Source organism: Mytilus trossulus, chromosome 11 (assembly GCF_036588685.1).
Source record: "Mytilus trossulus isolate FHL-02 chromosome 11, PNRI_Mtr1.1.1.hap1, whole genome shotgun sequence".
Taxonomy (NCBI): domain Eukaryota; kingdom Metazoa; phylum Mollusca; class Bivalvia; order Mytilida; family Mytilidae; genus Mytilus; species Mytilus trossulus.
The window spans coordinates 58,196,692-58,340,870 of record NC_086383.1 but is presented as its reverse complement, the minus strand read 5'-3'; the positions used below and the strand labels follow the sequence as shown (position 1 = coordinate 58,340,870).

Below are 144,179 nucleotides of genomic sequence, written 5' to 3'. Positions count from 1 at the left end.
ATAACTATTCGTATTTGAATTTCTTAAAATAAACATTTTTATAAATCAACAATAACTATACAAAATCGTCCGTTAGCAATGGGATTGAATAACTATAACGTTATATTAAGACGTTCCACGCGGCAGAATAATTAACAACAACATATCATGCTCACACACAGTAAAAATTTATGTTTTATTGACACGAGAAACATAGAAACACATGACTTGATCTTTTTACATTATATCCAATAAGTAATCGAAGAGAAACCTACAACATCATGACAAAAAAAAACCGACGAAAGGAAAAACAGAGGTTTCAAAATATTCATACACTCAGATCGTACCCTCTTTCGATCACATATTTACCTTTGTATGCATAATATCCATTGTATGTGATACTGGATGTGAAATGAACATCAATCTGTCAAAAAAATTAATTCCTGTGAAATCAGACTAACCAAAAAATGCTTGTTATCTTAGGTTATCATAACTGATAATTAGAAGACGTGGTAGGATTGTTTATGTAACCACTGTTAAATTAACACCAAAGGACAAAGATGTATAAAGAGTAAAACCCATACCGTTTAATGGACTATAAGACTATATGAAAAATTCAAAAGAGAAAAGCAAGAGACTGCCTTTATGAGAATGGAAAAGGAATTACAATACATCAGTTCATTGTCAGACACAGAACTTTTGGAAGGAGGGAGGAAAGACCATCTTAGAGATACTGAAGTCTTCTTCACTTCCTAAATTCTAAAATGACGAGACGTCATTTTGCGGCTTGGGGGAGTATGTGGAATAATAAAATGTGAATGGTGTGTATGTATATATTTAAAACTTTCAGGATTGTACTTTGATTTGGTTGAATTTACTGTTTTGATAATAAAATAATCATTTGAAACCATATGTATTTGATATATTTTCAGTAATAAATGAATGAAGCATGCTGCTTTGTTTTTCTTTATATGCTAATTAAGGTGATGACCTAAGTTCTTGTATGTGAGCCCTTTAGATATTTATTCATTGTAGTGATGGTCAATCGAAGTCACTGAATCCTTTTTCATTGGTCATTCAAATCAAACGTATATGTGTGGAGGGAAATCATTTTATTCTTTAAAGTATTACAAGGGTTGTTTTCAACTTCAAGGACATTTTTCCGTTTACACAGTTTTAAACATTTTGATTTCTTGTTGACGCTTTATACTGTACTGTATTACTTTGTCACCATATTTTTCAATAAGGTATTTATGTAATTACTAATATATATTTCTAACTTTTCTACAATAAGATCATTTAATTATTATATTGAAATGAGATGAGTGGTTGATTGAATGAAGTTTATTTCTTCTAAACTGATAAAATGGTTAAAAACTATATAAAACTGTTAAAAATTATAGAAGATTATATCTAAATATTAATAGCAACTATCGGAATAGTATTTTATCATTAAACTATAGAAAATTTAATCAAAAGTAGGATTTCATGTACAATATGTGTATTTGTGTAAATGTGCATTTTGGGCACAATAATTAAAAACCTTATTTTATCATCTTTATATTCAGGTGTTACCATGTTAGACTGAATGATGAGTAATATTTGATCCATCCTATGAATAGAAATACAGAACTTTATTTGAATTTGTAATATTGCTTTGACCTTTGCATCTAAGTGTGAGGTTAGCATTGAATTGAGTTTAATATAAAATATTAGTATTTACCCTTATTATTTTATTTATTTATTAAAAATCATTTTATTTCTTAATGAAAAATAATTGTGAAGAGATGCCAAGTGATGCTTTTTAAATGACAGACCTTTGATGCAAGGTTATTGTGGTCAAAAATTAAATGCAAAAAGGTGACTTGAATGAGAAACAAATATTTTGGCTAGTGAATGTATGCAAGTCTTTATATTGCATAAGACATGAAGCTGAATAACATAGTTTTAACTTAAATAATGCAAATAAATTCAATTGATAAAGACCTGGGAGTAGTAGATAATGTATAAGTACAGACTGAGTTAGTTGAAACATATTTTATTTGCTGAATTAAAGCAAAATGGATTAGACACAAGTAAATCATACTTATGAAGTCTTCTCCATATAAAAATACAATATAAAATTACAATTATAATGTAATAATAATAATAGTATGATATAATGGACATACATATAAGGCAAACAGTTTATAGAATAATACTAGCTTTCATACGTAAAAAAGAGAAAAAGAAAGTTTGAAAAGTCATATGATATACATGTATGACCATTTTATGAAATTTTGAACATGTTTGAAAAGTTGAATATTTTGTTCATTTGAAGGTTCCATGTGTCCGCAAATTAATATGTTTGTATCTAAAACAATGCTTTCAGATAGCCAGTTAAGATTATTGAATAAGGTTTTTCTACATGATGTGTATTTTGGACAAACAAAAAAGTAATGGTAGACATCCTCAATATCTGACCCACAATGACAAGAAGGATCATTTATAATATTAGCTCTAAATAGATCATTGTTTAAGAATGAAGGAGAACATATAAATTGCGTTATTGGGCCGTACAAATGAAACCTTTCAATTTTACATAATGGCCTATCGGTTTTTTTTTATTTCTGTTATGCATTACTGCTCTCTGTTTTCTGTCGTGTGGATAGTCCTGAAACCAATTCAATAAGTTTTCGTCGATACCATAAGCTTTCATTTTACATATAAGGCCCCTATGCCAAACTTTGTCGAAGTTAGAGACTAGTCACAAAATACAAAACAATTTATAGACTGAAGATATACCACACAGAAAAAATATCAAACAAAATAAGTCAGTACTCGATAGAACATTTTCAATGGGATTATTATGGAGGAGAAAAAGACATATGGATATATTTTACTGTTTTAAACTTCTTAAAATATTACTTTAAATACCCCTCCCCCCTGTTATGTCATACTTATTACACATTTATTGGTGACAGCTTTAGTAATTCAAATTTTACACCCGTCATACTTGGTAAGGTGATAGGTAATTTATGACGGTTGTTGAGAATTGTTTTTAAATTATAAGACAATGATCTTGAAATATTTTATGTTATTATATTTATTCATTTGCTAGTTTAGGAAATTTTTCATGAAGCTTGATTAATGAAAAAAATATTAAATTTTAATCATGCAAATAACTGACGCCAAAATGTAGCCATTTATAGATACGAAGCCACTTTGGCATGTTATTTTTATAACAATTATTTAATTATTGATATCTATTGAATAATTTTTAGTAACAAAGTTACTTCATATATAATAAATCTTTGTATTTTTCTAAATTATTTTTTTCTTGTTATTAAAAAAAGAATTTCGAAAATAAATTGTGACTTTTTGTACTGTGACTTTTTGTCCGTGACTTTTTTGCTGTGACTTTTTGTCCTGTGACCTTTGTCCTACATTCTTTATGACCTGTCTTTTTCTCTTATTAAATGTAATTCAATTACCTGTTTAACTCAAACATTTTTAAGAAGTGTATCTTTATATTTTGGTGAAATTATTATTGATATATATATTATATCGGCATTGCTTGAAAGATCGTCAATGTCGGATGACGAATTTATATCTTCTACTTGATTTTTTCTACAATTAACGGCTCAAACTGATACGGTCGAATATCTTAAGTTTGAGAGTTGCCTTGAAAACTGATGTTAACACTGACCATTGTTTAATTATGCAGAAATATGATCGAATACGAATACTTTATTTCTCATAAAACTACAATTACATAGTTATAAAGAACATACATAAATATAACTATAAGGTACAATTTTTACAAGCATGTGTGAACAATACAATGAAATTAACTTGGAGGACTGACTTTCACATTTATAACTTTGATAAATTTACATAGTTTTTCTAATATTACAATATTACATGAATTAAACAGTTGATCAAACTTATAGATATTAGAGTTAGACCAGCAGTATGTAGGTAAAAATTTCTTTCTTTCAAACATAAAAGATCCACAATTCATAATATAATGGTATTCGTCACCAATGTCGTTTGAGTCACAGAGACGGCAGATTCTGTCTTCTCTCTGTAAACCCTGCCACCTTCCAGACTCAATCGGCAAGTGGTGACTACCACATCTATATTTGCATAATGTATAAATGAATTTGTAAGGTAAAACAGAAAAATATTTTTCCAATTGAAAATTATTTTTAAAAATACGATAACATAAAGTTTTAGGTGATTCGGCAACAAATGCAAAGCATTCTTGTTGAAACTGATCTTTAAGTTTTTGCTCAATACATTTTAACACCCATTTATCAGCAAACTGTGCATTCCATATATTGGACATACCACAATTATCAAAAATATTTTTAATACACGATATCCACTTAGTGTTTATTCCGTAATCATTATAATATAAAAATACAAGCTTATATAATACAGCACAAATTTTACTTTCTTTTCCATTAAGAAGTCTACTCCAGAAATTAATCATTCGCAGTTTTACAGTCACAGTAATAGGGTATCTGCCAAGTTCTGCATACACTATGAAATTTGGAGTAGACTGTTTTAAATGTAAAATCATTTTACAAAATTGTAAATGTACACGTTCAAGAATATCTATATTTTCAAAACCCCATATTTCTGATCCATATAACAATATTGGTACAACCATTTTGTCAAATAAATCAAGTTGACATTCTATTGACAAATTGTTTTGTCTACCTTTTTATAAAACGCTATACATAGCTTTTGTTGCTTGTTCTTTTAAATATTTTTTATTTGATAAAAAGGATCCACTTCTAGTAAATAAAATACCTAAATATTTGTATTCTTTTACAATTTCAATGTCGTTACAATTAACTGTGAACTTGAGATTTGCTGGCATTCTGCCACTCGAAAAGATCAAAACTTTAGTTTTATTTGTATTTATTTTCGTTTTCCATTCGTCACAATATTCGTAAAATGTATTTAACATGTTTTGTAGATCAGTGCTATTTTCTGCTAATAAAACAGTGTCATCTGCATATAAAAGTAAAAACAATTTCAAAAATACTGTCAGCTCATTTTCGATTTCTTGTGATATAGATTTTAAGCCTGTTATGTTTTTCTTTTCAAAAAAAGTTTGAAGATCATTTAAAAATATAGAAAACAAAGCAGGTGAAAGATTTTCCCCTTGCCGCAACCCCATCTCACAAGGAAAGAAATCAGATTTTTTACCCTGATGTATAATACGCGATTTGGCATAATCATACATACTCTGAATAACTCGAAAAAATTTCCCATTTACTTCATTCTGCAATAATTTGAACAGAAGTAAATTTCGCTTTAAGTCAAACGCTTTTTCAAAGTCGATAAAAGCACAATGTAACTTTTTCTTTCCCAATTTTAATAAAATATGTATTGTAAAAATATGTTCAGTCGTAGAATAATTCCTTCTGAAACCTGCTTGGTTTTCATTCAATATACACAATTCATCAAGATAATAACATAATCTTGTGTTCAATATTGAGGTAAAAAGTTTACCCAGAGTAGACAATAACGTTATAGGCCTATAGTTTTGTGGATCACTTTCAGAGCCTTTGTTTTTAAACAATGGAATTACATTTCCTATTAACCATGCCTCAGGCAACAATCCTGTGTCAAAAACAAGATTAAATAAACACACATAAACATCAATAAAAAATTCAATAGACGAGCATATATACTCATTTACAATAAGATCATCACCAGGGGTCTTATTATTTTTCAGGCTTTTTATTGCCTTCAATATTTCATCTTTTGTAATACAAGCATTAAGAAATACATTTGATGAATTTTCGTTTACATCATTTTCTCAAATATACCGATCATTTGTTTCTTTATTTTTATTCAGATCCTTAAAAAAAGAAAACAAATCTTCAATATTAATATCATTTTTTTTCTTTCGTTTACCCCGATTAATAATTTTCCAAAATTCTTTCGGGTTTTTTGTTCGCATCTTTTTCATCTTTGAACGTAAATCAACGTTAAATGATCTAATATTTTTATCCATATCGTTTATATAACCTTTTTGATTTTCTAAACGCCCTCCTTTCCCGGCGGCATTCTGTGTTAAACCAATCACGGTGATTTTGTTTCCCTCCCGTGTAATCAAATCCATAAGTTTTCTGTACGAACTCCCCAAATGTATTTCTAGCAGAATTGAGTTAAACATCTCTTATTTCATTTACAATTTCATCAATAGTATTTTTATCAACATTTTGAACATTTTCAGTTTTTGTCATAATAAAAGATAACAATTGAGATATACTTTCTTTGTCAAGATTGTCTTTATATTCATTAACTTGATCATGATTCCATTTTCCAATATATGTATTATTTTCACCAGATTCTACATTTATATTTACATTTGATTGCTTAGTATTACTACAATTGAGTACTAATTGGAGTGGACAATGGATATCAGAATATAAACTGCTAAATGGTAGAACATCAAAATTTTCTTCTAAATACAATACATCTGCAGTACTTATTGCATAGTCTACGACACTGGTATTCTTGCTCGTAGGTTTACCTACTTCATCGTTTCCTATCCGACCATTCATTATATACATGTTGTTATTCTTACAAAATTGTATAAGTTTTCTACCATATGTGTTTACATTTGAATCAGTACTGTGTCGTTTTCTTTGAATACCCAATTTATCTAAGATATCAACATTACTAAATTCATTAATATCAATTAAATTCTGTGCTAAAAAATCATCAGTGTCTACTAAATCATTAAGTCTTGTAAACTCGCTGTTCTACTATTAAAATCGCCAAGAAGACAAATATACTTGTTTGTTCTTTGTAAATTAAAAAATTCTAATTCTATATCTGAAAGTGCATTTTCTGATGTATAAATAGAGTTTTCAGGTGGTATGTAAATTACTCCGAAAATAACACTACTTTTTAAGTCAAATATTTTTTCGTCAATACTAAACCATTGTACAAAAGGACAATCAGTTTCAATTGGTGTAATACAATTTTCTAAATATCTCTTGTAGCCAAAGGCGATACCACCAGATTTTCGATTTGAATACTTTTTACGGTTTTTAAAATGAAATACAAAATTATCTAATTCTACTGTATCAAGATCATCAAGTTTAGTTTCATCAAAACATACAACATCATAATTGTTAAGTAAAGTAATAAATTCAGGGTACATTAATTTGGATTTAATACCACATACATTTAATGTTAATATTTTAATAGATTTATTGACCTCTATATTACATTGATTTTCATTGTTAATTAAGTGAAAGTTCGTTCCGCTGGAGTAGTCAGGCTGAATGAAACTATCTGTTAATCCTCCTTGATCTACCTAGTATCTTCGCCCTCTGCGGGGTGCAATGTGGGATCGATGTGTTTGTCGTTGAGGCACTCTGTGGGGGGTTGTCTTCGGACGCGTACCTTGGGTTTCATCATTCTTCTTGCCGTCATTTGTTTCCATTTCATTGTCATCGGGTAGGATGAATTCATTCCCATCTATAAAAAGCTTATCCCGTTTCAAGTAAGCTTTCTTTTTATCTTCTCTAGCCTGTTTAAAATATGGCCATAACATTTTGCGTTTGTCATTTATCTCTTTTGGGAATTGCTCCTGTATACCATAATGAGTTCCTTTTAGTTCCTTTACGACCGAACAATTTCTCTATCTTTGAAGTTCTTAAAGCGACATACAATAGGTCTTGTTTTTATTAGCCTCCCATCTTTTTTATCACGAAATTCTGTTTCTTTGCCAAAACGATGCGCTCGGTGGAAATCCACAGTTGTCTCCATTTTAAGTTCTGTATACATAAAGTTTTTTATAATGTTTTCCGTTTCTTCTATGGTTTCTTCGTCTTTATGTGGGATACCAGAAAACACTAAGTTTTCGCGCATCGACCTGGTTTGCAAATCAAGGTGCCTTTCAGTTAAGTGGTTGAGATTACGGCGAATATCATTTAAATGCGTAACAATTTCTCCATTATTAATTTGTATTTCATCAACAGTACTTTTGAGATTTTCCCGTTCTGTTTTACTCACTTCAAAGCTGGTATTTACAAATTCCATTCCCTTTTCAATTTCGTCAATTCTTTTATTTACAGTGCCAACATTTTTAGCCAAATTGTTTATAGACGACTCAATTTTTTTCAGCTTTTCGTCAATTTTGTCAAGTGTTTTTGGAACATTAATTTGATCAACTTTTTGCGCTAAACTGTCTATTTTATCATTTGTGTCTTGTCCGATGTTCATTGTTGATTGAGAAAGTGGAAGGCCTTGTGGGATCATATTATTACTCGAAATTTGGGATGCCATATTATAATATCCATGCATATATAGGCGACATTTGGTTAAAACCAGGGCTTGGTATGGGCTGCATAGGTTGCATCGGCTGTACATATTGTTGATAAGTTGGATAAGGTTGTTTTTCCTGCACAGTATTTGGTGAATTACAAAACGAAGTCATATCGTTTGTTTTGGTCAGTTCAGATTGTGTATCGATATGTTTGTTTACCTTCTTACTTGCAGTGTGAGTACTGTTCTTCCGTTCATTCGTTTGTTTTTTCGTCGGTTTTTCACCTCTAACATTTTGGTCCTTGGTATCATTCTTCCTTTTCCTTCCTTTCTTTCCTTCTTTTTTTGAATTAATTCATCAACACAGATATGTAAACCACTTTAAACCACTTTGATTCTCAAAATTGTCATTTCAATCATAGAAAATTTCACTAAATTAATATTTTTTTTCTCCTGAATTAAAAATCCGACATATTTCATTCACACATGCGCAGAATTTTGATCCACTTCGTCCTTATTGAGACATTTTCTCGGCTTGTATCCACTGACGTCATCACGATCACGTGACCAGTATCTCATTAAAAATCAAAGATTACGACAAGCGCTGGATTCTTTGACCTTTAAAAGGCCGTTAAATGAGGTTTTGACAAGAAAAAGTTATTACAATACGTTTTTTTTACCAATATTTATTAATTAATAAAAAAAAAAAAAAAAAAAAAAAATTGTGTCACGTCTCCTTTAAGTACAAATAATAATACAGAGAAGTCCATGAGATGATGTCATTCCCGTTTCGTCGTTGTTGATCTTTTAAAATTGTTCTCTCCCTTTATAATTACCTTGACATTATCAATAGAGACAACTGGGTCCTTCTGTTTCGACCCAAATTTCGGAGGCTCGATTACATTTAGTCTGGTCTTTATAACACTTGAAAAAGGTTTAAGGTTTCCATTTTATTCATCTTGTCAACACAGAAATGTAAAACATTAACTACTCTCCAATATGTGGGACCTTTTAGCTGTGCAACATTGTATTTTTCATTTACAGTATACGACAAAAAACTTCAAATCACATTACAAAGTTGCATAACTCTAGTAAAATTAATATGACTTATCTATGATACCTGTGATTTGCATTGATTTCTTTTACTCTTTGTGATTTCAAATTCTCTTTTTTTAATCATATAGTAATAGCTTTATGCTTGTTTATATCCGAATTTTCTTGTTTTAAACAATGTCAGTAATGAAGTTTGTTGAGGAATAACTGTGTAGTACTTTGTGTGACTTCTTTTTTAGCAGGTGCGTTATTATAGGGACTTATCATTATTTACCTGGGAGGGGGAGGGGCTGGTCATTTTGAATTCTAACATATAAAATTTTCATGATCCCCTCATAATATTTCACTATTTTCATTTGATCCCCCGAAAAAAGAACCATTTAGAAAATGTGAACCCCCCCCCCCCCTCTATTAAACAAGACAACTTGAATATTAACATGCCAAATATTTGTTTTTTTAGACTAAAAAATTCAGATTTTGAGGGAATGAGAGTTATAAATTAACTCAAAGGGATCTTAAAATGATTAGAAACGGTACCATGATACATGATGTTCAAACTACTCATTTCTTAGTGCAAAAAATATTGGGGACTTATCATTATTTACCCCTTTTGAATTTACAATAAAATTTGAACCCCCTATTCCACATACAGGGAAAAACTTGATTCCCCCTCTATTTTGACAAGCCCCACCCTGATTAATAATGATAAGTTCCTTATGTACTTGCATAATTAAAGAATCTGCTATTCTTTTTAAATTGTCTTTTGTTCTTTTTTTAAACACTGAATTCATATTTACAGGCAGGTTTACCAATATATTTGCAAACTGGCCAGGCTCCAATCACGACTCCCACATATTCAACACATCAAATTTGTCTAATTACCTCCAGACAAATCACAGGGGATTGATAGATGGTGTTATTCTTGGGGACAGTGGATATGCTTGTCGCCCTTACCTGCTTACACCATATGCCAATCCAACAGAGAGACACCAGCAAAGGTTCAACGGATGCCATGCCAGTACTAGATCCGTTATAGAGAGGACTTTTGGTATTTTGAAAAGACGGTTTCATGTCCTCCATTCTGAGGTATATTTATATTAAATACAGATTTGACATTGCAATTCATACATAAAAAAAGAACAAAATCCATGAAATGGTTACACAAAAATGGCTGAGAGATGTGTGTTAAACGTCCGTGAGACAGCAACCCGAATATATAAATTTGGAAAAAGCCCCGCCTTGATCAACAAAAGGCTGTCCTTACGGATCTTTGTCAAGTGTTGTAAATTTGTCTTCAATTTAGAATTTTGAACATGCATTTGGTATCACCGCAATCAATTTTCTAGAACAGTTATGTAAGTGCAAAAAAAAGAACTATAATGTCAAAACATTGAATGAAGGTATTTTAAAATGACTTTTGCATATTATCTATATATCAAGATATATAAAAAAGGATAAATATTTCTGCATGCATGACACTTTTTCATTTACTACTAATTGCTTTAAATATCTTAAAACTGAAATGAGCATATACTGTTTCATATTAAAGGTCAGAATGAAACCAGAAAAAGTCTGCAGAATTTTTGGGGCATGTGCAGTGTTGCATAACATAGCCGTGTCTAGAAATGAACCGTTGGTGAATGACGACGGTGCTGGTGTTCGACTTGATCAGCCTGTGCAAGTTCCAGCCTTTCTAGGAGTGCAAGATGGAAGAAACACGAGAGAACACGTTGCCAGATCATTTTTTAACCACTGAAATACATATTATTAACACTTTTATATGCTTTCTTACTTTTTCATAGACACATGATCCTAACTTATTGAAGACCATTTTTATTACACTATGGTCTTAATGGAAAGAATGTTTTATTTTGATGATGTTCAAAATAAGGAGACATGGGGTGCATGCCAGTGAAACAACTATTCACCAAAGTGCAAAATAAATTGATTTAAGCAACTTCATGTTACCATATATATGACCATCAACAACGACGGTTTATTATCTCAATGATTCGATATTTAAATCATTTAATAACATTTAAACTTTATTCGATAAGTGTTTAAGTTTTAAAGTAAAAGATTCAATCATTGCTCATGAAGTCAAACTCTTTACACAAGTGACACAGGCAGACTTTAGATGCTTTTCATGTCTTAGATCAATTGCAGTTTCTTTTTTTTGTCAGAACTATTTGGTTCCCATTTTACACATCACTTCATTTACAAACGTATATATTTTGACACAATCCACATCCACAACCATTACAAACTCAAGAAAAGAAATTGGCGACCGTTTTCCCTACAAGATATAAAACAGGTGCTTGATTCTGTTCTGTGTTGTTCAATAATTTCGGGAAGTTTTATTGATAACTGGTACATGTAGATCGTTGAGGTTAATAGTTAAGACCTCCTTTATATAAAAAAGAAGATGTGGTATGATTGCCAATGAGACAACTATCCACATAAAACCAAAATGACACAAACATTAACAACTATAGATCACCGTACGGCCTTCAACAATGAGCACAGCCCAAACCGCATAGTCAGCTATAAAAGGCCCCATTAAGACAATGGAAAGCAATTCAAACGAGAAAACTAACGGCCTCATTTATGTAAAAAATGAACTAAAAACAAATATGTAACACATAAACAAATGACAACCACTGAATTACAGGCTCCTGACTTGGGACAGGCACATACATAAATAATGTGGCAGGGTTAAACATGTTAGCGGGATTCTAATTCATTCAAATACAACATGTATAATAATGGGAAATATATAATCATTTTTTTTCTCTTTTGAAAATAACATTTAATCAATATAACATGAGAAGATAACAAATAATATTAGTTGGTAGTACCAAGAGCCGTAAGACACTGTGACAACGTCATTGGCTGGTATTCCTTTGCCTTGATTCTCTCCAGCAGTTCTATTTGCAAGTCCAGCTTTTTCATCTCCTTCTTCTGTTTTTCAATTTCACCCCTAAAATACACAACCTGTTGAAAAAAACAGAAATGTTAAAGATATGAATCAATCAACAATCGTACATGACTAATTTGTAAAAATATAACAAGCTCCTGTACAGCTGAATGAATACAATGCATTTCAAGAAAACCGATCAGCATAGAAAAATGATATAAATAGATGTGGGATATAGTAACCCAATGACAACAAATTTCGAAACTTTATTAAGAGGAAAGGGCCAAATACTTCAAAAATATGTAAAGAAAGTTCGTATTTTGCAATAAAGGTAACCATTGGTAATCTACTTTTGAATGTTTGCTTGGACGCCATTTAAGAGTTACTTAAAAGGATACTCAGCATTCATGTGTCAGCATCCAGCAACATCTGACTAATATGAAAGTGCTCACATGTCATAACTCATCTGCTGACCAAATCAGAATTTGTTCAGTTTATTGGGAGGTCTGGAGCGGACAAACAGGGTGGATGTAAGTCTTCGATCCCAGTGTGACACTCTGTGGGAGTGCACTAAATTTTATATGTGTAGATATAAATTGGAAAATTGTCCTTGATGTTAACAATCAATTTTTAATATTACTACAAGTACATATATTAAAAAAAAAGCTATACATGCATGTATTGCCAACAAAGTATGGGGGGCAAATTATACTACCGGACGTAGTTCATTGTTATATATTCACCTGAAGCTCATAAACATCTCCTGCTGTGGCTTTTCTCTTCTTTGTGGCTGTAGCAGCTGTAGGGACGGCATGGGATTCATTGTTCTCAGCCTGTCTAGTTGGGTTTACCACAATTGGTACTGCCCGGTTACCAATAAACCCTGAAAGAACTGATGGTGAAGGAGGTGTTGGAGGTTGTAGTGAGGACTCAGATTGGCATTCCATAGCTGACTGAAATAAATCCTGGGACCCTGTACAGGCCATTTCAGAATCATCTTCAGACAATCCAGCCTCAGCTGCACCAGCTAAAACAAAGACAAAATAGCTCTTAAATTTAATGTTGTAAGCCAATTAATATGCAAAAGTTTTAGTTTCAAAATTTCGATAGGGGTATAAACATTTTAAAAATTAGATCATAGATCATCATACGTTTTTGAGTAGACCCCCCTTTTTTATTTGTGTCGCAAATGTTCTTACATATTTTTATTTTTTTAAACTACTTTTTCTATTTATTATATATATTTGATCTTTGAACAATAGTTATATGAGGGAAAAACACATATGAAGTGGAATGTAGTTGAGATATTGTCACGCCATGTCACAGGGCGACAGGTTGTATATTAGTATTTTTTTGAAAACCCTCATAGAGGTAAACATTCAGGTTGATTCCCTTTAAAACATCTTGTAAGAAAGTTTTAATTAGGACAAAGTTCGTATTGTAGTTTGGTTTTTTTAAGTTGTAAAATTCTAGCAAAGACAGAATATAGGGACGAATATTTCTATGGTACGATATTCATTCGGGCCGAGAATACATATTTTAATTGAGCGCCATTGACAAATTGAGGAGAGCACCTGTTCAGAATTCTCGCATATCAGCATGGGACAGTGATGTAGATTCACAAGAAATGAAAGGGTTAAAACCTTTTCTTTATTCGCATATTGACAGGGAAAACGCAAATAAGATTGAATAACATTTCAAGAAGGTATAATTATATTTCCTAACATGCGGAATTTGTAATGTTTACATTGTCACTGATTGTGATAGTCTAGTCAAAATAGCATTTGACCTCAAAAAAATTGCAACAGAATTTGTTTTTGTGTTTTTCAATTCCAAATGACTTTCTTTGTAACATACTAAAAGTCTACCAAGATATTTGAGTGGGAACATGTATTTTTTTGGGTGAAAAATAGCAAAATTTGTCCAAAAAAGCGAAAAACTGGGAAAAGCTTGTTCAATATTCATTATTGATGATAATCATTTCAAATCAAAAGTATTACAACAGTTTATACAGTGTTTATGAAATAAAATAATAAAAATAGGTGTTTTTTCTAATAAAAATGGATTTTTTTGTGAAAACATCCGATTTTTGTTGGAATTTGAGATTCACATAGCGTGAATTGATTACCAAAACAGACAGGAAAAATATAAAAAATGGTAAGAGTAGTTCATTTGATTTTTCATTAAAGACAAACACCATTATTTTAATCATTCCAAAACTTTACAGCAATTCCTTATTGTGTAAATGATGATTTTGGGTAAAAAATAGCAAAATCAATCAAAAATCGTTAAAAACTGGAAATACACCAATTTGGAGTTTAAACTGCTTTTGAATCACTCCAAGATATTTAAATGGAAATCTTGATATAAATATAATTAGATCAAACAAAATTCATTGTAAAAAATGTTAGATAACTGATTTTAGGTGAAAACAGCTAAATTTGTCAAAAAATCGTCAAAAACAAGAAAAAACTACTTTTAATATTTTCGACAGACGCATGGATTGGTGTCATAGTTTTGTTAATAGTTGCATCTACTAATGTTGAGAAGCTTATCAGGTCTGTGGAAGTGTCATCAAAATTTGATAAAGTTTTCCATAATTGATTTCCCAACCATAATCTGTAGAATGTATGTTAACTTCTTCTGATAATACACTCAAATACTATGAAATTGCCCTGTATCTGATGTTGGTGGTAAACTTTTCACCTGAACCAATGTGTTTCCAGTAATTACTTATGATTTTAATTTTCTCCAGACAAAAATGTCAATTCCTCCATATAAACATGTTAGCGCTTCTTCTCCTGCTTAGATGGTATCTGCTTTAATGAAGCCTTGATCTTGATATTTGTGATAAAGTTTTTTAATGGAAGTCCTTTGCCTATTCCAAAAAGCCTAGATGATATGTAACAACCTGTTATAGAATGCAAAAAGAGCAACAAATTACAAACATCCTCCCAAAGAATCCTTTAGTGTATATACTAAATTTAGTCCTGTTATCTATGATGAGTTTATTTAGACTGTTCTTTATTCCATATTTTCATCATTTCATATTTAAAAATACCTTACCTGTTTGCACTGTTGATAAACATGGTCCAAGACCATAATTGTCGTCCCTTAATTTTTGTTGGCCACGAATATAGTCCTTAGTGTTGACAGTGGTTACTTGCCAATTTTTTTTTATACCCCTTCCAAATTTATTTCTCCATGTTTAATGCCTCATGTTGCAAGCAGGCCCTAAGGGGGTGAAACTACACAGTCACTGTAAAACAATTTGGGTCTAGAATTTTCAAGGAAAGTAGTGATTTTGTCTAGCTGAAAAAGGTTAAAATTTAGCACTTCGAAAGCTGAGGGCAAGGTCATTATTTAGTACATTTAAGTGCATAAACATCGAAGGCGATGCAGACGATTTGATCATTTAAGAAATAAATATTGGTTAAATACCTTTCAAAAATATGAATAACTTTGAACATATCCTTGTATAGAAAGTATTTGGGTGACAATTTAGCACATGAACAAGGAAAAACTTTATTTCAACAGTTTTCAACGATAATTTGGGTCCATAGTGATATCGGCGGACATCAATTTTTGCCTCTACATCGATGTTGTTCCTTCAACTAGGGCATATTAAAAGCACAACTGTTTAGAAATTTCCAGAGAAAGATCTACAGAAACTTTAAATTGATAAGACAAAATATTACATACCAATGATGCAGCTTTCTACACCTCCTATGCCCTTGAAGGAAGCAGAGTCCTTGCACAGATCTATGGTTCTGTGCACTGCCACACTCACTGGCTTAGCCTGTGGTCCACCACCTGTTTTTCCCTGGTCTCTCTTGTTGACAGAAAAGATCTTCTTTGCCTCTTTCTTGGTGTTGCCCCATTTATCTTTACACTCCTTGGCTGACCTATGGGCAACACCAAGAGAAGACACCATCATTGAAATTTTTCCCCAGACTGCTGTTTTTCTTTTATTTGTCAAAGAACTTCCAAATTTGTCATTAATGACTGCATAATTCTTTTCTACCTCATCTGATTTATCTCTGCTTCCGAAAAATTCGGCTTTCTTTCCCTTGTTTTCTAAACATTAGACTGATTACCCCTGCGAAATGATTATGAATAGTTCATGAATGTTCATGGATGATAGTAAAAGATATGAAACTAGCTGATACACTTTATATTTCAGACTCTGCAGCTAAACTTTAGCTGCAGAGTCTAAACTATTTCAAAGATAAGCACTTAAAGACCTCTTTAAGTCTTAATGATAAACAACCATAAGTCCTACAATCTTGAAACACCGGTTACATTTTCTGAAAAGATGCCTCGAAACTCACAAGCCATAACGATTTATAGAGATATGTTGACCCAACAAATACTGAGTGTATAAGTCAAACATAATTTTGTATTGATAAGTCACAGCAAGTTATTTGTTTCAATGATTTTTTTTCCAGCATTTTCTCACAGAAAAAATTATCCAATAATATTGCATGTTACATTTTAATGAAAACTTCGTAGGAGAGCTGATTTCTGATAACGTTACTACACAACGTCTAATCTGTCATGTCTGTTCTGTTATCGAGTCAAGTTATGCTTTTTTCTTGAGAAAAATAGAATATTTTTGTATTTTCTATAAATGGAAGTTTGTCCCAATTTGTCACAGATATCTTATTTTATCAATAAGTTTGTTAGATATCAGAATATTCTGAAAAACTGTTTTACGGCGTGGAGTATGTCACTATTGTTTGGGTTTTTTTTGGCATTGGTGATTAAAATTTTGAATGGTGTTATTTTTTGCAATCATTTCTATAGATTTGAAATATTTTTTTTCATATAAATGTATAAATTAAAATTAAACTAGGACTTTTTGATGCTCCTTTTTATGTAACTTCAAACAATCAAAAACTAAAATACTACTTTTATGTAATCATGATCAACTAAAACTCTCACTGATAATATAGATATATATTTTATTCCAAAAAGACCATACCAAAACTCCATAAGTACTATTAACATACAGTGGCAAAGTGGAAAGGGATTGATATAAGTTGAAATAAATTGTTTCCCAATCCACTATATACAAATATGTTTAAAAAATTTATACAGGAACAAATTCTAGACCCTAGCTACTTATATCATATATTTGAGAAGCTTAAATTCATAGGATTGCATTGACCAACTGACACTTAGAAAACAGGGAGTACTTGAGCAAAGCTCACTTAAGAATACCTCAAATTCCCCATGAAATTGCATCTATATATATATACTTTGTGTAGTCCATGCATGTGTTTTAGGTAATTCCTAAAAATCTTTAATTAAGAAACAATAGAATTAAAATATCAGGTGCATATTGTGAACAGACATACCAACTGACAAACACACAGAGTTAAACATTAATTTTACAACGTTGCTTCAGTAAGTAAGAGTATTATATATGAGACACCTATGGGAAAAATCCAGACCCTCTCAGATAAAAATGTTCAAATGATATCTTTAAGACCCTTTCTACATGTAATTATATTAAGAAAAATTGTAGACCTTCTCTGACACCAGATAAGAGCCTCATTAGTGATAAAGCAAACAATCCATTAGACAGGACTAGACCCTCAATTAACTTTATACTACAAACATAATATCAAGGTACCAGATTAGACCCTTGCTGAAGTTAGTCATCATGGAGGGTAAATTTTCTCTTCAGAATAGACCCTAACCTAACTACAAACATAATCTAGGGTTCCAGATTAAACCCTCGCTGAAGTTGGTCATCATAAAGGTTCCAGATTAGACCCTCGCTAAAGTTAGTCATCATGGAGGGTAAATTTTCATTTCAGAACATGAAGCTATACCCAGACAAGAGTAAATAGAAATCTCAATTGAAGGACAAATTTATCATGTTTGTAGTGACAAGTGTAAGCTCCTTTCAATATTTGTTTAAGTTTTTTAAATCTCCGTGCGTTTTACACAAAAATTACCTGCCTTTTTTAAACAAGATAAAAATATATTAGACATTATCAGCTTTGAATTGTTACACATATGACTTTGTATAGTTCATTTTAGGTGAAGGATAAGAGTGCTTTAGACAATTGTTCTGACAAGAAAGTTGGTACACTTCGCAACTTCTTGGCGGTTCAGTTATTTAACATGCTCTTAGATTTGAATGTTTTTGCTTTATGAAATATTAATTAATATACAGAGATGACCATGATGACTAACTGATTAAAACAAATATTTGTGGATTTAAAATAAACCATATCAGTTTTACATGTGAACATGTGCTTGCACACCTTATTTCAATTTCATTGATTGCCAGACATACAAAATTTCCTCTTTAAGTATTAATATTAAAAGTTAGAAATATTTGTAAATCAGAAAATTTCAAATATGACAAAAAATCATCACTTGGCGACCGTCGTCCGTCGTCGTTAACCTTTACAAAAATCTTCTCCTCTGAAACTACTGGGCCAAATCAAACCAAACTTGGCCACAATCATCATTGGGGTATCTAGTTTAAAAAATGTGTGGCGTGACCCGGTCAAAATGTTTATCAAGATCTATCTGCCCTGAAATTTTCAGATGAATCGGTCAATCGGTTGTTGGGTTGCTGCCCCTGAATTGGTAATTTTGAGGAAATTTTGCTGTTTTTGGTTATTATCTTGAATATTATTATAGATAGAGATAAACTGTAAACAGCAATAATGTTCAGCAAAGTAAGATCTACAAATAAGTCAACATGACCAAAATGGTCAGTTGACCCGTTTAGGAGTTATTGCCCTTTATAGTCAATTTTTAACCATTTTTCGTAAATTAAAGTAATCTTTTACAAAAATCTTCTCCTCTGAAACTACTTGGCCAAATTAATTCAAACTTGGCCACAATCATCTTTGGGGTATCTAGTTTAAAAAATGTGTGGCGTGACCTGGTCAACCAACCAAGATGGCCGCCACCGCTAAAAATAGAACATAGGGTAAAATGCAGTTTTTGGCTTATAACTCAAAAACCAAAGCATTTTGAGGAAATCTGACATGGGATAAAAATGTTTATCAGGTCAAGAACTATCTGCCCTGAAATTTTCAGATGAATCGGTCAATCGGTTGTTGGGTTGCTGCCCCTGAATTGGTAATTTTGAGGAAATTTTGCTGTTTTTGGTTATTATCTTGAATATTATTATAGATAGAGATAATTTTTTTTAAAAAGACAACAATAGTGCTGTTCAATAGTCATGATAGTCATAAATCGATTTAACTCTAAAACAAATCCGGTCACAAACTATTTAGATATTTTAAAAGTCCAAACTTTGCTAGATAGAAACAAGAATACTTTAAACTTATCAAAGCATCTTTCTCAAAAGCTAATATTAGCAATAACAGTTATCAATTGAATAAAAAAGTGTGCTCTATAACTTGAAGTTTGGCAAAATATTTCAAAAACAAATACTGCTCAAGTATTAAAACAGCTGTTCACTCAAGGATCTAATTTGAAACTGACAATGTTAATGTTTTCTGAAAACATTAGCAAAATCAGGTCAAGGCAAACACTCTTAATGTAATACATGTGTACACAAATGTGAAAGTAAATCAAAGTATCATACGATTCGACAAGTATAAATTAAATTTTAAATAATTCTAGAATGATAAAAGCTAGGATAAATGTGGATAAATAAGATGCAGTTATAAAATTAGAGTAAGTAATTATGAAAGATTATTCAGCATAAGAAACAACTGTATAAATATATATGAGCCCCGCCTATTCATGCAATAAAATGTACATGAACTAGAATTATACTGAATGATGAGTAATGTTTTATCCCATCATATGACATGTATGAATATATATTTAGAACTTTATTTGAATTTGTAATATTGCTTTGACCTTTGCATCTACGTGAGAGGTAAGCATTGCGTTGAGTTTTATATGCTTAGCTATCAATGCTTGGGTGTTATTTGCTTATTATTTCGTATGATTATACTAATTAATTTTTAATTGTTTTCTTTTGCTTAACATTAGCGTTTTAGTTTGTTTCGTATGTAATCTAGTTTTGCCTGTCATGATATTTTCGGGACATTATTATTTTATAATTAAATAGTTAAATCAACAAGCGATATATTTCAATTAGATGACATTTACTACTTTGTTAGAATAATGACATAGAGAAAAGGTTCAGAATTTATATAAATTAGTTTAATGAGAATTTCATTGAGTTCTAATTGCACACGTGCTATTATTCTGGAACCATTGTTTTATTTCGTAACAGTTGCTTTTGTGACAAATTATTTTTTCATATCATAATAAATTATCTTAGACCTGAGAAGTCATATTTTTTATTCTAAAAACCGTGGAAATCCACATGGCTATAATATCAACAGTAAATTTACTTTAATTCATGTAAAATAGATGAAAAGGGGGTGGTGAATACCAAAGGGTATTCAAACTGTATTAAATTAAAGAAACTAAAAACTTAACTTAGGGTCGAAACAGTTTTTCAAAAGTCGATTTAAAGGGTTCAAAAGAACTATAAATATAAATAAACTGTTAATGAAAACACAATCAAATAAATACGAAAAAAAGAATTAAATAAAAAATAAATATGAGCGAGTGTAAAAAAGGATAGTCATTTATTTTACTGGACACTGCAGTATTTATGGTTCACAGCAATTTATTATGCAATAAAATCTTTGTACGGTCTATGCAAATCTTTAAGAGTTAACAAAATATGTTTCTTTAGAACTTCTGCAATTCCTTCATTACTTGTGTTTGCTAGGGCTTAATCAGAAAAGCGCATTAATGCATAAGATGTGTTTGGGTTGTTTGAGGTTTTGAACAAATGAATTTGGTGTCTCATTAATGATGTACAAACATAAATATATGACACTGTCTTGCTCGTGATCCCCACCCGCACATAAGTAAACTATATAACAAATGTGATTGGTTTAGGTAATGTACTCTATAAGAGAGTTCATTTCGTTTCAAGGATGGCTATCCGAATGTTATTCATTTCGAGATACAATACAATAGTAATTATAAGTATAAAATACACCATTAGGGGCATTAACGTGACTGGATATACACCATATTTACACCATGATAGTATTGTTAATGCATCAGTATAGCTTTTAATTGTTATAAGTGGAATCTTTGGACGTTTGATCATTGTTCTGTCTTATTCAATGTTATTGAACAGTCGTTGAAATTAATGTTTTATTTAAATTCATTGTGATTTTAAATAATGAAACAGTTTGTTTATAATTTAAATCATTAAGCTAACAACACCATGCAGAGTGCGTCGGAATTTAAACTTTAACTTGCGCTTTTTCGTTATTTATATCAAAAGATGATGTATGGATAGAATAAGTTATCTCAGAATTCGAAATAAAGTAATTTGTTCCACCAATGATACTGTGACAAAACTATAAAAAGAACTTTACGGTTACCGCATAAACCAGCGCTACTGAAGAAAAAACACAGATAAAGGTGGTATTCATGCAAACAACATCAGCTGTTCGCGAAATATACTTTACGAGTATAATGAGAAAAAAAGTCAACAAAAGAGTCCCGTTTTTGCTGACTTTCTAGCATAAATTTGACTAATTTTCATACTTATCTGCGACAATTGAATAAAAATCGAAAAACATCCGTGTAATGCTAACTAAATATATAAATTGTTAGCAGATGTTCTGCAAATAGCAGTTCTAAATATCACAGTATTTAACTATTGAAATCCAAACTTTGATAGATAAAAATAAGAATACTTTTAAACTAATTTAAGCATTGTTATGTGTGTGTATAATCGGACAGAAAGGTTCATTTATACAAGAATTGCTTCAGGCAGAATAACAACATGAACTTGCTATTATGATGTGTATTGTAGACGAAAGAATATCCAATTACAGACACAACATCCGGTTTTATAAATACATCTATAGATAATACGCCATGTGTCGGTTATTATAAAATATAGATTCAAGTTTGAATGAAAGAAACGAATCACAATTTATCAAAAAGCATCTTTATCAAAAGCTAATATTATCAGTAACAGTTATCAATTGAATAAATAAGTTTAATATGTGCTCTATAATTTTAGGTGTGTGCAAAATATTTCAAAAACAAATACTGCTCAAGTATCAAAAAAGCTGTTCACTCAAGGATCTAATTTGAAACTGACAATTTTTGCTGAAAACATTAGCAAAAACAGGTCAAGGCATCTACACTTAATGTAATACATGTGTACACAAATGTGAAAGTAAATCAAAGTATCATACGATTCGACAAGTATAATTTTAAATAATTCTAGAATCAGTGCTTCCCCAGGATTTTTGGATAGCACCAGGGTAACGCTTGACGAAATGAATTTTACAGTATTTTGTGTCGCGTTGCGTCGCTTATTTTTTTTCTTGTTACTTTTTGTCATTACCTGTTTGCCTTTGTTTTGTTTACTGTGGTACTGTGATGTAGGACTTCGGGTCAGAAAATTATTGGTAGAAAAAGTAAATCAATAACAGTTTGTATACTTTAATATCTTTGAAGAATAAATAAAAGAAAGCACAATTAGTCTTTAAGCTAAAGTCACTTCTTATATTTTGATTAAGCCATTTTGTCCCGATACTTGTAGTTACACTACACATTCCTCATAACAATGAACTTTGAACAAGATTTTGATACAGAACTTTTAGTAAATTAAAAATTATTTTCCATAGTTTTAGACTACACATTCCCCATAACAATTAAAAATTATTTTCCATAGTTTTACACTACACATTCCCCATAACAATAAACTTTAAACAAGATACAGAACCTTTAGTAAATTAAAAAAATTTCCATAGTTTTAGACCTGATTGTTTTAGACAACAACAAATTTGTTTATATGATTAATACTTTGTTACAGACTTGGAGAGTACTTTATAAAAGTTTTATATTTATAAGGTTTATCCCTTAATTTAAGCCAGTTTTGCAGTTATTACAGAGGTAAGCATTTTCAGCTTTTATTAAAAATACCCATATATTATAATATGTCTGTGCATCAATAATGGTATGATTCTCAAAAATAATTTGCCAAACATTTTTGTTGGTATGTTCTAAGAATGTTTTTATCCTTAATGTAACATTCTTATATAATTTTGCATTCAATTTGTACTTTATTTTTATTTGCAATGAGAAATTATATGTGAGGAGCATTTATTTGTAATTAGCAAAATCAGGGGAAGTAACTCCACAATTAATTCCTAAAAGGCAAATTATTTTGACTTGAGACTGGCGTCATAGGGTTCATTAACAAATGTCTGCTTGTCCCTCACAAGTCTGTTATTAAAATTATGATGTCTTAATTAATTAAAACACAAAAGAATCATGTACATCGATTAAATCCAATCATCAAGGTTAACCTAAACAGGTAAATCGATCACGTGGTGTAAACAATCTACTTGTCAATACTGGATTAAACTGGTTAGAACTGGTCGATTTTTATGTAAATTTGAAGTCATCTGAAACTTTACCGATTTTAATACGATTTTTTTACCGAAAACTTTAGCACCACGGAAAAAAATTATACATCCCGGCAAGAACGATACCACCGCGGCAGAAAATTATACATCGCGGGCCCGTGGTCCTTTAAGGGCCTGGGGAAAACACTGCTAGAATGATAAAAGGATAACTGTGGACAAATAAGATGCAGTTTTAAAATTAGAGTAAGTAATTATGAAAGATTATTCAGAATAACAAACAATTGTATAAATATATATGAGCCCCGCCTATTCATGATATAATAAATAAATGTACATGAACTAGAATTATACTGGATGATTAGTAATGTTTGATCCCATCCTATGAATAGATATATAAAATTTTATTTGAACTAGTAATATTGCTTTGACTTTTGCATCTAAGTGGGAGGTTAGCATTGCGTTCAGTTTTATATGCTTTGCTATCAATGCTTGGTTTTGTTTTTGTTTGCTTATACTAATTATGGCACCCTAAACGGAGTTTGGGTGACATATTGTTATTCTACGTTTCTTTTTGTTTTTATGGCACCCTCAACGGAGTTGGGGTGACATATTGTTATTCTACGTTTCTTTTTTTTCTTATTATTATTATGGCACCCTCAACGGAGTTGGGGTGACGTATTGTTATTCTACGTTTCTTTTTTTTCTTATTATTTTTCTTCTTGCAACAAATTTTGTCCAGGTGATTTCTCGAAATCCAATGGACCAATGTTGATGGAACTCTACTATAGTAAGGACACCAACATGCAGAGTTGCAGTAAGCATGGAATGGTTCAAGATGGCTACCGTTTCCATGGAAACAGAACAAATGCAAAAAAATCCAGTTTTTGGTTTTGGTGAACTGTTTGGTAATGCTTTAACTCAGAATCAGTATATTTTAATACAACGTAGGTGCCCACTATACTCAGGTGTTGGATGATTTTGGCACTCATTGGAACTACTATGTTACCATGGGAACTACACCAAAAATTTCAAAATTCTCAAAATGTTCCAAACTTCAGGAAACTTCACAGGAAGGATGAGCAACATTGGAAGATGTGGAATTTGGCGTTGGAATTTCCAAAATATCTCTTGTTACCATGGAAACAATGCTAAAAGGTCAAAACTTTGAATTTTCACAGAACATTCCAGAACATCAATGTTAAATTTATTCTAGAGACGTTAAATGGTATATGATTATGGAGGGAAAAAATTGCAGCGGGAGTTTGACTTTGGAATATTCAAAATGGCCGCCGTTACCATGGAAACAGCAAAAATATGTAAAATTTCAAAATGCTTCATACTTAATGAAACTTTGCAAAAATGTTACTAGACATCTGTAGATGCACTATTTGACTTTGGAATTTTCAAAATGGCTGCCGCTCACCTGGCAATGGGGGAAGGGTGCCATCCGTTATTGCTAGCAATTACAAATCTAGTTAAGTCACCAAAACGGAGTTTTGGGGACTTTATGTTTTTGTTCGGTTTCTTATTATTATTATTATTCTTATTTTTCTTTTTCTAACCCCTTAAACGGTCCTACCATTTTCTTGGAAGGAGTAGAGGATGGAAATTTTATATTTTTTCTGGGTAAGGGTCTGCATCATGGGGGGTGCAGAACCCAATGTCCATGATACCAGGGTGTCATCTTGGCATAATTAGGGGGGCTCAAAGATGGGTGGGGTCAATTTTTTTTTACATTTCCTAAATTTTCCACTGTATGTAGAGTAGATGGAATTATATATTCTCTTATGAATATTTAGAGACACATGTCTGCTTCAACTTGGCACTAATTTTATTTCAGTAGGGGGTCTCCATGGCATAATTTTAGGGGGGTGAATTTTCATGGAATATTCTAGAACATCAATGTTAAATTTGTTCTAGAGATATTTCATGGTATATGATGGTATATAATTATGGAGTGAACAATTTGCAGCAGAAGTGACACTTTGGAATTTTCAAAATGGCCGCCGTAACCATGGAAACAGCAAAAATAAGAAAAACATCAAAATGCTTCAAATTAAATGAAACTTATAATATATGTTGTGAAGCTAATGTAGACTTCACTTTTTAGTTCGGAATTTCCAAAATGGCCGCCGTTGCCATGGAAACTCCAAAAATTTGAAAATTTTCAAAATGCTTCAAAATTGATGAAACTTAAAACAAATGTTGCCTGCCATATGTAGACATTACTTTTGACTTTAAAATTTCCAAAATGGCCGCCGTAACCATGGAAACGACAAAAATGTGAAAAAAATCAAAATCCTTTAAATTTAATCAAACTTTACACACAGGTTATGTGGCATCATGGATACCGTAAAACAATGATTTGGGGTCCGTTTTGGTGACTTTTGTGTTAGCATCCTAACACAGGATTACTTGTTATTCTTATTTTTCTTTTTCTAACCCCTTAAACGGTCCTACCATTTTCTTGGAAGGAGTAAAGGATGGAAATTTTATATTTTTTCTGGGTAAGGGTCTGCATCATGGGAGGTGCAGAACCCAATGTCCATGATACCAGGGTGTCATCTTGGCATAATTAGGGGGGCTCAAAGATGGGTGGGGTCAATTTTTTTTTACATTTCCTAAATTTTCCACTGTATGTAGAGTAGATGGAATTATATATTCTCTTATGAATATTTAGAGACACATGTCTGCTTCAACTTGGCACTAATTTTATTTCAGTAGGGGGTCTCCATGGCATAATTTGAGGGGGGTGAATTTCCATGGAATATTCTAGAACATCAATGTTAAATTTGTTCTAGAGACATTTCATGGTATATGATGGTATATAATTATGGAGTGAACAATTTGCAGCAGAAGTGACACTTTGGAATTTTCAAAATGGCCGCCGTAACCATGGAAACAGCAAAAATAAGAAAAACATCAAAATGCTTCAAATTAAATGAAACTTATAACATATGTTGTGAAGCTAATGTAGACTTCACTTTTTAGTTCGGAATTTCCAAAATGGCTGCCGTTGCCATGGAAACTCCAAAAATGTGAAAATTTTCAAAATGCTTCAAAATTGATGAAACTTAAAACAAATGTTGCCTGCCATATGTAGACATTACTTTTGACTTTAAAATTTCCAAAATGGCCGCCGTAACCATGGAAACGGCAAAAATGTGAAAAAATCAAAATCCTTTAAATTTAATCAAACTTTACACACAGGTTATGTGACATCATGGATACCGTAAAACAATGATTTGGGGTCCGTTTTGGTGACTTTTGTGTTAGCATCCTAACACAGGATTACTTGTTATTATTTTTTTTCTTGCAACAAATTTTGTCCAGGTGATTTCTCGAAATCAAATGGACCAATGTTGATGGAACTCTACTATAGTGAGGACCCCAACATGCAGAGTTGCAGTACGCATGGAATGGTTCAAGATGGCTACCGTTTCCATGGAAACAGAAAAAATGCAAAAAAATCCAGTTTTTGGTTTTGGTGAACTGTTTGGTAATGCTTTAACTCAGAATCATTATATTTTAATACAATGTAGGTGCCCACTATATACAGGTGTTGGATGATTTTGGCACTCATTGGAACTACTATGTTGCCATAGAAACTACACCAAAAATTTCAAAATTCTCAAAATATTCCAAACTTCAGGAAACTTCACAGTAAGGATGAGCAACACTGGAAGATGTGGAATTCGGCGTTGGAATTTCCAAAATATCTCTTGTTACCATGGAAACAATGCTAAAAGGTCAAAACTTTGAATTTTCACAGAACATTCCAGAACATCAATGTTAAATTTATTCTAGAGACATTAAATGGTATATGATTATGGAGGGAAAAAATTGCAGCGGGGGTTTGACTTTGGAATATTCAAAATGGCCGCCGTTACCATGGAAACAGCAAAAAAATGAAAAAATTCAAAATGCTTTAAATTTAATGAAACTTATAACAAATGTTGCCTAGCTTATGTAGACTTGACTTTTGAGTTTGGAATTTTCAAAATGGCCGCCGTTACCATGCAAACAGCAAATTGTCCAAAATTTCAAAATGCTTCAAACTTAATGAAACTTTGCAAAAAGTGTTACTACACATCTGTAGATGCACTATTTGACTTTGGAATTTTCAAAATGGCTGCCGCTCACCTGGCAATGGGGGAAGGGTGCCATCCGTTATTGCTAGCAATTACAAATCTAGTTATTTTTATGGCACCCTCAACGGAGGGTTGAGGGTGCCATAAAAATATGAAAATATGAAAAACTTCAAAATGCTTTAAATCTAATGAAACTTATAACAAATGTTGCCTAGCTTATGTAGAATTGACTTTTGATTTGGTATTTTCAAACTGGCTGCCGCTCACCTGGCAATGGGGGAAGGGTGCCATCCGTTATTGCTAGCAATTACAAATCTAGTTATGGCACCCTCAACGGAGTTGGGGTGACATATTGTTATTGTACGTTTCTTTTTATGGCACCCTCAACGGAGTTGGGGTGACATATTGTTATTGTTCGTTTCTTTTTTTTCTTTTTATTATTATGTCACCCTGACGGAGGTCGGGTGACATATTGTTATTGTACGATTCTTTTTTTTATTTATAGTTTTTATTTTTATGGCACCCTCAACGGAGTTGGGGTGACATATTGTTATTGTTCGTTTCTTTTTTTCTTATTATTATATTTATTCTTCCACACTTTTTTGTCCATGCTATTTCTCAGAATTGGCTTGAACAATATTGATGGAACTATACCATAATGAGGACCACTATATGAAATTGTGCAATCGGGGTATGGCACCATCAAGATGGCTGCCGTTGCCATGGAAACGAAACAAATGTGAAAAAATACTGTTTTTTGTTTTGGTGAACTATTTGGATACTATTTAACTCAGAATCATTATATTTTAATACAATGTAGGTGCCCATTATATACAGGTGTTGGATGATTTTGGCACTCATTGGAACTACTATGTTGCCATGGATACTACTCCAAAAAATTCAAAAATCTCAAAATGTTCCAAACTTAATGAAACTTCACAGTAACGATGAGCAACATTGGAAGATGTGGAATTTTGCGTTGGAATTTCCAAAATATCTGTTGTTACCATGGAAACAATGCAAAAAGGACAAAACTTTGAATTTTCACAGAACATTCTAAAACTTCAATGTTTAATTTATTCTAGAGACATTAAATATTATATGATTGTGGAGGGAAAAAATTGCAGCGGGGGTTTGACTTTGGAATATTCAAAATGGCCGCCGTTACCATGGAAACAGCAAAAATACAAAAAACTTCAAAATGCTTCAAATTTATTGAAACTTTTAAAAAATGTTGCTCAGCTAATGTAGACTTGACTTTTGAGAATTTCCAAAATGGCCGCCGTTACCATGACTACCGCTCACCTGGCAATAGGGAAAGGGTGCCATCCGCTATTGCTTGCAATCGCAAATCTAGTTTTTCTTATTCTTCTTCCACACATTTTGTCCGTCGTGTTTCTAGGAATCCTATGGACCAATGTTGATGGAACTTTACTATAATGAGGACCCCCATGTAAAGTTGTGCACCTTGGTATGGAATGGTAAAAGATGGCCGCCGTTTCCATGGAAACAGCAAAAATGCGAAAAAAATCAAAGTGTTCCAAACTGGAAGAAACTCCACAGGAATGTTAACTGGCATGTGCTGATTTCCAGTTTGACTTTGGAATTTTCAAAATGGCTGCCGTTACCATGGAAACAGCTAAAATGTCAAAAATTCTAACTCTTTCGTTATAACCCTCAGCTGGATGAAACTTTATAAAAATGTTACCCGGTATGCTGAGATGTCAAAACAATATTTGGATAATCCAAAATGGCCGCCGTTGTCATGGAAACTTGGGGCAAGTTTTGCATTGACCCTATGAAAAAATGCATAAAATCCGCATTTTCTCAGAGAGTATTGAACCAAAGTAAATGAAAGTGTATTGATATATAACATGACATGTGGCAATGAGATGTACGCTTTTAGAATTTTGGAATTATCTACTGTAACCATGGTTGCAGCACAAATGTTCAAAATTTCCAAAAAAAATAAAGTGCTGCAAACTGGATGAAACTTAACAGGAATAGTGACTGACATGTGCGGAGTTGCATTTTGTAGTTGGAATTTTCAAAATGGCCGCCGTAACCATGGAAACAGCAAAAATATCAAAAATTTCTAAATGCTTCAAACTTAATGAAACTTTGCAAAAATGTTACTAGACATCTGTAAATGCATTCTTCGACTTTGGAATTTTCAAAATGGCTGCCGCTCACCTGGCAATGAGGAGAAGGGTGCCATCCGTTATTGCTAGCAATTACAAATCTAGTTATTATTATTATTATTCCACACTTTTTGTCCAGACTATTTCTCAGAATTGGTCAGACCAATGTTGATGGAACTGTACCATAATATGAACCGCCATGTTAAGTTGTGCAAGGGACATTGGAATGGTAAAAAATGGCCGCCGTTACCATGGAAACTGCAAAAATATAAAAAAAAATAAAAATTCTAAATCTTTCGTTATAAGAGGCAACCTCTTGAAAGTTTATGTAAATGTTGGCAGTGGTGCCCTAAGTTACCAACAGTACTCGGAATTTTCAAAATAGCTGCTATTGCCATGGAAACAGCAAAAATTTCAAAAATTTCAAAATAATCAAAATGCTGCAAACTGGATGAAACTTTACAGGAATGGTAATTGACAAGTGCAGAGTTACATTTTGAAGTTGGAATTTCCAAAATGGCTGCCGTTACCATGGAAACACGGCAAAAAAATCAAAATGCTCAAAACTTTATGAAACTTTACAAAAAAGTTTAACACCTTTCAAAGATGTGGCATTTGACTTTTGAATTTTCAAAATGGCCGCCGTTGCCATGGAAACAGCATATTTGTACAAAATTTGAAATGCGAACTTAACGCTATGAAAACAACAGAAATATCTGTTGTCATTCATACATCTGCATTCACTGATGGAAAACTTCAAAATGGCTGCTGTTTAGGGGCAATTGGCGGACCAGGGTGACATCCGCTATTGCTTGCAATGGCAATTCTAGTTAAGTCACCAAAACGGAGTTTTGGGGACTTTATGTTTTTGTTCGGTTTCTTATTATTATTATTATTATTCTTATTTTTCTTTTTCTAACCCCTTAAACGGTCCTACCATTTTCTTGGAAGGAGTAGAGGATGGAAATTTTATATTTTTTCTGGGTAAGGGTCTGCATCATGGGGGGTGCAGAACCCAATGTCCATGATACCAGGGTGTCATCTTGGCATAATTAGGGGGGCTCAAAGATGGGTGGGGTTAATTTTTTTTCACATTTCCTAAATTTTCCACTGTATGGAGAGAAGATGGAATTATATATTCTCTTATGAATATTTAGAGACACATGTCTGCTTCAACTTGGCACTAATTTTATTTCAGTAGGGGGTCTCCATGGCATAATTTGAGGGGGGTGAATTTTCATGGAATATTCTAGAACATCAATGTTAAATTTGTTCTAGAGACATTTAATGGTATATGATGGTATATAATTATGGAGTGAACAATTTGCAGCAGAAGTGACACTTTGGAATTTTCAAAATGGCCGCCGTAACCATGGAAACAGCAAAAATAAGAAAAACATCAAAATGCTTCAAATTAAATGAAACTTATAACATATGTTGTGAAGCTAATGTAGACTTCACTTTTTAGTTCGGAATTCCCAAAATGGCCGCCGTTGCCATGGAAACTCTAAAAATATGAAAATTTTCAAAATGCTTCAAAATAGATGAAACTTTAAACAAATGTTGCCTACCATATGTAGACATTACTTTTGACTTTAAAATTTCAAAAATGGCCGCCGTAACCATGGAAACGGCAAAAATGTGAAAAAAATCAAAATCCTTTAAATTTAATCAAACTTTACACACAGGTTATGTGGCATCATGTATACCGTAAAACAATGATTTGGGGTCCGTTTTGGTGACTTTTGTGTTAGCATCCTAACACAGGATTACTTGTTATTATTTTTATTCTTCCACACATTTTGTCCATACTATTTCTCAGAACTGGTCATACCAATGTTGATGGAACTATACCATAATATGAACCGCCATGTTAAGTTGTGCAAGAGACAGTGGAATGGTAAAAAATGGCCGCCGTTACCATGGAAACAGAACAAATGTGAAAAAATCCAGTTTTTTGTTTTGGTGAACTATTTGGATACTATTTAACTCAGAATCATTATATTTTTATACAATGTAGGTGCCCACTATATACAGGTGTTGGATGATTTTGGCACTCTTTGGAACTACTATGTTGCCATGGATACTACTCCAAAAAAATCAAAAATCTCAAAATGTTCCAAACTTAATGAAACTTCACAGTAACGATGAGCAACATTGGAAGAGGTGGAATTTGGCGTTGGAATTTCCAAAATCGCTGTTGTTACCATGGAAACAATGCAAAAAGGTCAAAACTTTGAATTTTCACAGAACATTCTAGAACATCAATGTTTATTTTATTCTAGAGACATTAAATGGTATATGATTGTGGAGGAAAAAAATTGCAGCGGGGGTTTGACTTTGGAATATTCAAAATGGCCGCCGTTACCATGGAAACAGCAAAAATACGAAAAATTTCAAAATGCTTCAAATTTATTGAAACTTATAACAAATGTTGCTCAGCTAATGTAGACTTGACTTTTGAGTTTGGAATTTCCAAAATGGCCGCCGTTACCATGGCTTCCGCTCACCTGGCAATAGGGGAAGGGTGCCATCCGCTATTGCTTGCAATGGCAATTCTAGTTATGTCACCCGATCGACAATGTCGGGTGACATATTGTTATTCCTCCGTTTCTTTGTTATTATGGCACCCTCAACGGAGTTGGGGTGACATATTGTTATTGTTCGTTTCTTTTTTTTCTTTTTATTATTATGTCACCCCTTTGAAAAAGGGGGGATATATTGTTATTCTACGAATTTTTTCTTCCACACTTTTTGTCCAGTCGATTTCTCGGAGATGCCTTGACATGTATTTATAAAATTGCACCATAATGACAATCTCCATGTGCAAAGTTGCAGGAAGCATGGAATGGGTCAAGATGGCCGCCGTTACCATGGAAACGGCAAAAATGTAAAAAACCGAAAAATGGTCCAAATTACATAAAACTTTCAGAACTAATAACTCATCGACAGAAGGCGTGACATCCATCTTGAGAACTTTCAAAATGGCTACCGTTGTCATGGAAACCGTCCAAACGTGAAAAAAACGAAAATAAATCCTTAATTAATTCATAGAAAATAAACCGTTACAGATACGACCAAAAAAACCGTAAGTAGAAAACAGTAGTATAAACTGTAGAATTCATTGCCGTTGGAATTTTTAAGATAGCTGCTGTTACCATGGAGATAACGCTTAAAGTGCACATTGGACCCATATGGTAAAAAACGCCAAAGTAACATTTTTGTACAGATTTTAACCTCATTCCCGTTAAAATTATATTGTATTGTCATCTGTCTTTGAAATTTTCAAAATGGCCGCCGTTGCCATGGAAACAGCTAAAAAAAAAAAAAAAAAAAAAAAAAAAACTCGAAAATTTGAGACAAAATTCTGTGATTAAGACTATGTGCTAAACGTCTTCTAGAATATGCTAGAAGAAAACTAATACATAATTCAAAGTGCTTCTATTCTATACGAAAATCGTGCTTAAGAGAGAAAATCGCCACTGAGAGAGAGAGAAACACGAAGAGTACACGTAATTGACATTTCTGCACTTGCATTAAAGTACACATCCGTTAATTGAACACCTGCAAAAATATACACATTAGCTGAAATCAATCGATAAGCGTGTAATTAAATTGTACAAGATAAAATACATGTATCGTGTGATACGCGAGATATTGAAGAATAAAATGAACAGTTAGTATGCCGCTCCGTCAATATATACACATGTTGTCTGTCCAAGGTCCCCTCTAAAAAGAATAGTAATGTACTAACTCCACGATAATATACTTCAGTATCACGTGACACCACCTTTCTTCTTCGCGCGTGTGTCTAATTTAAGATTTTAAAGAGTTCCCCAACTATATATAGACATCACTCTTAGTCTACGAGAAGAGAAAAGGGGGGGGGGGTCAAAAGCATGTATACTATACGTGCCATGTGACTTTGGTACACTCAAACTGGTTGCTGCTACTGTGACAAAGTCTAGAACGGGGTGACATCCTCCGCTATTGCTTGCAATGGCAAATCTAGTTATGTCACCCCTTTGAAAAAGGGGGGATATATTGTTATTCTACGAATTTTTTCTTCCACACTTTTTGTCCAGCCGATTTCTCGGAGATGCCTTGACATGTATTTATAAAATTGCACCATAATGACAATCCCCATGTGCAAAGTTGCAGGAAGCATGCAATGGTTCAAGATGGCCGCCGTTACCATGGAAACGGCAAAAATGTAAAAAACCGAAAAATGGTCCAAATTACATCAAACTTTCAGAACTAATAACTCATCGATAGAAGGCGTGACATCCATCTTGAGAACTTTTAAAATGGCTACCGTTGTCATGGAAACCGTCCAAACGTGAAAAAAACGAAAATAAATCCTTAATTAATTCATAAAAAATAAACCGCTACAGATACGACCAAAAAAACCGTAAGTAGAAAACAGTAGTATAAACTGTAGAATTCATTGCCGTTGGAATTTTTAAGATAGCTGCTGTTACCATGGAGATAACGCTTAAAGTGCACATTGGACCCATATGGTAAAAAACGTCAAAGTAACATTTTTGTACAGATTTTAACCTCATTCCCGTTAAAATTATATTGTACTGTCATCTGTCTTTGAAATTTTCAAAATGGCCGCCGTTGCCATGGAAACAGCTAAAAAAAAAAAAAAAAAAAAAAAAAAAAATCCAAAATTTGAGACAAAATTCTGTGATTAAGACTATGTGCAAAACGTCTTCTAGAATATGCTAGAAGAAAACTAATACATAATTCAAAGTGCTTCTATTCTATACGAAAATCGTGCTTAAGAGAGAAAATCGCCACTGAGAGAGAGAGAAACACGAAGAGTACACATAATTGACATTTCTGCACTTGCATTAAAGTACACATCCGTTAATTGAACACCTGCAAAAATATACACATTAGCTGAAGTCAATCGATAAGCGTGTAATTAAATTGTACAAGATAAAATACATGTATCGTGTGATACGCGAGATATTGAAGAATAAAATGAACAGTTAGTATGCCGCTCCGTCAATATATACACATGTTGTCTGTCCAAGGTCCCCTCTAAAAAGAATAGTAATGTACTAACTCCACGATAATATACTTCAGTATCACGTGACACCACCTTTCTTCTTCGCGCGTGTGTCTAATTTAAGATTTTAAAGAGTTCCCCAACTATATATAGACATCACTCTTAGTCTACGAGAAGAGAAAGAAGGGGGGGGGGGGTGTCAAAGGCATGTATACTATACGTGCCATGTGACTTTGGTACACTCAAACTGGTAACTGCTACTGTGACAAAGTCTAGAACGGGGTGACATCCTCCGCTATTGCTTGCAATGGCAAATCTAGTGTTAGAATAACTCATTCGCTATTCATTTTTTCTGATGAGAAAACAGGAAACAGAGTATTTTTCTCAATTGTGCGTGTAAAATTGTTCACAGATATTTGTCACTGGACAGCACAAAACGTAAAGACAAGGAATAAACCAATGCAAAATGTGTCACGTTATGCTATACAAAGTATTGATCAATCAATCAAATCATGATTCAAGTGATCAAATCATGATAAGAGATCAATCAATCAAATTTTGATATCAAACAAGTAATGAGTCAAGTGCAGATATCGGAAAAAAACGTCCCCTTCCCATTTTACAAACTGCCTATCAATCGATTAATCAATCAATCAAACGATTAATCAATCAATGATTGATCAATCATGATCACAAACCATCAATCAACCAATCCACATATCTTTCACGTTGAGTTTATGAAACAAAATACGTTTAATTATCTGTTGAACAATCGACTTTTGCGTATTATTATGTCACCCCTTTGAAAAAGGGGGGATATATTGTTATTCTACGAATTTTTTCTTCCACACTTTTTGTCCAGCCGATTTCTCGGAGATGCCTTGACATGTATTTATAAAATTGCACCATAATGACAATCCCCATGTGCAAAGTTGCAGGAAGCATGCAATGGTTCAAGATGGCCGCCGTTACCATGGAAACGGCAAAAATGTAAAAAACCGAAAAATGGTCCAAATTACATCAAACTTTCAGAACTAATAACTCATCGATAGAAGGCGTGACATCCATCTTGAGAACTTTTAAAATGGCTACCGTTGTCATGGAAACCGTCCAAACGTGAAAAAAACGAAAATAAATCCTTAATTAATTCATAAAAAATAAACCGCTACAGATACGACCAAAAAAACCGTAAGTAGAAAACAGTAGTATAAACTGTAGAATTCATTGCCGTTGGAATTTTTAAGATAGCTGCTGTTACCATGGAGATAACGCTTAAAGTGCACATTGGACCCATATGGTAAAAAACGTCAAAGTAACATTTTTGTACAGATTTTAACCTCATTCCCGTTAAAATTATATTGTACTGTCATCTGTCTTTGAAATTTTCAAAATGGCCGCCGTTGCCATGGAAACAGCTAAAAAAAAAAAAAAAAAAAAAAAAAAAAAAATCGAAAATTTGAGACAAAATTCTGTGATTAAGACTATGTGCAAAACGTCTTCTAGAATATGCTAGAAGAAAACTAATACATAATTCAAAGTGCTTCTATTCTATACGAAAATCGTGCTTAAGAGAGAAAATCGCCACTGAGAGAGAGAGAAACACGAAGAGTACACATAATTGACATTTCTGCACTTGCATTAAAGTACACATCCGTTAATTGAACACCTGCAAAAATATACACATTAGCTGAAGTCAATCGATAAGCGTGTAATTAAATTGTACAAGATAAAATACATGTATCGTGTGATACGCGAGATATTGAAGAATAAAATGAACAGTTAGTATGCCGCTCCGTCAATATATACACATGTTGTCTGTCCAAGGTCCCCTCTAAAAAGAATAGTAATGTACTAACTCCACGATAATATACTTCAGTATCACGTGACACCACCTTTCTTCTTCGCGCGTGTGTCTAATTTAAGATTTTAAAGAGTTCCCCAACTATATATAGACATCACTCTTAGTCTACGAGAAGAGAAAGAAGGGGGGGGGGGGGTGTCAAAGGCATGTATACTATACGTGCCATGTGACTTTGGTACACTCAAACTGGTAACTGCTACTGTGACAAAGTCTAGAACGGGGTGACATCCTCCGCTATTGCTTGCAATGGCAAATCTAGTTATTATTTTTATTCTTCCACACATTTTGTCCGTACTATTTCTCAGAATTGGTCATACCAATGTTGATGGAACTATACCATAATATAAACCGCCATGTAAAGTTGTGCAAGAGACATTGGAATGGTAAAAAATGGCCGCCGTTACCATGGAAACAGAACAAATGTGAAAAAATCCAGTTTTTTGTTTTGGTATACTAATTGGATACTATTTAACTCAGAATCATTATATTTTAATACAATGTAGGTGCCCACTATATACAGGTGTTGGATGATTTTGGCACTCATTGGAACTACTATGTTGCCATGGGAACAACACAAAAAATTTCAAAATTCTCAAAATGCTCCAAACTTCAGGAAACTTCTCAGTAATGATGAGCAACATTGGAAGGTGTGGAATTTGGCGTTGGAATTTTCAAAATATCTCTTGTTACCATGGAAACAATGCATAAAGGTCAAAACTTTGAATTTTCACAGAACATTCTAGAACATTAATCTTTAATAGGCATTAAATGGTATATGATTGTATATGATTATGGAGGGACACAGTTGCAGCGGGGGTTTGACTTTGGAATATTCAAAATTGCCGCCGTTACCATGCAAACAGCAAAAATACAAAAAACTTCAAAATGCTTCAAATTTATTGAAACTTATAACAAATGTTGTTCAGCTAATGTAGACTTGACTTTTGAGTTTGGAATTTCCAAAATGGCCGCCGTTACCATGGAAACAGCAAAAATACAAAACTTCAAAATGCTTCAAATTTATTGAAACTTATAACAAATGTTGCTCAGCTAATGTACACTTGACTTTTGAGTTTGAAATTTCCAAAATGGCCGCCGTTACCATGGTTACAGCTCACCTGGCAATAGGGGAAGGGTGCCATCCGCTATTGCTTGCAATGGCAATTCTAGTTATGTCACCCTGACGGAGGTCGGGTGACATATTGTTATTGTACGATTCTTTTTTTTATTCTTATTATTATTATTCCACACATTTTGTCCATACTATTTCTTGGAAAGTTGGGGTGACATATTGTTATTGTTCGTTTCTTTTTTTTCTTTTTATTATTATGGCACCCTCAACGGAGTTGGGGTGACATCTTGTTATTCTACGTTTCTTTTTTTTCTTTTTATTATTTTTATTCTTCCACACATTTTGTCCACGCTATTTCTCGTAATTGGTCATACCCATGTTGATGGAACTATACCATAATATGAACCGCCATGTGGAGTTGTGCAAGAGACATTGGAATGGTAAAAGATGGCTGCCGTTACCATGGAAACTAAAAAAATGTAAAAAAAAATCCAAACAAATTTTAAATCTTTCGTTATAAGAGGCAAAGTCTTGAAAGTTTATGTAAATGTTGGCAGTGGTGCCCCGAGGTACCGACAGTACTTGGAATTTTCAAAATGGCTGCCATTGCCATGGAAACTGGACAAAAGTTTAACATTGACCCTATGGGAAAATGCGTTTTAGCTGCATTTTCTTGAAAAATATAACAACAATTCCACGGAAATCGTAATTAGGAGTATGTGCATAGGGTCACATGCAATGCTGTACTGCTAACATGTACTAGAATATTCTAGAATAAAAAATAAGTATTTTATTTCATGTGCTTTACAGAGAAAATCGCCACCGAGAGAACGAGAAACACTCAGAGTACACATTTCTGACATTTCTGCACTTGCGTTAAAGTACATATCCGTGAATGACACACCTGCTAAAATATACACATTAGCTGAAATCAATCGATAAACATGTAATTAAATTGTACACGATAAGTTACATGTATTGTATGATACGCGAGCTATTGAAGAATAAATTGAACAGTTAATACGCCGCTCCGTCAATATATACACATGTTGTCTGTCCAAGGTCCCCTCTAAAAAGAATATTAATATGCTAAGTCCACGATAATATACTTGAGTATCACGTGACACCACCTTCCTACTCGCGCGCGTGTCTAATTTTAGATTTAAAAGGATTCCCAAACTATGTATAGAACTGAAACGTAGTCTACGGAAAAGAAAAAAAAAGGGGGGGGGGGGGTGGTGTTGTTAAGAAATGCTGATTCTGTCATGTATAATAGATATGTCATTTGACTTTTGTACACTCATAAGTGTTGATGCTACTGTGACAATGTGCAGTACGGGGTGCCATCATCAGCTATTGCTAGCAATAGCAAATCTAGTGTTAAAATAACTCAGTCGCAATTCATTTTTTTTTCGGATCTAAGAGTTGTTCTCAATACTACATGTAAAATTGTGCGTGAGATATTTGTCACTGAACAGCACGAAACATATAGACAATGAAAAAACCCATGCAAAATATGTCATTTTCGGCTATAGAAAGTATTGATCAATCAACCAAATCATGATCAGAGTGATCAAATCATGATAACATTGATTAAATCATGATTAGAGATCGATCAATCAATCAAGTGTTGATATCAATCAAGTGCAGAATCCGAAATAAACGTCCCATCGCTATTTTTACGAACTGTCAATCATTCGATCAATCAATCAATCAAACGATCGATCAATTGATTGATTGATCAATCATGATCACAAACCTTCAATCAACCAATACACGTATCTTCTCCGTTGAATTCATGAAAGAAAAAACCTTTAATTCGCTTCGCGTATCATTATGGCACCCTCAACGGAGTTGGGGTGACATCTTGTTATTCTACGTTTCTTTTTTTTCTTTTTATGTCACCCCTTTGAAAAAGGGGGGATATAATGTTATTCTACGAATTTTTTCTTCCACACTTTTTGTCCAGCCGATTTCTCGGAGATGCCTTGACATGTATTTATAAAATTGCACCATAATGACAATCCCCATGTGCAAAGTTGCAGGAAGCATGCAATGGTTCAAGATGGCCGCCGTTACCATGGAAACGGCAAAAATGTAAAAAACCGAAAAATGGTCCAAATTACATCAAACTTTCAGAACTAATAACTCATCGATAGAAGGCGTGACATCCATCTTGAGAACTTTTAAAATGGCTACCGTTGTCATGGAAACCGTCCAAACGTGAAAAAAACGAAAATAAATCCTTAATTAATTCATAAAAAATAAACCGCTACAGATACGACCAAAAAAACCGTAAGTAGAAAACAGTAGTATAAACTGTAGAATTCATTGCCGTTGGAATTTTTAAGATAGCTGCTGTTACCATGGAGATAACGCTTAAAGTGCACATTGGACCCATATGGTAAAAAACGTCAAAGTAACATTTTTGTACAGATTTTAACCTCATTCCCGTTAAAATTATATTGTACTGTCATCTGTCTTTGAAATTTTCAAAATGGTCGCCGTTGCCATGGAAACAGCTAAAAAAAAAAAAAAAAAAAAAAAAAAAAAAATCGAAAATTTGAGACAAAATTCTGTGATTAAGACTATGTGCAAAACGTCTTCTAGAATATGCTAGAAGAAAACTAATACATAATTCAAAGTGCTTCTATTCTATACGAAAATCGTGCTTAAGAGAGAAAATCGCCACTGAGAGAGAGAGAAACACGAAGAGTACACATAATTGACATTTCTGCACTTGCATTAAAGTACACATCCGTTAATTGAACACCTGCAAAAATATACACATTAGCTGAAGTCAATCGATAAGCGTGTAATTAAATTGTACAAGATAAAATACATGTATCGTGTGATACGCGAGATATTGAAGAATAAAATGAACAGTTAGTATGCCGCTCCGTCAATATATACACATGTTGTCTGTCCAAGGTCCCCTCTAAAAAGAATAGTAATGTACTAACTCCACGATAATATACTTCAGTATCACGTGACACCACCTTTCTTCTTCGCGCGTGTGTCTAATTTAAGATTTTAAAGAGTTCCCCAACTATATATAGACATCACTCTTAGTCTACGAGAAGAGAAAGAAGGGGGGGGGGGTGTCAAAGGCATGTATACTATACGTGCCATGTGACTTTGGTACACTCAAACTGGTAACTGCTACTGTGACAAAGTCTAGAACGGGGTGACATCCTCCGCTATTGCTTGCAATGGCAAATCTAGTGTTAGAATAACTCATTCGCTATTCATTTTTTCTGATGAGAAAACAGGAAACAGAGTATTTTTCTCAATTGTACGTGTAAAATTGTTCACAGATATTTGTCACTGGACAGCACAAAACGTAAAGACAAGGAATAAACCAATGCAAAATGTGTCACGTTATGCTATACAAAGTATTGATCAATCAATCAAATCATGATTCAAGTGATCAAATCATGATAAGAGATCAATCAATCAAATTTTGATATCAAACAAGTAATGAGTCAAGTGCAGATATCGGAAAAAAACGTCCCCTTCCCATTTTACAAACTGCCTATCAATCGATTAATCAATCAATCAAACGATTAATCAATCAATGATTGATCAATCATGATCACAAACCATCAATCAACCAATCCACATATCTTTCACGTTGAGTTTATGAAACAAAATACGTTTAATTATCTGTTGAACAATCGACTTTTGCGTATTATTATGTCACCCCTTTGAAAAAGGGGGGATATATTGTTATTCTACGAATTTTTTCTTCCACACTTTTTGTCCAGCCGATTTCTCGGAGATGCCTTGACATGTATTTATAAAATTGCACCATAATGACAATCCCCATGTGCAAAGTTGCAGGAAGCATGCAGTGGTTCAAGATGGCCGCCGTTACCATGGAAACGGCAAAAATGTAAAAAACCGAAAAATGGTCCAAATTACATCAAACTTTCAGAACTAATAACTCATCGATAGAAGGCGTGACATCCATCTTGAGAACTTTTAAAATGGCTACCGTTGTCATGGAAACCGTCCAAACGTGAAAAAAACGAAAATAAATCCTTAATTAATTCATAAAAAATAAACCGCTACAGATACGACCAAAAAAAACGTAAGTAGAAAACAGTAGTATAAACTGTAGAATTCATTGCCGTTGGAATTTTTAAGATAGCTGCTGTTACCATGGAGATAACGCTTAAAGTGCACATTGGACCCATATGGTAAAAAACGTCAAAGTAACATTTTTGTACAGATTTTAACCTCATTCCCGTTAAAATTATATTGTACTGTCATCTGTCTTTGAAATTTTCAAAATGGTCGCCGTTGCCATGGAAACAGCTAAAAAAAAAAAAAAAAAAAAAAAAAAAAAATCGAAAATTTGAGACAAAATTCTGTGATTAAGACTATGTGCAAAACGTCTTCTAGAATATGCTAGAAGAAAACTAATACATAATTCAAAGTGCTTCTATTCTATACGAAAATCGTGCTTAAGAGAGAAAATCGCCACTGAGAGAGAGAGAAACACGAAGAGTACACATAATTGACATTTCTGCACTTGCATTAAAGTACACATCCGTTAATTGAACACCTGCAAAAATATACACATTAGCTGAAGTCAATCGATAAGCGTGTAATTAAATTGTACAAGATAAAATACATGTATCGTGTGATACGCGAGATATTGAAGAATAAAATGAACAGTTAGTATGCCGCTCCGTCAATATATACACATGTTGTCTGTCCAAGGTCCCCTCTAAAAAGAATAGTAATGTACTAACTCCACGATAATATACTTCAGTATCACGTGACACCACCTTTCTTCTTCGCGCGTGTGTCTAATTTAAGATTTTAAAGAGTTCCCCAACTATATATAGACATCACTCTTAGTCTACGAGAAGAGAAAGAAGGGGGGGGGGGGGGGGGTGTCAAAGGCATGTATACTATACGTGCCATGTGACTTTGGTACACTCAAACTGGTAACTGCTACTGTGACAAAGTCTAGAACGGGGTGACATCCTCCGCTATTGCTTGCAATGGCAAATCTAGTGTTAGAATAACTCATTCGCTATTCATTTTTTCTGATGAGAAAACAGGAAACAGAGTATTTTTCTCAATTGTACGTGTAAAATTGTTCACAGATATTTGTCACTGGACAGCACAAAACGTAAAGACAAGGAATAAACCAATGCAAAATGTGTCACGTTATGCTATACAAAGTATTGATCAATCAATCAAATCATGATTCAAGTGATCAAATCATGATAAGAGATCAATCAATCAAATTTTGATATCAAACAAGTAATGAGTCAAGTGCAGATATCGGAAAAAAACGTCCCCTTCCCATTTTACAAACTGCCTATCAATCGATTAATCAATCAATCAAACGATTAATCAATCAATGATTGATCAATCATGATCACAAACCATCAATCAACCAATCCACATATCTTTCACGTTGAGTTTATGAAACAAAATACGTTTAATTATCTGTTGAACAATCGACTTTTGCGTATTATTATGTCACCCCTTTGAAAAAGGGGGGATATATTGTTATTCTACGAATTTTTTCTTCCACACTTTTTGTCCAGCCGATTTCTCGGAGATGCCTTGACATGTATTTATAAAATTGCACCATAATGACAATCCCCATGTGCAAAGTTGCAGGAAGCATGCAGTGGTTCAAGATGGCCGCCGTTACCATGGAAACGGCAAAAATGTAAAAAACCGAAAAATGGTCCAAATTACATCAAACTTTCAGAACTAATAACTCATCGATAGAAGGCGTGACATCCATCTTGAGAACTTTTAAAATGGCTACCGTTGTCATGGAAACCGTCCAAACGTGAAAAAAACGAAAATAAATCCTTAATTAATTCATAAAAAATAAACCGCTACAGATACGACCAAAAAAAACGTAAGTAGAAAACAGTAGTATAAACTGTAGAATTCATTGCCGTTGGAATTTTTAAGATAGCTGCTGTTACCATGGAGATAACGCTTAAAGTGCACATTGGACCCATATGGTAAAAAACGTCAAAGTAACATTTTTGTACAGATTTTAACCTCATTCCCGTTAAAATTATATTGTACTGTCATCTGTCTTTGAAATTTTCAAAATGGTCGCCGTTGCCATGGAAACAGCTAAAAAAAAAAAAAAAAAAAAAAAAAAAAAAATCGAAAATTTGAGACAAAATTCTGTGATTAAGACTATGTGCAAAACGTCTTCTAGAATATGCTAGAAGAAAACTAATACATAATTCAAAGTGCTTCTATTCTATACGAAAATCGTGCTTAAGAGAGAAAATCGCCACTGAGAGAGAGAGAAACACGAAGAGTACACATAATTGACATTTCTGCACTTGCATTAAAGTACACATCCGTTAATTGAACACCTGCAAAAATATACACATTAGCTGAAGTCAATCGATAAGCGTGTAATTAAATTGTACAAGATAAAATACATGTATCGTGTGATACGCGAGATATTGAAGAATAAAATGAACAGTTAGTATGCCGCTCCGTCAATATATACACATGTTGTCTGTCCAAGGTCCCCTCTAAAAAGAATAGTAATGTACTAACTCCACGATAATATACTTCAGTATCACGTGACACCACCTTTCTTCTTCGCGCGTGTGTCTAATTTAAGATTTTAAAGAGTTCCCCAACTATATATAGACATCACTCTTAGTCTACGAGAAGAGAAAGAAGGGGGGGGGGGGGGGGTGTCAAAGGCATGTATACTATACGTGCCATGTGACTTTGGTACACTCAAACTGGTAACTGCTACTGTGACAAAGTCTAGAACGGGGTGACATCCTCCGCTATTGCTTGCAATGGCAAATCTAGTGTTAGAATAACTCATTCGCTATTCATTTTTTCTGATGAGAAAACAGGAAACAGAGTATTTTTCTCAATTGTACGTGTAAAATTGTTCACAGATATTTGTCACTGGACAGCACAAAACGTAAAGACAAGGAATAAACCAATGCAAAATGTGTCACGTTATGCTATACAAAGTATTGATCAATCAATCAAATCATGATTCAAGTGATCAAATCATGATAAGAGATCAATCAATCAAATTTTGATATCAAACAAGTAATGAGTCAAGTGCAGATATCGGAAAAAAACGTCCCCTTCCCATTTTACAAACTGCCTATCAATCGATTAATCAATCAATCAAACGATTAATCAATCAATGATTGATCAATCATGATCACAAACCATCAATCAACCAATCCACATATCTTTCACGTTGAGTTTATGAAACAAAATACGTTTAATTATCTGTTGAACAATCGACTTTTGCGTATTATTATGTCACCCCTTTGAAAAAGGGGGGATATATTGTTATTCTACGAATTTTTTCTTCCACACTTTTTGTCCAGCCGATTTCTCGGAGATGCCTTGACATGTATTTATAAAATTGCACCATAATGACAATCCCCATGTGCAAAGTTGCAGGAAGCATGCAGTGGTTCAAGATGGCCGCCGTTACCATGGAAACGGCAAAAATGTAAAAAACCGAAAAATGGTCCAAATTACATCAAACTTTCAGAACTAATAACTCATCGATAGAAGGCGTGACATCCATCTTGAGAACTTTTAAAATGGCTACCGTTGTCATGGAAACCGTCCAAACGTGAAAAAAACGAAAATAAATCCTTAATTAATTCATAAAAAATAAACCGCTACAGATACGACCAAAAAAAACGTAAGTAGAAAACAGTAGTATAAACTGTAGAATTCATTGCCGTTGGAATTTTTAAGATAGCTGCTGTTACCATGGAGATAACGCTTAAAGTGCACATTGGACCCATATGGTAAAAAACGTCAAAGTAACATTTTTGTACAGATTTTAACCTCATTCCCGTTAAAATTATATTGTACTGTCATCTGTCTTTGAAATTTTCAAAATGGTCGCCGTTGCCATGGAAACAGCTAAAAAAAAAAAAAAAAAAAAAAAAAAAAAAATCGAAAATTTGAGACAAAATTCTGTGATTAAGACTATGTGCAAAACGTCTTCTAGAATATGCTAGAAGAAAACTAATACATAATTCAAAGTGCTTCTATTCTATACGAAAATCGTGCTTAAGAGAGAAAATCGCCACTGAGAGAGAGAGAAACACGAAGAGTACACATAATTGACATTTCTGCACTTGCATTAAAGTACACATCCGTTAATTGAACACCTGCAAAAATATACACATTAGCTGAAGTCAATCGATAAGCGTGTAATTAAATTGTACAAGATAAAATACATGTATCGTGTGATACGCGAGATATTGAAGAATAAAATGAACAGTTAGTATGCCGCTCCGTCAATATATACACATGTTGTCTGTCCAAGGTCCCCTCTAAAAAGAATAGTAATGTACTAACTCCACGATAATATACTTCAGTATCACGTGACACCACCTTTCTTCTTCGCGCGTGTGTCTAATTTAAGATTTTAAAGAGTTCCCCAACTATATATAGACATCACTCTTAGTCTACGAGAAGAGAAAGAAGGGGGGGGGGGGGGGGGGTGTCAAAGGCATGTATACTATACGTGCCATGTGACTTTGGTACACTCAAACTGGTAACTGCTACTGTGACAAAGTCTAGAACGGGGTGACATCCTCCGCTATTGCTTGCAATGGCAAATCTAGTGTTAGAATAACTCATTCGCTATTCATTTTTTCTGATGAGAAAACAGGAAACAGAGTATTTTTCTCAATTGTACGTGTAAAATTGTTCACAGATATTTGTCACTGGACAGCACAAAACGTAAAGACAAGGAATAAACCAATGCAAAATGTGTCACGTTATGCTATACAAAGTATTGATCAATCAATCAAATCATGATTCAAGTGATCAAATCATGATAAGAGATCAATCAATCAAATTTTGATATCAAACAAGTAATGAGTCAAGTGCAGATATCGGAAAAAAACGTCCCCTTCCCATTTTACAAACTGCCTATCAATCGATTAATCAATCAATCAAACGATTAATCAATCAATGATTGATCAATCATGATCACAAACCATCAATCAACCAATCCACATATCTTTCACGTTGAGTTTATGAAACAAAATACGTTTAATTATCTGTTGAACAATCGACTTTTGCGTATTATTATGTCACCCCTTTGAAAAAGGGGGGATATATTGTTATTCTACGAATTTTTTCTTCCACACTTTTTGTCCAGCCGATTTCTCGGAGATGCCTTGACATGTATTTATAAAATTGCACCATAATGACAATCCCCATGTGCAAAGTTGCAGGAAGCATGCAGTGGTTCAAGATGGCCGCCGTTACCATGGAAACGGCAAAAATGTAAAAAACCGAAAAATGGTCCAAATTACATCAAACTTTCAGAACTAATAACTCATCGATAGAAGGCGTGACATCCATCTTGAGAACTTTTAAAATGGCTACCGTTGTCATGGAAACCGTCCAAACGTGAAAAAAACGAAAATAAATCCTTAATTAATTCATAAAAAATAAACCGCTACAGATACGACCAAAAAAAACGTAAGTAGAAAACAGTAGTATAAACTGTAGAATTCATTGCCGTTGGAATTTTTAAGATAGCTGCTGTTACCATGGAGATAACGCTTAAAGTGCACATTGGACCCATATGGTAAAAAACGTCAAAGTAACATTTTTGTACAGATTTTAACCTCATTCCCGTTAAAATTATATTGTACTGTCATCTGTCTTTGAAATTTTCAAAATGGTCGCCGTTGCCATGGAAACAGCTAAAAAAAAAAAAAAAAAAAAAAAAAAAAAAATCGAAAATTTGAGACAAAATTCTGTGATTAAGACTATGTGCAAAACGTCTTCTAGAATATGCTAGAAGAAAACTAATACATAATTCAAAGTGCTTCTATTCTATACGAAAATCGTGCTTAAGAGAGAAAATCGCCACTGAGAGAGAGAGAAACACGAAGAGTACACATAATTGACATTTCTGCACTTGCATTAAAGTACACATCCGTTAATTGAACACCTGCAAAAATATACACATTAGCTGAAGTCAATCGATAAGCGTGTAATTAAATTGTACAAGATAAAATACATGTATCGTGTGATACGCGAGATATTGAAGAATAAAATGAACAGTTAGTATGCCGCTCCGTCAATATATACACATGTTGTCTGTCCAAGGTCCCCTCTAAAAAGAATAGTAATGTACTAACTCCACGATAATATACTTCAGTATCACGTGACACCACCTTTCTTCTTCGCGCGTGTGTCTAATTTAAGATTTTAAAGAGTTCCCCAACTATATATAGACATCACTCTTAGTCTACGAGAAGAGAAAGAAGGGGGGGGGGGTGTCAAAGGCATGTATACTATACGTGCCATGTGACTTTGGTACACTCAAACTGGTAACTGCTACTGTGACAAAGTCTAGAACGGGGTGACATCCTCCGCTATTGCTTGCAATGGCAAATCTAGTGTTAGAATAACTCATTCGCTATTCATTTTTTCTGATGAGAAAACAGGAAACAGAGTATTTTTCTCAATTGTACGTGTAAAATTGTTCACAGATATTTGTCACTGGACAGCACAAAACGTAAAGACAAGGAATAAACCAATGCAAAATGTGTCACGTTATGCTATACAAAGTATTGATCAATCAATCAAATCATGATTCAAGTGATCAAATCATGATAAGAGATCAATCAATCAAATTTTGATATCAAACAAGTAATGAGTCAAGTGCAGATATCGGAAAAAAACGTCCCCTTCCCATTTTACAAACTGCCTATCAATCGATTAATCAATCAATCAAACGATTAATCAATCAATGATTGATCAATCATGATCACAAACCATCAATCAACCAATCCACATATCTTTCACGTTGAGTTTATGAAACAAAATACGTTTAATTATCTGTTGAACAATCGACTTTTGCGTATTATTATGTCACCCCTTTGAAAAAGGGGGGATATATTGTTATTCTACGAATTTTTTCTTCCACACTTTTTGTCCAGCCGATTTCTCGGAGATGCCTTGACATGTATTTATAAAATTGCACCATAATGACAATCCCCATGTGCAAAGTTGCAGGAAGCATGCAGTGGTTCAAGATGGCCGCCGTTACCATGGAAACGGCAAAAATGTAAAAAACCGAAAAATGGTCCAAATTACATCAAACTTTCAGAACTAATAACTCATCGATAGAAGGCGTGACATCCATCTTGAGAACTTTTAAAATGGCTACCGTTGTCATGGAAACCGTCCAAACGTGAAAAAAACGAAAATAAATCCTTAATTAATTCATAAAAAATAAACCGCTACAGATACGACCAAAAAAAACGTAAGTAGAAAACAGTAGTATAAACTGTAGAATTCATTGCCGTTGGAATTTTTAAGATAGCTGCTGTTACCATGGAGATAACGCTTAAAGTGCACATTGGACCCATATGGTAAAAAACGTCAAAGTAACATTTTTGTACAGATTTTAACCTCATTCCCGTTAAAATTATATTGTACTGTCATCTGTCTTTGAAATTTTCAAAATGGTCGCCGTTGCCATGGAAACAGCTAAAAAAAAAAAAAAAAAAAAAAAAAAAAAAATCGAAAATTTGAGACAAAATTCTGTGATTAAGACTATGTGCAAAACGTCTTCTAGAATATGCTAGAAGAAAACTAATACATAATTCAAAGTGCTTCTATTCTATACGAAAATCGTGCTTAAGAGAGAAAATCGCCACTGAGAGAGAGAGAAACACGAAGAGTACACATAATTGACATTTCTGCACTTTCATTAAAGTACACATCCGTTAATTGAACACCTGCAAAAATATACACATTAGCTGAAGTCAATCGATAAGCGTGTAATTAAATTGTACAAGATAAAATACATGTATCGTGTGATACGCGAGATATTGAAGAATAAAATGAACAGTTAGTATGCCGCTCCGTCAATATATACACATGTTGTCTGTCCAAGGTCCCCTCTAAAAAGAATAGTAATGTACTAACTCCACGATAATATACTTCAGTATCACGTGACACCACCTTTCTTCTTCGCGCGTGTGTCTAATTTAAGATTTTAAAGAGTTCCCCAACTATATATAGACATCACTCTTAGTCTACGAGAAGAGAAAGAAGGGGGGGGGGGGGTGTCAAAGGCATGTATACTATACGTGCCATGTGACTTTGGTACACTCAAACTGGTAACTGCTACTGTGACAAAGTCTAGAACGGGGTGACATCCTCCGCTATTGCTTGCAATGGCAAATCTAGTTATTATTTTTATTCTTCCACACATTTTGTCCACGCTATTTCTCGTAATTGGTCATACCCATGTTGATGGAACTATACCATAATATGAACCGCCATGTGGAGTTGTGCAAGAGACATTGGAATGGTAAAAGATGGCTGCCGTTACCATGGAAACTAAAAAAATGTAAAAAAAAATCCAAACAAATTTTAAATCTTTCGTTATAAGAGGCAAAGTCTTGAAAGTTTATGTAAATGTTGGCAGTGGTGCCCCGAGGTACCGACAGTACTTGGAATTTTCAAAATGGCTGCCATTGCCATGGAAACTGGACAAAAGTTTAACATTGACCCTATGGGAAAATGCGTTTTAGCTGCATTTTCTTGAAAAATATAACAACAATTCCACGGAAATCGTAATTAGGAGTATGTGCATAGGGTCACATGCAATGCTGTACTGCTAACATGTACTAGAATATTCTAGAATAAAAAATAAGTATTTTATTTCATGTGCTTTACAGAGAAAATCGCCACCGAGAGAACGAGAAACACTCAGAGTACACATTTCTGACATTTCTGCACTTGCGTTAAAGTACATATCCGTGAATGACACACCTGCTAAAATATACACATTAGCTGAAATCAATCGATAAACATGTAATTAAATTGTACACGATAAGTTACATGTATTGTATGATACGCGAGCTATTGAAGAATAAATTGAACAGTTAATACGCCGCTCCGTCAATATATACACATGTTGTCTGTCCAAGGTCCCCTCTAAAAAGAATATTAATATGCTAAGTCCACGATAATATACTTGAGTATCACGTGACACCACCTTCCTACTCGCGCGCGTGTCTAATTTTAGATTTAAAAGGATTCCCAAACTATGTATAGAACTGAAACGTAGTCTACGGAAAAGAAAAAAAAAGGGGGGGGGTGGTGTTGTTAAGAAATGCTGATTCTGTCATGTATAATAGATATGTCATTTGACTTTTGTACACTCATAAGTGTTGATGCTACTGTGACAATGTGCAGTACGGGGTGCCATCATCAGCTATTGCTAGTAATAGCAAATCTAGTTATGGCACCCTCAACGGAGTTGGGGTGACGTATTGTTATTCTACGTTTCTTTTTTATGTCACCCTGACGGAGGTCGGGTGACATATTGTTATTGTACGATTCTTTTTTATTATTCTTATTCCACACTTTTTGTCCAGCTTAGTTCTCGGAACTGAATGGACCAATGTTGATGGAACTATAACATAATGTTGATCACCATGTCTAGTTGTGCACCTGACTTTGGAATTAAAAACATGGCTGCCATTGCCATGGAAACAGCAAAAATATGAAAAATTCAATGGAACATTCCAGAACATTAGTGTTAAATTAATTCTACAGCCCTTAAATGTTATATGATGGTATAATATTATCGGGAGCACAATATGAAGCAGCAGTATGACTTTGGAATTTTCAAATGTTGCCATGGAAACTGTTCAAAAATAGCAAAATTTTGAAAATTCTTCAAAAATGTATGAAACGTTATAGGAATGTTAACTTGTAATTCTTGATGCGGCATTCAACTTTGAAATTTCCAAAATGGCTGCCGTTACCATGGCTGCTGTTTAGTGAAAATTGGTGGACCAGGGTGACATCCGCTATTGCTTGCAATGGCAATTCTAGTTTTTTATTATGGCACCCTCAACGGAGTTGGGGTGACATATTGTTATTGTTCGTTTCTTTTTTTTCTTATTATTTTTATTATTTTTATTCTTCCACACTTTTTGTCCAAGACAGTTCTCGGAATTGGATGGACCAATCTTGATGGAACTATGCTATAATGTTGTCCACTATGTGAAGTTGTGCACCTGACTTTGGAATGTGCAAGATGGCCGCGGTTACCATGGAAACTCAAAAAATGTAAAAAAAAAAAAAAATTCTAACTCTTTCGTTATAAGAGCCAACCTTATGAAACTTTTTGCAAATGTTGGTGGTGGGGCCCCGAGGTACCACCAATACTTAGAAATTCCGAAATGGCTGCCATTGCCATGGAAACAGGCGAAATGTTTAACATAGAACATTCCAGAACATGTATGTTAAATTCATTCCAGAGACATTTTATGTTGAATGATGGTATATAATTATGGTGAGAACAAATTGTAGGAGCAGGTTGACTTTGGAATTTTCAAAATGGCCGCCGTTACCATGGAAACAGCAAAAATACGAAAAACTTCAAAATGCTTCAAATTTATTGAAACTTATAACAAATGTTGCTTAGCTAATGTAGACTTGACTTTTGAGTTTGGAATTTCCAAAATGGCCGCCGTTACCAGGGCTACCGCTCACCTGGCAATAGGGAAAGGGTGCCATCCGCTATTGCTTGCAATCGCAAATCTAGTTCTTATTATTTTTCTTCCACCGATTTTGTCCAGCTTATTTCTCGGAATCCAATGCACCAATGTTGGTTAAACTCTACTATAATAAGGACCACCATGATAAGTTGTGCAGTGGTCTTTTTGATGTGCATGATGTGCACCGTAACCATGGAAACTAAATAAATGTAAAAAAAAATCAAAAATCCAAATCTTTCATTGTAAGACACTACTTGATGAAACTTTATGGAAATGTTGCTTGGTAGGCCCTGATGTACCGACAATATTTAGAAATTCCAAAATGGCTACCATTGTCATGGAAACAGGGCGAAAGTTTAACATTAGCCCTATGGGAAAATACATAAAAGCTGCATTTTCTTGAAGAATAAAGCATCAATCCCAATGATTCTTTAGAAACATGTAACATGACATGTACCAATGTGGCACCTGTCTTTGGAATTTTAGAAATGGTACCCGTTACCATGGAAATAGCAAAATTTCTAAAAAATTCAAAATGTTCCAAAATTAATGAAACTTTACAACATAGTTAATACACATCTGTAAACGTGGTCTTTGAGTTTGGAATTTCACAATGGCTGCTGCTCACCTGGCAATAGGGGAAGGGTGCCATCCGCTATTGCTGGCAATGGCAAATCTAGTTATTATTTTTATTCTTCCACACATTTTGTCCATACTATTTCTCAGAACTGGTCATACCAATGTTGATGGAACTATACCATAATATGAACCGCCATGTTAAGTTGTGCAAGAGACAGTGGAATGGTAAAAAATGGCCGCCGTTACCATGGAAACAGAACAAATGTGAAAAAATCCAGTTTTTTGTTTTGGTGAACTATTTGGATACTATTTAACTCAGAATCATTATATTTTTATACAATGTAGGTGCCCACTATATACAGGTGTTGGATGATTTTGGCACTCTTTGGAACTACTATGTTGCCATGGACACTACTCCAAAAAAATCAAAAATCTCAAAATGTTCCAAACTTAATGAAACTTCACAGTAACGATGAGCAACATTGGAAGAGGTGGAATTTGGCGTTGGAATTTCCAAAATCGCTGTTGTTACCATGGAAACAATGCAAAAAGGTCAAAACTTTGAATTTTCACAGAACATTCTAGAACATCAATGTTTATTTTATTCTAGAGACATTAAATGGTATATGATTGTGGAGGAAAAAAATTGCAGCGGGGGTTTGACTTTGGAATATTCAAAATGGCCGCCGTTACCATGGAAACAGCAAAAATACGAAAAATTTCAAAATGCTTCAAATTTATTGAAACTTAGAACAAATGTTGCTCAGCTAATGTAGACTTGACTTTTGAGTTTGGAATTTCCAAAATGGCCGCCGTTACCATGGCTTCCGCTCACCTGGCAATAGGGGAAGGGTGCCATCCGCTATTGCTTGCAATGGCAATTCTAGTTATTATGGCACCCTAAACGGAGTTTGGGTGACGTATTGTTATTCTTCGTTTCTTTTTTTCTTATTTTTAATATTATTTTTCTTCCACTTTTTTGTCCAGGCAATTTCTCAGAACTGTATGGACCAATGTTAATGGAACTTTACAATAATGTTAACCACCATGTGCAGATTTGCAAATAAGGGTTGGCACCACCAAGATGGCTGCCGTTTCCATGGAAACTGGTAAAATGCAAAAAAAATCCAAATTTTCAAAATGCTCCAATCTTTCTAAAACTTTACAAAAATGGTAAATGGTATGTTCTGATGTGCTCTTTGACTTTGGAATTTCAAAAATGGCTGCCGTTGTCCTGGCAATTGGGGAAGGGTGCCATCCGTTATTGCTGGCAATTACAAATCTAGTTATGTCACCCTGACTGAGGTCGGGTGACATATTGTTATTGTACGATTCTTTTTTTTATTATTATTCCACACTTTTTTGTCCAGACTATTTCTGACAATAGGATGGACCAATTGTTATGGAACTTTACCAAAATGTTAAAGACCATGTGCAGAAGTGCAGTCGAGGGTTGGCATATCCAACATGGCTGCCGTTGTCAAGGAAACAGAAAGAATGTAAAAATATAATAGAACATTCTAGAACATTGGTGTTAAAGTAAATCTACGACCATTAAATGTTATATAATGGTATTATACTATGGCGAGCACAATATAAAGCAGCAGTATGACTTTGGAATTTTCAAATATTGCCATGGAAACTGTGCAAAAAAAGCAAAATTTTGAAAATTCTTCAAAAATGTATGAAACGTTTCAGAAATGTTAACTTGTTAATCTAGATGCGGCATTCAAGGAATTTCCAAAATGGCTGCCGTTACCATGGCTGCTGTTTTGTGGCAATTGGTGGACCAGGGTGACATCCGCTATTGCTTGCAATGGCAATTCTAGTTATTATTTTTATTCTTCCACACATTTTGTCCATACTATTTCTCAGAATTGGTCAGACCAATGTTGATGGAACTGTACCATGATATGAACCGCCATGTTATGTTGTGCAAGAGACATTGGAATGGTAAAAAATGGCCGCCGTTACCATGGAAACTGAACAAATGTGAAAAAATCCAGTTTTTTGTTTTGGTGAACTGTTTGGATATGCTTTATCTCAGAATCATTATATTTTAATACAATGTAGGTGCCCACTATATACAGGTGTTGGATGATTTTGACGATCATTGGAACTACTATGTTGTCATGGAAACTACACCAAAAATTTCAAAAATCTCAAAATGCTCCAAACTTAATGAAACTTCACAGTAACGATGAGCAACATTGGAAGATGTGGAATTTGGCGTTGGAATTTCCAAAATCGCTGTTGTTACCATGGAAACAATGCAAAAAGGTCAAAACTTTGAATTTTTACAGAACATTCCAGAACATCAATGTTAAATTTATTCTAGAGACATTAAATGGTATATGATTATGGAGGAAACAAATTGCAGCGGGGGTCTGACTTTGGAATATTCAAAATGGCCGCCATTACCATGGAAACAGCAAAAATACCAAAAACTTCAAAATGCTTCAAATTTATTGAAACTTATAACAAATGTTGCTCAGCTAATGTAGACTTGACTTTTGAGTTTGGAATTTCCAAAATGGCCGCCGTTACCATGGCTACCGCTCACCTGGCAATAGGGGAAGGGTGCCATCCGCTATTGCTTGCAATGGCAATTCTAGTTATGGCACCCTCAACGGAGTTGGGGTGACATATTGTTATTGTTCCGTTCTTTTTTGTCTTATTTTTATTTTTATTCTTCCACACATTTTGTCCATGCTATTTCTCAGAATTGGTCAAACCCATGTTGATGGAACTATACCATAATATGAACCGCCATGTGAAGTTGTGCAAGAGACATTGGAATGGTAAAAAATGGCCGCCGTTACCATGGAAACAGAACAAATGTGAAAAAATACAGTTTTTTGTTTCGGTGAACTGTTTAGTTATGCTTTAACTCAGAATCATTATATTTTAATACAATGTAGGTGCCCACTATATACAGGTGTTGGATGATTTTGGTGATCATTGGAACTACTGTGTTGCCATGGAAACTACACCAAAAATTTCAAAATTCTCAAAATATTCCAAACTTCGGGAAACTTCCCAGTAACGATGAGCAACATTGGAAGATGTGGAATTTGGCGTTGGAATTTCCAAAATATCTGTTGTTACCTTGGAAACAATGCAAAAAGCTCAAAACTTTGAATTTTCACAGAACATTCCAGAACATCAATGTTAAATTTATTCTAGAGACATTAAATGGTATAAGATTATGGAGGGAAAAAATTGCAGCAGGGGTTTGACTTTGGAATATTCAAAATGGCCGCCGTTACCATGGAAACAGCAAAAGTACAAAAAACTTCAAAATGCTTCAAATTTATTGAAAATTATAACAAATGTTGATCAGCTAATGTAGACTTGACTTTTGACTTTGGAATTTCCACAATGGCCGCCGTTACCATGGCTACCGCTCACCTGGCAATTGGGGAAGGGTGCCATCCGCTATTGCTTGCAATCGCAAATCTAGTTATTATTTTTATTCTTCCACACATTTTGTCCATACTATTTCTCAGAACTGGTCATACCAATGTTGATGGAACTATACCATAATATGAACCGCCATGTTAAGTTGTGCAAGAGACAGTGGAATGGTAAAAAATGGCCGCCGTTACCATGGAAACAGAACAAATGTGAAAAAATCCAGTTTTTTGTTTTGGTGAACTATTTGGATACTATTTAACTCAGAATCATTATATTTTTATACAATGTAGGTGCCCACTATATACAGGTGTTGGATGATTTTGGCACTCTTTGGAACTACTATGTTGCCATGGACACTACTCCAAAAAAATCAAAAATCTCAAAATGTTCCAAACTTAATGAAACTTCACAGTAACGATGAGCAACATTGGAAGAGGTGGAATTTGGCGTTGGAATTTCCAAAATCGCTGTTCTTACCATGGAAACAATGCAAAAAGGTCAAAACTTTGAATTTTCACAGAACATTCTAGAACATCAATGTTTATTTTATTCTAGAGACATTAAATGGTATATGATTGTGGAGGAAAAAAATTGCAGCGGGGGTTTGACTTTGGAATATTCAAAATGGCCGCCGTTACCATGGAAACAGCAAAAATACGAAAAATTTCAAAATGCTTCAAATTTATTGAAACTTATAACAAATGTTGCTCAGCTAATGTAGACTTGACTTTTGAGTTTGGAATTTCCAAAATGGCCGCCGTTACCATGGCTTCCGCTCACCTGGCAATAGGGGAAGGGTGCCATCCGCTATTGCTTGCAATGGCAATTCTAGTTATGGCACCCTCAACGGAGTTGGGGTGACATCTTGTTATTCTACGTTTTTTTTTTTTCTTTTTATTATTATTTTTATTCTTCCACACATTTTGTCCATGCTATTTCTCGGAAAGTTGGGGTGACATATTGTTATTGTTCGTTTCTTTTTTTTCTTTTTATGGCACCCTCAACGGAGTTGGGGTGACGTATTGTTATTCTACGTTTCTTTTTTTTTTTTTATTTTTATTATTTTTCTTCCACACATTTTGTCCAGGAGATTTCTGGAAATCCAATGGACCAAAGTTGATGGAACTCTACTATATTGTAGACCCTAAGGTAAAGAGTTGCAGGCACCATGGAATGGTTCAAGATGGCTGCCGTTTCCATGGAAACGGAACAAATGTGAAAAATTCCAGTTTTTTATTTGAGGGAACTGTTTGGATGTGCTTTAACTCAGAATCATTATATTTTAATATAATGTAGGTGTCCACTATATACAGGTGTTGGATGATTTTGGAACTCATTGGAACTACTATGTTGCCATGGAAACTACACCAAAAATTTCAAAATTCTCAAAATGCTCAAAACTTCATGAAACTTCACAGTAACGATGAGCAACATTAGAAGATGTGACATTTGGAGTTGGAATTTCCAAAATATCTGTTGTTACCATGGAAACAATGCATAAAAGGTCAAAAAATTTCAAAAAAAAATAAAATGCTGCAAACTGGATGAAACTGTACAGGAATGGTAAATGGCATAAGCAGAGTTGACTTTTGAAGTTGGAATTTTCAAAATGGCCGCCGTAACCATGGAAACAGAAAAAAAGTCAAAAATTTCAAAATGCTCCAAATTTCATTTAAATTTACAAAAATGATTAATTTGAATGTGTAGATGCAATCTTCGACTTTGGAATCTTCTAGTTTGCTGCCGCTCGCCTGGCAATGGGGGAAGGGTGCCATCCGCTATTGCTTGCAATGGCAAATCTAGTTATTAAGTCACCAAAACGGAGTTTTGGGGACTTTATGTTTTTGTTCGGTTTCTTATTATTATTATTATTCTTATTTTTCTTTTTCTAACCCCTTAAACGGTCCTACCATTTTCTTGGAAGGAGTAGAGGATGGAAATTTTATATTTTTTCTGGGTAAGGGTCTGCATCATGGGGGATGCAGAACCCAATGTCCATGATACCAGGGTGTCATCATGGCATAATTAGGGGGGCTCAAAGATGGGTGGGGTCAATTTTTTTTTACATTTCCTAAATTTTCTGCTGTATGTAGAGTAGATGGAATTATATATTCTCTTATGAATATTTAGAGACATATGTCTGCTTCAACTTGGCACTAATTTTATTTCAGTAGGGGGTCTCCATGGCATAATTTTAGGGGGGTGAATTTTCATGGAATATTCTAGAACATCAATGTTAAATTTGTTCTAGAGACATTTCATGGTATATGATGGTATATAATTATGGAGTTAACAATTTGCAGCAGAAGTGACACTTTGGAATTTTCAAAATGGCCGCCGTAACCATGGAAACAGCAAAAATAAGAAAAACATCAAAATGCTTCAAATTTAATGAAACTTAAAACTAATGTTGACTAACTTGTGTAGAATTGATTTTTGAGTTTGGAATTTTCAAAATGGCCGCCGTTACCATGGAAACAGGAAAAATATGAAAAAAATCAAAATGCTTCAAATTTATTGAAACTTATAGCAAATGTTGCCTATTGTATGTAGACTAAACTTTTGAGTTTGGAATTTTCAAAATGGCCGCCGTTGCCATGGAAACAGCAAAAATGTCCAAAAAATTCAAAATGCTTCAAAATTCATGAAACTTAAAACAAATGTTGCCTACCATATGTGGACATTACTTTTGACCTCAAAATTTCCAAAATGGCCGCCGTAACCATGGAAACGGCAAAAATGTTAAAATATCAAAATCCATTTGATTTAATGAAACTTTACACATAGGTAATTTGGCATCAGTGATACCGTAGAACAAACGATTTGGGGTCCGTTTTGGTGACTTTTGTGTTAGCATCCTAACACAGGATTACTTGTTAAGTCACCAAAACGGAGTTTTGGGGACTTTATGTTTTTGTTCGGTTTCTTATTATTATTATTATTATTCTTATTTTTCTTTTTCTAACCCCTTAAACGGTCCTACCATTTTCTTGGAAGGAGTAGAGGATGGAAATTTTATATTTTTTCTGGGTAAGGGTCTGCATCATGGGGGGTGCAGAACCCAATGTCCATGATACCAGGGTGTCATCTTGGCATAATTAGGGGGGCTCAAAGATGGGTGGGGTTAATTTTTTTTCACATTTCCTAAATTTTCCACTGTATGGAGAGAAGATGGAATTATATATTCTCTTATGAATATTTAGAGACACATGTCTGCTTCAACTTGGCACTAATTTTATTTCAGTAGGGGGTCTCCATGGCATAATTTGAGGGGGGTGAATTTTCATGGAATATTCTAGAACATCAATGTTAAATTTGTTCTAGAGACATTTAATGGTATATGATGGTATATAATTATGGAGTGAACAATTTGCAGCAGAAGTGACACTTTGGAATTTTCAAAATGGCCGCCGTAACCATGGAAACAGCAAAAATAAGAAAAACATCAAAATGCTTCAAATTAAATGAAACTTATAACATATGTTGTGAAGCTAATGTAGACTTCACTTTTTAGTTCGGAATTCCCAAAATGGCCGCCGTTGCCATGGAAACTCTAAAAATATGAAAATTTTCAAAATGCTTCAAAATAGATGAAACTTTAAACAAATGTTGCCTACCATATGTAGACATTACTTTTGACTTTAAAATTTCAAAAATGGCCGCCGTAACCATGGAAACGGCAAAAATGTGAAAAAAATCAAAATCCTTTAAATTTAATCAAACTTTACACACAGGTTATGTGGCATCATGGATACCGTAAAACAATGATTTGGGGTCCGTTTTGGTGACTTTTGTGTTAGCATCCTAACACAGGATTACTTGTTATTATTATTTTTATTCTTCCACACATTTTGTCCATACTATTTCTCAGAACTGGTCATACCAATGTTGATGGAACTATACCATAATATGAACCGCCATGTTAAGTTGTGCAAGAGACAGTGGAATGGTAAAAAATGGCCGCCGTTACCATGGAAACAGAACAAATGTGAAAAAATCCAGTTTTTTGTTTTGGTGAACTATTTGGATACTATTTAACTCAGAATCATTATATTTTTATACAATGTAGGTGCCCACTATATACAGGTGTTGGATGATTTTGGCACTCTTTGGAACTACTATGTTGCCATGGACACTACTCCAAAAAAATCAAAAATCTCAAAATGTTCCAAACTTAATGAAACTTCACAGTAACGATGAGCAACATTGGAAGAGGTGGAATTTGGCGTTGGAATTTCCAAAATCGCTGTTCTTACCATGGAAACAATGCAAAAAGGTCAAAACTTTGAATTTTCACAGAACATTCTAGAACATCAATGTTTATTTTATTCTAGAGACATTAAATGGTATATGATTGTGGAGGAAAAAAATTGCAGCGGGGGTTTGACTTTGGAATATTCAAAATGGCCGCCGTTACCATGGAAACAGCAAAAATACGAAAAATTTCAAAATGCTTCAAATTTATTGAAACTTATAACAAATGTTGCTCAGCTAATGTAGACTTGACTTTTGAGTTTGGAATTTCCAAAATGGCCGCCGTTACCATGGCTTCCGCTCACCTGGCAATAGGGGAAGGGTGCCATCCGCTATTGCTTGCAATGGCAATTCTAGTTATTATGGCACCCTCAACGGAGTTGGGGTGACATATTGTTATTGTTCCGTTCTTTTTTGTCTTATTTTTATTTTTATTCTTCCACACATTTTGTCCATGCTATTTCTCAGAATTGGTCAAACCGATGATGATGGAACTATACCATAATATGAACCGCCATGTGAAGTTGTGCAAGAGACATTGGAATGGTAAAAAATGGCCGCCGTTACCATGGAAACTGAACAAATGTGAAAAAAATCAGTTTTCGGTTTTTGTGAACTGTTTGGTTATGCTTTAACTCAGAATCATTATATTTTAATACAATATAGGTGCCCACTATATACAGGTGTTGGATGATTTTGGCACTCATTGGAACTACTATGTTGCCATGGAAACTACGCCAAAAATTTCAAAAATCTCAAAATGTTCCAAACTTCACGAAACTTCACAGTAACGATGAGCAACATTGGAAGATGTGAAATTTGGCGTTGGAATTTCCAAAATCGCTGTTGTTACCATGGAAACAATGCAAAAAGGTCAAAACTTTGAATTTTAATAGAACATTCTAGAACATCAATGTTTAATTTATTCTAGAGACATTAAATGGTATATGAATGTATATGATTATGGAAGGAAAAAATTGCAGCATATTCAAAATGGCCGCCGTTACCATGGAAACAGCAAAAATACAAAAAACTTCAAAATGCTTCAAATTTATTGAAACTTCTAACAAATGTTGCTCAGCTAATGTAGACTTGACTTTTGAGTTTGGAATTTCCAAAATGGCCGCCGTTACCATGGCTACCGCTCACCTGGCAATAGGGGAAAGGGTGCCATCCGCTATTGCTTGCAATCGCAAATCTAGTTATTATTTTTATTCTTCCACACATTTTGTCCATACTATTTCTCAGAATTGGTCAGACCAATGTTGATGGAACTGTACCATGATATGAACCGCCATGTTATGTTGTGCAAGAGACATTGGAATGGTAAAAAATGGCCGCCGTTACCATGGAAACTGAACAAATGTGAAAAAATCCAGTTTTTTGTTTTGGTGAACTGTTTGGATATGCTTTATCTCAGAATCATTATATTTTAATACAATGTAGGTGCCCACTATATACAGGTGTTGGATGATTTTGACGATCATTGGAACTACTATGTTGTCATGGAAACTACACCAAAAATTTCAAAAATCTCAAAATGCTCCAAACTTAATGAAACTTCACAGTAACGATGAGCAACATTGGAAGATGTGGAATTTGGCGTTGGAATTTCCAAAATCGCTGTTGTTACCATGGAAACAATGCAAAAAGGTCAAAACTTTGAATTTTTACAGAACATTCCAGAACATCAATGTTAAATTTATTCTAGAGACATTAAATGGTATATGATTATGGAGGAAACAAATTGCAGCGGGGGTCTGACTTTGGAATATTCAAAATGGCCGCCGTTACCATGGAAACAGCAAAAATACCAAAAACTTCAAAATGCTTCAAATTTATTGAAACTTATAACAAATGTTGCTCAGCTAATGTAGACTTGACTTTTGAGTTTGGAATTTCCAAAATGGCCGCCGTTACCATGGCTACCGCTCACCTGGCAATAGGGGAAGGGTGCCATCCGCTATTGCTTGCAATGGCAATTCTAGTTATTATTTTTATTCTTCCACACATTTTGTCCATACTATTTCTCAGAACTGGTCATACCAATGTTGATGGAACTATACCATAATATGAACCGCCATGTTAAGTTGTGCAAGAGACAGTGGAATGGTAAAAAATGGCCGCCGTTACCATGGAAACAGAACAAATGTGAAAAAATCCAGTTTTTTGTTTTGGTGAACTATTTGGATACTATTTAACTCAGAATCATTATATTTTTATACAATGTAGGTGCCCACTATATACAGGTGTTGGATGATTTTGGCACTCTTTGGAACTACTATGTTGCCATGGACACTACTCCAAAAAAATCAAAAATCTCAAAATGTTCCAAACTTAATGAAACTTCACAGTAACGATGAGCAACATTGGAAGAGGTGGAATTTGGCGTTGGAATTTCCAAAATCGCTGTTCTTACCATGGAAACAATGCAAAAAGGTCAAAACTTTGAATTTTCACAGAACATTCTAGAACATCAATGTTTATTTTATTCTAGAGACATTAAATGGTATATGATTGTGGAGGAAAAAAATTGCAGCGGGGGTTTGACTTTGGAATATTCAAAATGGCCGCCGTTACCATGGAAACAGCAAAAATACGAAAAATTTCAAAATGCTTCAAATTTATTGAAACTTATAACAAATGTTGCTCAGCTAATGTAGACTTGACTTTTGAGTTTGGAATTTCCAAAATGGCCGCCGTTACCATGGCTTCCGCTCACCTGGCAATAGGAGAAGGGTGCCATCCGCTATTGCTTGCAATGGCAATTCTAGTTATGGCACCCTCAACGGAGTTGGGGTGACATCTTGTTATTCTACGTTTCTTTTTTTTCTTTTTATTATTATTTTTATTCTTCCACACATTTTGTCCATGCTATTTCTCGGAATTGACCATACCCATGTTGATTGAACTATACCATAATATGAACCGCCATGTTAAGTTGTGCAATAAACATTAGAATGGTAAAAAATGGCCGCCGTTACCATGGAAACTACAAAAATGTTAAAAAAAATCCAAATTTTAAATCTTTCGTTGTAAGAGGCAAAGTCTTGAAAGTTTGAGTAAATGTTGGCAGTGGTGCCCCGAGGTACCAACAGTACTTGGAATTTTCAAAATGGCTGCCATTGCCATGGAAACTGGACAAAAGTTTAACATTGACCCTATGGGAAAATGCATTTAAGCTGCATTTTCTTTAAAAATATAACAACAATTCCACGGAAATCGTAATTAGGAGTATGTGCATAGGGTCACATGCATTGCTGTACTGCTAACATGTACTAGAATATTCTAGAATAAAAACATGTATTTTATTTAATGTGCTTTAAAAGAGAAAATCGCCACCAACAGAACGAGAAACACTCAGAGTACAAATTGCTGACATTTCTGCACTTTACGTTAAAGTACATATCCGTGAATGACACACCTGCTAAAATATACACATTAGCTGAAATCAATCGATAAACATGTAATTAAATTGTACACGATAAGTTACATGTATTGTATGATACGCGAGCTATTGAAGAATAAATTGAACAGTTAATACGCCGCTCCGTCAATATATACACATGTTGTCTGTCCAAGGTCCCCTCTAAAAAGAATATTAATATGCTAAGTCCACGATAATATACTTGAGTATCACGTGACACCACCTTCCTACTCGCGCGCGTGTCTAATTTTAGATTTAAAAGGATTCCCAAACTATGTATAGAACTGAAACGTAGTCTACGGAAAAGAAAAAAAAAGGGGGGGGGGGGTGTTAAGAAATGCTGATTCTGTCATGTATAATAGATATGTCATTTGACTTTTGTACACTCATAAGTGTTGATGGTACTGTGACAATGTGCAGTACGGGGTGCCATCATCAGCTATTGCTAGCAATAGCAAATCTAGTTATGTCACCCTGACGGAGGTCGGGTGACATATTGTTATTGTACGATTCTTTTTTTTTTCTTTATTATTCCACACTTTTTTGTCCAGACTATTTCTCGGAATTGCATGGACCAATGATGATGAAAGTGTACTATAATGTTAACCCCCATGTGAAGATGTGCAATCGGGGGTTGGCATTTTCAAGATGGCTGTCGTTGTCATGGAAACAGAAATAATGTGAAAAATCGGAAAGTGTTCCAAAATGAATAAAACTTTGTGGAAATATTACTTGGCATGATAAGACTTGAAATCCATCTTTGGAATTTCCAAAATGGCGGCCGTTGCCATAGAAACAGTACAAACATCCAAATTTTCAAAATGCTTTAAATTTTCGGAAAATTCGGAAAATGATGTATTGTAAAGTGAATTATGTTAATTCAATGTTAAAAGTTTCAATATGGCTGCCACTTAGTGGCAATTGGCGGACCAGGGTGACATCCGCTATTGCTTGCAATGGCAATTCTAGTTATGGCACCCTCAACGGAGTTGGGGTGACATATTGTTATTGTTCGTTTCTTTTTTTCTTATTATTATATTTATTCTTCCACACTTTTTTGTCCATGCTATTTCTCAGAATTGGCTTGAACAATATTGATGGAACTATACCATAATGAGGACCACTATATGAAATTATGCAATCGGGATATGGCACCATCAAGATGGCTGCCGTTGCCATGGAAACGAAACAAATGTGAAAAAACACTGTTTTTTGTTTTGGTGAACCATTTGGATACTATTTAACTCAGAATCGTTATATTTTAACACAATGTAGGTGCCCACTATATACAGGTGTTGGATGATTTTGGCACTCATTGGAACTACTATGTTGCCATGGATACTACTCCAAAAAATTCAAAAATCTCAAAATGTTCCAAACTTAATGAAACTTCACAGTAACGATGAGCAACAATGGAAGATGTGGAATTTGGCGTTGGAATTTCCAAAATATCTGTTGTTACCATGGAAATAATGCAAGAAGGTCAAAACTTTGAATTTTCACAGAACATTCTAGAACTTCAATGTTTAATTTATTCTAGAGACATTAAATGGTATATGATTGTGGAGGGAAAAAATTGCAGCGGGGGTTTCACTTTGGAATATTCAAAATGGCCGCCGTTACCATGGAAACAGCAAAAATACAAAAAACTTCAAAATGCTTCAAATTTATTGAAACTTATAACAAATGTTGCTCTGCTAATGTAGACTTGACTTTTGAGTTTGGAATTTCCAAAATGGCCGCCGTTACCATGGCTACCGCTCACCTGGCAATAGGGGAAGGGTGCCATCCGCTATTGCTTGCAATCGCAAATCTAGTTATGTCACCCTGACTGAGGTCGGGTGACATATTGTTATTGTACGATTCTTTTTTTTATTATTATTCCACACTTTTTTGTCCAGACTATTTCTGACAATAGGATGGACCAATTGTTATGGAACTTTACCAAAATGTTAAAGACCATGTGCAGAAGTGCAGTCGAGGGTTGGCATATCCAACATGGCTGCCGTTGTCAAGGAAACAGAAAGAATGTAAAAATATAATAGAACATTCTAGAACATTGGTGTTAAAGTAAATCTACGACCATTAAATGTTATATAATGGTATTATACTATGGCGAGCACAATATAAAGCAGCAGTATGACTTTGGAATTTTCAAATATTGCCATGGAAACTGTGCAAAAAAAGCAAAATTTTGAAAATTCTTCAAAAATGTATGAAACGTTTCAGAAATGTTAACTTGTTAATCTAGATGCGGCATTCAAGGAATTTCCAAAATGGCTGCCGTTACCATGGCTGCTGTTTTGTGGCAATTGGTGGACCAGGGTGACATCCGCTATTGCTTGCAATGGCAATTCTAGTTTTTATTATTATTATTCCACACTTTTTTGTCCAGACTATTTCTGAGAATAGGATGGACCAATTGTTATGGAACTTTACCAAAATGTTAAAGACCATGTGCAGAAGTGCAGTCGAGGGTTGGCATATCCAACATGGCTGCCGTTGTCATGGAAACAGAAAGAATGTAAAAATGTAATAGAACATTCTAGAACATTAATGTTAATGTAAATCTACGACCATTAAATGTTATATAATGGTATTATATTATGGTGAGCACAATATAAAGCAGCAGTATGACTTTGGAATTTTCAAATGTTGCCATGGAAACTGTGCAAAAAAAGCAAAATTTTGAAAATTCTTCAAATCTGTATGAAACGTTACAGAAATGTTAACTTGTTAATCTAGATGCGGCTTTCAACTTTGGAATTTCCAAAATGGCTGCCGTTACCATGGCTGCTGTTTAGTGGCAATTGGTGGACCAGGGTGACATCCGCTATTGCTTGCAATGGCAATTCTAGTTATGGCACCCTCAACGGAGTTGGGGTGACATATTGTTATTGTTCGTTTCTTTTTTTTCTTATTATTTTTATTATTTTTATTCTTCCACACTTTTTGTCCAAGACAGTTCTCGGAATTGGATGGACCAATCTTGATGGAACTATGCTATAATGTTGTCCACTATGTGAAGTTGTGCACCTGACTTTGGAATGTGCAAGATGGCCGCGGTTACCATGGAAACTCAAAAAATGTAAAAAAAAAAAAAAATTCTAACTCTTTCGTTATAAGAGCCAACCTTATGAAACTTTTTGCAAATGTTGGTGGTGGGGCCCCGAGGTACCACCAATACTTAGAAATTCCGAAATGGCTGCCATTGCCATGGAAACAGGCGAAATGTTTAACATAGAACATTCCAGAACATGTATGTTAAATTCATTCCAGAGACATTTTATGTTGAATGATGGTATATAATTATGGTGAGAACAAATTGTAGGAGCAGGTTGACTTTGGAATTTTCAAAATGGCCGCCGTTACCATGGAAACAGCAAAAATACGAAAAACTTCAAAATGCTTCAAATTTATTGAAACTTATAACAAATGTTGCTTAGCTAATGTAGACTTGACTTTTGAGTTTGGAATTTCCAAAATGGCCGCCGTTACCAGGGCTACCGCTCACCTGGCAATAGGGAAAGGGTGCCATCCGCTATTGCTTGCAATCGCAAATCTAGTTATTATTTTTATTCTTCCACACTTTTTGTCCATTCTATTTCTCGGAATTGGCTTGAACAATATTGATGGAACTATACCATAATGTAGACAAGAACATTCTATAGTGCAGTGGGGTATGGCACCGTCAAAATGGCTGCCGTTACCATGGAAACGAAACAAATGTGAAAAAATCCAGTTTTTTGTTTTGGTGAACTATTTGGATACTATTTAACTCAGAATCATTATATTTTAATACAATGGAGGTGCCCACTATATACAGGTGTTGGATGATTTTGGCACTCATTTGAACTACTATGTTGCCATGGAAACTACTCCAAAAAATTCAAAAATCTCAAAATGTTCCAAACTTCAGGAAACTTCACAGTAACGATGAGCAACATTGGAAGATGTGGAATTTGGCGTTGGAATTTCCAAAATCGCTCTTGTTACCATGGAAACAATGCAAAAAGGTCAAAACTTTGAATTTTCACAGAACAATCTAGAACATCAATGTTTAATTTATTCTAGAGACATTAAATGGTATATGATTGTGGAGGGAAATAATTGCAGCGGGGGTTTGACTTTGGAATATTCAAAATGGCCGGCGTTACCATGGAAACAGCAAAAATACAAAAAACTTCGAAATGCTTCAAATTTATTGAAACTTATAACAAATGTTGCTCAGCTAATGTAGACTTGACTTTTGAGTTTGGAATTTCCAAAATGGCCGCCGTTACCATGGCTACCGCTCACCTGGCAATAGGGGAAGGGTGCCATCCGCTATTGCTTGCAATCGCAAATCTAGTTATGGCACCCTCAACGGAGTTGGGGTGACATATTGTTATTGTACGTTTCTTTTTTTATGGCACCCTCAACGGAGTTGGGGTGACATATTGTTATTGTTCCGTTCTTTTTTGTCTTATTATGGCACCCTCAACGGAGTTGGGGTGACATATTGTTATTGTTCGTTTCTTTTTTTTCTTTTTATTAAGTCACCAAAACGGAGTTTTGGGGACTTTATGTTTTTGTTCGGTTTCTTATTATTATTATTATTCTTATTTTTCTTTTTCTAACCCCTTAAACGGTCCTACCATTTTCTTGGAAGGAGTAGAGGATGGAAATTTTATATTTTTTCTGGGTAAGGGTCTGCATCATGGGGGATGCAGAACCCAATGTCCATGATACCAGGGTGTCATCTTGGCATAATTAGGGGGGCTCAAAGATGGGTGGGGTCAAAAAATTTTTACATTTCCTAAATTTTCCGATGTATGTAGAGTAGATGGAATTATATATTCTCTTATGAATATTTAGAGACACATGTCTGCTTCAACTTGGCACTAATTTTATTTCAGTAGGGGGTCTCCATGGCATAATTTGAGGGGGGTGAATTTTCATGGAATATTCTAGAACATCAATGTTAAATTTGTTCTAGAGACATTTCATGGTATATGATGGTATATAATTATGGAGTGAACAATTTGCAGCAGAAGTGACACTTTGGAATTTTCAAAATGGCCGCCGTAACCATGGAAACAGCAAAATTAAGAAAAACATCAAAATGCTTCAAATTTAATGAAACTTAAAACTAATGTTGACTAACTTGTGTAGAATTGATTTTTGAGTTTGAAATTTTCAAAATGGCCGCCGTAACCATGGAAACAGCAAAAATAAGAAAAACATCAAAATGCTTCAAATTAAATGAAACTTATAACATATGTTGTGAAGCTAATGTAGACTTCACTTTTTAGTTCGGAATTTCCAAAATGGCCGCCGTTGCCATGGAAACTCCAAAAATGTGAAAATTTTCAAAATGCTTCAAAATTGATGAAACTTAAAACAAATGTTGCCTGCCATATGTAGACATTACTTTTGACTTTAAAATTTCCAAAATGGCCGCCGTGACCATGGAAACGTCAAAAATGATAAAATATCAAAATCCATTCGATTTACTGAAACTTTACACATAGGTAATTTGGCATCAATGATACCGCAGAACAAACGATTTGGGGTCCGTTTTGGTGACTTTTGTGTTAGCATCCTAACACAGGATTACTTGTTAAGTCACCAAAACGGAGTTTTGGGGACTTTATGTTTTTGTTCGGTTTCTTATTAAGTCACCAAAACGGAGTTTTGGGGACTTTATGTTTTTGTTCGGTTTCTTATTATTATTATTATTCTTATTTTTCTTTTTCTAACCCCTTAAACGGTCCTACCATTTTCTTGGAAGGAGTAGAGGATGGAAATTTTATATTTTTTCTGGGTGAGGGTCTGCATCATGGGGGGTGCAGAACCCAATGTCCATGATACCAGGGTGTCATCTTGGCATAATTAGGGGGGCTCAAAGATGGGTGGGGTTAATTTTTTTTTACATTTCCTAAATTTTCCACTGTATGGAGAGTAGATGGAATTATATATTCTCTTATGAATATTTAGAGACACATGTCTGCTTCAACTTGGCACTAATTTTATTTCAGTAGGGGGTCTCCATGGCATAATTTTAGGGGGGTGAATTTTCATGGAATATTCTAGAACATCAATGTTAAATTTGTTCTAGAGACATTTCATGGTATATGATGGTATATAATTATGGAGTGAACAATTTGCAGCAAAAGTGACACTTTGGAATTTTCAAAATGGCCGCCGTTACCATGGAAACAGCAAAAATATGAAAAACTTCAAAATGCTTCAAATTTAATGAAACTTATAACTAATGTTGACTAACTTGTGTAGAATTGACTTTTGAGTTTGGAATTTTCAAAATGGCCGCCGTTACCATGGAAACAGCAAAAATATTAAAAAAATCAAAATGCTTCAAATTTAATGAAACTTATAACAAATGTTGCCTAACTTGTGTAGACTTTAATTTTGTGTTTGAAATTTTCAAAATGGCCGCCGTTGCCATGGAAACAGCAAAAATGTCAAAAACAATTTTAATTCTTCATATTGAATTAAACTTTACACACACATTATTTGGCATCAATGATACCGCAGAACAATGATGTGGGGTCCGTTTTGGTGACTTTTGTGTTAGCATCCTAACACAGGATTACTTGTTATTATTATTATTCTTATTTTTCTTTTTCTAACCCCTTAAACGGTCCTACCATTTTCTTGGAAGGAGTAGAGGATGGAAATTTTATATTTTTTCTGGGTAAGGGTCTGCATCATGGTGGATGCAGAACCCAATGTCCATGATACCAGGGTGTCATCTTGGCATAATTAGGGGGGCTCAAAGATGGGTGGGGTCAATTTTTTTTTACATTTCCTAAATTTTCGGCTGTATGTAGAGTAGATGGAATTATATATTCTCTTATGAATATTTAGAGACATATGTCTGCTTCAACTTGGCACTAATTTTATTTCAGTAGGGGGTCTCCATGGCATAATTTTAGGGGGGTGAATTTTCATGGAATATTCTAGAACATCAATGTTAAATTTGTTCTAGAGACATTTCATGGTATATGATGGTATATAATTATGGAGTTAACAATTTGCAGCAGAAGTGACACTTTGGAATTTTCAAAATGGCCGCCGTAACCATGGAAACAGCAATAATAAGAAAAACATCAAAATGCTTCAAATTTAATGAAACTTAAAACTAATGTTGACTAACTTGTGTAGAATTGATTTTTGAGTTTGGAATTTTCAAAATGGCCGCCGTTACCATGGAAACAGCAAAAATATTTAAAAAATCAAAATGCTTCAAATTTAATGAAACTTATAACAAATGTTGACTAACTTGTGAAGACGTTAATTTTGAGTTTGGAATTTTCAAAATGGCCGCCGTTGCCATGGAAACAGCAAAAACGTAAAAAAAAAATAATTCTTCATATTAAATAAAATTTTACACACACATTATTTGGCATCAATGATACCGCAGAACAATGATGTGGGGTCCGTTTTGGTGACTTTTGTGTTAGCATCCTAACACAGGATTACTTGTTAAGTCACCAAAACGGAGTTTTGGGGACTTTATGTTTTTGTTCGGTTTCTTATTATTATTATTAAGTCACCAAAACGGAGTTTTGGGGACTTTATGTTTTTGTTCGGTTTCTTATTATTATTATTATTCTTATTTTTCTTTTTCTAACCCCTTAAACGGTCCTACCATTTTCTTGGAAGGAGTAGAGGATGGAAATTTTATATTTTTTCTGGGTGAGGGTCTGCATCATGGGGGGTGCAGAACCCAATGTCCATGATACCAGGGTGTCATCTTGGCATAATTAGGGGGGCTCAAAGATGGGTGGGGTTAATTTTTTTTTACATTTCCTAAATTTTCCACTGTATGGAGAGTAGATGGAATTATATATTCTCTTATGAATATTTAGAGACACATGTCTGCTTCAACTTGGCACTAATTTTATTTCAGTAGGGGGTCTCCATGGCATAATTTTAGGGGGGTGAATTTTCATGGAATATTCTAGAACATCAATGTTAAATTTGTTCTAGAGACATTTCATGGTATATGATGGTATATAATTATGGAGTGAACAATTTGCAGCAAAAGTGACACTTTGGAATTTTCAAAATGGCCGCCGTTACCATGGAAACAGCAAAAATATGAAAAACTTCAAAATGCTTCAAATTTAATGAAACTTATAACTAATGTTGACTAACTTGTGTAGAATTGACTTTTGAGTTTGGAATTTTCAAAATGGCCGCCGTTACCATGGAAACAGCAAAAATATTAAAAAAATCAAAATGCTTCAAATTTAATGAAACTTATAACAAATGTTGCCTAACTTGTGTAGACTTTAATTTTGTGTTTGAAATTTTCAAAATGGCCGCCGTTGCCATGGAAACAGCAAAAATGTCAAAAACAATTTTAATTCTTCATATTGAATTAAACTTTACACACACATTATTTGGCATCAATGATACCGCAGAACAATGATGTGGGGTCCGTTTTGGTGACTTTTGTGTTAGCATCCTAACACAGGATTACTTGTTATTCTTATTTTTCTTTTTCTAACCCCTTAAACGGTCCTACCATTTTCTTGGAAGGAGTAGAGGATGGAAATTTTATATTTTTTCTGGGTAAGGGTCTGCATCATGGGGGGTGCAGAACCCAATGTCCATGATACCAGGGTGTCATCTTGGCATAATTAGGGGGGCTCAAAGATGGGTGGGGTTAATTTTTTTTTACATTTCCTAAATTTTCCACTGTATGGAGAGTAGATGGAATTATATATTCTCTTATGAATATTTAGAGACACATGTCTGCTTCAACTTGGCACTAATTTTATTTCAGTAGGGGGTCTCCATGGCATAATTTGAGGGGGGTGAATTTTCATGGAATATTCTAGAACATCAATGTTAAATTTGTTCTAGAGACATTTTATGGTATATGATGGTATATAATTATGGAGTGAACAATTTGCAGCAGAAGTGACACTTTGGAATTTTCAAAATGGCCACCGTAACCATGGAAACAGCAAAAATAAGAAAAACATCAAAATGCTTCAAATTAAATGAAACTTATAACATATGTTGTGAAGCTAATGTAGACTTGACTTTTTAGTTTGGAATTTCCAAAATGGCCGCCGTTGCCATGGAAACTTCAAAAATGTGAAAATTTTCAAAATGCTTCAAAATTGATGAAACTTTAAACAAATGTTGCCTACCATATGTAGACATTACTTTTAACTTTAAAATTTCCAAAATGGCTGCCGTAACCATGGAAACGTCAAAAATGTGAAAAAAATCAAAATCCTTTAAATTTAATGAAACTTTACACACAGGTTATGTGGCATCATGGATACCGTAAAACAATGATTTGGGGTCCGTTTTGGTGACTTTTGTGTTAGCATCCTAACACAGGATTACTTGTTATGGCACCCTCAACGGAGTTGGGGTGACGTATTGTTATTCTACGTTTTTTTTTTTTTTTTTTTTTTTATTATTTTTCTTCCACACATTTTGTCCAGGAGATTTCTGGAAATCCAATGGACCAAAGTTCATGGAACTCTACTATATTGTAGACCCTAAGGTAAAGAGTTGCAGGCACCATGGAATGGTTCAAGGTGGCTGCCGTTTCCATGGAAACGGAACAAATGTGAAAAATTCCAGTTTTTTATTTGGGGGAACTGTTTGGATGTGCTTTAACTCAGAATCATTATATTTTAATACAATGTAGGTGTCCACTATATACAGGTGTTGGATGATTTTGGAACTCATTGGAACTACTATGTTGCCATGGAAACTACACCAAAAATTTCAAAATTCTCAAAATGCTCCAAACTTCAGGAAACTGCACAGTAACGATGAGCAACATTGGAAGATGTGGAATTTGGCGTTGGAATTTCCAAAATCGCTATTGTTACCATGGAAACAATGCAAAAAGGTCAAAACTTTGAATTTTCACAGAACATTCTAGAACATCAATGTTTAATTTATTCTAGAGACATTAAATGATATATGATTGTGGAGGGAAATAATTGCAGCGGGGGTTTGACTTTGGAATATTCAAAATGGACGCCGTTACCATGGAAACAGCAAAAATACAAAAAAATTAAAAATGCTTCAAATTTATTGAAACTTATAACAAATGTTGCTCAGCTAATGTAGACTTGACTTTTGAGTTTGGAATTTCCAAAATGGCCGCCGTTACCATGGCTACCGCTCACCTGGCAATAGGGAAAGGGTGCCATCCGCTATTGCTTGCAATCGCAAATCTAGTTATTATTATTTTTATTCTTCCACACATTTTGTCCACGCTATTTCTCGTAATTGGTCAGACCCATGTTGATGGAACTATACCATAATGTGAACCGCCATGTGAAGTTGTGCAAGAGACATTGGAATGGTAAACAATGGCCGCCGTTACCATGGAAACTACAAAAATGTAAAAAAAAATCCAAATTTTAAATCTTTCGTTGTAAGAGGCAAAGTCTTGAAAGTTTGAGTAAATGTTGGCAGTGGTGCCCCGAGGTACCAACAGTACTTGAAATTTTCAAAATGGCTGCCATTGCTATGGAAACTGGACAAAAGTTTAACATTGACCCTATGGGAAAATGCATTTAAGCTGCATTTTCTTTAAAAATATAACAACAATTCCACGGAAATCGTAATTAGGAGTATGTGCATAGGGTCACATGCAATGCTGTACTGCTAACATGTACTAGAATATTCTAGAATAAAAATATGTATTTTATTTAATGTGCTTTAAAAGAGAAAATCGCCACCGACAGAACGAGAAACACTCAGAGTACAAATTGCTGACATTTCTGCACTTGCGTTAAAGTACATATCCGCGAATGACACACCTGCTAAAATTTACACATTAGCTGAAATCAATTGATAAACATGTAATTAAATTGTACACGATAAGTTACATGTATTGTGTGATACGCGAGCTATTGAAGAATAAATTGAACAGTTAATACGCCGCTCCGTCAATATATACACATGTTGTCTGTCCAAGGTCCCCTCTAAAAAGAATATTAATATGCTAAGTCCACGATAATATACTTGAGTATCACGTGACACCACCTTCCTACTCGCGCGCGTGTCTAATTTTAGATTTAAAAGGATTCCCAAACTATGTATAGAACTGAAACGTAGTCTACGGAAAAGAAGAAAAAAAAAGGGGGGGGGGGGGGGTAAGAAATGCTGATTCTGTCATGTATAATAGAAATATGTCATTTGACTTTTGTACACTCATAAGTGTTGATGCTACTGTGACAATGTGCAGTACGGGGTGCCATCCTCAGCTATTGCTAGCAATAGCAAATCTAGTTATTATTTTTATTTTTCCACACATTTTGTCCATACTATTTCTCAGAATTGGTCAGACCAATGTTGATGGAACTGTACCATGATATGAACCGCCATGTTATGTTGTGCAAGAGACATTGGAATGGTAAAAAATGGCCGCCGTTACCATGGAAACTGAACAAATGTGAAAAAATCCAGTTTTTTGTTTTGGTGAACTGTTTGGATATGCTTTATCTCGGAGTTGGGGTGACATATTGTTATTCTACGTTTCTTTTTTTTCTTTTTATGTCACCCTGACGGAGGTCGGGTGACATATTGTTATTGTACGATTCTTTTTTTTATTTATAGTTTTTATTTTTATGGCACCCTCAACGGAGTTGGGGTGACATATTGTTATTGTTCCGTTCTTTTTTGTCTTATTTTTATTTTTATTCTTCCACACATTTTGTCCATGCTATTTCTCAGAATTGGTCAAACCCATGTTGATGGAACTATACCATAATATGAACCGCCATGTGAAGTTGTGCAAGAGATATTGGAATGGTAAAAAATGGCCGCCGTTACCATGGAAACAGAACAAATGTGAAAAAATCCAGTTTTTAGTTTCAGTGAACTGTTTGGTTATGCTTTAACTCAGAATCATTATATTTTAATACAAAATAGGTGCCCACTATACACAGGTGTTGGATGATTTTGGCACTCATTGGAACTACTATGTTGCCATGGAAACTACACCAAAAATTTCAAAAATATCAAAATGCTCCAAACTTCACGAAACTTCACAGTAACGATGAGCAACATTGGAAGATGTGGAATTTGGCGTTGGAATTTCCAAAATCGCTGTTGTTACCATGGAAACAATGCAAAAAGGTCAAAACTTTGAATTTTAACAGAACATTCTAGAACATCAATGTTTAATTTATTTTAGAGACATTAAATGGTATATGATTGTATATGATTATGGAGGGGAAAAATTGCAGCGGGGGTTTGACTTATTCAAAATGGCCGCCGTTACCATGGAAACAGCAAAAATACAAAAAAAATCAAAATGCTTCAAATTTCTTGAAACTTATAACAAATGTTGCTCAGCTAATGTAGACTTGACTTTTGAGTTTGGAATTTCCAAAATGGCCGCCGTTACCATGGCTACCGCTCACCTGGCAATAGGGGAAGGGTGCCATCCGCTATTGCTTGCAATCGCAAATCTTGTTTCTTTTTATTAAGTCACCAAAACGGAGTTTTGGGGACTTTATGTTTTTGTTCGGTTTCTTATTATTATGGCACCCTCAACGGAGTTGGGGTGACGTATTGTTATTCTACGTTTCTTTTTTTTTTTTTATTATGGCACCCTCAACGGAGTTGGGGTGACGTATTGTTATTCTACGTTTCTTTTTTTTCTTATTATTTTTCTTGCAACAAATTTTGTCCGCGCGAGTTCTTGGAATCCAATGGACCAATATTGATGGAACTCTACTATAATGAAGACCCCCATGTGAAGTTGTGCACCTTGCTATGGAATGGTAAAAAATGGCCACCGTTTCCATGGAAACTGCACAATTGTGAAAAAATCTAAATTTTGGTTTTGGTGAACTATTTGGATACTATTTAACTCAGAATCATTATATTTTAATACAATGTAGGTGCCCACTATATACAGGTGTTAGATGATTTTGGCACTCATTGGAACTACTATGTTGCCATGGAAACTACTCCAAAAAATTCAAAAATCTCAAAATGTTCCAAACTGAATGAAACTTCACAGTTACGATGAGCAACATTGGAAGATGTGGAATTTGGCGTTGGAATTTCCAAAATCGCTGTTGTTACCATGGAAACAATGCAAAAAGGTCAAAACTTTGAATTTTCACAGAACATTCTAGAACATCAATGTTTAATTTATTCTAGAGACATTAAATGGTATATGATTATGGAGGGAATAAATTGCAGCGGGGGTTTGACTTTGGAATATTCAAAATGGCCGCCGTTACCATGGAAACAGCAAAAATACAAAAAAATTCAAAATGCTTCAAATTTATTGAACCTTATAACAAATGTTGCTCAGTTAATGTAGACTTGACTTTTGAGTTTGGAATTTCCAAAATGGCCGCCGTTACCATGGCTACCGCTCACCTGGCAATAGGGGAAGGGTGCCATCCGCTATTGCTTGCAATCGCAAATCTAGTTAAGTCACCAAAACGGAGTTTTGGGGACTTTATGTTTTTGTTCGGTTTCTTATTATTATTATTATTCTTATTTTTCTTTTTCTAACCCCTTAAACGGTCCTACCATTTTCTTGGAAGGAGTAGAGGATGAAAATTTTATATTTTTTCTGGGTAAGGGTCTGCATCATGGGGGGTGCAGAACCCAATGTCCATGATACCAGGGTGTCATCTTGGCATAATTAGGGGGGCTCAAAGATGGGTGGGGTTAATTTTTTTTTACATTTCCTAAATTTTCCACTGTATGGAGAGTAGATGGAATTATATATTCTCTTGTGAATATTTAGAGACACATGTCTGCTTCAACTTGGCACTAATTTTATTTCAGTAGGGGGTCTCCATGGCATAATTTGAGGGGGGTGAATTTTCATGGAATATTCTAGAACATCAATGTTAAATTTGTTCAAGAGACATTTCATGGTATATGATGGTATATAATTATGGAATGAACAATTTGCAGCAGAAGTGACACTTTTGAATTTTCAAAATGGCCGCTGTAACCATGGAAACAGCAAAAATATGAAAAACTTCAAAATGCTTCAAATTTAATGAAACTTATAACTAATGTTGACTAACTTGTGTAGAATTGACTTTTGAGTTTGGAATTTTCAAAATGGCCGCCGTTACCATGGAAACAGCAAAAATATTAAAAAAATCAAAATGCTTCAAATTTAATGAAACTTATAACAAATGTTGCCTAACTTGTGTAGACTTTAATTTTGAGTTTAAAATTTTCAAAATGGCCGCCGTTGCCATGGAAACAGCCAAAATGTCAAAAAAAAAATGTAATTCTTCATATTGAATTAAACTTTACACACACATTATTTGGCATCAATGATACCGCAGAACAATGATGTGGGGTCCGTTTTGGTGACTTTTGTGTTAGCATCCTAACACAGGATTACTTGTTTTTATTATTTTTCTTCCACACATTTTGTCCAGGAGATTTCTGGAAATCCAATGGACCAAAGTTGATGGAACTCTACTATATTGTAGACCCTAAGGTAAAGAGTTGCAGGCACCATGGAATGGTTCAAGATGGCTGCCGTTTCCATGGAAACGGAACAAATGTGAAAAATTCCAGTTTTTTATTTGAGGGAACTGTTTGGATGTGCTTTAACTCAGAATCATTATATTTTAATATAATGTAGGTGTCCACTATATACAGGTGTTGGATGATTTTGGAACTCATTGGAACTACTATGTTGCCATGGAAACTACACCAAAAATTTCAAAATTCTCAAAATGCTCAAAACTTCATGAAACTTCACAGTAACGATGAGCAACATTAGAAGATGTGACATTTGGAGTTGGAATTTCCAAAATATCTGTTGTTACCATGGAAACAATGCATAAAAGGTCAAAAAATTTCAAAAAAAAATAAAATGCTGCAAACTGGATGAAACTGTACAGGAATGGTAAATGGCATAAGCAGAGTTGACTTTTGAAGTTGGAATTTTCAAAATGGCCGCCGTAACCATGGAAACAGAAAAAAAGTCAAAAATTTCAAAATGCTCCAAATTTCATTTAAATTTACAAAAATGATTAATTTGAATGTGTAGATGCAATCTTCGACTTTGGAATCTTCTAGTTTGCTGCCGCTCGCCTGGCAATGGGGGAAGGGTGCCATCCGCTATTGCTTGCAATGGCAAATCTAGTTATGGCACCCTCAACGGAGTTGGGGTGACATATTGTTATTGTTCGTTTCTTTTTTTTCTTTTTATTATTATTATTTTTATTCTTCCACACATTTTGTCCATGCTATTTCTCAGAATTGGTCAAATCAATGTTGATGGAACTGTACCATAATATGAACCGCCATATTAAGTTGTGCAAGAGACAATGGAATGGTAAAAAATGGCCGCCGTTACCATGGAAACTGAACAAATGTGAAAAAGTCCAGTTTTTTGTTTTGGTGAACTATTTGGATATTATTTAACTCAGAATCATTATATTTTGATACAATGTAGGTGCCCACTATATACAGGTGTTGGATGATTTTGGCACTCATTGGAACTACTATGTTGCCATGGAAACTACTCCAAAAATTTCAAAAATCTCAAAATGTTCCAAACTTAATGAAACTTCACAGTAACGATGAGCAACATTGGAAGATGTCGAATTTGGCGTTGGAATTTCCAAAATCGCTGTTGTTACCATGGAAACAATGCAAAAAGGTCAAAACTTTGAATTTTCACAGAACATTCTAGAACAACAATGTTAAATTTATTCTAGAGACATTAAATGGTATATGATTGTGGAAGGAAATAATTACAGCGGGGGTTTGACTTTGGAATATTCAAAATGGCCGCCGTTACCATGGAAACAACAAAAATACGAAAAACTTCAAAATGCTTCAAATTTATTGAAACTTATAACAAATGTTGCTTAGCTAATGTAGACTTGACTTTTGAGTTTGGAATTTCCAAAATGGCCGCCGTTACCATGGCTACCGCTCACCTGGCAATAGGGGAAGGGTGCCATCCGCTATTGCTTGCAATGGCAAATCTAGTTATTATTATTATTATTCCACACTTTTTGTCCAGACTATTTCTCAGAATTGGTCAGACCAATGTTGATGGAACTATACCATAATATGAACCGCCATGTTAAGTTGTGCAAGGGACATTGGAATGGTAAAAAATGGCCGCCGTTACCATGGAAACTGCATAAATATAAAAAAAAATCAAAATTCTAAATCATTCGTTATAAGAGACAACCTCTTGAAAGTTTATGTAAGTGATGGCAGTGGTACCCTCAGTTATCAACAGTACTCGGAATTTTCAAAATAGCTGCTATTGCCATGGAAACAGCAGAAATGTCAAAAATTTCAAAATAATCAAAATGCTGCAAACTGGATGAAACTTTACAGGAATGGTAATTGACATGTGCAGAGTTGCATTTTGAAGTTGGAATTTCCAAAATGGCTGCCGTTACCATGGAAACACGGCAAAAAAATTAAAATGCTCAAAACTTTATGAAACTTTACAAAAATGTTTAACACCCTTCACATACGTGGCATTTGACTTTTGAATTTTCAAAATGGCCGCCGTTGCCATGGCAACAGTATAAATTTCAAAATTGAAAATGCAAACCTAATGCTATGAAAACCAACAGATATATCTGCAGTCATACATACATTTGCATTTAAAGCTAGAAAAATTAGAAATGGATGCTGTTTAGTGGCAAATTGGTGGACCAGGGTGACATCCGCTATTGCTTGCAATGGCAATTCTAGTTAAGTCACCAAAACGGAGTTTTGGGGACTTTATGTTTTTGTTCGGTTTCTTATTATTATTAAGTCACCAAAACGGAGTTTTGGGGACTTTATGTTTTTGTTCGGTTTCTTATTATTATTATTATTCTTATTTTTCTTTTTCTAACCCCTTAAACGGTCCTACCATTTTCTTGGAAGGAGTAGAGGATGAAAATTTTATATTTTTTCTGGGTAAGGGTCTGCATCATGGGGGGTGCAGAACCCAATGTCCATGATACCAGGGTGTCATCTTGGCATAATTAGGGGGGCTCAAAGATGGGTGGGGTTAATTTTTTTTTACATTTCCTAAATTTTCCACTGTATGGAGAGTAGATGGAATTATATATTCTCTTGTGAATATTTAGAGACACATGTCTGCTTCAACTTGGCACTAATTTTATTTCAGTAGGGGGTCTCCATGGCATAATTTGAGGGGGGTGAATTTTCATGGAATATTCTAGAACATCAATGTTAAATTTGTTCAAGAGACATTTCATGGTATATGATGGTATATAATTATGGAATGAACAATTTGCAGCAGAAGTGACACTTTTGAATTTTCAAAATGGCCGCTGTAACCATGGAAACAGCAAAAATATGAAAAACTTCAAAATGCTTCAAATTTAATGAAACTTATAACTAATGTTGACTAACTTGTGTAGAATTGACTTTTGAGTTTGGAATTTTCAAAATGGCCGCCGTTACCATGGAAACAGCAAAAATATTAAAAAAATCAAAATGCTTCAAATTTAATGAAACTTATAACAAATGTTGCCTAACTTGTGTAGACTTTAATTTTGAGTTTAAAATTTTCAAAATGGCCGCCGTTGCCATGGAAACAGCCAAAATGTCAAAAAAAAAATGTAATTCTTCATATTGAATTAAACTTTACACACACATTATTTGGCATCAATGATACCGCAGAACAATGATGTGGGGTCCGTTTTGGTGACTTTTGTGTTAGCATCCTAACACAGGATTACTTGTTATTATTATTCTTATTTTTCTTTTTCTAACCCCTTAAACGGTCCTACCATTTTCTTGGAAGGAGTAGAGGATGGAAATTTTATATTTTTTCTGGGTATGGGTCTGCATCATGGGGGTTGCAGAACCCAATGTCCATGATACCAGGGTGTCATCTTGGCATAATTAGGGGGGCTCAAAGATGGATGGGGTCAAATTTTCTTTACATTTCCTAAAATTTCTACTGTATATAGAGTAGATGGAATTATATATTCTCTTATGAATATTTAGAGACACATGTTTGCCTCAACTTGGCACTAATTTTATTTCAGTAGGGGGTCTTCATGGCATAATTTTAGGGGGGTGAATTTTCATGGAATATTCTAGAACATCAATGTTAAATTTGTTCTAGAGACATTTCATGGTATAAGATGGTATAGAATTATGGAGTAAACAATTTGCAGCAGAAGTGACACTTTGGAATTTTCAAAATGGCCGCTGTTACCATGGAAACAGCAAAAAAAAGAAAAACGTCAAAATGCTTCAAATTTAATGAAATTTATAACATATGTTGTCAAGCTAATGTACACTTGACTTTTGAGTTTGGAATTTTCAAAATGGCCGCCGTTGCCATGGAAACAGCAAAAATGTCAAAAATTTCAAAATGCTTCCAAATTGATGAAACTTAAGTAGCTGTCTGCCTAAGAATCATGCAAAATCAAAAATTAGTGGCAGACCCATTATTACATATTTCACTGAAATTGGCTGTAATATCAAGAAAAAGATGTAATAATATCATTAAACTTAATAATTCCTACTGATATGGGTCGATTTGGTTTTTATCAGATCAAAACAGATGATTTCTAGTATATCTTGAATTGACTTTTGAGTTTTGAATTTCCAAAATGGCTGCCGTTACCATGGAAATGGTTCAAATGTTAACAAAAAAAATAAAAATCTTCATATTGAATAAAACTTTACACAAACATTATTTGGCAGCAATGATACTGCAGAACAATGATTCGGGGTCCGTTTTGGTGACTTTTGTGTTAGCATCCTAACACAGGATTACTTGTTAAGTCACCAAAACGGAGTTTTGGGGACTTTATGTTTTTGTTCGGTTTCTTATTATTATTATTATTCTTATTTTTCTTTTTCTAACCCCTTAAACGGTCCTACCATTTTCTTGGAAGGAGTAGAGAATGGAAATTTTATATTTTTTCTGGGTAAGGGTCTGCATCATGGGGGGTGCAGAACCCAATGTCCATGATACCAGGGTGTCATCTTGGCATAATTAGGGGGGCTCAAAGATGGGTGGGGTTAATTTTTTTTTACATTTCCTAAATTTTCCACTGTATGGAGAGTAGATGGAATTATATATTCTCTTATGAATATTTAGAGACACATGTCTGCTTCAACTTGGCACTAATTTTATTTCAGTAGGGGGTCTCCATGGCATAATTTGAGGGGGGTGAATTTTCATGGAATATTCTAGAACATCAATGTTAAATTTGTTCTAGAGACATTTCATGGTATATGATGGTATATAATTATGGAGTGAACAATTTGCAGCAGAAGTGACACTTTGGAATTTTCAAAATGGCCGCCGTAACCATGGAAACAGCAAAAATAAGAAAAACATCTAAATGCTTCAAATTAAATGAAACTTATAACATATGTTGTGAAGCTAATGTAGACTTCACTTTTTAGTTCGGAATTTCCAAAATGGCCGCCGTTGCCATGGAAACTCCAAAAATGTGAAAATTTTCAAAATGCTTCAAAATTGATGAAACTTAAAACAAATGTTGCCTGCCATATGTAGACATTACTTTTGACTTTAAAATTTCCAAAATGGCCGCCGTAACCATGGAAACGGCAAAAATGTGAAAAAAATCAAAATCCTTTAAATTTAATCAAACTTTAAACACAGGTTATGTGGCATCATGGATACCGTAAAACAATGATTTGGGGTCCGTTTTGGTGACTTTTGTGTTAGCATCCTAACACAGGATTACTTGTTATGTCACCCCTTTGAAAAAGGGGGGATATATTGTTATTCTACGAATTTTTTCTTCCACACTTTTTGTCCAGCCGAGTTCTCGGAGATGCCTTGACATACATTTATAAAACTGCACCATAATGACAATCCCCATGTGCAGATGTGCACCTTGGGTTTGGAATTTCCAAGATGGCCGCTGTTACCATGGAAACGACAAAAATGTGAAAAACCGAAAAATGGTCCAAATTACATAAAACTTTCAGAACTAATAACTCATCGACAGAAGGCGTGACATCCATCTTGAGAACTTTCAAAATGGCTACCGTTGTCATGGAAACTGTCCAAACGTGAAAAAAACGAAAATAAATCCTTAATTAATTCATAGAAAATAAACCGCTACAGATACGACCAAAAAAACCGTAAGTAGAAAACAGTAGTTTAAACTGTAGAATTCATTGCCGTTGGAATTTTTAAGATAGCTGCTGTTACCATGGAGATAACGCTTAAAGTGCACATTGGACCCATATGGTAAAAAACGTCAAAGTAACATTTTTGTACAGATTTTAACCTCATTCCCGTTAAAATTATATTGTATTGTCATCTGTCTTTAAAATTTTCAAAATGGCCGCCGTTGCCATGGAAACAGCTAAAAAAAAAAAAAAAAAAAAAAAAAAAACTCGAAAATTTGAGACAAAATTCTGTGATTAAGACTATGTGCAAAACGTCTTCTAGAATATGCTAGAAGAAAACTAATACATAATTCAAAGTGCTTCTATTCTATACGAAAATCGTGCTTAAGAGAGAAAATCGCCACTGAGAGAGAGAGAAACACGAAGAGTACACATAATTGACATTTCTGCACTTGCATTAAAGTACACATCCGTTAATTGAACACCTGCAAAAATATACACATTAGCTGAAATCAATCGATAAGCGTGTAATTAAATTGTACAAGATAAAATACATGTATCGTGTGATACGCGAGATATTGAAGAATAAAATGAACAGTTAGTATGCTGCTCCGTCAATATATACACATGTTGTCTGTCCAAGGTCCCCTCTAAAAAGAATAGTAATGTACTAACTCCACGATAATATACTTCAGTATCACGTGACACCACCTTTCTTCTTCGCGCGTGTGTCTAATTTAAGATTTTAAAGAGTTCCTCAACTATATATAGACATCACTCTTAGTCTACGAGAAGAGAAAAGGGGGGGGGGGGGGTCAAAGGCATGTATACTATACGTGCCATGTGACTTTGGTACACTCAAACTGGTTGCTGCTACTGTGACAAAGTCTAGAACGGGGTGACATCCTCCGCTATTGCTTGCAATGGCAAATCTAGTTATTATTATTTTTATTCTTCCACACATTTTGTCCACGCTATTTCTCGTAATTGGTCAGACCCATGTTGATGGAACTATACCATAATGTGAACCGCCATGTGAAGTTGTGCAAGAGACATTGGAATGGTAAACAATGGCCGCCGTTACCATGGAAACTACAAAAATGTAAAAAAAAATCCAAATTTTAAATCTTTCGTTGTAAGAGGCAAAGTCTTGAAAGTTTGAGTAAATGTTGGCAGTGGTGCCCCGAGGTACCAACAGTACTTGAAATTTTCAAAATGGCTGCCATTGCTATGGAAACTGGACAAAAGTTTAACATTGACCCTATGGGAAAATGCATTTAAGCTGCATTTTCTTTAAAAATATAACAACAATTCCACGGAAATCGTAATTAGGAGTATGTGCATAGGGTCACATGCAATGCTGTACTGCTAACATGTACTAGAATATTCTAGAATAAAAATATGTATTTTATTTAATGTGCTTTAAAAGAGAAAATCGCCACCGACAGAACGAGAAACACTCAGAGTACAAATTGCTGACATTTCTGCACTTGCGTTAAAGTACATATCCGCGAATGACACACCTGCTAAAATTTACACATTAGCTGAAATCAATCGATAAACATGTAATTAAATTGTACACGATAAGTTACATGTATTGTGTGATACGCGAGCTATTGAAGAATAAATTGAACAGTTAATACGCCGCTCCGTCAATATATACACATGTTGTCTGTCCAAGGTCCCCTCTAAAAAGAATATTAATATGCTAAGTCCACGATAATATACTTCAGTATCACGTGACACCACCTTCCTACTCGCGCGCGTGTCTAATTTTAGATTTAAAAGGATTCCCAAACTATGTATAGAACTGAAACGTAGTCTACGGAAAAGAAGAAAAAAAAAGGGGGGGGGGGGGGGGGGTAAGAAATGCTGATTCTGTCATGTATAATAGAAATATGTCATTTGACTTTTGTACACTCATAAGTGTTGATGCTACTGTGACAATGTGCAGTACGGGGTGCCATCCTCAGCTATTGCTAGCAATAGCAAATCTAGTTATTATTTTTATTCTTCCACACATTTTGTCCATACTATTTCTCAGAATTGGTCAGACCAATGTTGATGGAACTGTACCATGATATGAACCGCCATGTTATGTTGTGCAAGAGACATTGGAATGGTAAAAAATGGCCGCCGTTACCATGGAAACTGAACAAATGTGAAAAAATCCAGTTTTTTGTTTTGGTGAACTGTTTGGATATGCTTTATCTCAGAATCATTATATTTTAATACAATGTAGGTGCCCACTATATACAGGTGTTGGATGATTTTGACGATCATTGGAACTACTATGTTGTCATGGAAACTACACCAAAAATTTCAAAAATCTCAAAATGCTCCAAACTTAATGAAACTTCACAGTAACGATGAGCAGCATTGGAAGATGTGGAATTTGGCGTTGGAATTTCCAAAATCGCTGTTGTTACCATGGAAACAATGCAAAAAGGTCAAAACTTTGAATTTTCACAGAACATTCCAGAACATCAATGTTAAATTTATTCTACAGACATTAAATGGTATATGATTATGGAGGAAACAAATTGCAGCGGGGGTCTGACTTTGGAATATTCAAAATGGCCGCCGTTACCATGGAAACAGCAAAAATACCAAAAACTTCAAAATGCTTCAAATTTATTGAAACTTATAACAAATGTTGCTCAGCTAATGTAGACTTGACTTTTGAGTTTGGAATTTCCAAAATGGCCGCCGTTACCATGGCTACCGCTCACCTGGCAATAGGGGAAGGGTGCCATCCGCTATTGCTTGCAATGGCAATTCTAGTTATGTCACCCCTTTGAAAAAGGGGGGATATATTGTTATTCTACGAATTTTTTCTTCCACACTTTTTGTCCAGCCGGGTTCTCGGAGATGCCTTGACATACATTTATAAAACTGCACCATGATGACAATCCCCATGTGCAGATGTGCACCTTGGGTTTGCAATTTTCAAGATGGCCGCTGTTACCATGGAAACGACAAAAATGTGAAAAACCGAAAAATGGTCCAAATTAAATGAAACTTTCAGAACTAATAAGTCATTGATAGAAGGCGTGATATCCATCTTGAGAACTTTCAAAATGGCTACCGTTGATATGGAAACAGTCCAAACGTGAAAAAAACGAAAATAAATCCTTAATTAATTCATAAAAAATAAACCGCTACAGATACGGCCAAAAAAACCGTAACTAGAAAACAGCAGTATAAACTGTAGAATTCATTGCCGTTGGAATTTTTAAGATAGCTGCTGTTACCATGGAGATAACGCTAAAAGTGCAAATTGGACCCATATGGTAAAAAACGTCAAAGTAACATTTTCGTACAAATTTTAAGCTCATTCCCGATTAAATGCTGCTGTATTGTCATCTGTCTTTGAAATTTTTAAATGGCCGCCGTTGCCACGGAAACAGCTAAAAAAAAAAAAAAAAAAAAAAAAAAAAAAAACTCGTAAATTTGAGACAAAATTCTGTGATTAAGACTATCTGCAAAACATCTAGAATATGCTAGAAGAAAACTAATACATAGTTTAATATGCTTCTATTCTATGCGAAAATCGTACTTGAAAGAGAAAATCGCCACTGAGAGAGAGAGAGAGAAACCACAGAGAGTACACATAAGTGACATTTCTGCACTTGCATTAAAGTACATATCCGTAAATCACACACCTGCTTAAGTATACACATTAGCTGAAATCAATCGATGAACATGTAATCAAATTGTACACGATAAGATACATGTATTGTGTGTCACACGAGCTATTGAAGAAATAAAATTAACAGTTAGTACGTCGCTCCGTCAATATATACACATGTTGTCTGTCCGATGTCCCCTCTAAAAAGAATATTAAAGTTCTAAGTCCACGATAATATACTTCAGTATCACGTGACACCACCTTTCTTCCTCGCGCGTGTGTCTAATTTAAGATTTTATAGTGTTCCCCAACTATATATAGACACCAATCTTGTTATAAGAGAAGAGAAAAAGGGGGGGGGGGTGTCAAAGGCATGTATACTAGACGTGCTCTGTGAATTAGGTACATTCAGACTGGTTGCTGCTACTGTGACAATGTCCAGAACGGGGTGACATCCTCCGCTATTGCTTGCAATGGCAAATCTAGTTATGGCACCCTAAACGGAGTTTGGGTGACGTATTGTTATTCTTCGTTTCTTTTTTTCTTATTTTTAATATTATTTTTCTTCCACTTTTTTGTCCAGGCAATTTCTCAGAACTGTATGGACCAATGTTAATGGAACTTTACAATAATGTTAACCACCATGTGCAGATTTGCAAATAAGGGTTGGCACCACCAAGATGGCTGCCGTTTCCATGGAAACTGGTAAAATGCAAAAAAAATCCAAATTTTCAAAATGCTCCAATCTTTCTAAAACTTTACAAAAATGGTAAATGGTATGTTCTGATGTGCTCTTTGACTTTGGAATTTCAAAAATGGCTGCCGTTGTCCTGGCAATTGGGGAAGGGTGCCATCCGTTATTGCTGGCAATTACAAATCTAGTTATTATTATTTTTCTTCCACACATTTTTGTCCAGTCTGGAACTCTAATGTGAATGAACCCAAGAAGATGGTACTATACCATAATGTTAACCACCAGATGAAGACTTGCTTTTTGGGGTTGGCACTTTCAAGATGGCTGCCGTTACTATGGAAACGGAACAAATGTGAAAAAATCCAGTTTTTTGTTTTGGTGAACTATTTGGATACTATTTAACTCAGAATCATTATATTTTAATACAATGTAGGTGCCTACTATATACAGGTAATGGATGATTTTTGGCACTCATTGGAACTACTATGTTGCCATGGAAACTGCTCCAAAAAATTCAAAAATCTCAAAATGTTCCAAACTTAATGAAACTTCACAGTCACGATGAGCAACATTAGAAGATGTGGAATTTGGCGTTGGAATTTCCAAAATCGCTGTTGTTACCATGGAAACAATGCAAAAAGGTCAAAACTTTGAATTTTCACAGAACATTCTAGAACATCAATGTTTGATTTATTCTAGAGACATTAAATGGTATATGATTGTGGAGGGAAAAAAATGCAGCGGGGGTTTGACTTTGGAATATTCAAAATGGCCGCCGTTACCATGGAAACAGCAAAAATACGAAAAACTTCAAAATGCTTCAAATTTATTGAAACTTATAACAAATGTTGCTCAGCTAATGTAGACTTGAATTTTGAGTTTGGAATTTCCAAAATGGCCGCCGTAACCATGGCTACCGCTCACCTGGCAATAGGGGAAGGGTGCCATCCGCTATTGCTTGCAATCGCAAATCTAGTTTTTAATTGTTTTTCATTTGCTTAACATAAGCGTTTCAGTTTTGTTTCGTTTGTAATCTAGTTTTGCCTGTCTTGATATTTTCGGGACATTATTATTTCCTAAATGAATTGTTTGTAAAATCAACAAGCGATATATTTCAATTAGATGACACTAACTATTTTGTTAGAATAATGACATAGGGAAAAGGTTCAGAATTTTATATAATTTAGTTTAATTGGAATTTCATTAAGTTCTGATTGCACACATGCTATTATTCTGGAACCATTGTTTTATTTCGTTACAGTTGTTTTTGTGACAAATTATTTTCCTATCATAACTAATGATCTTAAACCTGTAGGTCATATTGTGTTTCTAAAAGCCGTGGAAATACACTTGGCTACAATATCAACATTAAATTTATTTTTATTCATGTAAAGATACATTAAAAAGGGCCGGAAAAAACGAAAAATGTTCAAACTGTATTGAAATAAATAAAATAAAAAATGAACTTACGGTCGAAACAGTTTATCAAAAGTCGAGTTAAAGGGTTCAACAGAACTATAAATTTAAATAAAATGATAATGAAAAACATAATCAAATAAATACGAAAAATAGAATTGAATAAAAAAAGTAAATAGGCGCAAATGTAGAAAAGGATAATTATTTATTTTACTGGACATTGCAGTATTTATGGTTCACTGCACTTGATTATGCAATAAAATCTTTGTACGGTCTATACAACATATTTTTCTTTACTATTTCTGCAATTGGTAGTGTTTGTTAGAGCTTAACGAGAAAAGCGTAGTAATACATACGATGTGTTTGGCTTGTTGGAGGTTTTGAAGAAATGAATTTGCACTTTTTCGTTATTTATATCAAAAGAAGATGTATGGAAAGAATAAGTTATGTCAGAATTTCAATTAAAATAGTTTGTTCCACCAATGATACTGTGACAAAACAACAATCCGAACTTCGCGGTCACCGCAAAAATCAGCGATACAGAAAAAGACCCATCTAGAGGGTTTATTTATGCAAACAACATCATCCGTTCGTGAAATATACTTTCAGAGTACAAAGAGAAAATATTCAACAAAAGAGTACTGTTTGTGCTGACTATCTATCCTACATTTGACTAATTTTCACACCTTATCCGCAAAAATTGGACAAAAATCGAAAAACTGCCGTGTAATGCCAACCAACACCAAGAAATGTTAGCAGATGTTTTTCAAATAGCAGTTCTAAATATCACCGTATTTTAAAAAGGCAACAGCAGTATATCGCTGTTCAATAGTCATAAATCGATTTAACTCTGGAACAAATCCGGGTCACAAACTATTTAGATATTTAAAAAGTCTAAACTTTGCTAGATAAAAACAAGCGTACTTTAAAGTCATAAGAAATCTCAAATTAAAAAAAAATAATGCTTATGTTTTTTATAACTAAATGGATAGTTTTCATTATACAACTTATGTAAATATACTTTTTTCTGAGGAAAGTTCTTTAATTTGTCCACATTTAGAAGAAGTTAACTTATTTTTAATTGCTTGCTTCCAGGAAGCAATTCGCCGACATATTTTCCGTATGCATAGTGACCCGAGCGTAACCCTCCTCGTAAAAATCCGGTGACCACAACACGCATGGATCTGTCATTGAAATAAACAAATATCTGATTATACATGTTAAACACGTGCTCAATACCCATGTTTTTGTGATTTGTTTACTATAAGGTGACAGTCGGTAAAACTCGGCTTCAAAACACGGCATTTAATGAGCAGCCATATTTGTTGAATCATAACAAACAGAGAGAAAAAAAATTGACAATTATATGAAATATTTGCGAAAATAATGATAAAATCGTGCACAGAGGACTAAGTGTATAATATATACATGCATTGGTTCAAAAATTGGATTAACATTATTTTTCACCACTCACTCGTTTCATATGACTTTAAACTAATTAAAGCATATTTATCAGAAGTTAATATTATCAATAACAGTTATCAATTGAATAAATAAGTTTAATGTGTGCTCTATAACTTGAAGTGTGCGCAAAACGTTTCAAAAACAAATACTGCTCAAGTATTAAAACAGCTGTTCACTCAAGATGCTCAAGGATCTAATTTGAAACTGACATTGTTTTCTGAAAACATAAGCAAAATCAGGTCAAGGCAAACACTCTTAATTTAATACACGTATACACTTATGTAAAAAAAAAATACCTCAGAATCGACACGTACACTGTTGGACAATTCTAGAACGATAAAAGATTAAATATGGATTAATATTGAAAAAGCAGTTATAAAATTTGAGTAAGTTAAATTATGAAAGATTATTCAACATAACAAACGACTGTATAAATATATATATAATTATTATGAATAAATGTAAATAATCTATACTAATGTTGTATTATACATGTTATACTTTGTTTAAAATATAACAATTTTACAGGGATGATTCTACTATATAGTTTAGGGCCGCTTAGCGGCCCTCGATTCCTTTAGCGGCCCCGAAAAAAATGGGTGAAAATAAATTCCCAATTGAAAGGTTTTTTTTAAAATCCGGAAATTTTTCTGTTTTTGACTTAGGCAATTACAATTTTCCAGCATTTCTCGTCAAAGCGTGTTAAAAGCCGAATAAGAATAATGTCAACGGAAGATTGTTAAGATAAGGTAAATGAGAAAGTTTTCTTTCAAAAGTTTAAGAGAAATTTTTCAATACCTTTGTTCTCGTAATTTTAAAGCAGAGTGAGACCTTATAGTTAGAATATCATAAATTTGACAAAAAACATTTACATGGGAGACTATTCGATCTCGTAAAAGCCGATCGCCCAGAAGGTCGATTACAGATGCTTTTTGCTAAAATGGGTCTCGTAAAAGCAGACCACAGGGGCTTGTTACAAGCCCCTGTGAGCAGACCTTGGCAGGGAGCAAAACTTATTAATTTTGACAATACCTTTGATTTTAATGTGCGCCGATCTCGTAAAAGTAGTCCGATATTTACTCTGACGTCCAACGGTTGTTTAGCCAGCAGGCTGGACCATGTGACCAGCTTGTCTGGCTAAACAGCCATTGGACGTCAGAGTAATCTCGGCCTATCGTAAAAGCAGATCGATTAACAGAACTCGTTATCAAATATATTTATGAAAAATATAAATAAGTATTTAAATATAAATGTTTTGGGGTTGAGGTTAGGGTTAGTATTTTGAGAAGATACAATGCTATTGGGCACAGAAAAAAATATTGTTTCTTCATGGAGAATTAAACTTAATAAATATTAATTAAATACAGAACTTTTTTCTTTTGTAGTCTAGATGAAAATGATATGAATAGTGGAAATCATCCCAACAATTAAAATTTGAAAACAAATTATCATGGTTCAATGTTTAAATTTTATTGTTCCTTAGGATTACACCTAGGGTAAAACTATGACAACCTCCCATATAATTTTATCAGCAACAAAATTGCCAAAAAATATCTTGCCAAAATATGACTTAAACCATTGTAAATGCTTTCGTGAATTCAACAGAACTTATGTGCTAGTCCAATTTGAAATTAATTTCAAGCAATGTCAATTTATAAAGATGACTAGTTGTTTAAAATTTCCCAATGGATTTTTTTATTTGCTATATATGTGTGAGGAAATAAATTTTACTTTATTTTTGGTAAAATGGACAATCCATAATTTGAGAATATTTTATATTAAAGCGACTTTAAATTAAAGTTGTAAAGAATTGATTAAATTCATTTGGCAAATATACTTAATAAAGTGAGTTAAGTTATAACGGTCACTATAGATAAATGTTGTTTAAAGGTCAATATTACATATCAAGCCTCAAGCTAAGTCAAATATTTTACAAGTTTGTTATGTTTGTTAATACACAGATAAATCTATTGATATATGGATTGAACCTTATCCAGTTACGAATTATTAAATAATACATCAAACAAAATATGTGATGTCCATGTATATTAAATAGCGGTCAGTTGGGTGTTTCCAACAACAAAAATGTGAGGAGAAAAGAAGGAAATTTATTAAGAAATTATTATAAGCTATAAGCAAAAGTATTAAACAAATAACTTACATGGGCCTCAGTTTATTGCTAACGAAAGTACTTTATAAACCTGTTTCGCCCAACACTAGGCACTTCGGTGTTGCGGCAGATTAAAATATAGAAACTTCATTTCTATTATTCACAGGTTAGTTGAACTATTTTTCGTTAAGTTTTAAGCAGTAAACTGAGTACTCGATAAAGATAAATTATTTGTATATTATTATTTATTCAAAAGCAAAGTTAATTCAGGTTATTAAATTACTTAGTTTGAATGTTTATGCAAAGTTGTGTCAATATCAGATAAACAATTAAGACAATATTTAATTAAATAAACTAGAACATTATTTCTCTTTCTATTATCAAGTTTAAATGGACAACTTATTTACATGATTTAGGATGTTAACCTCATAAGGTCAACCGCTTATTTATATTCATATTATGGAAACTTCTTCAATTATTCTTTATCTATATTTGTTATATTTGTATATATATTATTATGTATTGTTAATTGTAATACATGACTTCGGTGTTGCGGCAGATTAAAATATAGAAACTTCATTTCTTTTATTCACAGCCAAAACGTCCCACCCAAAGCCAAACTACGGCAGAGTTACAGGTCCGTCTTAATAACTACGAGACAGTAAAATAAGTCCTGATATATGTAAAAAGGTTACCATAGCTAAGATGCAAACTACTAATTGAAGTACAATAAACTTCATGTACATGTTACAACTTTAGTTTTACCCGTCCAATGTCAGAATTTCATCTGGTAATCATAATATATTTATATACTATTATTTGATAATCCGCTGAGTAGCTCCATAAGGATTATTCAAAATGTTACAACTTCTTACAGCAGTCATTGTATATATAAATATAGGTAAAACTTGATACATTTTCCGTTTTTACAGGAAAATAGTGTCAATTCATCATAGATTTTATGCCGGAAAAAAATCCAAATTGCATGAAAATTCCCAATTTTTATAGTCAAGGGACCCATTTGAAAACACCTGGAATCATCTCTGATTTAAGATAGAATGTTACATAACTGAACGTATAATGCATATAATGACCTTAATTCATATTCATGAATGATGTCGTTGTACCGATGATATATAAAATAACTTTAATATGTTTGTTAGAATAATGAAATAGTAGATAATTAAGTATTTCATGTTAAGAGCACTTAATTATGTGCTGAATTTTAAACTGACAATATTTTCTGAAAACATTTGCAAAATCAGGTCAATGATTACACTCTTAATAAAATGCATGTGTACACAAAAGTGAAAGTAATTCAAAATAGCCTACTATTCGACATGTATAATTTTGGACAATTCTAAAATGATAAAATAAGAAATATGGATTAAATTAAAAACCAATTGTTCATAGAAGTAGTGAAGGTCCTTTCGCAATAAATATCAAACAATTGATAAGATGCTACTTACGGTTCACTAAAATTTGCTATTATCTTTTAACCATAGGTTTTCTTCATGCTGATTAAAAAATGAATAAAACATAGCTATTACTGGTTTGCACAAGGTCCCTTTCGGTTGATAAATTTCAGGTTTATGTGTCACCCAACTCTTTGCAAATGATGCTTTGGCTTTATCCTGTATCGCAAGGAAGTTATATTCCATTTACAATGAATTTTAAAATATAAAGGGAATAACTCCCATAAGATATAATCAGATTGATTCCGACTAAATGTACCATAAGTTTGGCTCAACCACCCGAACAATTAGCATCAGTTCTTTTTTTATATAGCTTTTATATTATTAGATAAGAGGCACACTGATCTAATGATAAAATATGGAAAATGACCTTGACCTTTGACTTTGTCACAATTTTCTTGTTGTTGGACCAAGGACCTCAAATCAGAATACCCTAGGTCTCTATCACTTACGGTTCATGAGTTATATTTGTATACTACTCATGTCAAATACAAAAGGGGAAATAACTCTCACCTGGATCTCTGTATCGCTTCTGTTGAAATTGATAGAAGCATCCTGGTGATTAAACGAGCCATTTTGAAATATTTTTTTTCAATTTCATTTACGGTTGCGAAGGGGATGCATACACAAGTTAACAGTATTTGGGGAGATAACTCTTATAAAGAATATTGTTCAGTTAAGCTGGTCAAAATCAAAAGGGTATCAACTGTCCGAAAACATATACCAAATATTTAAGCGCAATGTTGCGAAACAAAAGTTATACGCAAGAACAAAATTTTGTGAATAATCAAAACAAATTCAACAGGTCTTTCCACAGAAAAGTGGACTAACTTATAAGACTCAGTTATAAAATTTTAGAAAGTGAATTATGAAAGATTTTGAAGCGTAACAAACAACAGTATACATACACGCCTATTATGAATATATGTACAGGGACTAACATTATACTGAATAATGAGAATTGCTAACCCTTCAGAAGCACTAAAGATCAACTCTAGTTTTGCTGGGGTTCGTGTTGCTCTGTCATTAGTTTCCCTTGTTGTGCTTCAGTTTTGCTGTTGTTTGTCTGTTGGTAATTTTTTTCATGCCAAGGTGTTACTTTTTCGACTTATGATTTTGAATATATAAAAAAGAAGATGTGGTATGATTGCCAATGAGACAACTATCCACAAAAGACCAAAATGACACACACATTAACAACTATAGGTCAACGTACGGCCTTCAACAATGAGCAACGCCCATACCGCATAGTCAGCTATAAAAGGCCCCGATAAGAAAATGAAAAACAATTCAAACGAGAAAACTAACGGCCTTATTTATGTAAAAATAAATGAACGAAAAACAAATATGTAACACATAAACAAACGACAACCACTGAGTTACAGGCTCATGACTTGGGACAGGCACATACATAAATAATGTGGCGGGGTTAAACATGTAAGCGGGATCCCAACCCTTCCCCTAACCTGGGACAGTGGTATAACAGTACAACATAAGAACGAACTATAAAAATCAGTTGAAAGTATCTTTCGCCTCTCTTTACCTAATGTGTTATCAAATAGGTTATATTTAGTTTCATTTTGATTTTGTCAGTTTTTTTTACCTCCCCCTTTTTGAATAAACCTTTGTTTAATTTTTTTGTAATGACATCAGGATCCGGAATAGACTTAACTGTTGCACTTTTCCGATTGAAACAAAGAGTCATTCAATAATTACACATAATACAACACTAAGTGTTAGAATGATTCATGATAGCAATAGACAATTTCAAATTAAACCTTTAACATGTTTAAGACGAAGAGTATCAAAACAGACTACTAAACTCTTCAAAAGTTAATATTTAACCGGACGTCCAATACTTAAGTTTTACATATAAATAAGTAAGTTTACAACTCTTTTTTCCGAAACGTGTATTCCTTTTATTTCATTTGTATGACCATTGTCAACAATAATCTATGAAAATGCATCGAATGAGATAAATTATAAAAACTTAAGTACTATTTCAATTTTATAAAGGTATATTGCAAATAACGAATGTGCTCGGACAACCTATTGAACAATATTCCATGCAGGAATACAACAGGATGAGTACGAAGAGGAAATCATCATCAGAGACAGAATCATCAGAAAATCATCTGCTAAAAAAGTAAGTATAACATTTATAAAAGTGTAATCATTATGGTAAAAACTCATCAAATAATAATAAATAATAATTTGATATGCATTGTTATGATACAGTACCTCTTACATCGGAACAATACGAAGAGAACACGAATACGAATGTTATATCATAGATTATATTTTTCAATGAAATTTCCATTTGATTGCAACGATTAGGTGTATCACTAAAACCGGGTTAATACCTACCATTCGAAAGAGTAAGCCTTAAATTGGCATATTAGTGATTATACCATGTAAACGTCAGAGAATACGTGAATCACATACATCTGTATAATACGCATGTACATTTATTGTTACTAACTGTTAGACATAAAATTAATTCTACATTTCGACACATAGTTCTGTTCTACGATTTTTAAGATTCGCTTTCGATAAATTTTTAAAAACGTCAAACTTCGTATAACATAGATCTTTGCTATTCCCATAATTTTTAACTAATATGCTTGTTAAATATCTTTCCTTTTTACACATTTTCAGAGATAGAAAAGAACAAGAAACTGACTCTGATAAGAGCAAAAAGGTGGCGATAGGTATGAAACACTTATAAATACGTCTTCATGATTCACTTTAGTTTGTTGAGCTAACATGCCCCTTATACGGAAAATCCGTTTTTATTAACTAACATGAAAGAAAATGATTAGAAGATATGATTTGATTTTGCCATTTGATTAGGGACCTCCGTTATGAATTTTCCTCGGAGTTTAGTATTTTTTGTGAATTATACTTTTTCTATAGATATGCATCGACGTTTAAATAATATAGCGATTTCAGCATAATTCCAATAAATGAAAATATTGAATTCGCTCAGAAAACTTAATGAGGAATGTTTCTTTCAGAGGACGTGAGGAAACCGACCACAAGAAAATCATCAACAGACAAAGGACCACAAAAACATGATCAACCGAAAAAGTAAGTAATGTAGTTATCAAGTTATAAACTCATAAAAGATACAAAGCTTGTACTAAGGAATTTTCATTGCTTTGTTCGTTTACGTCAGACTCATCAGTGGCACTCAAATTAAATGAGTTGGCAGGACAAAACCGAAAATTTCAAAAACATGAAGCGAAAAAGGCTAAAGTAATCTATGCATTTGAACAGACAAATCTTAGTGTTTCGAATAATTTAAATTTCATCGAAAGTTCATCATGTTCATTTCCAGAAGATGAACATGTCGATGGTAATAATTGATGGGACAAAACGCCCGTCAGTAGTGGCATCGGCTGACCGAAATCATCAAAGATTCATTTTTTTCTTTTTGAAGTAATTTTAGGATTACGTGTGTCTCTCAAATCGGAATTACAGGTCAAAGAGCACGTGTATTATTTAAATCAGTATGTTACGGTAGAGAACATGTGTTTGACTTACATAATATGTACCATACTTCAATAACACGGGTGTCACTGACAACAGTACAAAAAATCACAATAAGCGTATTACTTATTATAAATTAAGGAATGTATCTCCCTCATGCAAAGCTCTGATTCCTTTCACGGATTTGGCTATACTTTTTGAAACTTTTGGATTATAGCACTTTATCTTTTATATAAGCTTTGGATTGATCATGTTTTAGCCAAGAGCATTACTGAAGAGACATGTATTGTCGAAATGCGCATCTGGTGCAAAATGGTACCGTTAATGTTATCACATGTGTTTTACATTTTGTTTTGTTATAAAACAAAATTTGTAGCAAAAAAGGCTAAAATATTCTATGCATGAGAACAGCAATATTTAAATATTTCGAATAAATTCAAATGTTTTTCGACAATTAGTTTCCAGAAAATGAACATGTCAATGGTATTAATTGATGGAACAACATGCCCACCATCAAAGATGCCATTTTACCTTATTAAAGTAATTGTAGGAACACGTGTGTCTCTCAAATCAAATTGTACATCAAAGAACAGGTGTCTTATTAAATCAGTATGCTACATTAGAGAACATGTGCTTTTGTTATATAACGAAGTCATTCACTTTTCAAAGTTATAATAAATATGCGTGTTTTTTATATATATATATATGTCCTTTGTATTGCATTTTGAGAAGTAGAACTGATCAAGGTGGTGACTCTGATAAGACAGATAGAACACCGATGAAAGGTAAGAAACATTTCACAACATGTTATCCTGATTTACTTTAGTAACCTAATCTGACATGTTGTGTTGTTCAGACTCAAGTATTTCATATACTGTGTGTTTTGAAAACTGATATTTGCCGTTATGTGAACAAATCAATTGTGTTTAATTCGACGAATTTCATCAACTTTAAATGTATCCTTTGCTATAAAATACATCTTTGAAATTAAAACATCTATCTACATCCAAATGTCATAGAGTTAAGGAATGACAGTTTGCAAATTTTGTCTTATAGTTGCTCTCAAAGACAAACTTCAATTTCAAGATGCATTCTCTATCTATCTAGAAGTTAAGGTCAACAATATATTTCAAGCTTATATCAACTTCATCACTTTTGTCAAGAGTGATACTATATCATTGCTTTCTCGGTGGTATCTACCTATGTAAAGGCATCGAGGAACAAACATTTTTGAATTTCAGCATAATTCAACAAATTCATGATGGTCAATCAGAAACGTTGATAGTGCTCAAAAACTTTTATAAGGAATATTTCTTTCAGCGGAAGTAAGGGGACTGACAACATTACAATCATCAATAGAAACAAGACAACAAGAACATGATCAGCCGAAACAGTAAGTAATGTAATTATTGAATTATAGACTCATGAAAGATACAAAGCTTTTACTAAGGTATTCCAGTTTCTTTGTTCATCTTCACCAGACTCATCAGGGGCACTTAAATTAAAACAGTTTGGAGGACAAAACGGACAGTTTTAAAAACATGTAGCGAAAAAGGCTATGTGTATATATGTATGGGAACAGCATAATTTTAGTATTTCGAATAATTTCATATTTTTCGGCAATTTCAAGAAACTTAACATGTCAATGGTATTTTCTGATGGGACTAAACAACATTTACCGAACTCATCAAAGATGTTATTGTATCTTTTTCAAGTGACTATAGGGACACGCGTGTCTCTCAAAAAGGAATTATATGTCAAAGTACATGTGTGTTATGTAAATGAGTAGGTTATGTTAGACGCAAAGTGTTTGACTTACATATGTAAAATACATCAAAAACACGTGTGTCACTAACATCAGTGCAGAACATCAGAGAACAGGCGTATCACTTACATCTGTTTTATATGTTGTTCTTGTTAAATAACAAAGTCATTCACTTTTTCAAGAAATTATAAAAACATGCATATATATATATATATATTTGTCCTTTGTATTGCATTTATAGTTGTCGAACTGAACAAGGTGGTAACTCTGATAAGACAGATAGAACGCCGAAGAAAGGTAAGAAACATTTCACAACATGTAATCCTGATCTACTTAAGTAACCTAAGCTGACGTGTTGTGTTGTTCAGACTTAAGTATTTCAGATACTGTGTGTTTTGAAAACTGTTATTTACCGTTATGTGAACAAATCACATGTTAACAGTTACAGGTCACCATAGTAAATTCGACAAATTTCATCAACTTGAAATGTATCCTTTGCTATAAAATACATCTTTGAAATTAAGACATCTATCTACGTCCAAATGTCAAAGAGTTAAGCAATGACACTTTGCAAATTTTATCTGATAGTTGCTCTAAAAGACAAACTTCAATTTCAAGATGCATTCTCTATCTATCTAGAAACCAAGGTCAACATTATATTTCAAGCTTATATCAACTTCATCACTTTTGTCAAGAGTGATGCTCTATCATTGCTTTTTCAATGGCATCTACCAATGTAAAGGCATCGAGGAACAAACATTTTAGAATTTCAGCATAATTCAACAAATTCATGATGGTCAATTAGAAACGTTGATAGTGCTGAAAAACTTTTATAAGAAATGTTTCTTTCAGAGGAAGTAAGGAGACTGACAACAAGACAATCATCAACAGAAACAAGACAACAAGAACATGATCAGCCGAAAAAGTAAGTAATGTATTATTAAGCTATTGACTCATGAAAGATACAAAGCTTTTACTAAGGTATTCCCATCACTTTCTTTTCTCTTCACCAGACTCATCAAGGGCACTTAAATTAAAACAGTTGGGAGGACAACACGGAAAATTTTTAAAACATGTAGCGAAAAAGGCTATGTGTATATATGTATGGGAACAGCATAATTTTAGTATTTCGAATAATTTATTTCAAGTAACAATAGGAACACGTGTTTCTCTGAAAAAGGAATTATATGTCAAAGTACATGTGTGTTATTTAAATCAGTATGTTACGGTAGAGAACATGTGTTTGACTTACATATGTACATTACATCAAACACACGTGTGTCACTAACATCAGTGCAGAACATCAGAGAACAGGCGTATCACTTACATCTGTTTTATATGTTGTTCTTGTTCAAAGTCAATCACTTTTTGAAGAAATTATAAAAACATGCGTGTTAGATATCTATATATATATATATATATGTTCCGGACCATATGAGTATTTGGACCATACGCGTATGGTCGGACCATATGAGTATAATACTCGTTTAGTTATGAACGGGCCGGACCATATGAGTATTTGGACCATTTAGGTATATATATTTTTAAATGACATTATAAAAGTTTCAATAATACAAAGACTTTATCTAAAAAAAATGATGGTAAAATGACAATCTATTATTTTTATAATACAAATCTACGTAAAAATTAAATATCATGCCATAGTTAGTTTTCATCGTTAATTACATTCTTACATGTAGGCTTGGGTGATATTTACTTCCATACAGGTTTTTTTTTGCATTTGCAATTCTTGGTTGTGCACGATCCTTTTCATTTACACCTTTTGTTTGCGAGTGAAAATATTGCCTTTCTGTTGCTCTGCATACAGTGACACCGAGGTTTTGGGCCATTCCGATATGTCTACGGTGGGTTTTTTTAAAAGAAGCTCTAGATCTCAAATATCCTAACATGACTGCAATACATCATATTCACAAACCACTTAAATAAACTATGTTACTTTCCAGTTAGTTACTCCTTAATTGTGTAATGTTGTTCAGTTCATAGAGCTTGTATTACATTGTATTTAATTGTATTGCATTGTATTGTATAAAATTGTTGTTTGATCGTATTGCTTGACCCTTATGGGTGTAATTTTACAATAAAGATTATTATTAAATTTTTGGAAGTTATTTTTTTAAGTCGAAATATTGCCATTCACTCGTAATAACAAATCGATATTGACCATCGGTAATAACTATAAGTATAAAATGTGATTATTATAGTTTTGACAAGTAAGAAAAATTAACTAGGTGCATGCATGAAACTTCTAATATTTATTTGACTTATCTTTTTATTATAATATAATAATAAAATTACCTATATAAAAGCGTTTTTTTTTTATGAACGGTCATACCATATGAAGAGTTTAGAAGTATTAAAAGTAAACTGTAACAGAGTGTTAATTACCCCGACCATACGCGTACGGTCGGACCATACGCGTATGGTCGGACCATATGAGTATATACCCATATGGTCATGACCATACGCGTATGGTCCAAATACTCATATGGTCCGGAACATATATATGTCCTTTGTATTGTTAAATAACAAAGTCATTCAGTTTTCTAAGAAATTATAAAAATATGCGTGTTATTTATAATATAAATATGTTCTTTATATTGCATTTTCAGATGCAGAACTGAACAAGGTGGTGATTTTGAAAAGACGATAAAAAAAGCGATGAAAGGTAAGAAACACTTAACAACATGTGACCCTACTTCACAGTAATATGCTGAGCCGACATGTCCTTTATCAGAAAAAACAACTCTGTTTTTAAAAAATAGTTAAAAAACTTTGACAAGAACTATATTTTATTAAACATAATTTCACATTAACCTAGAACTTCTTTTTATTATGGGCATTGAATTGGTGAATAATTTGCCACACTAGTTTTCAATATATTATTGTAAATTGTGTAGGGATTTGTGTTGTTAATACTTAAGTAATCCACATATGATATACTGTGTGTTTTTAAAACTGTTGTTTGCCGTAATATGAACAAATCACATGTATGCAATAACAGGTCACAGTAGTAAATTCAAGAAATTTCATCAACTTGTAATCTATAGTTTGCTATAAAAGGCACCGGTATGACAAATTGTAAAACCAATTCATAAGAAAAATAACAAATAACGAAAAAAGACGTCAAACAGCAAAAAACGATGACTGCTAAATTAAAAACAAATCTGACTGAACTTAATATTTTGAGATGTGGCATCTTTGTAATTAAGACAACTATCCATGTGAGTCCAAATGTCATAGATTTAAACAATGACAATTTGCAAATTTTGAAATATAAGTTCAAGATGCAGTCCCTATATATTTAGATGGGGCAAGGCTTACAGGCTTTTTTTTAAACTTATAAAATTTTTATCACTATTGTCATTTATTGTCAAGAAAAAAGTAAAACCACAAATATACTGAACTTCTAGGAAAATTCAAAACGGAAAGTCCATAATGAAATGATAAAACACATCAAACGAATGGACAACAACTGTCATATTCCTGACTAGGTACAGGCATTTTCAAATGTAGAAAATGATGGATTAAACCTGGTGTAATGACTCTATACTAATAGTGGAGCTATTGCATGGTTTTCTCGATTGCATATACACATCGGCATTTAGGAATAAACAATTCCGAATTTCAGCAAAATTCAACAAACTCATGACTGTATATAAGTAACAATGAATTCGCTCCGAACATTTTATGAGAAATATTTCTTTCAGAGGAAGAAAAGAAACCGACAACAAGAAAATCATCAACAGAGACTAAACAACAAGAACATGATCAGCCGAAAAAGTAAGTAACGTAATTATCAAATTTGAGCCCCATGAAAGATACAAAGCTTGTACTATGGTATTCCAATTGCTTTTTTTTTCCACATCAGACTCATCAGTGGCACTCGAATAAAAAAAGGACAAAACAGTCAATTTAAAAAAAATATAGCGAAAAAGGCTCAGGTAATTTATGCATAAAAACAGAACAATTTTAATATTCTGAAAAACTAAAAATGTTATCGACAGTTAGTTTCCAGAAAAACAATTTTTCAATGGTATTTACTGATAGAACAACATGCCGACCAGTAGTGGCACTATCGAACTCATCAAAGAACCCATTTTATCTTTTTAAAATAATTGAAAGGAATGCGAGTGTCTCTCACATCGGATTATACGTCAACGAACATGTGTGTTATTTAAATCAGTATGTTACGGTAGAGAACATGTGTTTGACTTACATATGTAAAATACATCAAAAACACGTGTGTCACTAACATCAGTGCAGAACATCAGAGAACAGGCGTATCACTTACATCTGTTTTATATGTTGTTTTTGTTAAATAACAAAGTCATTCACTTTTCCAAGTTTCATTTTGAAATTACATTACAAGAATATGTAATAAACATGCGTGTTATATATATGTTCTTTATATTTCATTTTAAGACGCAGAACTGAACAAGGCGGTGACTCTGATAAAACGAACAAAAAGACGAAGAAAGGTAAGAAAAACTTAGCAACATGTGATCCTACTTCACTTTAATAAGCTGACCTGCCTTGTCCTTTGTCTTTTGTTTTTATAAAATACTGAGTAGTTTAAAACAACTTAACAAGAACTGTATTTTCTTACGCATAATGTCACATGTACTTTGAAAAAAAATGTTCAAGTTAGTAAATTGAGGTATAATTTGCAACACTAGTTCTCAATATACATTTGCAGTTTTTAGAGGGAGTTGTGTTGTTCAGACTTAAGAACTGTGTGTTTTGTAAACTGTTATTTTCCGTAAAGTGAAAAAATGACATGTGAACAGTGACAGGTCACTTTAGTAAAGTCAACAAGTTTCCTCAATTAGTAATCTATAGTCTGTTACAAAAGGCACCGGTATGACAAAATGTAATACTAATTGAAAAGAATAAATGAACGGTTTTATTTATATATAACATAAAAAATGAGCGCCAAACAGCAACAAACGATAATCGCAAATTACAAGCAAATCTGACTGAACATAAATATTCGGAGATGCGGCATCTTTGTAATTGAGACAACTATCTACGTGAGTCCCAATGTCATAGATTTAAGCAATGACAGTTGGCTAATTTAAAAATATAGTTGCTCTAAAAGACAAAATTCAAGTTCAAGATGCAGCCCCTGTATATTTAGATGCGAAAAGGCTAACAGTTTTCTTTCAAGATTATATAAACCTTATCACTTTTGTCATTGATTGTGAAGAAAAAAGTAAAACTCAAAAATACTGAACTCCGAGGAAATTTCAAAACGGAAAGTCCCTTATCAAATGGCAGAATCAATGATAAAACACAGCAAATGAATGGACAGCAACTGTCATATTACTGACTTGGTACAGGCATTTTCAAATGTAGAAAATGGTGGATTAAACCTTGTTTTATAACACTAAACCAAGAGTGAAGTTATTGCATGGTTTTCTCGAAGGCATCTACCTATTAATTGGCATTTAAGAATAAACGATTTCGAATTTCAGCATTATTCACCAAATTCATGATTGTATATTAGCAACAATGAATTCGCTCAGAAAATTTTATGAGGAATATTTCTTTCAGAGGAAGAAAGGAAACCGACAACAAGAAAATCATCAACAGAGACTAAACAACAAGAACATGATCAGCCGAAAAAGTAAGTAATGTAATCATCAAGTTTGAGCCCCATGAAAGATACAAAGCTTGTACTATGGTATTCCCATTGCTTTGTTTGTCTTCATTAGACTCATCAGTCGACCTCGAATTAAAAACAGTTGGAAGGACAAAACAGGCAATTAAAAAAAAATAGAGAAAAAGGCTATCGTAATGTATACATGAGAACAGAATTTTTTTATCGACAGTTAGTCTCCAGAAAATAAACTTGTCAATGGTATTTTCTGATGGAACAACACGCCTACCAGTAGTGGCACCAACGAACTCATCACAGAAGCTGTTTGATCTTTTTAAAACAATTGTAGGAATGCGTGTGTCTCTCATATCGGATTGTTCGTCAACGAACAGGCGTTTTATTTAAATCAGTAGGTTACAATAGAGAACATGTATTTGACTTACATATGTACAACACATCAATCACACGCGTGTCACTAACATCTCTTGTATATGTTGTTTTTAGCTCACCTGGCCCAAAGGGCCAAGTGAGCTTTTCTCATCACTTTGCGTCCGGCGTCGTCCGTCGTCGTCGTCCGTCGTCGTCGTCCGTCGTCGTCGTTAACTTTTACAAAAATCTTCTCCTCTGAAACTACTGGGCCAAATTAAACCAAACTTGGCCACAATCATCATTGGGGTATCTTGTTTAAAAATTGTGTCCGGTGACCCGGTCAACCAACCAAGATGGCCGCCATGGCTAAAAATAGAACATAGGGGTAAATTGCAGTTTTTGGCTTATAACTCAAAAACCAAAGCATTTAGAGCAATTCTAACAGGGGTAAAATTGTTTATAAGGTCAATTTCTATCTGCTCTGAAAAATTTCAGATGAATCGAACAACCTGTTGTTGGGTTGCTACCCCTAAATTGGTAATTTTAAGGAAATTTTGCTGTTTTTGGTTATTATCTTGAATAATATTATAGATAAAGATAAACTGTAAACAGCAATAATGTTCAGCAAAATAAGATTTACAAATAAGTCAACATGACCGAAATGGTCAAATGACCCCTTTAGGAGTTATTGCCCTTTATAGTAAATTTTTAACCATTTTTCGTAAATCTTATTAATCTTTTACAAAAATCTTCTTCTCTGAAACTACTGGGCCAAATTTAACGAAACTTGGCCACAATCATCATTGGGGTATCTTGTTTAAAAATTGTGTCCGTTGACCCGTCAAACCAACCAAGATGGCGGCCATGGCTAAAAATAGAACATGGGGTAAAATGTAGTTTTTGGCTTATAACTCAAAAACAAAAGCAATAAGAGCAAAACTGACATGGGGTTAAATTGTTTATCATGTCAAGATCTATCTGCTCTGAAAATTTCAGACAAATCGATAGTCAATTTTTAACAATTTTGATAAAATTTGTAAATTTTTACTAACACTTTCAACTGAAACTACTGGGCCAATCATTATAGATGGTGATATATGTACGCAGCAAGAATGTTCAGTAAAGTTAGATCTACAAGCACATCACCATCACCAAAACACAATTTTGTCACGAATCCATCTGTGTCCTTTGTTGAATATTCACATATACCAAGGTGAGCGACACAGGCTCTTTAGAGCCTCTAGTTGTTAAATGACAGGGTCATTCACTTTTCCAAGTTTCATTTTGAAATTACATTTTTACAAGAAAATATAATAAACATGCATGTTTTATATATGTTCTTTATATTGCATTTTTAGAGACAGAACTGAACAAGGTGGTGACTCTGATAAGACGAACAAAAAGACGAAGAAAGGTAAAAAATACTTAGCAACATGTGATCCTACTTGTTGTTCAGACTTAAGTACAGTGTGTTTTCAAAACTGTTATTTTCCGTAATGTGAACAAATCACATGTGACCAGTGGCAGGTCACTATAGTAGTTCAACAAGTTTCATCAATTTGTAATCTATAGTGTGTTATAAAAAGCACCGGCATGACAAAATGAAATACCAATTCAAAAGAATAAATGAACGGTTTTATTTATATAACAACAGATAAAAAAAATGAACGTCAAACAGCAACAAACGATAATCGCAAATTACAAGCAAATCTGACTGAACATAAATATTCGGAAATGTGGCATCTTTGTAATTGAGTCAACTATCTACGTGAGTCCAAATGTCATAGATTTAAGCAATGACAGTTGGCTAATTTTAAAATATAGATGCTCTAAAAGACAAGATTCAAGTTCAAGATGCAGCCCCTGTATATTTAGATGCGAAAAGGCTAACAGTTTTCTTTCAAGATTATATAAACCTTATCACTTTTGTCATTGATTGTGAAGAAAAAGTAAAACTCAAAAATACTGAACTCCGAGGAAATTTCAAAACGGAAAGTCCCTTATCAAATGGCAGAATCAATGATAAAACACAGCAAATGAATGGACAAGAACTGTCATATTACTGACTTGGTACAGGCATTTTCAAATGTAGAAAATGGTGGATTAAACCTTGTTTTATATCTCTAAACCAAGAGTGAAGCTATAGCATGGTTTCCTCGATGGCATCTACACATTGGCAGTTAGGAATAAACAATTTCGAATTTCAGCAAAATTTAACAAACTCATGATTGTAGATAAGCAACAATGGATTCGCTCCGAAAATTTTATGAGGAATATTTCTTTCAGAGGTAGAAAAGAAACCGACAACAAGAAAATCATCAACAGAGACTAAACAACAAGAACATGTTCAGCCGAAAAAGTAAGTAATGTAATTATCAAGTTTGAGCCCCATGAAAGATACAAAGCTTGTACTATGGTATTTTTTTTGTGTCTACATCAGACTCATCAGTGGCACTCGAATAAAAACAGTTGAAAGGACAAAACAGTCAATTTAAAAAAAACGTAGCGAAAAAGGCTTAGGTTATTGATGCATGAAAACAGAACAATTTTAGTAATCCGAAAAACTAAAATTTTTATCGACAGTCAGTTTCCAGAAAATGAAATTTTCAATGGTATTTAATGATAGAACAACATGCCGACCAGTAGTGGCACTATCGAACTCATCAAAGAACCCATATTATCTTTTTAAAAAAATTGAAAGTAATGCGAGTGTCTCTCATATCGGATTATATGTCAACGAACATGTGTGTTATTTAAATCAGTAGGTTACAATAGAGAACATGTATTTGACTTACATATGTACAACACATCAATCACACGCGTGTCACTAACATCTTTTGTATATGTTGTTTTTAGCTCACCTGGCCCAAAGGGCCAAGTGAGCTTTTCTCATCACTTTGCGTCCGGCGTCGTCCGTCGTCGTCGTCCGTCGTCGTCGTCCGTCGTCGTCGTTAACTTTTACAAAAATCTTCTCCTCTGAAACTACTGGGCCAAATTAAACCAAACTTGGCCACAATCATCATTGGGGTATCTTGTTTAAAAATTGTGTCCGGTGACCCGGTCAACCAACCAAGATGGCCGCCATGGCTAAAAATAGAACATAGGGGTAAATTGCAGTTTTTGGCTTATAACTCAAAAACCAAAGCATTTAGAGCAATTCTAACAGGGGTAAAATTGTTTATAAGGTCAATTTCTATCTGCTCTGAAAAATTTCAGATGAATCGAACAACCTGTTGTTGGGTTGCTACCCCTAAATTGGTAATTTTAAGGAAATTTTGCTGTTTTTGGTTATTATCTTGAATAATATTATAGATAGAGATAAACTGTAAACAGCAATAATGTTCAGCAAAATAAGATTTACAAATAAGTCAACATGACCGAAATGGTCAAATGACCCCTTTAGGAGTTATTGCCCTTTATAGTAAATTTTTAACCATTTTTCGTAAATCTTATTAATCTTTTACAAAAATCTTCTCCTCTGAAACTACTGGGACAAATTTAACGAAACTTGGCCACAATCATCATTGGGGTATCTTGTTTAAAAATTGTGTCCGTTGACCCGTCAAACCAACCAAGATGGCGGCCATGGCTAAAAATAGAACATGGGGTAAAATGCAGTTTTTGGCTTATAACTCAAAAACAAAAGCAATAAGAGCAAAACTGACATGGGGTTAAATTGTTTATCATGTCAAGATCTATCTGCTCTGAAAATTTCAGACAAATCGATAGTCAATTTTTAACAATTTTGATAAAATTTGTAAATTTTTACTAACACTTTCAACTGAAACTACTGGGCCAATCATTATAGATGGTGATATATGTACGCAGCAAGAATGTTCAGTAAAGTTAGATCTACAAGCACATCACCATCACCAAAACACAATTTTGTCACGAATCCATCTGTGTCCTTTGTTGAATATTCACATATACCAAGGTGAGCGACACAGGCTCTTTAGAGCCTCTAGTTGTTAAATGACAGGGTCATTCACTTTTCCAAGTTTCATTTTGAAATTACATTTTTACAAGAAAATATAATAAACATGCATGTTTTATATATGTTCTTTATATTGCATTTTTAGAGACAGAACTGAACAAGGTGGTGACTCTGATAAGACGAACAAAAAGACGAAGAAAGGTAAAAAATACTTAGCAACATGTGATCCTACTTGTTGTTCAGACTTAAGTACAGTGTGTTTTCAAAACTGTTATTTTCCGTAATGTGAACAAATCACATGTGACCAGTGGCAGGTCACTATAGTAGTTCAACAAGTTTCATCAATTTGTAATCTATAGTGTGTTATAAAAAGCACCGGTATGACAAAATGAAATACCAATTCAAAAGAATAAATGAACGGTTTTATTTATATAACAACAGATAAAAAAAATGAACGTCAAACAGCAACAAACGATAATCGCAAATTACAAGCAAATCTGACTGAACATAAATATTCGGAAATGTGGCATCTTTGTAATTGAGTCAACTATCTACGTGAGTCCAAATGTCATAGATTTAAGCAATGACAGTTGGCTAATTTTAAAATATAGATGCTCTAAAAGACAAGATTCAAGTTCAAGATGCAGCCCCTGTATATTTAGATGCGAAAAGGCTAACAGTTTTCTTTCAAGATTATATAAACCTTATCACTTTTGTCATTGATTGTGAAGAAAAAGTAAAACTCAAAAATACTGAACTCCGAGGAAATTTCAAAACGGAAAGTCCCTTATCAAATGGCAGAATCAATGATAAAACACAGCAAATGAATGGACAAGAACTGTCATATTACTGACTTGGTACAGGCATTTTCAAATGTAGAAAATGGTGGATTAAACCTTGTTTTATATCTCTAAACCAAGAGTGAAGCTATAGCATGGTTTCCTCGATGGCATCTACACATTGGCAGTTAGGAATAAACAATTTCGAATTTCAGCAAAATTTAACAAACTCATGATTGTAGATAAGCAACAATGGATTCGCTCCGAAAATTTTATGAGGAATATTTCTTTCAGAGGTAGAAAAGAAACCGACAACAAGAAAATCATCAACAGAGACTAAACAACAAGAACATGTTCAGCCGAAAAAGTAAGTAATGTAATTATCAAGTTTGAGCCCCATGAAAGATACAAAGCTTGTACTATGGTATTTTTTTTTGTGTCTACATCAGACTCATCAGTGGCACTCGAATAAAAACAGTTGAAAGGACAAAACAGTCGATTTAAAAAAAACGTAGCGAAAAAGGCTTAGGTTATTGATGCATGAAAACAGAACAATTTTAGTAATCCGAAAAACTAAAATTTTTATCGACAGTCAGTTTCCAGAAAATGAAATTTTCAATGGTATTTAATGATAGAACAACATGCCGACCAGTAGTGGCACTATCGAACTCATCAAAGAACCCATATTATCTTTTTTTTTAAATTGAAAGTAATGCAAGTGTCTCTCATATCGGATTATATGTCAACGAACATGTGTGTTATTTAAATCAGTATGTTACGGTAGAGAACATGTGTTTGACTTACATATGTACATTACATCAAACACACGTGTGTCACTAACATCAGTGCAAAACATCAGAGAACAGGTGTTTCACTAACATCTGTTTTATATGTTGTTTTTGTTAAATAGCAAAGTCATTCACCTTTCCAAAAAAATATAATAAACTTGTTATATATATTTCCTTTATATTGCATTTTCAGACGTAGAACTGAACAAGGTGGTGACTCTGATAAGACGAACAAAAAGACGAAGAAAGGTAAGAAACATTGCACAACTTGGAACCCTGATTCACTTTAGCAAGCTGCGCTGACATGTCTTATATCAGGAAAACAACTTTGTGTTTATACACTAGTTAAAACAAAAATTAACAAGAACTGTACTTTCTTAACCATTATGTCACATTTACTTAGGAATACAAAATGTTATGCTCAATATATATTTGCAATTATTGTAGGGATTCGTGTTGTTCAGACTTCATATAATGTGTGTTTTGAAAACTGTGTTTCGCCGTTATGTCACAAATCACATGTAAACAATTACAGGTCACCATATTCAACAAATTTCATCAACTTGAAATATCGTTTATTAAAAAAAAGGCCTCGGTATGACAAATGTAAAATCAATTCAAAAGAAAAATGAACGGTTTTATTCATATAACAACAAATAACGAAAAAGTACATCAAACAGCAACACACGAGGACCGAATAACAAACTAATCTGACTGAACATAAATATTTGGAGATGTGGCATCTTTGTTATTTAGACAACGATCTATGTGAGTCCAAATGTCATAGATTTAAGCAATGACAGTTTGCAAATTTTAAAATATAGTTGCTCTTCAAAAACCAGATTAAAGTTCAAGATGCAGTCCCTATATATTTAGATGCGGCAAGGCTAACTGTATTTTTCAAGCTTATATAAACCTTATCACTTTTCTCATTGATTATGAAGAAAAAAGATAACCACAAAATTATGAACTCCGAGAAAATTCAAAAAGGGAAAGTCCCTCTTCAAATGGCAAATTCAAATGATAAATCGACTCATCAGAACACAAACCATTTCTACACTACCAATATATAATATACAAACATTATTATCCGGTAGTGAACTAATCAGTGATGAGGAAAACGAAAATATTTTTAAAGTTGTACAAAGATTTATTTTAGAAACAGGGAGATTTGGTCCGTAACAATTATTTTTATGTCGATGTCGTTTAAGATTTTGAAACTTTATTTGATGTAACCTTATTTTCGAAACATTAACATATTTTTCAGTTACATAGATCTTAATTATTTAAATACAAGTTGATCACATTTTTCGATCAAACTGACTTCTGAGCAACGGGCAAACCACAGAATAAACATGTTAGCTAAGAATTGAAAATTACGTTATACGAGTTTCTAATACTATGTTCCTAATTTTGTCATTTTTTTTTAAAGGGAGACGGATTTATTTAAGTTTTTCTTGCTTCCGAATCCCTGTATTATATATTGTATAATAATTTTTTTTATGCACTTCTTGAAATAAAATATTGTTCAAACTAAATGATAAATCACATCATATGAATGGACAACAACTGTCATATTCCTGACTTGGAACAGGCATTTTCAAATGATAAAAATAGTGGATTAAACCTGGTTCTATAATACTAAACCAAGATTGAAGCTATTGCATGGTTTTCTCGATGGCATCGATCTATCTATACATTGGCATTTAGGAACAAACAATTTCGAATTTCAGCATAACTCAACAAATTCATGATTGTATATTAGCAACAATGAATCGCTCTGAAAATTTTATGAGGAATATTTCTTTCAGAGGAAGAAAGGAAACCGACAACAAGAAAATCATCAACGGAGACTAGACAACAAGAACATGATAAGCCGGAAAAGTAAGTAATGTAATTATCAAGTTATAGCCCCATTAACTATACAAAGCCTGTACTATGATATTCCCATTGTTTTGTTGGTCTACATCAGACGCATCAGTGGCACTAGAATAAAAAAAACAATCGGATTGGAAAAACAGTCAATTTAAAGAAAATGTAGTGAAAAAGGCTAAGGTAATTTATACATGAGAACAGAACAATTTTAGTATTCCGAATAATTAAATTTTTTATCGACAGTTAGTTTTCGGAAAATGAACTTGTCAATTGTGTTTACTGATGGAACAACACGTTCAACAGTAGTGGCACTATCAAACACATCAAAGAAGCCGTTTAACTTTTTTTCAAATGATTGTCGAAATGCGTGTGTCTCTCACATCGGATTGTAAGACAACGATAGGTGTGTTATTAAAATGAGTAGGTTATGCTATAGAACATGTGTTTAACATGTTGGTTTTGTTAAATAACAAAGTCATTCATTTTTCAAAGAAATAATAATAAACATGCGTGTTATCTATATATTCTTTATATTGCATTTTCAGATGCAGAATTGAACAAGGTGGTGTTTCTGATAAGACGGATAAAAAGGCGAAGAAAGGTGAGAAACCCTTAACAACATGTGGTTCTTATTCATTTTAGTAACCTGAGCTGACTTGATCTTTGTCAGGAAAACAGCTCTCTGTTTTTCTGAAATTGTTAAAAATAACTTGACAAGAACTGTATTTTCTTAAACATAATGTCACATTTACTTAGAATTTCATTTTTATTATGGTCATTGAATAAGGGAATAATTTTGCCACACTAGTTCTCCATATATATTTGTAAATTTTGTAAAGGTCCGTGTTGTTAATACTTAAGTAATCCACATATGATATACTGTGTGTTTTGAAAACTGTTGTTTGCCGTAATGTGAACAAATCACATGTATACAATAACAGGTCACAGTAGTAAATTCAAGAAATTTCATCAACTTGAAATGTATAGTTTGCTCTAAAAGGCACCGGTATGACAAAATGTAAAAACAATTCATAAGAAAAAATGAACGGTTTTATTTATATAACAACAAATAACGATAAACAAAAAATACGTCAAACAGCAAAAAACGATGACTGCCGAATTACAAGCAAATCTGAAAGAACATAAATATTGGGAGATGTGGCATCTTTGTATTTAAGACAACTATCTACGAGAGTCCTAATGTCATACATTTAAGCAATGACAGTTTGCAAATTTAAAATATAGTTCCTCTAAAAGACAAGATTCAAGTTCAAAGTGCAGCCCCTATATATTTAGATTCTGCAGAACTAACAGTTTTTTTTCAAGCTTATTAAAACATTATCACTATTGTCATTTATTGTTAAGAAAAAAGTAAAACAACAAAAATACTGATCTCCGAGCAAAATTCAAAACGGAAAGTCCCTTATCAAATGACAGAATCAAATGATAAAAGACATATTCAACAACAACTGTCATATTCCTGACTTAGTACAGGCATTTTCAAATGTAGAAAATGATGGATTAAACCTGGTTGTATAACACTAAACCTAGGGTAAATCTATTACATGGTTTTCTAGATGGCATCTACCTATCAATAGGCATTTAGGAATTAACAATTTCGAATTTCAGAATAATTCAACAAATTCATGATTTTTTAACATTTGCATTTAGGAATACACAATTTCGAATTTCAGCATAATTCAACAAATTCATGATTGTATATTAGCAACAATGAGTTCGCTTCTAAAATTTTATGAGGAATATTTCTTTCAGATGAAGAAAGGAAACCGACAGCACGAAAATTATCAACAGAGACTAGACAACAAGAACATGATCAGCTGAACAAGTGAGTAAATGATATAATCAAGTTATAGCCCCATGAAAGCTAAGGATATCTATGCACGAGAACAGCATAATTTTGGTATTTCGAATAATTTATATTTTTATCGGCATTTTCAAGAAAATAAACATGTCAATGGTATTTTCTGATGGGACTAAACGCCCGCCATCAGTGTCATCGAACTCATGAAAGATGTCATTTTATCTTATTAAAGTAACTATAGGAACATGTGTTTCTCTCAAATAGGAATTATAGGTCAAACAACAGGTGTGTTATTTAAATCAGTATGTTATGGTAGAGAATACGTGTTTGACTTTCATATGTACATTGCATCAATAACACGTGTGTAACTTACATTAGTACAGAAAATCAGAATAAGCGTAATACTATCATCTGTATAACATGTTGTTTTTTTATATGGTCCGAGACCACAATTATTTTATATTGCATTTCTTTTGGACAATAATTGCAAATTAAAAAAATCCCACCTGCGCTTTCCCAACAAAAAAATTACAGTGTATACTATTTTTGGGACAAATTATATCAAAATCATAGAAAACCTCATTGGCTCTTATTCAAAATTTGGACAATTCTATTTAAAGATTCTTCAAATCTTTTATTTGACAACTTCCGAAGTGCAAATTTTGAACCTTTTTCAACCCGACAAAATCACTAATTTATTTTAAAATTCGACATGGAGACATTTGGAAGGGGTATAAAATTGGCAAGTAACACACTGTCCACACTAGGGACTACATTCGTGGACAACGAAAATCAAGGGACGACAATTGTGGGCTCTGACCATATATTAAAGTCTTTAACTTTAACTTTTCAAAGAAATTATAATAAACATGCGTGTTATATGTATTTCCTTTATATTGCATTTTTAGAGACAAAACTGAACAAGGTGGTGACTCTGATAAGACGGACAAAAAGGCGAAGAAAGGTAAGAAACACTTAACAACATGTGATCCTACACTTTAGTAGCCTGAGCTGACTTGTCCTTTGTCAGGAAAAAAACTCTGTTTTTAAAAACTAGTTAAAACAAAACATATAAGGATTTTTTTTTCTTACGCAAAATGTCGCATATACTTGTAAAAAAAGTTTGCTGAACAGACATGTTAATGACGAATATTGTAGTCAGGACTCACTGAAGTTTGCTGAGCTGGTATGTTGAAGGTGAATCATGAAATAAGGACTAACAGAAGTTCGCTTAGCTGGATTGTTGAAGTCAAATCATGAATTCAGGACTAACTTTGGTTTGATGGGCAGGCATGTTTAAGGCGAATCATGTTATCAGGACACACTTTGGTTTGTTGAGCAGGCATGTTTGAGGCGAATCATGTAATCAGGACTCCGTTTAGTTTGCTCAGCAGACATGTTTAAGGCAATTCATGCAATCAGTACTCACTATAGTTTGCTCAGCTGGTATATTTAAGACAAATTGTTTAATCAGGAATTACTTCTGTTAACTGAGCTGGTATATTTAAGGCGACTTATAAAATTAGGACTCACTGAAGTTCGCTGAGCTGGATTGCTGACGGCTAATCATGAATTTAGGACTTACTTTGGGTGTGTTGAGCAAGCATGTCTAAGGGGATCATGCGATCATGACTCACTATAGTTTGCACAGCTGGTATGTTTAAGACGAATTGTATAATCAGGTTTCATTTTAGTTTACTGAGCTGGTATGTTTAAGGCGACTTATATAATCAAGAATCCCTTAAGGTTGCTTAGCAGACTTGCGAAAATGGCTTTAATGTAAATTGATATATTTTATTGTCCAATTTGTAACAGCTCATAAACAAAAATCAAAAGTAAAAAGTTGTAATTTATTTTGGGTTGCTGTCTTATTGACGTTTCTCAACAACTCCTCCAACTTATATCGGACACACTTATTGTGTTATTGAGGGAAAATATTAGGTTCAAAGAGTCTTTGACCTTCTCCTGGTATGTATTTAAATATATATATACTACATCTGGTATCTTGAGTCCTAAAACATTTTCAAACGTACACAAAATATCTATATAGAAATAAGAAGATGTGGTATAACTGTCAAAGAGACATCTATCCATTTAAATGTGTACAAAGTATACAATTATAGGTCAAAACATGTTTAACCCCCGCCAAATTATTTATATATGTGCCTGTTCCAAGTCAGGAGCCTGTAATCCAGTGGTTGTCGTTCATTTAGGTGTTATATATTTGTTTTTCGTTCATTTTTTTACATAAATAAGGTCGTTAGTTTTCTCGTTTGAATTGTTTTACATTGTCTTATCGGGGCCTTTTATAGCTGACTGTGCGGTATGGGCTTTGCTCATTGTTGAAGGCCGTACGGTGACCTATAGTTGTTAATGTTTTTGGTCTTTTGTGGATAGTTGTCACATTGGCAATCATACCACATCTTCTTTGTTATATACAAAATACGGCTTCAACACTGAGCATTGGTTCACATCGATCAGCAAGCTTTTAAGAGCCCCAAAATGACTAGTGTGAACAATTCAAACAGGAAAACCAATGATATAATCGTTATAAAAATTGAGAAAAGAGAAACACTTATGAACCACATCAACAAATGACAACCACTGAACAATACGCTTCTGACTTAAAGCATGTGCTCAAAAATGCTGCAGGTTTAAACCATATGACTTTATTACAAAACAGCTCCATTTTACTTGTGTTAAATGCTTTTTTTGTTCTTTTTTAACAATCTGTCTATTTGAACAAATTTAAAGCAGATCGCAGTCTATGTAGCTATGCATATTTTATGTTCAGGACTGATGCATATAGTAGAAAAATGATATCTACAATTACTCTTCTCAGGTAAACTTTTATTTTGAGGCATTGATATATAATCCTCCCCGTAATGAATAAGATTAAATTAAATAAGCAGGTGCACAACTTCATGTCCTATTCATCCTTGCATGTTTCTGGGAACTAATTTCGAGAAGATGTGAACGTCTGTTTTCATCGGCTCAGCCACGGTTAGAGGGTCTAGTTTACAGATGCATGGAGCGTGCTTTGCACAATATTGCGAATAGTACATACTATTTTTCTTTAAATTAACATCCATATATATTCAACGGACAGGCGATTGTAAAAACAGCATATTTATTGCGTATTGGACATGAACTATACTGTCCTTTTTTAGCTCACCTGGCCCAAAGGGCCAAGTGAGCTCTAATCATCACTTGGCGTTCGTCGTCCGTCGTCCGTCGACCGTCGTCGTCCGCCGTCGTTAACTTTTACAAAAATCTTCTCCTCTGAAACTAGTGGGCCAAATTAAACCAAACTTGGCCACAATCAACATTGGGGTATCTAGTTTAAAAAAGTGTGTCCGGTGACCCGGCCAACCAACCAAGATGGCCGCCATGGCTAAAAATAGAACATAGGGGTAAAATGCAGTTTTTGGCTTATAATTCAAAAACCAAAGCATTTAGAGCAAATCTGACATGGGGGTAAAATTGTTTATCAGGTCAAGATCTATCTGCCCTGAAATTTTCAGATGAATCGGACAACCCGTTGTTGGGTTGCTGCCCCTGAATCGGTAATTTTATGGAAATTTTGCTGTTTTCGGTTATTATCTTGAATATTATTATATATAAAGATAAACTGTAAACAGCAATAATGTTCAGCAAAGTAAGATTTACAAATAAGTCAAAATGACCGAAATGGTCAATAGACTCCCTAAGGAGTTATTGTCCTTAATAGTCAATTTTTAACAATTTTCATAAAAAAAAATTTAATTTTTATCAACATTTTCCACTGAAACTACTGGGTCAAGTTCATTATAGATAGAGATAATTGTAAGCAGCAAGACTGTTTAGTAAAGTAAGATGTACAAACACATCACCATCACCAAACCACAATTTTGTCATGAATCCATCTGCTTCCTTTGTTTAATATTCACATTGACCAAGGTGAGCGACACAGGCTCTTTATAGCCTCTAGTTCCTGCTTCCTCCTGTTTATCACACAAAGAGAATGAAATTGTTGATTCCGTTATATCATGTACATGAATTAATAAACCTACTACAATATTGAATTATTATTATTTACCAGAAATGTTAATTTGAATATAAATATTGATTTTAACAAAACTAATGTTCCTTTGGAAAGATGTGACCATACAGGTGTGACCACTCATTAAGATACCGACGTATCATGCACGTGAACCATGCCTCCCATACAAATTACGAAATGCAGTTTCCGCGCGCTTCAAATCGAGTATTTAAGTCCGGCGATTTGAAAAATGTATTCATCTGTGAACGAATATCGAAGGTTCAACGATGGTAGATTATCAGCATGCGGACATCAGGATTTTCTTATAAAACTATTTGACGTCAGATGGGCTACCATTATAATGTAGTCAGCAGGATTTTGAGGAAACACACGCAAACCAATAACGTGAAAGACTTGCCAAGATCCGGTAGACCACTGGTGACATCGCAGCGTGAAAAGAGAGCACTGCAACGCCTGATTTGACGAATGCCATTCGCAACAAGCCCTGTTCTTAAATGAGAATGGTTTCCTTGTAAAACAGCTATCAAACAGAATCTTGAGGAACCGGTTGAAATTAGCAGGACTGAAGTTAGGGAGGGTAATAAGACGTCCCATGTTAACTGACCGACATCAACAACTGCGTTTGGCCTAGTGTTTATATAATTAGCATGTCGTAGATGGAACTGGCGCGAGACCCATTGGTCAGATGTGAGCCGGTTTCTAATGCATGTTACTGATAGAAGATTGAGAGTTTGGAGACATAAACATACAGTATTTATGTCCAAGGAACATCCAAGCAACTGTCCCATGTGATGGTATGAGGTGCATCACTCAGTACTGCAAATTGACTTAGTGACTAAACGAGGAAACCTTAATGGTGATCAAGACATCAAAAAAGTTCTTCAGCCAGTAGTTGTACCTCATTTTGATTACCACCCATTAGCTGCAAGACCTGTGTTTATGGATGACAACGCTAGACCGCATAGTTCAATTACGGTTACGGCGTACCTTCAAGGCAAAGCAGTAACTGCTCTTTCCTGGCCTGTAATGATCCTGGATTAGTATCCGATAGAACATATTTGATCACGTTGTGCCGTCAGTTACAGGCAGCTGAACCATCTGTACAAAAATTTGCGTCAGTTGGAAGCAACATTGGACTGGTAATGGCGACAAATACCATAGAAGGAAATCCGACGACTAACTAGAAGATGAGACGCAGGATTGAGGCCAGCATCCAATCGCGAGGTGGTTTCATCCAAAATTGAACTATGGATATCGTTTATAGACCCACAATGGACGTTTTCAAAGTGAAATGACAATAGTATCTTGCAAAACGAACTCAGAAGGTCCATACTTAAAATGGACATGTTTTAGGGTTTAAACAGGGCTTGTGGTTTTGTGACAACCTAATCATTAGTTTATCATTTTTGTTGCAACTTTGTGTTTTTCTTAAAGCTACTGTTATGTCGTAACAATCTGCATTACTATTTTTTTGCCACCATTTGTTCCTGGATCCCATGACCCTTATTGTAATATTTGTCAATTCGAAAAAAAACGAAGGAGATGTTTAACGATTTTTTTTAGTATATGAATATTTTTTTTATTGTTCGACATCCTACATCCCACCTTGTTTTGTTTGTTTAGGGTGTTGTTTTATTTTATTTTTTTTATTTTTTTGGGAGGGGGGGGGCGAGTGTTTATCTTGTTCGTATTGTTCAGAATTAAGATTTTTGTATATATTCATTCTAACGTTTATTTACCCCAAAAAATATATTAATTTTGTAGATTTATCCTTATTTACGATATTGTTTCACCAATTTGAATTGGAATCAATATAAAATCATAGAAAATGGGTTTGAACTGACATCGAAACGATCCACGATTCTGTGATGAAATTGCATGCATCTTAAATTCACATCCGTAAAATTCGCATAATTAATGTTTTGCTTTATTTCTCCAAATATTTAGAATGACATGACAATAGTCTATTCTTTCTCTTCATTTTCAAAGAAATGGTTGTCTGTAACTTATTTTAAATGCTCATTTTTAATAGTTGACTTTTTGTGGACGTCGCATGGCGATATTTACAGATTACATTTTTTCTCAAGATACTTCATCTGTTGATATATTCTGTGAACATTTTGTGTATATTGAGATATATTGACCTAAGTTGAAAGACATGCATATTGTCAAATCATAAAAAAAAATGTTTAGTCTCTTAAAATACTTCTTAGATTTCAACTTCTATTTTTGCTAAAAGGGTGCGATATGTGTACTCGGTGCAATTTTGGTACAGTGACAGTATGTATGTTTTATTCATTAATCAACTTGGTTCATAATGTAAACAAATGAATTCAGAGATTGATTTAATGCAATGTCTTTTGCTTAAATATGATATACTGACCGACTTTAGAAACGCAACACTAGATTATTTTTGTGCTATTTTTTAATGAATGTGTCACCGTCAAAAGCGATGACTGCCTGTTATCAACGTCAAAATGATTGTCAGAAAGGTAAAAAAATTCTGTCTGACATGTTTTGAATTCTGTTTTACAACTTCTGATTTTTCATGTGTTCAAACCATTAATTGGTTTTGGCAATGATGCGATTGGAACTTGAGGGCTTTACAGGTTTTCATTTAGTCGATTCTTTGGCAATTCAGTTGATGGGAAACATTTATGGCATTAATCTGTACTCAATGGCACTCGGCAATTTGATTAATTTATTAAAGCAGTTGACGTTGCGGCCGTAAACATGCCTGGCAAATGACGTTGCGTAATCAAATTCTGTTGACGTTTCATGTTCACTACAAGTTGATCTGTTCATTGATGGCCAGCAACAAATCTTGTCTACTTGTAACGTTGTCGGAAGGACAGTAAGACGAGTCTCTGAAGTCATACCGTTTGGTTGCAGCACGTTTAGGTATTCAAGTATTCTTAAGGGCTAATTCAGTTCTTTTTATTTCTAAGTCTTGGCAAAATGGAGATGCAACATTTTTAAACTGATTTCAGTGAGGCAAGGATTGAAAGAGTTGTTTCAAAAATCAAAACAAAACTGAAAAAATAGTTCATGGGTCCAAAATGTCGCTTTAAGAAATTCGTGCGACTTCAAAAATTATGTTTGTTCAATAACCACAGTTAAGTCAGATTTTGATTTTTTGTAAGGAGAAAGAAGTATGATAAGCATGAAAAGTAGTTGTAAGAGAATCAAACAAGGTTTGGTAAAAACAATCAACAAAATGAGTGTTGGGTTTCTAAAGTCGGTCAGTATACATTACCTTGTTTTATTTGCACGATAGCATTATTTCCTGTGTTTACATTTGCCCGTTCGATTAAACTCCGCGCAGTGATCATTTCCGTTCCGGAACTATTTTCCTTTACACCATTTAGCGTAGAGTATTATGCGGATCGGAGCTAGAACTGCCAGGAAGTTTGCCGTTCGTTTACTAACATTTCCCTCTTTCTATCGTTCAGCTCCTTACATATGTTTTCTGTTGAAATCAATGGTTTACATTATATATAGTTGTTCAGTGAATATTTCATTTTGACATTGCAATCAGAACATGACTGCATGACTGCTCCAATGCATATCTTAAAGGCCAAATGAAAGCGACTGCTTATATGTTTTTTTCTCTGTTTGATTGTCCCGAATTCTCTATATTTTTATTTTGTTTGGGGATGGGCGGTGGGGGAGGGGGCGAGGGCGTTCCATGTTTTTGGTATTCAGCAACTGTTTTTAAAAGATGATCTCAAATAAAGAATGTTTCACAAACACGTTAACTGAAACAGATCTAAATAGACGACCTTCAAATTAGTGACCTTTCTTGTAATTTTCGTATATCACAATGCTCATGTTATTATGTCACAGGGAGAACCAATGGTTCAATGACGCCATTTAAGTCGATTGACCTCGGGTCAACCGGTTCAACTCATTCATGAAAAAAATATAGGTCTAAGGAACAATCAACAATCCTTGCAGTGACTTTTTCTGTTATTTTATTTGTAAAATTACAAATCAATTAAATAAACAAATTTGGCATTGCAGGTAAGAGGAAAACAACCTTTTTTTCTGAGGATACACCACATGGTCTTGTCAAACGTTTTATGTACATGAGATACCTACAACAATTCATTGCCTCAACGCAACAGTCGGGTCATGAACTGGTTACCAAAATTTACGACGTATCAGCTGGTGTTGGTCGATATTCTGAAGAATGGCCTGCAGAAATTGAGAAGTACGGTTCACCTCTTATTGCATTACACGTGGCAATTTGTTATTTTATTTGGAAGAACAATTTATCAAATAAATTCGAGCCTTCAGAAGCTCCACTTAAAATCAAAGAAAGAACAAACCCATTATCAAAATATTATGTCAAGCTGCATTTGATTGAAAAGGATTCAAAAAAGTTTGAAAAACTTGTCGAAAATATTAAATATTTATTTATGTTTTATGATATAGAAATACATGTGCATGTACCTGTTGGCGAATCTAGGCATCATACGGTGGTCAGCCAGGATACAAACTTTCCAATATCTGTCACTCTACAAAATGATGATTTCAATAATATTAAGCCAGTTCTAAAACACATGGAATGCATGACCACTTTCATTGATTTATTTGCCTTTAGTCAAGTAACATTTGAGAAAGTAAAAGATTACTGTGGCCTTTACAAAAGTGTATATATCAATTTCCTTTCATCTTTTGTAAACCGTTTTCTTGATAAAGATTCAAATAGAGTTAATGTCGAAAAGTGTTTTGGAATGAAGTTTGAAAATATAAAAACACATGTTTTTAAAACCGAAAAGAAACAAAGACAAAGCGCATTAGTTAACTTATATCTTCGTCAACTTAAAACATTTAATCCCTTTGGACTGACTTTTGCGATGAGACACTCACAAAATGCTCCTTTGTACGATTTAGTATTTGTTACACACCACGCAAAAAGTTTAAGTTCTATGAAGGAAGCATTCAATCGAGGAACTCAATTCTATACTGGCAAATTTTCATTTTCCGACTTTTTTGTAATACACAAAGGTCAACCAATCATTGCTGAAAATAGACAAGATAATACTCAAATCGCAGACGTAATATTTGATGAATTCAAAGGAAGGAAAAAAGTACAATTTGAAACTCTAAAAAAGTTTATAATAGAGGAAACACTTTTTGTCTGGCGCATAAAACCTCTGAAAATTCTTTTAAAAGATGGGAGGATGGTAGAAGTGAAGGATAAGGATGGGGAATCCCCCGCGAAACGAGGAACATTTCCTAATAAGATTAATTGGTTAATAAGTTTTAGGGAAATGGAAACCCATCATGAATAGAAGGATCATATCTTTATATCGTATTTACACCTTCTGAAATATACTTTACCTTAATCTTATTTTTGGATATCAATATAGATCTATGAGTACTTAAAATTAGAACCAAAAAACGTAATTGAATTTAAGAATTTTGTTTTTCTATAAACAACAATGATATATAATTTATGGAATACCCAAACAGAATGAAAATTTTCAAAAAATTCTAATAAAGAAAATTCTAATTTGACGCTCTGATTTCGCATTTGAAATAAAGCCATGTTGTTAAACAATAGAAAAAGGGATACACCTACACATGATTGAAGTCACAATTGAAATTGTAAAGCTACGACATTTGTATTTTGAACAACACCGGAGATCAAAAGAGACATATGTGTAATGGGGTATCCCATACATAGATTCATGTGAAAGGGCAAGGCTTGTATTAACATTTACAAATGTATCGGTTCACCAAAATGCAGATGAGGTGACTGTGTGCTCGTCTTTATAGAATCAGACTAAAGGTGTCGGTCTTTCTTGGTCTCGCTCCGGATATGCTTGTACGCTTTATATTAAACAGCCATAAAATAATCCATCAATCCAAATATAAGATTTGATAAATGTGAAATCATTTATGAATAGTATCTATATATCAGAGACAAAAGAACGAGAATGAAACAACAATAGGTTACCAAGTTTTACTCAGAATGAAATTTAAATCTGATTGTAAAAAAATATTATTCAGTATTATTCAAATAACTGAAACCTTAAGAATGACAAGATATTACTTGATGTTTAGTAATAGCGATGTCAAAATGTTATGTTTATTATATGCTTAGAATAATAACATTTTTGTTTATGTTAATTATTAATACAATTAATACTTTAGATATACTGTGATGTCATAGTTCACTTAAAGCGATATAGAATTTGTGTATACCTTAAGATTAATAACATTGTCTTTTGATATACTGTGATAAAAGAGTTTACTTATATCAATATCTAAATGGTATTTAACGTTTAGAATAAAATATGTTTTATGTTAATTTGTGATACAAGTAACACATTTGAAAAACTGAGATGATGTTTAAACAAGTTAAATGTTAGCGTATTTGTTGATACAGATTCTTGTTACAAAGGATACTTTTGATGTACGTTAATTACAAAGTAAAGGTGGTATGGGAACCTAAATTCAAAATGAGAGAATGTGTTCATACTTTGCCAAAATCTTATATATATTCATATATATTCAAAAATATAATTAAAAATGATACGTCACGGCGCATTTTCTCAAAATACAGTTTGTAACAAAATGACACATTTTGTATGGATTTTACAGGAAAAAAGCATCATCATCCATGATTATGGGGTTAGAATCTTAACTAAATGATAGAATTGTAAAATAAATAATTGAAGATAGATGTTTGAAAATGCTTTGAGAAAATCGAAAGAAAAGATAGTCACTGACAGTCACTGTACGGGTTTTTTGTCGGCTAAAATACAAAAAAGGAAATACACTTTTTCAGAGTTACGTCCCTTAAAATGACAATTTAAAAAATGTAAAAATTCAAAGAAAAATAATCTATACCTAATTAAATTATAATCTTTACAATTTGTTCTTTAAATTGAAAATTCACATTAGTTATCTGCATTCCTGCATAAAATTTTGCTAACTTGATTGAAAATCTGAACCTTATTTTTTCTTTTTTTTACATCCCACGATGGCGAAAGTCACCCATGTCACCTTAACTTTGAGTCTGACTTAAATTCAATTAAAGTTCTAGATTAAAACATATGTCTTGAAGTAAGCTATTGAAACATGTGAGACGTACGATACTGTGGTGACAAGATTAACTTCAATTGAGATTTACATTCAATTATTCTACAATTTACGTTTTCTTTAGTTATTGACACAGGTGATATTTTGATACTGTGATAACAAATGTTTCTTCAAATGTATTTCTATTTTTTTTATTAGATAGAATATAGCTTCAGATGAGTTATTGATACATTTGATTTATTTATTTGAATTATACTTTTAAAACAATTTAACTTATTTCAATAAAATGTTGATCAAATTTGTTCCTTTTGATATTTTGCTGACAAGTTTTTCCTACATCGATATTTAAATGATATCATATTGATAGCTGTTATATTGCTGGCAAATTGAGAGATGTGGTATGATTTCCAATGAGACAACTATCCAACTGAGTACCCCATGAAGTTGATGGAAGCAGTTATAGGCCACTATACTACCTTCAACAATAATAAAAACCATACGGAATAGTCGATTTTAAAAGCATCCGACAAAAAATGTGAAACAATTCAATTCTGAAAATTAACAGCTTAGTTTATTACAAAACAATTTATAAAAACCAAATTTGACAGAGCTAAACCAACGACAACCACTAAACTGCAGGCTCCTGACTTGGGATTGGCATAAAAAAATGTGGCTGGGTTAAACATGTTTCTGAGCGCTCAACCTAACATAGAACAGTAGTGTAACAGCACATCAGAAGAACAAACTGTACATAAGTTGCAATTGCCTAAACTCAAAAGATCAGTATGATGCACAAAAACAACAAAGAAAAACACTGAAAGCAAAACACCGATAAGAAAATACACGCAGTTATTGAAAGCTAGTTCAAAGCCTATCACGACTAATAAAGTAATCATTTTCTCATACTAAAATATAAATCAGTATACATAACTGGAAATTGCTGAATTAAATGTTTTACTTGATTTGAGTACTAACGTATAGTTGTATTAGTAAATTATTTGCATTTTGTAAACGTTTAAAACATTACGTAGTAATTTATTTTTACATAAATGCAGTAAAAAAGCTGATATTTCTTCTGATTTCTGAAAAAAATGCTTCTACCATGAAGATTACATTTCACTGTGGATTGATATAACGGAATTAATTTGGTTTTTGGTACATAGCTAGCTTACAGGCATTTTCAGATATGTCTTACTCCAGAAGTACAAGTGTATGTTGTGTACATGTACAAGATGTAAGTTTGTACAAATTATAATTTATTACAAGTTTTTTGTAGAAGTTATAAGTTTTTTGGCACATACCATTTGCACCAAGTGATACAATTTTGTCTTCTAACATGTATCAGCTTAATTTCTTTAATTCAAATTTATATACTTCAACCTAACATTTAGTGCTATTGTCCTTGTCATAAAACTTTAAAACAAAAAATAGTTTAAATTCTATTTTAATTTTTTCTTCTTAAACCAAAATCATATCCATAAATATGTCTTTTGTGATTTTATTATGGTTTTTTTGTATCAATGCTGAAGAGACGACTGCATCATGTAGTCATGGAAATATGACAGAAATTTGTGAAACAAACGACTGTGTGCATGTATCATCAATTTGTGTTAAGTGATTCATAAAACACTAATAACTTTTACAAAATTTCTGTACAAATTATAATTTGTGCAACATTACAATTCGTACACAACATATATATACTACTCCCACAAAAATACAGCAACACTTTTTTAATATCACTACAAAAAACTGATACCATTTTAAATAACAAATAAGACAAAATATTGAAGAAGACTGTGTTCACTTATGTAATTTTAATTTAATTTTGGTAATTTTAGATCATCTGGCCCACAGCGCCAAGTGAACTTGTCTCATCACTTGGCATATGTCGTCCGTCGTCGACGTCTTTTTTATTTTTCCAAAAAACATCATTTTTTTCACATAATATTCACATGAACTCTAACAATAGAGTTATTCAAATAACATTTAAATTTTCAAATTTAATTATAATCATGAAATATACCAAATAAGTAAAATTTTCATGTGAGTTTTAAGTATCAGCTAGTTGAGGTGAATATCACATGATAATGTTCAAGGCATTGTCTAATTCACTAGAGCAAAATTCGCCTGTGTGAAAGAAAGCGCAGACTTATTCGAATACCAATCCAACGAGGTAAATTGGATGTTATTATGAGAATCTAACATAATCTAAAATAGATAGCGGAAATATCACAATGAAAATTATAAAAATAAGTCGAGGAAACAAATAGTACCATGACCCACACAAAAACGTGTAAAAGACAAACGATAGTCAACAAAACACTACATTAAATATTAAATTTTGTGCAACTTAACAGAACAATAAAATCAATGCAAAACTTAATTTTATATAAGCAATGTAAGAATACCAACAAAAGAACTGTTAGCAAATATCCCTTGAAATAAAAAAGTTTTCTTCATGTTTCAAAATTATTTGAAATGACTGTCAGTGTCTTTAAACAATTATCTATTAATTCGCCTTCCTTATACATGGATTTGTATAGACAGAAAATTCTAAAAATAGAAATAAATATATAAATTAGAAAGTTGTTTTAAGATTGAAATTCAGAAAACTATCCACAAGAGTGATGGATGTTAGGAAATAAAGATCACCGTACGGTTTTATACATTAAGCAAAATAACAGACCTTATAGTCAGCTATAAAAAGACAATTTAAAACAACTTATCCATTCTTTAAAAGTCAGAATTTATGAAATTTCAGGGATTTTCTTACAAATATGCAAATTTCGAACCAAATTATCTCAAAAAGTAAGTCATGAAGGTACTTTTTACTTTGTATATTTGAAAAGTACACATTGAAATTAACCTACTATCAAAATTTTAAGAAAAAATCAACGAGGAATCTCTACTGTATCGTATGACCTTAAGACATGTTCAACTAATTTGTATGATTCGTTCGTATGTTGTACTGTTGTACCACTGTCCCAGGTTAGGGGAGGGTTGGGATCACGCTAACATGTTTAATCCCGCCACATTATTTATGTATGTGCCTGTCCCAAGTCAGGAGCCTGTAAATTGTTTATGTGTTACATTTTCGTTTTTCGTACATTTTTGTTACATAAATAAGGCCGTTAGTTTTCTCGTTTGAATTGTTTTACATTGTCTTATAGGGGCCATTTATAGCTGACTATGCGATATGGGCTTTGTTCATTGTTGAAGGTCGTACGGTGACCTCTAGTTGTTAATGTCTGTGTAATTTTGGTCTTTTGTGGATAGGTGTTTCATTGGGGATCATACCACATCTTCTTTTTTTATAACCAAGTAAAATAAACGACCGAATTTATAACACAACAATAAACGATATCTGACAGACATATACTAACGAAAACAAACCGACCAAGGCCAAGGGCAGGGTTCAGGCATATTATTCATGAGGCAGTGTTATCATATATATATATATATATATATATATAGATATATAAATGTCTAAGAATATAACTAAAACACACTAATTGATACATTAAAAATTTATATTAGATGTTAAATAGAAATACGCAATATTTCGCTAAACAAATTAGCTTCATCAGGCGTGTGCATCTCTCAAGGTGAAATCGGATGCATGACAGAAAAATATTTTTGTAGCTTAATCTATACAAGATTTGAGGGATGGGTGTAACATATTAATTCGGTCATAAAATATGTTTGTAGCTACAACTACATGAAGTTGGAATAAAAGTTTAACACATTTATAGATGTTCGATAAATTGTATGAATTTTTATAAATTAATTTGTATGATTTCAAGATAACTATGGTTTTGATTTGCTTTGATATCTTTTTTCGTCTCTCTCATTGAGTCCATCAGGTTCAAGAGTTCGTAACTGGTGCATCCAAAATCTCTCTCTTTTTTGTCTTCCTTGTGTATCCCAATTTTGATTTTTCTCAATGATTTGAAATGTGATGTTTTCAAAATCATGTCCTGCTCTTAAAAGGTGTCTTGTAATTGGGCAGTTCCTTTCTTTTGTATAAAATGACCGATGGTTATTTAGTCGGATGTTAAATGGGGTTTCTGTTTCACCAACATATTGTAATTTGCAAGTTCCACACGTTAGAACATAAATGCAATTTTGCGTTTTGCAATTTGATGTTATAAATATGTTGTAATTTTTCTTTGTGACTGTGCTGATGAACTGGGTTTCTATATTGGCGACTTTGCAGCACTTACAATTGCCCCTTCCGCATTGTTTATAACCTCCGATTGTTGATATCTCCCGTTTAGATACTTTGGATGATACTAGAATATCTTTGAGGTTTTTTGGTCTGCGGTAAGCCATAACGGGAGGTGATGGAAAAATCTCGCTCAAGGAAGGATCATTTTCAATAAGACGCCAGTGTTTGTGGACAATTGATGAAATATTTGTCAGATGAGGATGAAAGCTAACAACAAACGGGATTTTATTTGTCTGGGCCGTCTTTTCTTTGTATTCAAGTAGGTTTGTTCGTTCTTTTTCGTTTGCTTTTCCGAAAGCTTCTGAAATACTTTTGTTCTTATAACCTCTTGATTTGAGTTGCTGTCTGAGTTGCCCTAAACGATGGTTTAACTTTGATTCCGATGAACAAATCCGTTTTAACCTGATGGCTTGGCTGTACGGAATGCTCCGGGAGCAGTGTTTCGGGTGACAACTCTTCGGAGAGAGAAATTGGTGTTTATCAGTTTTTTTGGTGTGAAGGTCTGTTGTCATGACTCCGTTTTCTAAAGTTATGGTGGTGTCGAGAAACGCAATTTTCTCATTTGAAACTTCAGATGTGAACTTGATCGATTGATGAAAGTTGTTACAGAAATCGAGAAATTCTTGCAGGCGTTCTGCAGTTTCGTTCCATTTGATGTCGATGTCATCAATATAACGGAGCCAAGACAAGGGTTTGTATGGTACATTCGAAAGGATGCGTTCTTCGAGACTCCCCATGAAAATGTTGGCAAAAGAAGGTGCCATTTTGGTTCCCATACTGGTACCGTCAACCTGCAAGTAGTGCTGGTCGTTGAATACAAAATTGTTGTTTTCAAGCACTAGTCTTAGCAACTGAACCAGACAGTCTGTTGGGGGATGTTTATCCTTACGATTGTTCCATACCTGTTCACAAGCGACTATTCCTTCATTTTTGGGAATATTTGTGTACAAAGAAGACACATCCATCGATACCAAAATTGTGTTGTTTGGTAAGGGGTTTAATGAATCCATTTTCTTCAAATAATCTGTAGTATCTTGAATGTAAGATGGCATTGTTCTAACATGTGGTCTGAGATGGTAATCCACGAATTCAGATATTTTTTCGGTTGGATGGCCATTTGCAGATACTATCGGTCTTCCCGGAATCCCTTCTTTATGGAGTTTTGGGAGCAAGTAAAATCGACCGGCTGTGCAGGTTTCATCAGGTCGTAGATAGTCGTACGTGTCGTCATCAATATGTTTTTTGCTGTTCATGTCTGAAAGGACCTCATTAATTTGTTTACTTATTTCTTTTGTAGGATCACTTTCTAAATGTTTGTAAAATTTTGTATTTGAAAGCTGACGATTCCCTTCTTCAATGTAGTCGGTTTTGTTGATCACTACAACTGCACTTCCTTTGTCTGCTTGTTTAATAACAATATCATCACGGCTTTTTAAATTATTTATGGCCTGGCTTTCTTGTTCAGAGAGATTCCTTAAACGTTTGCCACTGACTGATGATTTTACTTCAGTTTTAATTGATGATATAAAGGATTCTAAATTGTCGTTCTTACTCCTTGGTGGATTCCATTCGCTTTTCTTTTTAAATCTTGGGATGCACTTGTCCTCTTTATCACTCTCATATTCCGAATCATTCATTCCGGCTTCTTGTAAGGTTTTTTTGTGTTGCCTATTAAAATGTTCTTTTAGGCGAAGGCGTCTAGCAAATTGATCCATATCTGTCTCCAGTTGTAGGTTGTTAATGTTTGCTGGTATAGGACAGAAGTTAAGACCTCTACTTAATAATTTTTCTTCGGAGTTGGTTAATTCTGTTGACGATAGATTAACAACTAAATTATCTTCCGCAGGTCGTGTCCGTTTTTTAAAACGTCTTTTTCTTGGTTGTTTTAACTTACTCTCTTTTAAAATATTATTGTAGAATATTGTATAAAAGAATGTACCATACAAACCGACTACATTGAAGAAGGGAATCGTCAGCTTTCAAATACAAAATTTTACAAACATTTAGAAAGTGATCCTACAAAAGAAATAAGTAAACAAATTAATGAGGTCCTTTCAGACATGAACAGCAAAAAACATATTGATGACGACACGTACGACTATCTACGACCTGATGAAACCTGCACAGCCGGTCGATTTTACTTGCTCCCAAAACTCCATAAAGAAGGGATTCCGGGAAGACCGATAGTATCTGCAAATGGCCATCCAACCGAAAAAATATCTGAATTCGTGGATTACCATCTCAGACCACATGTTAGAACAATGCCATCTTACATTCAAGATACTACAGATTATTTGAAGAAAATGGATTCATTAAAGGAGATGTGACATGATTTTTTTTTTTTTTTTTTTTTTGTAAATAAATATTTATTTATACATAATTACCCCATAAAAAACATCGAAAGATATATAATTATCGTTTAAATGGATAAATTATGAATTCAAATATATCGATCTGTCGACCTACTAATTATGCATATTTCAATCCCGGAAGTCACTCAGAACGAGGCTGTGACGTCAGTGGTTACATCAATCATATTTGACTGACGGGTGTATATACATAATTAGCGCTATTTCATTTCCGAATATCTTAAAGAAAAATACATGACAGTGATTAAAAATGGTTCTGTGTGCTGCCAGTGGGTGCAACAATAGACATAAGAAGGACAACTTAATTAGTTTTTTTCGTTTTCCAATTAACCCGCAAACCAGGAAGGCGTGGACACATTATTGTAAGAGATGGGACTTCCTACCAGGCGCTAGTCATAGACTTTGTTCCGCCCATTTTACAAATTCATGTTACGATCGTGACCCAGAAGTAATGAAGAACCTCGAGGGATGTCCTACCATGAAGCCAAAACTCCGTCCAAATGCAGTACCTGACATTCCATTGACGCAACCAACAACAGCTGAGCCAAAGCCACCTTTACCTAAGCGTGGAGCTTTTGAGAAGCGGAGAAAAGCTGAGGTAAATATATATATTTTTTTATCTTCGCAAATATTTTATTGCATCCCCTTTTAATAATATTTATTTTTTTCAATAATTTCAATATCCAAATAAATATAGCTAAGTGTTGAAAATTTAGTATCGTGTACCTCCTTAGTGTACCTCACTACCTGTTCACGTGTGCAGGTGTGTACATCGAACCATAAAGTTACATCGATCAGAAGTTACAGGTATGCGGCACACTTTATCCCCAATACTTGGTTACCTTTTGAAGTTGAAAGCTACAGGTGTCATGCCCCAGGGTGGTGATAGGTAAGACATAGGTAATACGCAATATTGCGTAACATGCGGCGAATCTGTGTACATCAATGATCACCGGCGGGATGCACAGGTGAGGTTGGAAAATAGACTCGAGAAAATGTTACAGACACATATTACGCAATGCATATCTGTTTTACCTGTAGGAATAATCATTTCCTGACTGTCGGTTAATCAACGGGGTTTTACCGAATAGAGAAAAAAGGACTGAAAGTGCGGCTTAAAAAAAGGGGGGGGTGGGAGGATAGGAAATAATGGGTTGCTGAATTTTACGTTGTAATGAATGGAGTATAATAAGCAAACTAATTAGACAATAAAGAATTAATTTTTAAAGTAAAAATTAAAAATGCCTGTCAGTCCCTATAACTAAAACATAACCTGCAGTACATAGATTCTAATAAATATTAGGCAGGTGTAAAAAGTGTATTGTAATTCATTTTCTATTATTTACCCTAATTATTTGATTTATTTATCATATGGAAAGTCATTTTATTTCTTAATAAAAAAAATGTGAAGAGATGCTATGATAGAAAGTTGATGCAAGGTTATTGAGGTGAAATATGCAAAAGGTGACTTAAATGAGAAACAAATATTTTGGCTAGTGTATGTATTCAAGTCTTTATATTGCACAAGACATGAAGCTGAATAATATAGTTTTAATAATGCAAATAAATCCAATTGATACAGACCTGGGAGTAGTAGATAAAGTATAAGTATAGACTGAAGATATACACATTATAACAATTCAGCAAAAAACAAAAATCAGTACTTATTGAAAATGTTCATCAGGATGATTAAAGAGGGGACAAAGACATGAATTTATTTTATTGTATTAAAATTTCTTTAAATATTACTTTTAAATTTCCCCTGTTATATGTCATACTTATTACACATTTATTGTGAGCTGCTTCAATAATTCAAATTTCACACCAACATACTTGGTTAGGTCAGAGACATGTCTCTGGTTAGGTGATAGGTAATTTATTACCTGTCTTTTTCTCTTATTTAATGCAATTTAATTACCTGTTCAACTCCAACAGTTTTAAGAAATATATTTTGATAATAGAGATATATATATATATGGTGAAGTAATTGATATAAAAGTAATGAAATTTCTACACAGATCATTATATATACATTCTAAATTTAAAAATGTGCATTTAATTTCATATTGTGTTTATACAGTACATGTATGAGGGGGGGGGGGGGGGGTCTGTTATTCTGTAAACATTTTCACCCCTTTTTTCTCAGATCTTAAAAAAAATTAACACCTTTTTTCTCTAAATTTTCACTTTTTTTGCCCTTTATTCTCTAATCTTCATTTTTTAGAGGCATTATTCTATAATCATTTAACACCATCCAAACCCTCATGTATGTATGTAGTGTGGCTATAATAAACTTTAAACTTGAACTGAACACTAAAAATTCAAATTATTAAATTAATATATAAGAACCAAATAATTGGTGGTAAACTTGCAGGGAGATATCCAGCCATTTTCGAAAAAAAGGTGGTGGGGGGGGGGGGGGGCAAATTTATGTCCCCATTCAAATATATTGATCGTCCCCATAAAAGGGGGGGTCTAAACCCTCCCCCTGGATCCGCCACTGAAATTTTGATTGCTACTCGGACAACTATCCATGAAAGCTCAAATTAAAGGGATTTAAGAAGTAATATGTATATTTCTCTATGTTTTTGATTTCATTATAATTGTAATTTAAGACCATTTAATTATTCAGAAATGCAATTGACCATCATAGGCTGATCCAGGGGGGGGGGGGCTTTTGTGGAAAAAGTGGTTAATTATATAGGGAATCACTGAAGCATTTGTGACTGGACTGGAGCAAGTGCAACCCTCCTTCCCCCCCCCCCCCTTTGTAGGTGTCAGTGGGACCCCTTAGGAAAATTTCTGGATCCGCCACTGACCATGATTGACCATTGTGGGACCACTTGTTTTTTATATCTCTTTCATAGTAAAGTTGTGTAAAACTAAATAAACAACAAATATTTATTCTTTGCAGATTCTACAGCTTGCATATGACAACTATGAACGAGAGACGGAATGTGTACAACTCCAAGTACCAGACAGTACCACAACACCAGAACCAGAACCAGAGCTGCCAACCTCCAATGTTACAGAGAACAATACATGTACATCCAAAGTTACCATGGTTACACAGACTACTCCACCACCATCACCAAAAGTAGTAAAACACAAGAAAAGCCAATCCTACCTCCGTCCACAGCAACGTACCAGGAAACATCAAACAGATCTTAAGATTACACAACCTTCAGCAACATACAGTACAATTGCTACACAGACTGATGATGACATTACAAAATGTACATGTGCCAGTACTCTACCTACAACAACTCACACCACTTCAGCCCAAAACTCTGATGACGATGAGGTTTCCAGCCATGCAGATAGTGATGAGGACTACCAACCCTCAGATGATGATCAGAGGTATGTAGTACTATATGTATAATTATTTTTTGGAAATAGAATATATATAAATTGATCAACCTGTTTAAAAAACAGACTCTGTAATCCGCTTCCAGTTTCTTTGAAACATTCGTCAATTCCATTCTCAATTTTTAAAACTTTATATACTTATATTAATTCAATATGTATATATAAAAGAAGATTAGGTATGATTGCCCATGAGACAACTCCCCACAATAGACCAAAATGAAATCAAAATTAACAACTATCTATAGATCACATATGGCCTTCAACAATAAGCAAAGCCTCTAATGCACAGTCAGCTACAAAAGGCCTAGAAATGACAATTCAAATAAGAAAACTTACATGTTTTTAAAAACTAGATCCTTAAAACAAAATATAAATAAAAATCGCTGAAAGAAAGATGCTATACTGAGGACAAGAAAAAGTAAATTTTGATTCATTTTGTATGTAGGTTGAAATTTAACATGTAAAATGAACATAGATAAAAGAAGAAGTTGTGTGAGTGCCAATGAGACAACTCTCCATCCAAATAACAATTTATAAAAGTAAACCATTATAGGTCAATGTACGGACTTCAACATCGAGCCTTGCCTCACACTGAACAACCAACTTTTAATGTATGTGCATTTGTCATTTCATACCTTATTGAACCAATTCATTTCTTTTACCAACAAAATGTAATTAATTTTCATCTAAAAATAAGGTCTTAGGACCATCCAGTGTGCAAGTATTTGCTGGAATTCATTTTAGTATCGCATGCAATGTAAAACTATATATTTTTTTTTAGTTCTGATGCTGACGCCGATGACATGAATGATGAACCCAAAAACTACCGTCTTAATGCAAAAGCAACCCCTGAAGAACAGAAGCAGTTCCTTGTAAGCGAGTCAGCCCTAGCAGAGTTATTGTCCGTGTGCAGATATTGCAGCAGTGAAGCTGTTCCAGTGATTACAGTATCCAAGGGAACCCTGATTGAGACAAACTCTATCTGTGTAAATGGACATTTGTCCATCTGGAAAAGCCAGTCCAGCCACAACAGCCTGCCATGGAGCAACTTAATGACAGCTACAGCAATTATGTTAAGTGGATGCAACGCAACATCAGTTCTTAGAATGTTTGACCACCTAAATGTCCAGATGTTTTCTATGAGGACTTATAACAGACTACAGTCTTTTTATGTTTCACCAGCAGCTACCATGGCCTGGGATTCCGAACAGTCCAGTTTGCTACAGCAATTGAGAGGGTCTGACGTTATATTGGGAGGTGATGCAAGGTGTGATTCCCCGGGTTATTCTGCCAAGTATGGGTCGTACACCCTAATGGACCTACAGACAAAGAAAATCCTTGACTTCCAATTGATACAGGTAAAAATAGGCTTTTATCTTTGAAATGTGTACATAATTAAAAATTAACAGTAATCTTGTAAAAACAAGAAGATGTGGATTAATTGCCAATGAGACAACTCTAAACCAGAGGAAAAAAAACATGGAGTTAATTATAAGTCAATGTACAGTGAGTCGTCAATAATGAGCAATACCCACACTGCTTAGTCAACAATGAGGGGGAAATACTATGAAAAAAACTAAATGAAATAAGTTTATATTTCTCTTTTGATTTTATAAATTTTTCTAGATGGTCTTATATACATGACGATGTATATTTAATTAGCTAGATAATTAGAAATTTATGTCTATTTGAGAAAATATATATTTTATTTTGTTTTGTAGAGCAACGAGGTGAAAGGTTCAACGCACATGGAACTAGAGGGCTTGAAGCGTGCTCTGGGATTTCTCAAAGACTATGTCAATATTAAAGAAGTTGTGACAGACAGACACTCATCCATCAAGAAGTACATGAGGATCAGCGAGGGTGACAAAAAACATCTTTTTGATGTATGGCATGTAGCTAAAGGTAATTAAAATGTATATCTGTAAAAATCATTCCAAACTAAGGTTTTATCCATCAGATAGAAAAGAAATTTAAAGCTAATGCTAGATATAATATACCAAAAGCATAGAAAAAAATGATGACAGATTGACCCATCTAATAAAGTAATTCCAATTTCTTCGTTCATAAAAAGATTATGACCTTTAAATGTGGTATTGTCTTATATAATTAAGAAAAAATAACATATTTGTTCTCTTTATATGAAAATTTCACTAAAGCATGCATAATTATAAAAAAGAAGATGTGGTATTATTGCAAGGACACAACTCTCCTCAAGAGACTAACGGGCTAATAAATAAACAACAGTTCACAGTTAAGATAGCCTTCAGCAATAAGCAAATCACATACATGTAATGTCAGTTTCAACACAGGGTCCATAGTTATCCAAAGGATATGTGATGAATACAAAGTCTTGTTTTGTCACAAAAAAATAATTCATTTATGATTGTTAGCTGTTTACCCTAATTGTTAATGTTTATATTTTCATTTTGGACATACATTTTTATATTTTCTTTCTTATTTCCAATTACAGGTGTTTCTAAGAAGTTAGAAGCGGCAGCAAAGAAGAGTGGAGACAAAGACATCCGTCCATGGATCAAATCCATTGTTAACCATATCTACTGGATTTCCTCTTCTTGTGGAATGGATGGGGATTTGAAGACAGCCAAGTGGTTGTCCATCATGAACCACATGTGCAACAAGCATGAAGGGCATTCTAGCATCTATCCAAAGTGCGACCATGGTGAATTATCACAAGACCGTCAATGGCTTGAAGAAGGTATTTATATTAAATTAAATGTACCGGGTATATATAGTATTTGTTTAGAAAGAAAAACATGTAAATGATGAATTTTAAGAAGACAAGCACAATATCCATGTCAGTTTATTGGACTAAATATTCTATACAGAATCAACACTTGAAACCTTAATGACAGATAATGAAAACACTAAAACAGTGTACTTATACCTTTATTTCCAGAAGCAAAGTTAGTAAGACACAGGTGCATTTGTTATAAGGAGACTAGTAACAGAGTTATTTCCCTTATCATTTCTAACAAGATTTGTCTCTCTTGTTCCATTGATAATTCTGCAATTATTTTTGAGCTTAATATACATTTTTTTAAGGGTTATCTAAAATTGTTATTTCAGGTTCTGTGCCGTATAAGAGAATGAAAGCTGTTGTAGAGAGCAAATACCTTCTGACAGATGTACCAAAGTTATCTCCAGTATACCAGACCTATGCCTTGGAGGTTTTCCACTCTGTGGTTAACAACTTTGCACCAAAGAGCACCCACTTTCTCTACTCATCTATGCTTGCACGCTAAATATTTAATTTTATTTGTTGTGTGTAATTATGTCCCACCTATAATAGTAGAGGGGCATTATGTTTTATGGTCTGTCTGTTCGTCATGCTTCAGGTTAAATTTTTTTGTCAAGGCAGTTTTTGATGAAGCTGAAGTCCAATCAACTTGAAATTAAGTACACATGTTCCTAATGATATGATCCTTCTAATTTTAGAGCCAAATTAGATTTTGACCCCAATTTCACAAGCACTGATTTAAAAAATTAAAGCGAGAGTTTCATGTGAAAGTTTTTGGTCACAGTAGTTTCTGATGAAGAGGTAGTCCAATTAACTTGAAACTTAGTACACCTTATCCGTATCGTATGATATTTCTATTTTAAATGCCAAATTATATTTTTACAGTCAATTGAACATGGGAAATGAAAGTGCGAGAGTCCATGTACTTTGGACACATTCTTGTTTATAATTTACTAATTTTACACCTAACAAAACTTTTTTTTCTTCAACATATTGACTAATAAATGTTGTAAATCCCTTTCAGATTGTGTGTTGCAGCATTGCACTACAACGAGAACTGCAACAGAGATAGAGCTTTCACTAAAGATGGTCTGCAATGCTTCAGCATGGTTTATCCCAAAGCAAAGAAAGGCAAAGAAGCTGTTGTTAAATCCAGACCTTCGCCAGCTACTTATGGTATGTATTAAAATACAAGTTGTGGTTATCAAAAAAGATAAGAAGTTGTTTGATTGCAAAAGAAACTATCCATCAAAACTAATATGAAGTGTATGTTATCACTACAGATAACCTTACGGTCTTCAACAATGAGGAAAACTATACTGTATGATAAGCTTAAAAAAGGCACTGACATCAAAATATGAATCAATTAAATTGAGAAACTATCGGCCTAATTTTAAACAACATCATTCATATAAAACAATTTAACATACATTTGTATGGTATGCAACAAAGAGCTAACATAGTTTTTAACCAAGTGATCACAGCTTGTACATGCTTTGCTATAGGATGTCAGTTAAACACTTGATGCATCAATTCATTTTTATTTACTGTGGATTTATTTGTTTACATGGGTACCAATTTTCGTGGATTAGGAAAAACTTGCATATTCGTGGATATTTAATTTCATGGTTTTGCTGAAGTCTGCATACAAACCTATAGAAAAATTATCATTTGTTGAATATTTAATTTCGTGGTTTGACTGTGCCCACGAAATCCACAAAAACTAGTATCCAACGAATAATAATGAATCCACAGTAGTAAAAATTAAGAATAACATTGTAATACTTGCACTTTGAAAATAATATTGACTATTTTTTTGTAGATTATGTTCTGCTGATCAAGCAAGCTGTTGTTTCCAGAAGGGAACATGACTGCTCGTCCTATTCAAATGCTGCAGGGGATGTAAAGATACTTCAAAACCATTTTCCGGTCAGTTTGACACAGACATTCGAGCCATTCCAAAAGGCAGACCTCATTTCAAGACACAGGTCACGCTTTCAGAGATAGAGGAAAATTATTGAGAACAGTTTAATGTTTGTACAATATGCAGTGGATGATCATTGTAATCTTTTACATGTGAATAATATTCATGAGTTTTGAACAATGCAGGCTTTGTTCATGTTATTTATTGTGAAGAAATATCAATCTTGATTTTTTATTTAGCAATAAAAAAAATGGTATAAGGTACACTTTTATTATTTAAATTATTCTGTTGATCTACTGTGCAAGGACAAAAAGTCAATGTTTTTATTAAAACAAGTGTTTCATTTAAAATAAATAGTTACAAAAAGTCATCAGTCCAAACTTAATTCATACAACTGCATATTTGAAGCCACAGTATTCTTCAGACGGGAAACTGTCTCTAATTTTTTTCACAACACATGCAGGCAAGATCTTTCTGTTGTGACGTCCAAGGCGATGCCATATCCACTGAACAAATCTCCTATATGCCATAAACCTATATTTCCTACAAAGCAAAACATCAATTATATTCATATACAACTTTCAGTACCATACTTTTAACTGATGTAAATATATTTACAAACATACAAAGAAAGTTATAATGAAAAATTTCTTATTGACCTTTTTTTTATTTTAGAAAGACCAAAACATTTTAAATCTGTTGTACCTGTCATTTTGTGTTGTATTTAGGTTAAAAAGAAATATTTAGGATTGATAAATATTACCTACGGTGTACAGCCATGTATATATTTGCTACCTATGTACATGATGTATATTATTATGACACGAAAGAACTTGGGCCTTTCTACATGTTCAATATGCTTTGAAATATATTATGTATAAACAAATTGTATCTGTGATATTTGAATTATGAATTATCTGTGATATTAAATTATTATTTAATTCTTCTGTTAGTTTCTTTATTGAATTGTCAATGATTGTACTAACTCTGTACAATTAAAAATATTGAAGTCACTTAACTGCTTAAGTATTGCCTCGAAAACAGTGAATGAACATGGATTCAATAAAACAATAATTGATTTGAAATTGATCCAACATGAACATGAACCTAGCCTACTACTATTTCAAAACTTACTCATTGATGGGTTCATTGTCGTCAAATGGACCAATATGCTCCATGTATGCATACATGCTGACTTGTAACACATGACGGTTTAAGCAGTTGGCAATAAAGACCTCATGTTCTGTGATGCAGTTTAAGTCATCTGGTTGCATTAAATAGCTTACAGCTGATATGTCTGAACAGCATACACATTCATCTGCTGTGGTCATGGAATTGCAGTTTCCACAATCACACCTATAACATGAAAAAAAAATTATTTATGTGAAACCAGCAGTACAAAATACACAATATAGAAAATATAACACAAGAGTAGGTTTCTCAAATAAACTTTGTGCCACGGTTGATCATAAGCAAGTGCAGATCCTAACCATGGATAAAGGTGGGAGGGGGGAACTATGTGTCCCCATTCAAAATTATGAATTGATTGTGGATGTATATTTATATATCTTGAATTAAACTCTATAAAAAAATATCATAAATGTGGTGATGTGTTGTTCATAATGCTCATCAAATATATATGGACATTTTTTTCTTTTCATTGCCAAAATTTTATTACTGTCTAGTGACTGGTTTACTCCAATACTTCTTCAGGTGGTCTGTTTATACAATATGACATGATGGACATTTTTTTCTTCCCCCACCCCCCCTGTCCATTTATTATATTTGACAGTTCGTAATTCTTTATTTGTGAAGCAAAAACTGTATACGACGTAGTAGGCGTCCCAGAAAGAAAAAAAAATAGCATTGCCAAACGTCATAATTATTTGGATTAGGGCAGAGGGAAACAAACTATTTTCGGTGGATAAATTAATCGTAAAAAAAAACAGAAATTTACATTTTTAACTGTTATACATGTATCTGCCATTAATTGAACTCTGAAAGTGTTTGGTTACAAGTATATTTATCATACGAACCAGTTTGTGTTTACAAGGCGATCGACATTGCTTGAAAGATCGTCAATGTCGGACTCTTCGGATGACGAATTTATATCTTCTTCTTGATTATTTTCCACAAGTAACGGCTCAAACTGATACGGTCGAATATCTAAACTTTGAGAATTGCTTTGTAAACTGCTGTCAACACCGTCCATTGTTTAATTACGCAAAAATGCGATGTACTTCGTCCATATTGAGACATTTTCTCAGCTTGTATCCAGTGACGTCACCACGATCACGTGACCGGTATCTCATTAAAAATCAAAGATAACGACAAGCGCTGGATTCTTTGACCATAAAAAGTTATTTTAATGAGGTTTTGACAAGCAAAATTAATTATAATATACTTTTTTACCAATTTGAATTGATTAATTAAAAAAAAAAAAAAAAAAAAAATTGTGTCACGTCTCCTTTAAACCCCTTACCAAACAACACAATTTTGGTATCGATGGATGTGTCTTCTTTGTACACAAATATTCCCAAAAATGAAGGAATAGTCGCTTGTTAACAGGTATGGAACAATCGTAAGGATAAACATCCCCCAACAGACTGTCTGGTTCAGTTGCTAAGACTAGTGCTTGAAAACAACAATTTTGTGTTCAACGACCAGCACTACTTGCAGGTTGACGGTACCAGTATGGGAACCAAAATGGCACCTTCTTTTGCCAACATTTTCATGGGGAGTCTCGAAGAACGCATCCTTTCGAATGTACCATACAAACCCTTGTCTTGGCTCCGTTATATTGATGACATCGACATCAAATGGAACGAAACTGCAGAACGCCTGCAAGAGTTTCTCGATTTCTGTAACAACTTTCATCAATCGATCAAGTTCACATCTGAAGTTTCAAATGAGAAAATTGCGTTTCTCGACACCACCATAACTTTAGAAAACGGAGTCATGACAACAGACCTTCACACCAAAAAAACTGATAAACACCAA

At 33.6% G+C, this 144,179-nt stretch overlaps 5 protein-coding genes and 1 long non-coding RNA gene across 9 annotated transcripts; 3 read left to right on the top strand and 3 right to left on the bottom strand.

Moving 5' to 3' along the window:
* Positions 1-12,159: 12,159 nt before the first annotated feature.
* LOC134690198 (uncharacterized) lies at positions 12,160-16,204 on the bottom strand. The gene is made up of 3 exons (XM_063550175.1): positions 15,935-16,204; positions 12,976-13,259; positions 12,160-12,309 (listed from the first exon to the last, which is right to left on the bottom strand). The coding sequence occupies exons 1-3, from the start codon at positions 16,167-16,169 to the stop codon at positions 12,160-12,162; spliced, it is 669 nt and encodes a 222-aa protein (XP_063406245.1). The 5' UTR covers positions 16,170-16,204.
* Positions 16,205-97,067: 80,863 nt separating this feature from the next.
* LOC134690197 (nucleolar protein dao-5-like) lies at positions 97,068-112,020 on the top strand. Its single transcript, XM_063550174.1, has 16 exons — positions 97,068-97,129; positions 97,642-97,694; positions 98,001-98,073; positions 99,205-99,260; positions 99,796-99,868; positions 100,482-100,537; positions 101,093-101,165; positions 102,871-102,926; positions 103,969-104,041; positions 104,684-104,739; positions 105,815-105,887; positions 107,588-107,643; positions 108,516-108,588; positions 110,309-110,364; positions 111,237-111,309; positions 111,924-112,020. The coding sequence occupies exons 1-16, from the start codon at positions 97,068-97,070 to the stop codon at positions 112,018-112,020; spliced, it is 1,059 nt and encodes a 352-aa protein (XP_063406244.1).
* Positions 112,021-113,577: 1,557 nt separating this feature from the next.
* Positions 113,578-116,385, top strand: LOC134691635 (uncharacterized). The gene is made up of 4 exons (XR_010102166.1): positions 113,578-113,614; positions 114,151-114,206; positions 115,379-115,451; positions 116,336-116,385. It is a non-coding gene; the product is annotated as an uncharacterized LOC134691635 (long non-coding RNA).
* A 12,652-nt stretch (positions 116,386-129,037) lies between these two features.
* LOC134690196 (uncharacterized) lies at positions 129,038-132,393 on the bottom strand. The gene is made up of 2 exons (XM_063550173.1): positions 131,535-132,393; positions 129,038-129,081 (listed from the first exon to the last, which is right to left on the bottom strand). The coding sequence occupies exons 1-2, from the start codon at positions 132,391-132,393 to the stop codon at positions 129,038-129,040; spliced, it is 903 nt and encodes a 300-aa protein (XP_063406243.1).
* A 718-nt stretch (positions 132,394-133,111) lies between these two features.
* Positions 133,112-141,842, top strand: LOC134691353 (uncharacterized). Of its 4 annotated transcripts, none has more exons than XM_063551834.1 (8): positions 133,112-133,723; positions 136,040-136,485; positions 137,276-137,852; positions 138,216-138,399; positions 138,968-139,213; positions 139,585-139,756; positions 140,280-140,431; positions 141,078-141,842. In XM_063551834.1, the coding sequence occupies exons 1-8, from the start codon at positions 133,376-133,378 to the stop codon at positions 141,260-141,262; spliced, it is 2,310 nt and encodes a 769-aa protein (XP_063407904.1). In that variant the 5' UTR covers positions 133,112-133,375; the 3' UTR covers positions 141,263-141,842. The 4 variants fall into 4 exon arrangements, with proteins under 4 accessions (XP_063407904.1, XP_063407905.1, XP_063407906.1 ...); XM_063551836.1 differs by lacking the exon at positions 133,112-133,723 and adding an exon at positions 133,827-134,014; XM_063551837.1 differs by lacking the exon at positions 133,112-133,723 and adding an exon at positions 133,827-134,093.
* On the bottom strand, positions 141,397-143,459 carry LOC134691354 (P2X purinoceptor 7-like). The gene is made up of 3 exons (XM_063551838.1): positions 143,216-143,459; positions 142,314-142,535; positions 141,397-141,722 (listed from the first exon to the last, which is right to left on the bottom strand). Exons 1-3 carry the CDS (start codon positions 143,389-143,391, stop codon positions 141,566-141,568), a joined length of 555 nt encoding a protein of 184 aa, XP_063407908.1. The 5' UTR covers positions 143,392-143,459; the 3' UTR covers positions 141,397-141,565.
* Between the last annotated feature and the right edge of the window lie 720 nt (positions 143,460-144,179).

Bases quoted from the DNA above. Each gene is read 5' to 3' on its own strand.
- LOC134690198 (XM_063550175.1), bottom strand. From the start codon at position 16,169: ATGATGGTGTCTTCTCTTGGTGTTGCCCATAGGTCAGCCAAGGAGTGT. The intron at 13,260-15,934 runs GTATGTAATATT...TCTTTGTTTTAG, and splicing joins TGTAGAAAGCTGCATCATTG to CTGGTGCAGCTGAGGCTGGA. The intron at 12,310-12,975 runs GTGAATATATAA...TTTTTTCAACAG, and splicing joins GAGATGTTTATGAGCTTCAG to GTTGTGTATTTTAGGGGTGA.
- LOC134690197 (XM_063550174.1), top strand. From the start codon at position 97,068: ATGAGTACGAAGAGGAAATCATCATCAGAGACAGAATCATCAGAAAAT. The intron at 99,261-99,795 runs GTAAGAAACATT...TATTTCTTTCAG, and splicing joins AGATAGAACACCGATGAAAG to CGGAAGTAAGGGGACTGACA. The intron at 108,589-110,308 runs GTAAGTAATGTA...TTGCATTTTTAG, and splicing joins GAACATGTTCAGCCGAAAAA to AGACAGAACTGAACAAGGTG.
- LOC134690196 (XM_063550173.1), bottom strand. From the start codon at position 132,393: ATGAATGATTCGGAATATGAGAGTGATAAAGAGGACAAGTGCATCCCA. The intron at 129,082-131,534 runs GTATGGGAACCA...TTCTATTTTTAG, and splicing joins CTTGCAGGTTGACGGTACCA to AATTTTCTGTCTATACAAAT.
- LOC134691353 (XM_063551834.1), top strand. From the start codon at position 133,376: ATGGTTCTGTGTGCTGCCAGTGGGTGCAACAATAGACATAAGAAGGAC. The intron at 138,400-138,967 runs GTAATTAAAATG...TTCCAATTACAG, and splicing joins TGTATGGCATGTAGCTAAAG to GTGTTTCTAAGAAGTTAGAA. The intron at 139,214-139,584 runs GTATTTATATTA...TTGTTATTTCAG, and splicing joins CCGTCAATGGCTTGAAGAAG to GTTCTGTGCCGTATAAGAGA.
- LOC134691354 (XM_063551838.1), bottom strand. From the start codon at position 143,391: ATGGACGGTGTTGACAGCAGTTTACAAAGCAATTCTCAAAGTTTAGAT. The intron at 142,536-143,215 runs GTTCGTATGATA...TTCATGTTATAG, and splicing joins CGCCTTGTAAACACAAACTG to GTGTGATTGTGGAAACTGCA. The intron at 141,723-142,313 runs GTAAGTTTTGAA...TTTGCTTTGTAG, and splicing joins GACAATGAACCCATCAATGA to GAAATATAGGTTTATGGCAT.